The 144,179-nt window shown below is 31.4% G+C and overlaps 5 protein-coding genes, 7 long non-coding RNA genes and 1 other non-coding gene across 17 annotated transcripts in view; 2 read left to right on the top strand and 11 right to left on the bottom strand.

Moving 5' to 3' along the window:
• Positions 1 to 6,007: 6,007 nt before the first annotated feature.
• On the top strand, positions 6,008 to 16,936 carry LOC123905890. Of its 2 annotated transcripts, XR_006808572.1 has the most exons (6): positions 6,008 to 6,251; positions 6,867 to 6,997; positions 7,126 to 7,232; positions 7,813 to 7,892; positions 16,335 to 16,456; positions 16,799 to 16,936. It is a non-coding gene; the product is annotated as an uncharacterized LOC123905890 (long non-coding RNA). The 2 variants fall into 2 exon arrangements; XR_006808571.1 differs by lacking the exons at positions 16,335 to 16,456; positions 16,799 to 16,936 and adding an exon at positions 9,451 to 9,983 and having other exon boundaries at positions 6,031 to 6,251.
• On the bottom strand, positions 12,941 to 16,924 carry LOC123905891. 2 transcript variants are annotated; one of them, XR_006808574.1, is made up of 5 exons: positions 16,784 to 16,924; positions 15,836 to 16,486; positions 14,510 to 14,613; positions 14,235 to 14,307; positions 12,941 to 13,354 (listed from the first exon to the last, which is right to left on the bottom strand). It is a non-coding gene; the product is annotated as an uncharacterized LOC123905891 (long non-coding RNA). The 2 variants fall into 2 exon arrangements; XR_006808573.1 differs by having other exon boundaries at positions 16,319 to 16,486.
• A 21,156-nt stretch (positions 16,937 to 38,092) lies between the features above and the next one.
• On the bottom strand, positions 38,093 to 40,189 carry LOC123905889. Its single transcript, XR_006808570.1, has 3 exons — positions 40,080 to 40,189; positions 39,888 to 39,981; positions 38,093 to 38,180 (listed from the first exon to the last, which is right to left on the bottom strand). It is a non-coding gene; the product is annotated as an uncharacterized LOC123905889 (long non-coding RNA).
• Positions 40,190 to 44,775: 4,586 nt separating this feature from the next.
• Positions 44,776 to 48,762, bottom strand: LOC123905888. The gene is made up of 3 exons (XR_006808569.1): positions 48,382 to 48,762; positions 48,187 to 48,283; positions 44,776 to 44,927 (listed from the first exon to the last, which is right to left on the bottom strand). It is a non-coding gene; the product is annotated as an uncharacterized LOC123905888 (long non-coding RNA).
• Positions 48,763 to 56,156: 7,394 nt separating this feature from the next.
• LOC123905887 lies at positions 56,157 to 60,095 on the bottom strand. Its single transcript, XR_006808568.1, has 3 exons — positions 59,981 to 60,095; positions 59,785 to 59,878; positions 56,157 to 56,378 (listed from the first exon to the last, which is right to left on the bottom strand). It is a non-coding gene; the product is annotated as an uncharacterized LOC123905887 (long non-coding RNA).
• Positions 60,096 to 79,817: 19,722 nt separating this feature from the next.
• LOC123905885 lies at positions 79,818 to 81,245 on the top strand. Its single transcript, XR_006808566.1, has 2 exons — positions 79,818 to 81,006; positions 81,099 to 81,245. It is a non-coding gene; the product is annotated as an uncharacterized LOC123905885 (long non-coding RNA).
• A 3,367-nt stretch (positions 81,246 to 84,612) lies between these two features.
• Positions 84,613 to 89,568, bottom strand: LOC123905886. Its single transcript, XR_006808567.1, has 4 exons — positions 88,932 to 89,568; positions 88,247 to 88,327; positions 87,064 to 87,144; positions 84,613 to 85,509 (listed from the first exon to the last, which is right to left on the bottom strand). It is a non-coding gene; the product is annotated as an uncharacterized LOC123905886 (long non-coding RNA).
• Positions 89,421 to 89,500, bottom strand: LOC123912054. Its single transcript, XR_006810915.1, has one exon. It is a non-coding gene; the product is annotated as a small nucleolar RNA snoR116 (small nucleolar RNA).
• Positions 89,569 to 92,793: 3,225 nt separating the features above from the next.
• On the bottom strand, positions 92,794 to 100,689 carry LOC123905884 (SPX domain-containing membrane protein At4g22990-like). Of its 2 annotated transcripts, XM_045955664.1 has the most exons (11): positions 100,495 to 100,660; positions 99,200 to 99,258; positions 98,967 to 99,087; positions 98,445 to 98,756; positions 98,226 to 98,330; positions 97,363 to 97,817; positions 96,692 to 96,993; positions 95,799 to 95,974; positions 94,734 to 94,924; positions 94,112 to 94,245; positions 92,794 to 93,520 (listed from the first exon to the last, which is right to left on the bottom strand). In XM_045955664.1, the coding sequence occupies exons 2-11, from the start codon at positions 99,250 to 99,252 to the stop codon at positions 93,282 to 93,284; spliced, it is 2,088 nt and encodes a 695-aa protein (XP_045811620.1). In that variant the 5' UTR covers positions 99,253 to 99,258; positions 100,495 to 100,660; the 3' UTR covers positions 92,794 to 93,281. The 2 variants fall into 2 exon arrangements, with proteins under 2 accessions (XP_045811620.1, XP_045811619.1); XM_045955663.1 differs by having other exon boundaries at positions 92,794 to 94,245; positions 95,799 to 95,977; positions 100,495 to 100,689.
• A 15,222-nt stretch (positions 100,690 to 115,911) lies between these two features.
• LOC123905883 (DNA-directed RNA polymerase I subunit RPA12-like) lies at positions 115,912 to 119,700 on the bottom strand. The gene is made up of 6 exons (XM_045955662.1): positions 119,547 to 119,700; positions 118,982 to 119,135; positions 117,549 to 117,589; positions 116,521 to 116,580; positions 116,380 to 116,436; positions 115,912 to 116,287 (listed from the first exon to the last, which is right to left on the bottom strand). Exons 2-6 carry the CDS (start codon positions 119,100 to 119,102, stop codon positions 116,213 to 116,215), a joined length of 354 nt encoding a protein of 117 aa, XP_045811618.1. The 5' UTR covers positions 119,103 to 119,135; positions 119,547 to 119,700; the 3' UTR covers positions 115,912 to 116,212.
• A 1,793-nt stretch (positions 119,701 to 121,493) lies between these two features.
• On the bottom strand, positions 121,494 to 124,304 carry LOC123904807 (cation/H(+) antiporter 4-like). Its single transcript, XM_045954420.1, has 3 exons — positions 124,242 to 124,304; positions 122,728 to 123,756; positions 121,494 to 122,630 (listed from the first exon to the last, which is right to left on the bottom strand). The coding sequence occupies exons 1-3, from the start codon at positions 124,302 to 124,304 to the stop codon at positions 121,494 to 121,496; spliced, it is 2,229 nt and encodes a 742-aa protein (XP_045810376.1).
• A 2,018-nt stretch (positions 124,305 to 126,322) lies between these two features.
• LOC123905882 (protein SGT1 homolog A-like) lies at positions 126,323 to 131,407 on the bottom strand. Its single transcript, XM_045955660.1, has 10 exons — positions 131,028 to 131,407; positions 129,696 to 129,765; positions 128,687 to 128,811; positions 128,349 to 128,469; positions 128,093 to 128,189; positions 127,911 to 127,976; positions 127,527 to 127,665; positions 127,147 to 127,232; positions 126,960 to 127,064; positions 126,323 to 126,603 (listed from the first exon to the last, which is right to left on the bottom strand). The coding sequence occupies exons 1-10, from the start codon at positions 131,185 to 131,187 to the stop codon at positions 126,496 to 126,498; spliced, it is 1,077 nt and encodes a 358-aa protein (XP_045811616.1). The 5' UTR covers positions 131,188 to 131,407; the 3' UTR covers positions 126,323 to 126,495.
• An 8,645-nt stretch (positions 131,408 to 140,052) lies between these two features.
• LOC123905881 (probable WRKY transcription factor 27) overlaps positions 140,053 to 144,179 on the bottom strand; it is a 17,785-nt gene continuing 13,658 nt past the window's right edge. Inside the window, exons 7-9 of one of the 2 annotated variants that reach the window (XM_045955658.1) lie at positions 141,701 to 143,744; positions 141,453 to 141,569; positions 140,053 to 140,823 (exon numbers count right to left, since the gene is read on the bottom strand). In XM_045955658.1, the coding sequence (XP_045811614.1) occupies positions 140,307 to 140,823; positions 141,453 to 141,569; positions 141,701 to 143,250 (2,184 nt within the window). In that variant the 5' untranslated portion in view covers positions 143,251 to 143,744 and the 3' untranslated portion in view covers positions 140,053 to 140,306. The remainder of the gene's footprint in view (positions 140,824 to 141,452; positions 141,570 to 141,700; positions 143,745 to 144,179) is intronic. The other variant, XM_045955659.1, reaches the window with a different exon arrangement.

Below are 144,179 nucleotides of genomic sequence, written 5' to 3'. Positions count from 1 at the left end.
GTCTTCTGTCAGAGGTGTATTACGGGAAAAAAAATTGAGAGGGGGGTATTACGGGAAATAAGAGAGGGAGAGGGGTATATTTTGGGAAAAAAGAAGTGAGGTTTTTGCCCAAACTGCTATGACTTTAATTGGTGAATGAATGAATAAGTGCCTGGAAAACTTGTATCCATTATCCATCCGTATATTATTAAGGACATGCTAGTGCCTGGAAAACTTGTTAAACATTAAAAAAAAAAAAAAATACACCGATAGTGTAAAATAATTTTACACCGTCAACTAATACCTATCATGTTTTTCGTCGTATCACCCGACTTTCTTGATATGACATGGCAAAATAATTGTTGTTTATTGGAAGATCGTATAAAAATATTTTATATTATCGGTGCATATCAATTAAACTCTTAAAAAAAACAAATAAACATTTTATAGTATTATAAATATGTCTTAAACAATTATTCAAAATTTTTATAATTTATGGATAATAACACAATTTATGGATAGTATTATAATTTTTTTTTGTCAAAAATTTAAAAATAATTTTTTTGAACAATAGTAGGATTAAAACTCCAAACATAAAATTTTTATAAGAAACAAAACATGTCAGTGATGTCAATTTAGTTTTTTCTATAAGACCAAAAGTAAAATTTGATAATTTTATAGGATTAAAAATGAAATTTGATAATTTTATAAGGACTAAAAATACATTTACCTAAAAAATATATTGATTTTTTCAATCAATCTAAAACACCATATTGGTTTTATTAAAAATAAAAAATATTATATTGGGTTGTTCTCATCCATAATTTTTATATTTTTTCTCCGTTTGATTTCTCATCCATAATATTATGTAGTGCTTATCCTTTCTGTCACTTTTTGCTGGTATTGATAATGACTTTTAGATATACTTTGAGTGATGATGTTAAATTTTATTTTTTTTCAAATAATTTAGTGGATAGAATTTCACATGTCGTTATGTCATTACATGAGAGAGACAAAGACTTTGTGAGTTTGTGTGGTTTTTTATGGCTAATTAGTAAAATGGTCCCTTAAAGATATTTTTGGTTTTAGATTGGTCCTTAAAGAAAAAAAGGTCCAAATAGGTCCCTTAAAGAAAAAAAAGTCCGAATAGGTCCCTTAAAGAAAAAAAAGTCCGAATAGGTCCCTTAAAGACATCTCCGTTAATCAGTTTGGTCATTTTTTTTCTTTAAGGGACCAAACTGATTAACGGAGATGTCTTTAAGGGACCTATTCGGATTTTTTTTTCTTTAACGGACCTATTTGGACCTTTTTTTCTTTAAGGGACCAATCTGAAACCAAAAATGTCTTTAAGGGACCATTTTACTAATTAAGCCGTTTTTTATTTAGGGTTTGCAGAGAGAGAATGATGCACATGAGGTTTTCTTCTTGCTTGAGAAGAATGAAAAGAGTAGAATGGTAGAAACAAAAAAATATGGGTAGCAAGTTTTGTGTAGATCAGAAGATATGCAGTATTTTTGAAAGATGAAAATATTGGGAGACACTGCATGTTTGCTATTTTTTAGGGAATCAAGTTAAGAAGGTGTGACTGACTTTGGAAAACAACAAATTGAGCTATTTTTTAGGCATAAAATGAATAAGTGGGAAGAATATTAGAATTCGAATTTCAATTTCTGCATATTATATGCAATGCTCTTATCGAAGACTATTCCAATTTGAATTCTCATGAAAAATATCGATCTATATTGTAGACATATATGTGACGACAAAATCTATTAATAAAAATATATTAAGAAACAAATGTAGGTGCTTGACCAAAACTTTCAACAAAACTAGGGATAATTGGTTCAACCATGTACAAAGCAAGAACGAAAACATTGCTATGGATGAAAACTACTCGTTAGACATTTGACCAAATAGACAAGCATCATTAAATGAAAATCAATGTTCTCCAATAACTACGAAATAAATGGGTTAAAAATAAATCAAGACGGACAAGAACAAAGCAATAACTTCAAAGAACACGTAAATATGTTTTTTTATATATAAATTATATGAATATTCAACGTCCAATGAAGTTCATGTAAAATTTATTGTCATTCAGTCACCCTCTTTCTCTCTGCCAGAAACAAAAGTCAAACTTGTGTCCTCCAAATAAGAAAAAAACCTTAACCAATACACAACATACTACAAGAAAAACTCATTGGCTCAGACCAGTGATTCCTCTATCAAATAAAATGGCAATCGTAAGGTGGGGTGTGAAACCCAAAACAATGATGTGTCTATTGTCGGTATGGGTGTAGTTTAGGGGCTTTTGCAACTCAAAAGAGGTTGATAAAAGACTCGATAGTAATAAGATCAGTGAGATTAATGAACCAAAGAAGATTAAATATCGGTGACAAAACTCATTAATCCAAAAAATTAAGGAAGAAAGGTATATGCTTGATCATAACTTACAGTGAGTTAAATAAAATGAGTTATCTGGTGTGATAATTAGTATCTTAGCAAATAACAACTAGGGATAATTGGTTCAACCAAATAATAAGAGGATAATTAGTATCAAGTGATTATCTGGTGCTATAATCTTACGGTGAGTTAAATAAAGTGTGTAATGTCAAGGGGGAGAGAATGATTATAGAGAGAAGAATACTTAAAGAAATGAGATGGAATGAAGGATATATATAGAGTAGGTGGATAAATTGTAGTTTACATTTTTTTTTGAAAATAAACCAGTGCCTAAACATTATTGGCGATTTTGGACCGGCGCAAATTCCTACGTTTGAAATATTTTTCCCGCCAATTACTTGGGGTGGCTATTTTAAAAAAATGGTGCCTAAACTTTGTGGCGGCCTTGAAGACGCCGCAAGTTCCTCCCTATGAAATTTTTTTCCTCCTATATTTTGCGATGGCTTAAAACTTCTGCTAATTCCTCAGTTTAATTTTTTTTTTCCGCATCTTTTTGGTTTAAAACCGCCACTAAAGCTGCCGGAAATGACCGAAGCCACCGGAAATTTTTCTGTGGGCTCAATGCCAGTGGTAAATTTGGCCTGTAATACAGAAAATTTTGTAGTGTTTAAGCGCATTCAAAAGCAGGGCGGGGTAGGTTAACTTAGGGGTCCGAGTTCAAACATGCTCTAGCAATATCAAGTTAGAAAATCCAACAATGGCTTAAGGTTTTATATATAGTGATGTAGCTTTCTACCTCTCTTGACTCTTGCAGTCTTAGAGGAGCATTGACTCGTTGTTAGTCTCTAGCTCGTCAGACTCCCCCAACAAAAAAGTGACTTTCTTGAGCATATTCTTAATTTTTAATATATAAAATAGACTTAATTAGTAAAATGGTCCCTTAAAGACATTTTTGGTTTCAGATTGGTCCCTTAAAGAAAAAAAGGTCCAAATAGGTCCCTTAAAGAAAAAAAAGTCCGAATAGGTCCCTTAAAGACATCTCCGTTAATCAGTTTGGTCCCTAAAAAGAGGTATAAATAGGACCAAACTGATTAACGGAGATGTCTTTAAGGGACCTATTCGGACTTTTTTTTCTTTAAGGGACCTATTTGGACATTTTTTTCTTTAAGGGACCAATCTGAAACCAAAAATGTCTTTAAGAGACCATTTTACTAATTAAGCCTATAAAATATTAAAATATTTCACTTGTATGACAGAATAGAGAAATGAAATAAATCAGAACTTCCCTTAAGCTCAATCACATGCATGCATCCTTCAATTTTGAATGAACTTTTCTTTGCAATCTTTGTTTGGAATTAAGCTAAAGCCGCGACAGGGCAACTCTCCTTTGGCAAGTTATTTCCAATGATGAGCTCTATAGGTAGTTCAAAATATGTCTGCTTGCCAGGAGAGAGATGCCCTATTGCAGATTTGCTTATTGATGGATTTTTCGACTTCAATGAGTGCTTGTGCCATGAATTGCCACTGGTTTGTGTGTGACACTTCAGAAGAATTTTATAGCAAAGAAGATGGAATAAACCTATGAGAAACATTGGCATATTCTTGAGGGTTATGCCATGGATATCCAAAACCAGTTGTTTTTCTACAGCAATCACTTTTATTATATGCTCATGAATTGCTGATTCCTAATAGCCAAGGGTCAAAACGCTTTTTTGCTGATTTCTAATATCACAAATTCTTGTATACTTTATAAAAGTAGAAAAAATAGTTGTGAATAAAATCAAGGTATATTTTTTCATATCTAAAGTTGCTAAGTGGCTTGGCCCTCTGCCCAAAGCTTTTTTCACTAGTAGAAAGTAAAATTATAAGAGAACAAAAATTAGGGGACATAAAATCTAACTGCAGTTAATACTAACGCATATTAATCAAGGGTCTACAGTCTGGTGAATGGACCGATCGTCAATATAGAACGAGTCAAAGAACTAATTAAATCTGAATCAATCACAAGGACTAATACCAACAAAAAATTGACACTGATACGGAACCCAAACCCTTGAAACGGGAAGATTTCAACAAATGACCTAAAAACAATCAGAGATCTAAAAATCGAGAGCATGAACTGGTCTATTAAATCCGCGAAAGAACAGCGCTTCACGGAGCGAAAACACAAAAGCCCAACATATCGAACCAACAAACAAGTGCATGAACGAGATGAATCTAAAACCACATGCACCCCGGTGAAAGAGCACCTTCAGAACTCTAGCAACCCAAATCAAAAAGAATTCCAGCGACACTACAAGGTAATGACAATCTCCACAACGAGCAGGGCAGCGACGTCACCCAAAAGGCAAGGGCGGCGGCGGCATCTAAAACAGCCGAGCCCCATGCCAAAGGGGTTTAACACCAGTAGAAGATCCGGCACGGTGTGACCCCAAGTGGTGCGTAGTAGCTCATCACACCACTACCTTTTGAGGTTACATTATATTGTAAGAGAAAGAGTTTGGATTGGGATGGAAGCGGCACAAGTTTAGATTTGCAAACATGTTTAGAATATCATAAAAAATTCCAAAAAATGAAAATTATTTTATATGCCATTCTCAACTTTAAACATATTATCCTTGTGTCTCCTGTACTTTCTAATTCTGGACTTTTATTAACTAAATTATTTTTACATAGGTTTTTTCTAATTTACCTCTTGTATTGTCCATAAATATAGAGAAAATCTAAACAATTATTTGATTTAAAATATATGCTATATATTTAAGGCTAAATTATATGATATTTTGCCTAAAGAAAAATGCCATGTCACCTGATATAAAGTGCATGCCAAACTTATCTTATGGAGTAAGCTATTTTTCATCGGATCAATAGAGTATAATTTAAATCAAAACTGCAACAAAACAAATGACATGCAATATATGGTGTTGACTGTTGACTAACCTAATGACCTTGGATATGGTCACTCAACAGTCAACAACATCATGATAAAGAAAGAATAGAATCTTACATTAATGGGAAAAAAAATGTAAAGATTATAGGATATTTAGGACCTTCAAGCATAATGCCATTTTTCAGAAGACAAAAAGAGGAACTAGTAGCTTTCAGGAAAAGGATATCCAAAGCATAAAACCATCATGTGTTAGCTAAGCTAGACTATATATAACTTGTTGGGAGGGTCGTTCACTACTTGGCAATCTAGCTACACACAATAGTTAGAGTATTATTACATTTTAGTAAGCAAATCAGTCATAGGGCATGTCTCTTTTAGCAGGTGATTGTGATATTGCATTTGACTTGGTGCAATAAAAATGTACATATCTTATTCATTGACTTGCCAAAGGAGAGCTGCCCTATGAATGTTTAGCTTAGACTTATCTCGTTTTCGTACATAGATTACTTGACAATCTAGCTAGACATATATATATATATATATATATATATATATATATGGCAAATGCTAAATAGTGCCCCAGGAGCATTGGTTAAGAATTTAAATTTAGAAGGTTTTTCTTGAGTATTGTGTAGTCAACACATGAAAAGTCTAAATTTTGATTGTTTCAATGCATAACTTTTCCTTTATTTCTTTTTCAGAAATGCTATTGGGACACAAAGACCAAACAAATATACAACACAAAGGGGTATATTTGTCAATTTGCTCATCAACCACACGTGTGAGTTGTGACCTTCTTTTTCAGATTTTATATTTTAATTTTTTTTTCTTCTCCCTCACACCACCAAAACACATGTGAAATTCCTAATCTCAACCCAAAACACAGTTCAATCTCCTCCACCGCCATTCTCTGATTTCACCTTCATTCAACCTTCTCCTCAGATTCGTTCAACCTTCAGCTTCAATCTTCAAAATCCAGGTTCAATTTCTCATTTGTTTATTGTTAAATTTTTTAGGTTTTTGAAATTTCAATATGATTTTGAAATTTAGTAATTAGGTTTTTAAAATTTCAATCTTCTTTCAACTTTCTTTCAAGCTTTCAATGTTTAAAATTTGTATATCAAAATGAATATGAAGTTAATGTTTGAAATCAAGTTTTCACCGATATTTAAGCGTGTAAACATGACTCTGAGTTTTGTGTTTGTTATTGGTGTAATTCCCCTATGTGTTATGGTTCAATAATATACTTTTATGTAACATGTGAAATTGGTTTATGATAAAATGTGAAATCATGACATCTAATGAGACGTATTCATCACAAAACTTGGAAGAACTCTTTTTAGATGATAACACACATATCCTTTTGAAAAGAGTTATAATAGATTATGATCCAAAAAGTTTAACCATGATTTGTGTTTTGGGATCCTGGTTGTCAAAAGATAAAGGGTGTCTTTTTTTAAGTTCCTTTGTTGGAAAATTGAGCATGCAATTCTAAAGTTTTTTATGACTTATTAATGAGTTCTTACGAAGTATGAGAGCTTACATGTTAATTCCCTTTATTTCTTGTATTGTAATAACAATTTCCATTTTGTAGGTTTTGTAGGTTCTTCTACTGCCGGAAGTGAGTCAACCAGTTTGACGTTACACAAGTTCCTTGATAAGCATAGCTTATTGTTTTGCAGAAGTCTTTTCAAAGCTTTATAAATTTAAATCATGAAAGATAAGGTAATAACTATGACTTACAATTAATTTCGAATGTCATCAATCTAAACTTGTTGGGAGCATAGGCTCTAGTAATTGGTATTTTGACTTTGAAAACCTTAATAAAATAACTGATGTCAATTACTACTCAGTTGAAACAGTTGAAAGGTCAAACTTACGGCACAGACCCATTGGTATTGGAGTTCAAGGTCTTGATGATTCCTTCATACTGCTAGGAATGACATTTGATTCACCAGAGGTAAATAATGTTTATGTATATGGGGTTTATGACTTTGCTTAGGGTTTTGATTATCTGATTGGATGCTAAATTGATTCTTAACTTTGATATTTCTAGGTTAATTTTGATATATTTCTGATTGAAATTTTCGATCCAGTTGTGCATGTTTAGGAGTTAATATTTTTGATTTGATTTTAAGTTGATTCTTAACTTTGCTTACTGATTTTAAGTTATTTCACCATATGCTTCATTGATTGAGCATGTATTGAAATCTCCTAGCTTCCTGCACCATATGATTGTATAAAAAGTGATTCATGAGATGAAATGGGAATGAGAATTGCAATGATGTTTAAGTTAGGCACCTGAACCATGAATTTTAATTTCTTAACTAAATATCCTGCTAAAGAATGATACATGTTAATATGATTGTATAATGAATTCTCCTAGCTATCACTTGTCTATATGGTACCTCAATTCTTACTAATCGTGCTCTCTCTCTTATTAATTTGTTTTCTGCTTCTGCAATATTAACTTGTTTACTCAGTTTCTCCCTCCCTCTCTTATCCATTTTATGACATTTTCGCTTGTTTTCTTTGTTTAGAGTTGAAAGAAAGACTATACAAGTTTAAATTGGAAGAAGAAAGATTTTAAGCTCTTTTTCTACCTTTCAAATTATTTGATGTAAGTACTCAAATCCAACCAATATTTTAAATTGTGAAAAACTATGATTGAATGACTATACAAAATTGTTTTTATTTTCTTTTAAATTTTGTGTGCTGCAATGATAATGGTTTGAAGTAATTGACATGATATATAATTGCTATTTTCTTGGATTGTGAGGATCTGTTGTGGAGTTGAAGTTGGTCTGATTCATACCACAATCATAGTTCAATACTAAGTGGATAATCTTTCATTTTCACTTGTTTATAGTAACAGAGTGTGGTTGCTTGATTTGGTAAGAAAACAAATTGAATTCTGTAATTCATTTAAATCTATAAAATTTCATTTGAAAAAGAAAAAAAAAATTGAATCTTGCTATTGTTGTATTTTCCTTCCATCAATAAATAGAGGTAGAGAGAAATGTCAATACATTCTTAGACTTTCTGTTCTTAACACTGTTATTTGGTCAAATCCCACATAGTAGAGTATTGAAAAGAGAATGTCAGATTGTACATATTTCTGGTATTTCTCCATAGAAATATTGTTTGTAAGCCTTAAGCCATTTTCAACTGAACAACATAACAAGGATAATGTAAGGACTAATTAGCTTATGTGAGGTTTCTTAGAAATCTATCTGATGATCACTTTTAGCCTAAATTTGCCTTACAATTTATACAATTAATTTAACATGGTTTCTATTTTTTCCTTCAAATATTACACAATACCACTAAATCTGATAGGAGCAAAGTTTTAAGCTAGAGGAAAACTATATCTCAGTTCCAGCTCTTCTATTTATACCAAATTATATCTTATGTATGAACAACATATAAACCATGAACTACATTACTTCTGTTAGAAATAGCTGTACTGATGCTGTATTACACTTGACTTTTCATTTTCCTCTCTCTGCATTTAAATGTTGGTTTTAAAGTATATTGTTTATGTGAAATTTTTACAAAGTTTGTGCAATGTCTATGGTGAAACATGTAAAATATTTATTCTAATAATTCACTTTGTTGTTACCTAACAAATTGTTATTGCTGATTGGGTTTCCAGAAAATAAATAAACTGTATGAATGTGTTTGAAAGTATTTCAACTGAATAAGTGAATGTGAATATGTAACAGTAACTGGTGATTAATTTTACTCAATTGTGTAAAAAAGGCGATGTCAACTGATATTGTTTATTCTTCAACTTCGTGTTTTAAATTGTGAAAAACTATGATTGAATGACTATACAAAATTGTTTTTATTTTCTTTTAAATTTTGTGTGCTGCAATGATAATGGTTTGAAGTAATTGACATGATATATAATTGCTATTTTCTTGGATTGTGAGGATCTGTTGTGGAGTTGAAGTTGGTCTGATTCATACCACAATCATAGTTCAGTACTAAGTGGATTTTTTTTATTCTTCCCATCTTGTATGTGGACTATATTTGTGAGGGTTGGGTGTGGAGTATATATTGGTGATGATATATAATTGCTATTTTTTTTTTATCCTCAAAATTTTGTGTGTGATGGTCTAATATCATTTGTTTTAATGTCTGGAGTCTCAACTTGTGCGTATTTAAATTTGCAGCATAAGCTGACAGGCGGCTAAGCTTGCACATGCATCAGATGTGCAGTCACCACTAGATGACGATGCTTGAACACAATGATAGCGGGATGAGGATGTTGGCTTATCATCATTTTGTTATCATGAGAATTGTTTATTGCATATGTACTTGGTAGTTCAATCATATTGTGTGTGGGATGTAACTTTGTGTGATGCTCACCTATTTCAATTTAGAGCTAAATTGTAATTTTAAACTTCGGTGACAATGAATGCAGTGCATGCACAAATTAGAGGAAACTCTAAGTTCAGTATAATTGTACTAGTATTAAGAATCTGTTAAGTTTACATTCCAACTTTGAGGCGAAGTTTGTTAAGTGCCAAGTAATTTGGTTGCCCATTTGTTAGCTAAGGCGGCAAATTCTTGGCCTAGGCGCAATGTGTTTCATTTGATTCCTCATTGTATTGAGAACACTAAGTAATTAAATGAGTTAAGTTTGTTTGTGTAAAAAAAAAAAGTCTGACCAAACTATACAGATTAATATATTCTTTTTGATTAACTTATGTATGACCATGTAAAGTACAATATTTGTTAATGTCACTGATACCTTGTTTTATCATGTTTGGAAGGTTTTAAGTTTGTTAACCAAATTTGTTGCCAAACTGCCCAATTATCTACACATAACTCCCCACATTGATATTTTTAATAATTTAAAAGAATCTCACTATTTGTTCACAAGTGAGATTGTACATGAGACACACTTCTGATTATTTTTAGATGAAAAAGTTAAAATAAAGTTAAATGTGAATGATTTTTTCTCGTTTTGAAGAATTTAAGTTAGTTAACCAAATATGTTGTCCAACTCCTCAGTTATCTACAATTGACTCCTCACATCTATATTGTTAATAATTTAAAGTAATTTCATTATTTATTCACAAGTAGCATTGTAAATGGGAGACACACTTCTGATTGTTTTCATATAAAAAAAGTTTAAAAAAAGGTCAAGGTGAATTCTTTTTTCATGTTTAAAAGATTTTAAGTCAGTTAACCAAATTTGTTGTCCAACTCCACAATTATCTGCAAATAATTCCCCATGTCTATATTGTTACTAATTTAAAGGAATATTACTATTGTCGATACACGTGTGGGGAGTCCGGTTCAGATAACTGGGGAGTTGGAGAACATATTTGGTTAATTCTCTTAAAATCTTCCAAACTTGAAAAAATCATTCACCATTAACTTTGTTTTAACCTTATCATTTGCAAATAATCGAAGTGTGTCTCATATACAATTTCACTTTTTAACTAGTAAGATTTCTTGAAATTATTACTAATATAGATGTGGGGAGTCATGTGTCGATAACTAGGGAGTTGAAGAACATATTTGGTTAACGGATTTAAAATCTTCCAAATTTAACCAAATCACCCACCTTTTACTTTATCATCTGCAAACCAACAGAATTGTGTCACATATATAATGCAATTTGTGAACAAATACTAAGATTCCATAAAACTATAACCAATGCAGATGTGGGAAGTCGTGTTCAGATAACTGTAAAATGGGCCAAAAAAAAAGTGAATGATTTTCTCACCTTTGGAAGATTTTAAGATGATTACCCAAATTTGTACACCGACTCCCAGGGGTGGAGCCCCTCATGGGTTGGACAGGGCCATGGCCCGCCCCAAGATTTTCATTTTTTTTCAGGTATACTATTTAGAGGCAGTTTTAAACCCCCGCTAAATAGTATGTTTAGTTTGTTATTTCTAAGTTTGCGGGGGTTTCAAGCACCCTCAATTTGGACGACCAGAATTCTTTAACAGGTTCCCAGTTTGCGGGGGTTTCAAACCTCCTCGATTTGGACGATCCAGAATTCTCACTTACAAATTAATAATTCAAATGTCCTTCTTAATTTATTTTTTTGAAGCATCCCTTCTAATGTTTTATTGTTTAATATTTATAGAAATTTTAGAATGTGTAATTTATTTTGTGAAAGTATTCAAGTATATTTTTTTGGAGAAAAAAGTACTCAAATTTTTATTTAAAATAGAGTTTGTGTATAAAAATTCATATTTGATCAATCTTTTATTAAAAAAATTAAAATTTATTTATTGAAAATGGTAATGGTTCACCTATTGACTCTTTTTGAGATATCTATATTAGACACGCCCTCAATATGATATGTCTTTTTTTAGTAATTTTTTTGTATATTCGATTTATATTCATAGCGGCCCGCCCCAACCTTTTGGGCTAGCTCCGCCACTGCCGACTCCCCAATTATCTGCACATAACTCACGTCATCTAGATTGTGAATAATTTTAAGGAATATCAATATTTGTTCAAGAGTAAAATTGTACACGAGACATATTTCTGATTGTTTGAAGATGATAAAGTTAAAATAAAGTTAAAGGTGAATTTTTTATATTTTTTTTTTTCAAATTTGGAAGATTTTAATCCAGTTAACCAAAGTTGTAGCTCAACTCCCCCGTTATCTACACATAACTCCCCACATCTAGATTGTGAATAATTTCAAGGAATATCACTATTTGTTCAAGAGCGGAATTGTACACGAGACACATTTCTGATTGTTTATAGATGATAAAGTTAAAATAAAGTTAAAGGTGATTTTTTTTTTCAAATTTGGAAGATTTTAATCCGGTTAACCAAAGTTGTAGCCCAACTCCCCCGTTATCTACACACAACTCCCCACATCTAGATTGTGAATAATTTCAAGAAATATCATTATTTGTTCAAGAGTGGAATTGTACACGAGACTGGAATATCACTATTTGTTCAGATAACTGGAAAATGGGCCAAAAAAAGTGAATGATTTTCTCACCTTTGGAAGATTTTAAGATGATTACCCAAATTTGTACACCGACTCCCCAATTATCTGCACATAACTCCCCTCATCTAGATTGTGAATAATTTTAAGGAATATCATTATTTGTTCAAGAGTGGAATTGTACACGAGACACATTTCTGATTGTTTATAGATGATAAAGTTAAAATAAAATTAAAGGTGATTTTTTTTTCAAATTTGGAAGATTTTAATCCGGTTAACCAAAGTTGTAGCCAAACTCCCCCGTTATCTACATACAACTCCCCACATCTAGATTGTGAATAATTTCAAGGAATATCACTATTTGTTCAAGAGTGGAATTGTACACGGGACACACTTCTTATTGTTTATAGATGATAAAGTTAAAACAAAGTTAAAGGTGAATGATTTTTTTCAAATTTCGGGATTTTAAGCTAGTTAACCAAATTTGTACCCCAACTCCCCGGTCATCTACAAATTCTACACATAACCCCCACATCTAGATTATGAACTATTTGATTAAACACATTTCATTCCGTCCCAATATTGCGACAAATGTTTTAAATTCCGTCCCAATTTGGCGACAGATTCTTTATATTCCGTCCCAATTTCTATTTCATTTTAATTTCTATTTTTTAATAATTTTTGCACAAATTTAATTCCTTGAATAATTTAAAAAATTCATCCCAAACTAGATATTTGTTTGCAAACATCAACTTTTTCCATCATAAACATAAGTATCTCACATTACATAATATCAAAGTCATCAATACATCCAAAATGTTAACGGTTCTAATAACTTTAAGGTGGCTACATATCGTACTTTAAATAATTCTTTAAGTTCTACATTCAAAAATCATTTATATATATACTCATCAACATGTGCACCATCATTTGCATTACTTCCATGAGTAGTATTACCAATAGAAGGATTTCGTTCATTCAAATCTGTTGGATCCATATCTATATTTCCATGTTTAGCTTGCGGCAATTGTTTTATTTTGACAAGCAACTGTTGTTTGTAATCGGCTGCCTTAATAGCGGATAGATGCAGGCCAAAAAATACAACTGATGAAAGGCTCCAAGCATAGCAACAGATCAACCAAACATGCCTGAAAACCACCAGCAAAAAACAAATGCTCAAAACAGAATCACAACTGCATAGAGAAAAAATAGGCAGCATTGCATCTCATAAATCCAAAACCAAGGTCAGGCTAAAAAATGGTACGAAAACAAACCCAGAAGATACACTAGTCATCTAGCTAGACAACTCAAAATCCTTAAAAACAAAACACATTTTTCATACCAAGACACCTATAACAGTACTATACAACTTAAATTGAAGCTCCCCTCTGATTTACACACTTTGATCCTCACACTGAGTACACTATAAATTAGCTTATGGTATCTAACACATTACTACGAGTACTCCAATTCTAATCATAACACACTGGAAAACTGGACATCAACATTAACATATAATTGCATACCAACATCCAAACACTACCAGCACTAATTACACCATACTAGAAAGTCCCTATAACACAACTCAATATTTATCTACTAGTCTAATTATCGTACACATCTCACATTTAACACAACTCAATATTTTTCAGTCAACAACAGTAGAGAAGTTCCTATAAAGTCATTTGATATCCCTTATGGAACATCATTGATATTATTATGCCACAAAAGTAGTAAGTATAGTTAATAATAATAATAAAGTGACCCCTTAAATCTAGGAGTAATAATGGGAAGCACAAAAGAGAAATGAAAGTTCAACATTGGACACATTGCTACATTAAAGAGTGCAATATTCAAATAAAAAATCAAAATGGTATAGTCTATGACATAAAGAGTGTCAAGGTTCCACCTATAAACCAGCTGTAGTGTACATTATGAGATGCAAAACCAGCAGTAGTGAAAGTATAAACACTGATGCATGTTAAGAATTGTGAAAATTGGGAGAACAAGAGTTACATGATGTGATACCTTAACCTTAGCTCCACAATATGTGCTCAAACTTGGGATTCATCATTCATGCTAAGTAACCTCAAGAAGCAACCTACAAATGAAAAAAGTGGCTAGAGTTAAATTCTTACAAAATGTGTCAGTCATTACAAATTAAGTTCATTGTACAAAAGTGAGACTACTCCTAAGAATATTGTCTCTAGTGCAAAACCAACCATACAGCACAACCACTAAATTCTCTCAAACAACCTATAGAGACCAGGCTACCTCTAAAACACTAGTAAAAGATATAATACCAAATATCAGGTTGGCTCCATCTTGTGTCCATTTCCATTAAAAGAAGAATTTTGAGCAGATCAAATTGCATCAAAGAAGAGCATTCCTTTGTTCACCTTGTAATCTGCGAAATTGGAAAAGTTTAATCAGATCAAAACATCTGTACACATTGAGCATAGAAACATATCAAGTAAACACCAAAAAAACAATAGCCACACTTCAACACACCAGATAGAACCCCTTAGTCAACAACAACTATATTACACATGGAAATGGGAATATATTCTAATGTGCACATATAGAGATCAATATCACATAACTATATTACATAAGTACTCTTAACTTAGACAAAAATCAAGCGAGAAAACTATCCAAGAAAGTATGGTTGAAGCCTAAGTCAATTCAAAACAAGATATTATCAATTTATAACCAATTCAAAACAAGATATTATCGATTTATCATGACAGGTATGTGGTGCAATCTAAAAGTTGCAGAAAATGATATGTCAGACACTATGGGATTTCCTTTCATTACTCTACATATTGAACTTATGAACAAGCTAATCATTGATCACATCACAAGTAATAAGTACTTCTACTATAGCTTAACCACAAATAATAAGGAACTCTACTATAGTTGAACATGCTCAAATATATTCTCAACTCTTACGACAGGTGGTGCACGCCTAATCTGACCATTTTACTCAAATACATAGAAAGGTTCTTCGACAAATAAAAACGGCGTTCAACTCGCCAAGTGATTACAAGTCTTCTTAATAATATTAATAATAATTATCAGTTATTTTCAATATTACTACAAGCTATCCTAAACTAGAAACTAATTCATACTACACCATGTCTTCAAGTTTAGTTCAATCCTTATTCTTTCTACATTTTTTTTTTATATATTTTCGCCTTATTTATTTTTCCCGAGGTCCCTAACATTTTGAAAACAACTCAATTTCCATTCTCTCTTTTTGTACACCCTTTGCCTTCCACTATCTTTTGAGCAACATGGAAATAGTCGGTTCAATTATCAAATACATCTTTGATCTATCCAAACCATTTTAATGTAGTATAACAAACACTAATCAGTCAAAATCCCAAAATCAAGTTAAAAATTGTTATTTCCATATACAATTTGCAAGATCTAATTTCATGAAAATATATTAAGCTAGTAAGAACAAAACTATCATCTATGAAGCAATTCAGGAACAAATTTTGTGGAAAAAACAAGAGTCACAGAAGCCCCTTAAACTATGATTTATACTTTATACCCTGGATCGTTTAACCCCCAATTTATACCTTAAATTGTTTGACCCTAATTCACTGTTAAAGAATGCTTACGTTAACAATGTGTTTGAGCGTGAGAAAAAGATTGCAACGAGGAGAGCGAGAGAGAGAGAAAGAGAGCAGAACGCGGCAGAAGCGATGATGGTGGCAGGCAGCGGCGGTGACGAGATGGAGCAACAAGGTGAGAGCGTGTGTTTACGTTTTTCAGAAACAAGGAAACAGGGAAGAGAGAGAGATTCACATGTGTGCAGTGTTTTAAAGAAATAAAAAATAAATAGAAATGAATGTATAAAATGGGTGTATAAATGAACAGTTAAAAAAATGTGGTATATTTGTTAAAGAACATGTGTCTGGATAACAGATATTGCAGAAAACGTTTCAGCTTATAATTTCATTACAAGCCACACACATAATCATTTCAAGTATTACACTCAAAAGCCATTATCATTTCAGCTAGCTTATAGCTTAATTTGATCAAACGTAGCCTAAATCAAATCAAGTAAATACTTGTATAGCTTTGAATTCATTTGTAAATACCTAAAATCTCATACAGGCTCCGGACCTCTGTAACGGGCACTGAGACTTCACCTTGGCTTTATAGTGATAACAGGAAATAAGCAGCAGTGCATAGGCAACAACTTTGCATATTCCACCAAATCATGCTTTCATCAACAGGTTCAATTTCTTTTTCAATTGCAACAAAAGCTTCATGTAGACATATGATCAAAACAATACATTGACATTAGGCAACTAAATCAGTAGACTACAATAGCCAAAGTTGGACACATTAAGCCCAATTTCTAGCAAAAAAAAAAAAACCATTTTTCTTCTAAATCCAACAATTCAAGCATTTTATCAAATAGCTTGTGCACAATGATGATGAATGCTCATAGATGGTGAGAATACATTTAACCTGAAATTTAGACCCTAGATCATTTAACCCCCAATTTATAACCTAAATCATTTCACCCTAATCCTAATTCATTTTTAAAGAATGCTTACCTTAAGGATAAACAGAGCTTCAGGTAACAAATTGCAACGAGGAGAGTGAGAAAGAGATCACATTGAAGCGAGGAGAGCGAGAGAGATCGCATACGCAGTGAGTAGAGCGAGAGACAGAACAAGACACAGACAAGAAGGTGGCAGAGTGGAGAGAGACGACTAGCGACGACTGTGGCAGCTTGAAGAGGTTACGCGGCGGAAAAAGCTAAAAGGGAAGAGGTTGTGCTCTCAGCCTCTCACCTGTGTGTGTTGTTGTTTGGTGAAGAAAGAGAAAGGGAAAAAAGTTAAAAGAAAAAATGGAAAAAGAAGAAAAATAAGTCACATGTGTGCCAGTTTGGTATAAAAAATAAAAATAAAATAGAAATAGAGGTACAAAGCAATAGTATAGTATTAATGTTGTATTTTTGTTATGGATTTGTGTATACATAGCATTTCTGTTTCTTTTTTTAGCTCCTTAACTAGTGCCCCGGGGGCACTAGTTAGCAAGACCTTATATATATATATATTAGTAAGCAAATCAGTTATAGGGCATGTCTCTCTTGGCACGTGATAGCGATATTTCATTTGATTTAGAGCTACAAACTTGCCAAAGGAGACCTACGACTGTTTAGCTTAGACATTTGTTCCATTTTTCCTTGATATGAAATGCAATTGTTCGATCAAAAAGTAGTTTTGGTGAGGTCATAGGTTTGGTGTATACTTCTAGTACCCATTGTATTTTGAACTATCTATTGAGTTTTTCGTATATACTCTCTCTGTTTCAAATACTTGTCATTTTAGAAAGAAAAAATTTGTTTCAAATTACTTGTCGTTTTGATAATTTAAGGTTATATTTTGTCTATTATACCCTCATGTAAATTTCAAATATTTAGGATTAGTTGTTGAAAACGTAAAAGATTTAATATATATTTTTAAAACTAAAGTTTTTTTAAAATTTTTTTTTGATACATAATATATTAAATTTATTGTAAAGAGAAAGTGTGTGCAAAAAAAAAAATTATTGGTGAATTAAAATAAAGATATAATAGGAAGATAAGGTGCAAAAACACACTTTCTTAATTTCTTATTTCTTTTTCTAAAACGACAAGTAATTTGAAACGGAGGGAGTATAATATTATATTTACCGTTAATTATAAAAAAATACACTAATGTGTAGTAATTTATCATGTGGTTGATACTATTGTTGACTTAGTGTATATTGGCACAACAAAAAACTCGCGGTTTACCCACGGTCAAAACCGTAGCTAAATAGACATTTGACAGTGGCTAATTATGTTTGCCACGTAAATTTTGAGTGTGGCTAATCCGGGCGTCACGAAATTTAGCCACGGTTAAATATGATTTTTGCCACGCCTATTTAAAGCGGGGTAACATTTTGTTAGCGACAATCATTTCTCCTTTAGCCACATGTGTTTATATCACCAAGTTAATTAGTGAGAGGTGAGAATGACACAAAATCTTGAAATGATGCAATAGTTAGATTGAAACAAACTGTCTTTTGGTTTAATTAGTCTAGGAACTTTTGGTGAACAAGAGTGAATGATATGCATTGTTTCAAATTAACATCGCAGAATATCTTTATAGGTTGGGTTGCTTCCCTTCATATATAGTGACACTTAGGAGGAAGAAAATACATGCAACGAAATTCATGTTTCATGAGTCAAAATTCTATTTAAAATATTTCTAAGTCATTTATTAATTTCTCTGGTGCACAAAAGTCATTGAGGAAATTTTATTCGGTAAACCATCATTGATTGATATACTTGATATTAGTGTGCAATTTATATCATAATTTCCAAAGTATCATACAGGGATTCGTCGGTTAACCCGGCCAATTGCATTGCATAAACTACTAGGGAAGAATCGAACCTAAAGTTTAGTGTAATACACACACTTTAGAATTATTTGCAGCAGGTTTTTCTTCATCTTCACATCAGGTTTTTCTTCATCTTCTCCTGGTTTAACATTTGTAGCAGTCTCCCAACACAAGATCTATGTTTTAAAGTCTACAAGAACATCTTTGTGTGCGTACAAGGCCAACCCGCACCATGTGTCTGGTGTGCGGCGGGATCAGACCTCAAAATTTTAAAACCCTAATAATGGTTATATATTTTTAATGTTCATAAAATATCAAATGTTTATCAATATATTAGTGATAGCCTTTTATTGTATCTGATTGTAATTTCCTTGGGTTCATACCTCTACGTTGTCTTTTTTTCCCCATGATTTTTGTTCTACACAGTTTAATCATTGATTATGATGTCTCTTTTGATGTTATATACGATGATAATTATTTTTTTATGCTCTTAACAATTTAAATAGAAAATGTTTTATTGTAAATTGTTTTTACATATTTTTATTAAGTGTCATTTTTAATATTCAAGGACTGCTATACAAAGATGGAAAACTCAGAGCACAATGCTAAGGGGAGTGAATTTATCGATACAATCCAGAGAATGTGTTTTATGCGACTCCGAGGTGGAAAACTCAGAGCATTTACTTTTGTAGCAAGGATGTACTACAATGTTTTTAAATGGCTAAGGGTAGTTCTCATCATACCGCCCGACTTATTTACCTTGATGAATTATTTAACAGGTTTTGATCACCAGAAAGAGATGAGGAAAAACTTGTTTGTTAGTTTGGAACGCAATGCTGTGGCGTTTATGGCGTCACCATAATCGTGTATTTTTGAAGAGAGGATGCATGATCACAATGCTTTGATTGATGAAATTAAAATTTTGTCTTGGGTTGGTTTTGAATGATGTTAATGCAACCACTGCCTTCAGTATATGAATGGTTGACCGAACCAGTGCTGTGCAGAAGTGAGAGAATAAAGAGATCAATTTGGTCTAACAATGACGAACATCTGAGGGAGAGAATCGAATGAATTACAATTTACAACAGTTTGGCCTATAACAAAATCACACAAGAGATTTTTTATCCCGATTCACTATTACAACAATGTTTACAAAAGATCAAATGAATTACAAGAAATTAGCTCCAAGATTTTACACAGAACAGTCCTAATTTCTACTCATTTTCCAATCTCTTCCCTTAAACAAGAGATTTAGCAAAAGCACAAAAAACAATAAAAATTAAAGCACTCAAGAACAAAGATATGAAACATGAATTTCACTACGAAAGTGTTTGTAATTACTAAAGCCAGGATTTGTGTCAAAGGAACAGTTGTAGATTGAGTAGAAGTAGACAGTAGTAATGGACTCTTAAGATGCCATTGATGATGATCAAAGTTGATGGTAGGGAAAATATAGTAATGTCATAAAAATGCTTAAAAGAACTAATTATCATTTTGCATCACTAACATGCATAAACAATTTACCAGAAAAATATGTAAGTTATATATTGTAAAATTAAAATGAACCTGCAACACATTTTGCATCACTTAACCTCTTTGCAACCATTCTATGATGAGATTAAGCTAAAAAAACCACAGGGCAACTCTCCTTTGGCAAGTTATTAATTCATTATGTGCTTTATAAGTAGCTCCAAAAAATACTAATTTCTTACTTGCCAGGAGAGAGGTGCCCTATTGTTACTTTGCTTATTAATGAACTTTTCAACTTAAACCAATTAATGCTATGGATGGCCTTATGCCATGAATTGCCTATGGTATTTTTGTGACATTTTTATAGCAATGAAGATGGATAATGGAATAAACCTCTGAGAAACATTGGCATATTCTTGAGGGTTATGCTTCTATGGATATCCATTATAACAGTAGTTTTTCTTTCGATCACTTTTGATATGTGATAAAATCAGGGTATTTGTTTTCCTGACATTTAGATTCTTGTATACTTTGAAGAAGTGGAAAAAAGAAGTTGTGAATAAAATCAGGGTATCTTTATTCCATATATCTAAAGTTCCTTAGTGGCATGGACCTGTTTGCACAACTACATACATATTCCATATATTTTTTCTTTTAATGTATACAACCTCGGATGAACTTGTATGAATATATGGATTTCACATGTTAATTCTTGTATTAATACTTTTTTGATTAATTCAATTCTCTATTCGGTTAATCTTTGTGCTTAATGTTTCATGTGTATTGATAAATGTTCATGTATGATTTTAGATTCATATAGATTAAGAGATTAATCGTATGAATTAGACCCAAATTGATTGTTGAACCTTGTAATCTAGAGATAGGGAATTAAAGGTTGTGACTTATGGTTTAACGTTCAATATTTACCTATTTTAACTATTCAATTGGCTTAAGAGATTAGGGGATTATAGTGTAAAATAGTGAGTTATACACCATGAGAATGGGTATAGTGGCTTAGTTAAACCGTCGTGGTAATTGAATTGATCATTAGAAGGGTATTAGACGCTAACATCCATAGTGACATACAAGGGATTCAACGCAAAATCCAATCGCTTTTCTTTATTGTTGATTCAAAAACCTTTTTATTTTCAATTGTTATGCTATGCAATCCCCCCAAAATGTTTTTTATATTTTCTTCCTAAGTAATAGTTTAATTGTTTTGCTTTAAATTAATCTCCATCCCTGATGATCGATAATTTTTACTACTTGACGGCATTTAGTATACTTGCTAAATTTCTATCTCTCTCTCTCACACACACAAACACACACACACATATAATATACAAACATAACTAAAATCGATAATGATAAAAAATTAACATTTAAATTACTCAAATTGAGCAAACAAGTAATAATTACATATCTTTAAGTACTATACAAAAAGGAGAGTGGGATGAGTAACTTAAATGGTTAATTAGTTGAGCTAAGAGTTAAGGAGTTGGAGATCCGCGGTTCAAGTCCTAATAAGGAGAATAACTAACATAACAATATAATATACTAACAATTTGCTTATAAAAAAAATACGTACTACTCAAAGACATAGTTGGTAACATCATACTCTAACATTCAATACTTAAGAGAAAACACGAATTGTATCAGTCTCTTTTCCTACGTTTTCGATACGTGTATCAGAGAAGTATCCGACACGTATCGGTTATATTTTTTTTTTTAAAATAATATTAATTTCTGATACTTTTCCGCTATGTGTATCGGAGAGTATCAGACACGATACTTCGCCATTTTTGAAGTATGGGGGCTTGAGAGCTTGGAAAGACTAAACCTAAAATTCATTTCATCCATTATTCATAAAAAACAGAGCTTTCTCTACCATCAATGTCTGGTACACCATCATGGACGGGTAACTCCAAAATAACGTACTCAAGGAAGAATATATTATAAAATTATTATCCCTCCGTCTCAATTTGATTGACACAGTTGACTATTTCACGTATTTTGATGCATAATTTGACGATTAATATTTTTAATTGTATGATAGTAAAAATTATAAAAATTTGATATTTTGACAATACTCATCGAGATGAATCAAACAATATCTTATATGCTAATATTTATTTTTGTTTATTAGTAGAAAAATAAGGTCAAAACAAAATGTGTGAATAGTGCATAATAGTCAACCGTGTCAATCAAATTGTGACGGAGGGAGTACTTTTTAAAAGCTTTATGATTTGTTTGGAGGACGGGGTTCGATCCCCTGAAACTGTGATCGGAGGGGACTGAAACCATTTGATGCAAGAACTGACCCCCGAACCAGATTAAAAAAAGCAAAAAAAATAATTAATGGTCAACATGAAGAAATATAATTTTCAAAAGATAGATATAAACTATTTAATGGTCAACATGAATAAATTCAATTTTCAAAAGATAAAAAATTTAGGAAAATGCTAAACAGTGCCCAGGAAGCAAATATAGTAATATGACATTGAACTTTGTGCAGTCAACGCCTCGAAAGTCCAAAAAATATTATTTTCAATTTAAAAATTTCCTTTTTTGGTTTCCTTAACCAGTGCCTCGGGGGCACCGGTTAGCATAACCCAAAAATTTAAGGGTCTGCAGTAAAAAAAATAATTAATGGTCAACATGGAAAAATTTAATGGTCAACATGAAGAAATATAAATTAAAAAGATAAATAGTACTCTCTCCGGTCTTTATTATAAGAAAAAATTTGTTTTTTAATTCATAGAATGTTTAATGTATCTAGTTCATAATGTGATCTAAATACATCAAACATTTTGTGAATCTAAAAAATAAACATTTTCTTATAATAAGGATCGGAGGGAGTGAAATTTTTAAAAAGATAGAAAAATAAATGTCTAGTAGCCTATATATAAACATGTGTTTAAAGACCACATAATACATCTATTTTTTAATCAGTGATTTCTTAAGATGGAGAAATCAAGGAATTCTCTCCACAAATTAGCATTGTTGTTGTTTTTTCTCATCATTGCAACAGGTATATATGATTGCAAAGAATAACTATTTATTGAATTTTGTGTAAACCACTTTTTTTGTTTTTCATTTCAAAAGTTTTTCCTTCGTATCTACTACGCATAAACATTTTCTATGTTTTATGTTGCTTTTTCTTTTTTTTCTTTTGCAGATATCTGTATGGGATCAGAATCATGGAGAGTTAAGGATAATGAAAAACGTTGTACTTTCGATATTGATTGTTTTGATGTTTTTTGTCCATACCCCGGACATCAAATGTATTGAGAAATTGTGTGAGTGTCAGCCACCTTCCATTACAATCGAGTAATAGACTACTCTTTTGAAATTAATATATACTATGAATAAAAGATATATTAGTTGTTGATATCAAAAAAAAAAAAAGATATATTAGTTGTATCAGTAGAAATTCACATCTTATGAAAGTTAATTAAAAAAACTTCAACCCTTTTCTATCTATTTTTTTTTTGTCTTAATTGGTACAATTATTTTTCGCCGTTCTTTTGATAGAAAATATATATTTTTTTTTTATCAATGATAGAAAATATTTTGTTAATCGATATGTATATACATTTTAAAATATTGTCAAATTTGTAACAAAAATAGGTGAAAAATAAAGATCGGTCGTACCAACTTCACGAAGGAAGTTAAACGACTAAGAGCTCGATTGGTTCGAGGTAGATAGAGGGGGGAGGTGAGGGGGTAATTTTGACAATTTTTTTTATTAAATCATTTAAAAAAAAAGTTTTTTATTCTTGGAAAAAAGAAACAAAATTTAAAAACAAATTTTTTTAAAATGTTCCCTCACAATTTAAAATGTTATATGAATTTAAAATATTCGTTTTACCAATTTAAAACGTTTTTTTTAAAATGTTCCAAGACTCATTTGTGATATTCTTTTTAAAACGTTTTTTACCAATTCTATTTGCTAAGTTTTTGTCAAAATTAAACTACAAGTTAATAAGACTCTAAAGTTGACTTTAGCATTGGCTAGGCCCGATTCTAGTATATTCATTTGATTTTCCAAAAATTATTTGACGCTATTATATAGAGTTGGATGGACAAAGTCCTTTGCTAGCGCTACTGTTTAGTTCGAGGGTTTAGTCTCACCCGACGCTAAAATTTTCTTTTCTAGTAGTGTAAACACTTGTTAATTTGTTGAGTATAACTTTCACTAGTAAGATTATTTCGACGATAAATCTGAATAAAAAAGAGGATTTGATGAGAGTTTCAACGATTGGTGGTTTTATTAGTTTTGGGGGAAGTTTCACGTTTGTTAGAAATTGAAATAATGAAGGGGAAAGTGACGGGGCTTTTGTATACGCGTATGGTTTGCGTTTTTATATGTCATCTACTAGTCATTCTGACCTCACGATTCATGCATCTCCTACGAAATCATCTTAGGAGTGACAGCGCGGTTGGAGCTTTCTTTGCTTAAAATTGTTTTGATTAACCTTGTAACAAAAAATAACCATAACATCTAGAAGGAGAAGGAAGAGCGCCGACGCCTGCAGCTTTGCAAGATGATGGTTAGGAAATTAAGTCTGAAACACATTATCATGAACAAGTCAAAACTTAAACAAAACACATTCATAAACATATCTTTCACAACTTGTAAAATTGTAAGCTTTATGTCATTGAATAGAGAAATGCAATAAAAGAATACTTCACCTTACACTCCAACAAATAAATGCATCTTAACCATGAATTACTTTTTCTATACTACCATTCTATGATGACATTAAGCTAAAGAAACGACAGAGCAACTCTCCTTTGGCAAGTTATTTGCAGTGAAGTCTATACTAACTGTTTACTTGCCAGGAGAGAGGTGCCCTATTGTTTGCTTTGCTTATTAATGAACTTTTCAACTAAAACCAATTCTTTCTTGGGCATTCAGGAGAGAGGTGCCCTATTGTGACACTTTAGCAAATAAACTTTTATAGCAAAGAAGATGGAATAAACCTATGAGAAACATTGGCATATTCTTGAGGGTTATGCCATGGATATCCAAAACCAGTTGTTTTCAGCAACCACTTGTGATTCCTAATAGCCAAGGGTCACTGTAGAAGAAAATGGTATATATTCTGATGTATTTATTGATATGAAAGTAGTGAATATATACAGAGGTCTCTCCATGATTATAGGAGATAAAAAATCAAAACATAATTACAAGACATAAATGAAAGATATACAATGATTAGAGTCAACTATCATCTTAATTCCAAATAATAGAAAATCCCTAAAACTAATCAATTTCAATCAATTCCAACAGTCACAATCCAAAAAGCTTTGTTGGGTCATTTCTCAGATTCTTTTGTACTTTCAAGAAGTGGAAAAAAGAAGTTGTGAACAAAATCTGAGTGTATTTTTCTTTACAGAGATGCTATATGGAACGACATGTTCCAGACGACGAATGCACGACCACGTGATATACGCCCCACCGAATTTCCTTTTATGATTTTTATTTTGAACAATTAATTGCAACACAGAAAATCACTCACACACTGATGTATATGCTTCTTATTTTTCGGCAAACTGGAAACTTGCCTCTTATTTTACTGCGCCAAGATCACCGTAACCACAACAAATTTTGGTTGATCTCACCAGCAACTTCTATAAGCGCAACAATTGCTGTTTCCATAACTCATCTAAACAAATTATCCTATTGTCGTGGTTGCCGTTTCCATTGTAACCTTCATCACTGTTGTTTTCTCGCCGTGTCGTCTTTACCATTGCCATTTATGTATAATGTATCCACCGCCAAAGTTATCGTCGCACAAATACAACTACATACAATTAAATGTCAAGCAACAACTAACTATTCCATGCCTCTAGTCTCTAGGATCGAATAAAATAAGCAACCTCTATGACAAATGGCGACTTGTGTTCTCCTTGTAGTGCAGGAAAATTATGTTTCTAAGTTGTGTTACCAAATGCCTGTAATTTAATATATTCCGTGACGTTGTGACGGAACCTCCATCGATGGAGTTGCAGGCAAGGCAAGGGAGTATGGTGGTGGTGTGCAAGAGAAAGCTGAAGTTTGAGAAGAGAGAAGATTGAAGAGAGAACGTGAGGAGAGAGAAGGCGAAGAGAGAGAACGGTAATTTAATATATTCCGTGACGTTGTGACGGAACCTCCATCGATGGAGTTGCAGGCAAGGCAAGGCAAGGGAGTATGGTGGTGGTGTGCAAGAGAAAGCTGAAGTTTGAGAAGAGAGAAGATTGAAGAGAGAACGTGAGGAGAGAGAAGGCGAAGAGAGAGAACGGTAATTTAATAAGGTGTAGCCACGTATGTCGTTGGATTTGCACGACTAGTTTTGTCGTGCTTACTAGCATTTTCCTTTTCTTTATCATATCTAAAAAGTTTCTTAGTGGCATGGCCCTGTTTGGACAAGGATATAAAATTATTCTTTTACTTACTATGCAATTTCTGTCCGATTATATTGTGCATCAATATAAAATTCGAGTATTTGAACTTAAGTGATTAATAAACTCACCTTAAGACGAATCGTTCATGAGAATTCAAATTTGATTTCAAGTGGATCAATTTAATTTCATGATATGACTTTACTTATCTATTTCCGAACTCTGGATTACCAAAAGACTTTTTCCTGAGAACTAAAAAGTTAATACAATAAAAAATAGAAAGTGTAAAAACAATTGTGCTATATGATGCCATATATGCGAGATTCTAAAATAGAGCATGAAGTGGTGTTGACTAGCCTTATGACCTTTTGGATTTGATCACTCAAAAACTTCATTTAGTGGAGCATATTGGTGTTCTTATTCAAAAAGCAGAACATAAAAATAAAGGAAAAATCTTAAGTAATTGGAATGAATATGATATATATCTAGCCCCTTCAAGCATATGCTATTGTTCAGAAGACAAGTATATCCAAAGCATAAAACCCTTGAGTATTAGCATTTATATTTAGTTGGGAGTGTCATACATTATTTGATATATGAAATAGTTAGACACATTAGAGAAAAATATCGGTGAGAGGGATGATTGGCAAAATGTTGCGGTAAGTGTGAGGTGAGAAGTTCCAAATTGCTTAGAAAAGTGGAGGTTGAACACTTTATAAGTGATATGACCTATAAATCTACTGTCTTATTGTTTTGAGTTAAAATGTGGTGTCCAACTCACTTGTGATGTTCCCTGACTACCCCCTCATGACCTATAACAATGCAAAACACCCATAAGAGAATTATACATAACAAATATTACCTTACTTTATATGGTAATTTTAAAGCGTGCAGCTCGTTTATAGTAATTTTAAAGTTGTAAAAATCTGAACGGTCCGATCTCTTTTTTTTTTTGGTTACATAATTGTCCGATCTCTAATTAATGGATGAGATATTAAACTGCATGAAAATTATATTAATCTGAACTGTCCAATCCATAATTAGTGGTAGCATACTTTTGTCAAGAGAAACGGGCCTGGGTTCTACTTAGGTGTGTACATTGGCCGGATTGGGTTGAGTTTGGTCAAAACCAAAACCCGAACCACATAAGGTACTTCGGATTGGGCCGAGCAAAAGAACCAAACCATTCTAACATTTTGTTTTCAAAAGAGAGAGAGAGAGAGAGAGAGAGAGAGAGAGCATATTTTCACTATTTTCAAAGTGTTCTTAACCATGTGGTCTTGGATTCGGTCCCCACGACGAACGCCATATGTTTTTGTCTGTGTTGTTTTATGGAATATGTGTATTTGATGAATAGAAAATGTATTTCTTCCTAATGTTTATGATGCGTTATATAGGCATGTCATCAGAATAAACTATTTTTAGCATCGCTATTTTTAAATGATGAAAGAAAATCAAATAGCGAAGACACGAAAAAGATGAATATAGAGAATGCGTTGAGATTGTGAAGTACAAAAAAGTAATGTGTTTGTCGTTTGAAATATACACACATACAACTTGTTTTGAAAATTAGAGTATTGAACCTTGAGCTTTTCTCTTTTAATGATCAAACAGCAAAAGCAAAACCTTTGATATTTATATGAAAAATATTTTTAAAAAAATCATAGCAATACCGTATCAGTGGGTTCTTTGGGTATGGGTCCGGTTTTGCCCGAAACCCGATTTTCTTTTATGGATTTTTCGTTTTGAAATCCATACGCACCCAATGACCCGGACCAACCCAGTTTTTTGGGTTGGATTTAGTGGGTTTGGTCGGGTTGACTCGATTTTCCCAATCCATGTACACCCCTAGTTCTACTACTCCCATGACAACTTTTTTAATTTTATTTTATTGTTATTTCTTTTTAAATAAAGAATTAATTTTTAAAACTAGTTACAATTTTATTATTATTAACTAGGATATGATTATACCAACGATGAATTCTTCCAAGTGTGGTAAGAGTTTTGGTCCCTTTAAGCATGTGGTCAGGGATTTGATTCAAGGCTCATGCGTATGGAGAAAATGCGGTTAGGAGGGGAGAACCCACTTTGTGTGCCCACAGGTTCTCCGACGAAGATTACTCATCGCTAACGGCATTGGAAACTTTGTATCAATATCATGATAGCAAAAAAAAAACTAGGATATGATTATAAATGATGTTATTTACATATTATATAAAAGATTACTCTTTTTTAAAATTCTATTTTTATAAATAAAAACATATTAATTTTACCAATTTTTCTTTTCAATTTTCAAAGGACCTCTTTATGTAATTCGTTCGGTGCCTCGAAATCTATTGGGACGACCCTGATACTTCACTACAAGAATATTAAGCATTACCAGCGACCAAAAACACCGAAAAGTGCCCAAAAACAGCCGAAAAGTGAAGTTTCCAATGGCTTTTGTCCGCCGCATAATCAGCTGTTGGAAATCGTAGCTGTGGCCAACAGAGTTCAAAAGGTTATAAACCACAATGTTGCATCCCTTAGAGCTATGAATGTTGTTTTTAAGAGAATTGATTTTGTCATTCGGAAAGGGTTAGCCGCGTAGCTTGTTGTCCGTTTATCTTTCATTCATATGTAATTATCCTATATTTATTAATCAATGATTACCTTCTTTGGTAAAAAAAAAAGGCCAAACTATTACTGGGGGATTTTTCTGTTTATATTATTTTTCCGCCACTTATTTTGTTTGTTAAAGCCACTAAAACCGCCGCAAATATTTTGAATTTTATTATGGTGGATTTTTCCGTCGCAAAGGAATTCTTGGAGTGTTCATTTGACTTAGAGCGATAGAAATCCACTTGCCAATTGGAGAGCTGCCCTATATGAATGTTTAGCTTGGACATTTATCGTGTTTTCTCCCATATGCAATGCAATTGTTAAAAATGTAATGTACACTCAAAGTCATTTTTCATCGGCTTAAGTATAAACCCACTTAAAAAGACATTTTTATTTAGCAAAAAATGTCATTTTTTTTAAAAGCTATTTAAAATAGCTTTTTTTTTTATAGATCTTTGAAATTTTATGATCCAAAAAAATTATAATAAAATGATGAAATATTTAAAATGATAAGTTTTTTACGGTAAATTTTTTATGATAATTTAAAATGAAATATTTAAAATGTAAAAAAAATTATGATCCAATTTTGGGAGCTTCTACGGTATAATCGAATAATTCAAATATACCGGTACATTAAGTCAGTAAATTTTTAAATTAGCGATTATTTTTATGAATTAAAAAACTATTAGCCAATTATTGAGTTTTAGAAATAATAATATCACAAGAAAAAACAAAATTTTAATGTTTATAAGCATTACACTAATTTTTCTAATATTTTTTAAGAAAAAAATTCAATATTGACTATTATGATGAATAAAAATTCAAAAAATATTGAATTTTATATTTTTGATGTCTAATATTTAGTCACTATAATTATGTTAATGATAAGAAAAATAATTGCCTTTAAAAAATATTGATTTACATATTAATTTAATGAGGAGGGATCCGTTCACTCCAAGAGTAATGTCTCCATTGACTTACTCCGCTTAATAACTCGATATCGGCGTTATATTTCTTCAATCCAAGTCTTCAATGAGATCTTTGAATTCAACGGTTAGATTGAAAAATATAATGCCGATATCGAGTTATTAAGCGGAATAAGTCAATGGAGACTTACTCCTGGAGTCCACAGATCCCTTCTCTAATTTAATTACATAATGCACAAGTACATTAGATGTATCACAGAATTTGCAACATTAATTACAACATTTCCTTTTGTTTCTTTCTATTTTGTTGTTGCAAAATGCTAGACGTGTGCTGCATCTTAATTGAAAATATTCATGTACTGAGTCAAATAAACACCTCATTACCACACCTCCCCCCCTCTGCGGATCTTCCTTCCATCCACTTGAAAACCCATAATCCTTTGTGTCAGTGACTGGGCTTCAGGCTGGCGGTTCTTTATGGCATCAGCCTCGGTGAGAGCATCGCCATCAAGACATGTACCTCACCGTGACGGACTTCATAGTCGATTGAAGAATTATACACTTGGGCACCAACTAACACAACAACAACATTAACATAGCATCACCAATACCATAGCTCATCAAATTGTTATATGCTAGTTTTCTTTTGCTCATAGTATAGGAGTATCACTTTCTATCCTATTGTAAATGACTAATAATTATACACAGCTTAGAGAAGAAAACTTGATAATTTTTTCTATTGAACCAGTTGTTAGCCCTTTTAGAGCTTCGCACATGAAAAAACAGGGCAAGATGAGTTCAATATTTTTTATTAATTTTTTGAGATGATGAAAAAGAGGTTCACACGTGTCAAAAAAAAAAGAGGTCTTAAAACAAAAGAAGCATGCTCACGCTCCAAAAAAAGAGAGATGACCACACCCTCGTGAAAGATTCGTGATAAAATTGTCGTTGTATATAGCAGCGCTGTTTGTTGTTTCTCCTTATTGTTGTGTTATACTTATTAAGCAACCCTCAAGCCTTCAAATTATCCAGCTCCATGTTTTATGTATTGCTATTTTGTAATTCTGAAATCATGAGAACATAGTGCAATTTGATATGCATTTTGTACGGTACTTAATATGACTAATGTCCTATCCTTCATCAAACCGCCGAGTGTCACGGATCAAGCCCTCACTGACGGTATCCAAGGCACTTTTAGCCTGCAAGAACAAAGAATATCTAAATCGATACGACATTATGGATTCGGTCAGTGTTGTCAAGTAGCGGCTATATCAGTGTTGTGTTATATTATAGGGTAGCAAAATTTAACATACTACTATTGTTATATTATTTTTAAACAACAGCTTCTCGTATAAGTTAAAATTAACTCGCACATCTCAATTGTCCGTGTAAAACCTTAAACTTGTTTCAATCCAGAACCAACTATAAGCTTGAAGTTAATCCAAACTAGGAAATTAGTCGGATCGAAGTTAACTTGAAATGAAACATATTAATATATATCACCTCATCAAGTATAAGGCTGGGAGCATTCTTCAAAAGAGCTCGGGCAATGACAACTCTCTGCAATTTATTAACAGAGTTAAGAAGACACATGATGATGATGATGATGATGATGATGATGATCAAAGATGCCATCGATGACGATGAAGATGATGATCATGAACAACTGACATTCTTGAACACATCTTTCATAACATATGAAATAGTATGAAATACATGCATCTTAACTGAATTACTTTTTCTTTGCTACCATTTGACGATGAGACTAAGCTAAAGAAACGACAGGGCAACTCTCCTTTGGCAAGTTATTTGCAGTGAGCACTATGCTAACTGTTTACTTGCCAAGAGAGAGGTGCCCTATTGTTTGCTTTGCTTATTAATGAACTTTTCAACTAAAACCAATTCTTTCTTGCGCCTTTACTGGTTTGTTTGTGACACTTTAGCAAATAAACTTTTATAGCAAATAAGATGGAATAAACCTCTGAGAAACATTGGCATATACTTGAGGGTTATGCCATGGATATCCAAAACCAGTTGTTTTCTTTAGCAATCACTTTTCATATATGTGCTAATGAATTCTGATTCCAATAGCTAAGAGTCATAACTCAAAAATCTTTGGTGGTCCATTCCAGATAGGAGTTGTGAAACAAAATCAGGTTTTTTTTTATCATATCTAAAGTTTCTTAGTGGCATGACCCTGTTTGCACCAGGGTATAATTCCTTATTTTTCAACACAGGAAAAAAACAACACCTGACAATACAACATAAACTTTTACGGTCTTGAACAACTTATTATCTTGTACGATGTTTGATGAACAACATGATATTTTATTATTTTAAATAACTTCTACTCAAGACAAAAAGTTGTTCTGTGACTTTGTGAAGAACAAAAATTTCAGTTTTCGTCGAGTGCCATGCCCTCTAATTTGTTCAGTCCTAAGAACAATTTTATAATCAAACATTCATTATATGGGAAACATTTGCTATACATTAAATTTATCAAATAAGGGTTCAGTATATGATACATAGGACAGATTCTCAAGCTGAGCATGAAGTGGTGTTGACCGGACTTATATTTGACCTTGGATGTGGTCACTCAAAAGCTTCATTTAGTTAGTGGAGCATATTGGGGTTCATGTTCCAAAATCTGAACAAGAAAAATAAAATAAAAAAAATCTGAAATAAATGGAATAAGTATCTGCTCTTCAAGCATATGCTATTGTTCAGAAGAAAAAAGAGGTAGTATATTTTAAGACAAGTATATCCAAAGGATAAAACCCTTGAGTATTAGCCTATATAACTTGTTGGGAGTGTCATACATTACTTGACAAACTAATTAGACACATTAGAGAAAAATATCATTGAGAGGGATTATTGTATTTTAGTAAGCAAATCAGTCGTAGGGCAAGTCTCTATTGGCAGGTGATATGGTGATGTTTCATTTTGACTCAGCTATAGAATTTCACTTGCCAAAGGAGAGCTGCCCTATGAATGTTTAGCTTAGACATTTGTCTTTTGTTCCCCCATATGCAATGCAATACTATGGTTTTAAATTGCGATTGCGGTCATGGATACAGTAGTGGTTACAATCGTTGCGATTGCAGTCATATATATTGGGATTGCTGCAACGCAAATGCGGCTATTGCGGCGCGAAATCATTTTAAATTTTCACAAACTATATAAAATGATAACACTATATATCCAACATTGCAGAGTTTCTGTTTATTCAATAAGTACCGGTTCGATGGTGCTTGAAAGACATGGTTAATTGAAAGGTTGCTAAAGAATAAATTTGATACAAAATAGGATTTGAGGTTCATAAATTTTAATATTTGGTGAGTAAATGTTAAACATGGCTGAAATCCTTTTATGCAGTTCTTGATGCAATTACAATGCATTTGTACACCGGATTGAAAATTGTTATCAAATAAAAGGGTTATCAAATAATATCAAAGGGTTCTTCAATTTTAAAAAGGGTTATCAAATAATATCAAATTACTTTTTGTCAAAAAAAAAAAAATCAAATTACTTGGTTAAAATTTTCTACTCCAAGGATTTACAATTTTTCTGACAATGCAGAAAATTCATCCAACATTTGAGAAAGGTGAGCTTGAAGTTGAAGATGATGAATGATATTATTTGCACGTGTTATCACTATAATTTGAGACAAATTTTATGTAAAAACCAATCATTCAATTTATTTTTTTTACTAAATAAAAGGTATCCATTCATTCAAATTGATAAAAGTATATTGATGCAATACAAATTCAAAATCGCTAAAAACAAAAAGGATGAATTTGCGAACAAACTCACAACATCCGTGTTAATAACATAAAACGACATATTGCATAAGCCTACATATTTGACTATATTGAAGTTTTCGAAATATTCATGCCTCCGGATCTGTAGCGTTGATGACACAAAAGTCATTGATTGGATCTGCACTGAATCAACCTTAATCCTTCAACCTGAAACAAATGAACAACGTACCAAAAACGGGATAACAATACTCCGCACTAAGACCGGATAACAATACCCCGCACTATAAGACGGACAAATCAAAACAAAGGATGATGAAATCACAAAAACAAACAACAGAAATTAAATACTATATATATATATGTGTGTGTGTGTGTGTGTGGCAATCACACTTATTTAATCACTCCTCTCTAGTAAATTAAGAAGAAGAGAAAAAGTGGTGACGAGCAAACTATATCACGTGTTATTTTAATTTTGTATGTTTTGGATATCCAAACTCGGAATATTATATATTGCAAAGAATCTTATCTATTTTATTTAGGTTTTTAAAATTGAGTTTTTTATTTTAGATAAATGCTTATTATGCTATTTATTGTTTTATCAAAAAATAAAATAAAAAATAAATTGTTATTATAAAAGATTAATTTTAAAAAGAAAGTGTTGCCATAACTGAAAAGCAACAATAAATAACCGTTGTAAGCAACAAAAACTGTTCTTGATAATAATAAGTCAAAATACACCTAAGTAACACAAAATAATGTTTCCAAAATTAAATTTTAAACCTTGTAAAAAACTAGAGGAGTGCTAGCAACACACTCTTTAACAAACACACTCTAACACACTCTCTTCTATTGGCTAAAATTTATATGGGTCCCATAAAAGTTATATGGGTCCACATTTTTTTATGGGACCCATGTGAATTTTAACCAATAAAAAAGAGTGTGTTGGAGTGTGTTTGTTAAAGAGTGTATTGCTAGCATTATTTAAACCATTTCTACAAAGATTAAGCAACAATCTAATAATCGTTCCTTAATGTATAAAATTGTTGCTATTGGACCACAACAAACAGCTGCCATTTACAAGTTTAACCACACAAAACTGTTGCCTATAGAAAAGGCCATGGCAGTAAATAAGCGCACATGCTAAACCGTTGCCTTTGGATACAAGTACGGTTTTTTGGCAACAGTTGTTGATCGCTGCCTAAACATCAAAACGTTGTAATGAAAATAACTTACGTACTATAAAAAAATATTTTTGCGGAGGATTGTAAAAAAAAGTAAAATTACTATAAAAAAATGTAAATTTAAACAAACAATATTTTTTTTCCACCATTAGTTTAATTTGGTTCGAGGGTTAATTCTAACATCAAGTGGTTTCAACCCCTCCCGATCGTCGTTGCGTGGATCGAACTATGGTCCTTCCTACCAAGATTGGATAAACAAACAACATTTTGTATTCAAATGAAAACATTTGTCTATTTCTAGGCACAAAATTTTCTCGTTTAATCCTTAGGGTTAGGGTAGACTTATTACTGAAGTTTTCATTCAACTTAGGCAAAAAGTTTTGGGCTCCTAAAAAAGAAAAAATTTACTAAGAAAAAATGTTTTCATTCAACATAAGCTCATTCGTCCACAATAAGAAAAAGGTCTTGGGAAAAAGCTTCCAAAAAAAAAGGGGGGCTTTATTCTTGATGGTTATGCTATGGATATCCAAAAACAGTAGTTTTTCTTTGGATCACTATATGATAATGAATTATTGATTCTTAATAGCCAAAGGCATCCTAAAATTCTTGTATACTTTGGAAAAGTGGAAAACAGAAGTTGTGAATAAAATCTGGGTTTTTTATTCCATATATCTAAAGTTCCTTAGTTGCATGGCCCTGTTTGCACAAGTTCCTTATTTAGCTATTATGCTTTTTTATGTCTATTATGCCTTTTATATATATTCTTATGAGTTTGCAGTTTTTCATTGGCACTAACACAAGATTCATTGGCAAAGTTTATTTGTGATGCACTTTGTAATTTCATTTAGCAACGGTGCTTGCTTTACTCCCAATATAATCTGTTTCAGCATAAAAAAACAGAGAATCTAACGGAAAGGGATAAATTAATTAATAGATTTTTATATAATTTTTTCATTTTTTGCATGTATAATACTTTTTTATTATGTTTTGCATGTATAATACAAATATATATAGATAAATACCATAAAATTACTATTGACTACTAATAACTCCATAAAATTATTAATAACTATTTACATATTTAACTATATGACTATTTACATATTAATTACTTTACGGTATTTCATGTTTTTTATCAAGTAAGTATAGTTTTTCAAAAAATTACAAAAATGGAGTAAGTTGTCGCTACCATCAACAATTTAGCGGTGACTACTTTTATTTTCCTAATTTTTATTTTATTTTTACTTTCATTTGAGTTTTGGTGATAGGGAAATTTCATCACTATAAGTCACTTCTCCTTACACATGGAGTTCAATTTTTTTTTTTGAATTAGGTAAAGCCCAAAATTACGGGCGACAATATTTACTATTTCTGCCTAAAATTTAATGACAGACACTTTTTATAGGTAGACGGTGAAAAATATAATTTTTCACTTTCTCTCGTTTTTACCTATAGGAATCACATAGATAAAAGTTGAATATATTTTCGGAGTTCTGCTAACCAAAATTTTACTTTTAAAATAAGGGAAAGTCATTGGTGACGGTGATAACTTACACCATTTGTGTAATGTTTGTAAAAATTACACTAGGTTGGTAAAATTTTCACAAACTTTCACTACTAGAAAACACAATTTTAATTGTAGCAAAAAAAAAAAAAAACACAATTTTAGCCTCCAAGTTTAGCGTCGGTCCCAAACACCAACGCTAGTAGTGAAGGTTTAGCGTCCATTTAACTCACGCTACACACCTAATTTGTTTGGTTAATTTACAAAACGACGCTACTTTATAAAATGACCGACATTTTATATTTAAAATAATGTAGAGTTGGTCTCTGCGACACTAGTATTTTAAAAATTATTCTATGCCAAAAAATGGCTATCGAAATGACCATCAGTTCACATTACAAGTTTAATATATATTCCAAATAAAAAATTAAATGTATTTCTCAAAATTAATTAATATGGTTACCGGCTGCTAGTAATTAAATTGAGAAAAGTAACCGATCGTTGGTTAAGTGGTTGAATTTGTTAGAGAGGACCACAATTTGATCCCCGACAACTGCCATCGGGAGAGGGTTGGAATCACTTGATGTCAAAATTGAACTCTCGAAACATATTAAACTGGTGGTGAAAGCCAAAAATAAAAAATTTAGAAAACGTAAAAAGAGTAAAAGACATAATATAAGGTGGTGTTGACCATATATAGGCTTATGTCCTTGGATGTGGTCACCAGACAAAATTCATTCGGTGGAGCATATTGGGATTCTATTTCCAAAAGCTAACCACGAAAATAGATAAAAAAAATTATGTGAATGAAAAATAAATGTCTAGATTTTATATGATATTTAGGATCTTCAAGCATATGCTATTGTTGAAGAAATAAGGGGAAGTTGTAACTTTTAAGACAAGTATATCCAAAGCATAAAACCCTCGAGTATTAGCCTATATAACTTGTTGGGAGTATCATTCAATTATTCACAAACTAGTTTGACACATTAGAGAAGTGAGAGGGAGTGAGTGTTGTATATTAGTAAGCTAAATTCGTCTTAGGGCAAGTCTCTATTGGCAGGTGCTATGATGATATTTCATTTGATTAATTAAGAGATATGGATATTCGTTTGCCAAAGGAGAGCTGCCCTATGATTGTTTAGGTTAGACATTAATTAGTCTTATTTAACACTACATGAATGGCATTAATTAACATATATTTATCACATGAGTGTCTTCAAACTCTTACTTTAGCCTAATCAACTAAATATTGATGTATTGAAAGCATTCATCATTACTTAGTGCAAACAAAATAAGCATTCACATTTAATTTATTTATGTAAGTTCACGAATTTTTTTATTTTTTTTAATATTAAAGTTCACAAACTTTTAATTACTTTATTAGTTAATCCCAATTTTTCTTATTTCGTCTTGGAGCCATTGGAGTGGTGTGTAGTGGTGGTGCAACAAGTTTATTACTAATTTTAACATCATAAAAACGTAATTTTGTTTATTAAAAACAAATAATAACAATAATGGTACAACAAGTTTCTAAACTCAAAAATAAAACAAATAACAATAATAAATTCTTAGTAATACTACAAATTAAAACTAACAATACTAAAAACACTGAAATATATATATATATATATATATATATATATATATATATATATATATATATATATATATATATAACTAGGCATAAGCCCTACACTCCTCTTTCCCAAGCGAAGTTGCCTTGCCACAACCATTTTGAATATAATCTGCATACAAATATAAGCACACCACAAAACCCAAATATGATGTTAGTACATCTAAAATCATGTAAAAAGAATACTGCAGTATATGGCATAAGTAGATGAACAAACACACATTAATCAATAGGTAAAACATCACAACAATCATGACAACATATAGTACATGCATGGATTATATTAGGAATAACAATTTAATGCTCAATATGCAATGAAAAATCATGTGGTGTGAATCTAATAACTCAAAAAAATATGGAATAAGAGATTAATCTCATTTAAATGATACTATTAGGTGACCTATTCGAGGAAGTTTGTACAAAGAAATTCTCAAGATTACACCCTAAGTGACATATTTGATCAATCAATATCCTATCTTGAGAGCTAAATTCAAATCTAATAAGTTTCTTAGATGATATATCAAGCATGCATGGCTTTAAATTGCAACATGCAATTGCAGTTGTAGTATAGTTGATGCGGTAGTCACCAGAATCGCATCGCACTGCATTGCAGTGTGATTTTCGACTATGTGTATGACTGCATCGTAACTGCATCAGATAAGTTAGACCATATTCATTCAAACCTTCTCACCGAAAACTAATTTTTATGAACCCGAAATCTCAATTTACGTTAGAATATATATGCAATGAATAATCTTATCCTTAGTACGTAGTCTCTTAATGTATTTCAAATTCAAGCATCTATCAATAAAGGGGCGTCTTCGTGGTGGAGTGATGTTTCTTTATTTGGGATCCAGGTAAAATCTCAGTCGGATTGGTTCTCTGAAGGGGTGTTTACGCAGATTGGTAATGGGATTTTGACATCTTTTTTGTTTGATCTGAGTCAAAAGTGTACCGATTAGGATTTGATACAAATCTCTCTTTCAAGCTTCCGATCGGTGGCATGTTGTTGTGTGGTCTATCTGGACCTCCCATAATGATATTTTCTATGCCAGTGGGTCTTCAATAATTGATCGATATTCTTGTGTATAGGGTGAAACTTTCCTCCTTGAAATCGTTTCTAGGTAAAAAAAAAAAAACATGGCCCCCGCTCTTTCTATGAGTGGGAGGTGCAACCTCTCTTGTGCTGGTCCAATAAAGCGATGTGAGGATGCGGTGCCTAGATGCTTCTAATCTTGAGGTGCAAAGTCTTTGTTATTAGCTTTTCCCCTTCCCTTTTTTGGTGGCTGCTTTGAGCGGTTTTGGTGGTTTGTTGCTTTCCAGATTTTTTTTTGTGTTTCTTTTGTAAATCTTTGTTAGTTTTTGAGTATTTTTGGTACTCCTGCTCTGTATTTTCACCGTCTTAATTATCCGTTATATATAATTATTTATTTTCCATTAAAAAAAACATCTTTCAAAAAATATGCATGAAACAAATTGAGACTCCACTAGTGGTGACACTACATAGTGTGTAAAAATTTAAAATTATTTTACTGCAACAGTCGCAACATCCGCCGCAGCAGCCACAATGATCGCAATCACAATGATCGCAATTGCAATGACTACCGCAATCACACTTTAAAACGCTGATATCAAGGATCTACATCATCTTTATATTTAAACAACTATATATCATTCACAATAAAATGAAGCTGGTAGCAACACTTTCTTCTAAAGCTAAAAGTAAAGTTTAAGGATGGAAAAGATATGAGAAAAGAAATTATGATGAGCAAAGAAAACTAATTGGTTAAAAACAATAGAGATTAGTTTATATCTTAACTGTTAAGCGCAGTAACAATTTTTTAGAGTGCAGTAAAGAGTTTTATTATGATCAGGGCACGGTATACGTTGAAAATTGTGAGCTTTTTTCCTTCCTGTAATGTAAATAAGAATAAAGAAATATTTCTAAAAACAGGTGAAAGTTTGTGTATATGATAAAAAAAAAAAAAAAAAATTTGAAGTATGATCTTACCATAAACATTGACTACAACAAGAAATAGAAATAGAGAAATAAAAAGGTGGATGTACTTATAAATAAACTTGAGAGTTTCAGCCATATTATTCACTTTTACATGTATTAAATTGAAATTATTTTGATCAATTTATAGTAAAAATCTCATGCTAATATACTTCAATTAAATAGTTTTTAACTCTTATAAAATTATTATTAAATACAATATTAGTGTATCATGTTTGGCCATTCAGCTCTTGTAATTGATCAATTTATCTTTCAGGAGATAGTAAAAGTCACAAAAGATACATAATAATTTTGTAGGAATAACCAACCAATGAGATCATAACATTTATATATTAATTGAAAGTATCATCGAATCAAAGTGAATGCATAAATAAACTATAGAATTCAACATAATTTTTCAACCTTTCGTAAAAAAATAAATAGAATTTTTATTTTTTTTATTTTGTGTTTTTCTTGTGTGCTCTATATGCCTTTTTTTTTAACGGCAAAGAATAATGATATATATTAAAAATTGAAATTAGTACAAGAAATACTTAACCCACAAATAAAAAGGATAAGTATATGTACTAATCCATCCAACTAGTACAGAAAAAATACTGATAATTTGACTACATCAAACGCCACCCTGATAACTTTAACGCATTATACAGTCCAATGAAAGAGCACACACTCGTAGTATAAGCAAGGTGTATTGACATTGTTTTATAAAATCCATTTCCAACAAACTAGTTGTATTTTTTCAAAAATCTCATCCGGATCTCTATTCTTAGACTCAAAAATTCTTTCGTTTCGTAATCGCCAAAGCACCCACATGATTGCATGCCAAACCATCAACACACCCCTTGAAACCTTTCTTACCTTTCCTAAAAATTGAAAGAAAGCCATCCAATAAGGAAGATAGGAATTCGGCGAGACCGTACTCATATCAAACCACCTATGAACCTTTGACCATACAATCCAAGCCAAAGAACACGCCGCCAACATATAATTTGGGACTATATATGTGTCCTTGGATAACTAGCATGTGCTTTTTTGTTATAGATTTTTTTTCACCAAAAGATTATTTTTTCACCACATACTTTCTCTTGATCCATTCCTTAGTTTTTTTTTTTTTTTCATTAGTAGACATAGTGCTATTCCTTTAATTTTTTCCTTCATAACTTTACTCATAATTAATCTCTAAACCTTCTGAAGAGTTTCTAATATGAACATATAAATAAAGGTTCAAACGTGACATTTACATTTTAATTTTTGAATATTTTTATTTTAAGACATGTTTTTATTTTAAGACATATTTTAAGACATGTTTTAAATACTATAAAAAGGTCTTGTACATGATTTTAGAATTTTTTAATATGAGAATAATAAAATAAGAATATTTGAAATTTCATAAGATAAAGATAAAAACAACGAAAATTTGGACTTAAAAAATCAAAATTTGAGTTCCTTTTTATTCGTAGAACTTTTTAACATATATACGCAAAATAGTCTTACAAAAGTACACATTGATTTAACAGGAGAGACTAAAATTGCACGCATAATAATTTTGTAGATCAAAAGATGTCACTTTTTATGAGACAAAAATAATGATAATATTTTAACGTTTAAGGATCAAAACCTTATTTAATCTTTTTTATTTGATAATTATGAAAATTATAATATTAAAATGTTATCATTTATAGTAACATTTTTATCCGTGTATGGCATAGATCCGGATACTAGTATAATATAATTAGGAGACATGGAAAACGTTGCTTACTAAAATTAAATGCTTATTGTATTCAGTAGAAGGGATTCAAAGCACTCAATGTGATTATTTCTTAGTAAGTGTGTATTTGGAACGTATCATCAACCGACCAAAGAGTGATGTATATATGGTGCATTGGTATTGGTTTGGGACCTGGGAGTGTGCTCCTCTTGATGTCTGAGGTTCGATTCTCTCTGGCGTCAATTTGGGTGGACTAATTTAGCTTCTTCAAAAAAAAAATTCCACATTTCCCTTGTGTTTTGAATATGATGTTGGGCGAGTCGGGTCTTTCAGTCTGGCGAGATGGGCTGGATCCATTCTCTTGGATCATAAGCCCAATAAGGATATTTAGTGGGCTTATAGGCAAATTGTGCAACTTTAAATATTTTGTAGGGAGTAGAAACGTTAAAAAAGTGGTTTAAGATGGTTGATAATTTGACATGCTACTCTGTAGTTGATCTAAACCACTCAAAACGATTTAATCTTTTTGGAATTATTTCATATGTTGAGTATTTGGTAGATATGGTAAAACTTTAAACTTAGAAATGGTATATGGATAAAAAAAATTCTAACACCCTTTGTTCTCTTTATGAGTGGGGGATGCAATGAATTTTGTGTTGGAATCGATAGCGGTTGTGCGGGTGTGAATCGATAGCCTTTCTTTCCTTTAGTGTGCAAAAAAAAAATATTGGTGAATTAAAATAAGGGTACAATAGGAAGATAAAGTGCAAAAATACATTTTCTTAATTTATTTTTTTTCTTTCTAAAACGACAAGTAATTTGAAATGGAGGGAGTATATTTTTAAATATAATATATTAATTTTTTTGGTAACTATATTAAGTCTCTATTTCTATTTTCAATTTTTTTATTTTTTTTTAAATCTGACATGTTGTTTTCCGTTTTTCTATTTTTAAATGAAAATGACATGTTAATTTCACGTCATCAAAAATCCTAGTCAGCATCTGCCAAATCATCAATTACTTGACATGTCAGCCAAAAATTCACCTCAAGGACCTTTTTAAAAGTTTTGGTATTTTGCAAGGACTAAAATCAAACTTTTTTTTGTAGGGGCTAAAATCAAAACAAGTTGTAATTACAGGGACCGTTTTCATATTTAAGCCAAATAAAAGCTTTAGTTTTCAAATATATAGCATTCATTAGTTAAATACATAATAACAACAATAATTTTGTTGAAACATACATAATAATAACAATAATGTTACAATAAGTTTTTAATTAAACTCAAAAAGAAAACAAATAACTGAAGTAACAATGTTTGTCACAAGGAAGGGGGGTTTGAATTGTGACCCTTTAAAATTTCAACTGCAAAATAGATTAAACACAATAACACACTATAAAAGTAAATGGTTAGACTAGCTGGAGAACGTTCTCCTTGAATGTGAGTGCAATATAGTGATTTGAGTGTGTTAGTGTTTGCACAAATAAAAGAGTAAGGGAAGAGAAGATAACACAAAGGTTTTATCCTGGTTCACCCCTTAATAGTATGGGCTACTCCAGTCCCCACTTGCGTGAGATTATCCACTATAATCTAGACCAAGATTACAGAAAAACTTCCTTTGATCTAAGCCCAGATCAAAGACCCTTTATGATCTAAACCAAGATCACAAAGTAACCAGCTATAACCAGCTGCTCTACCTCAATCAATTATACCCAATTGACTTGAGAGAATCCTAAGTTTTTCAATGATTTCTTTGGATCTAAGCTTATACACCTAACCGGATGTGAAGCTTACAAATTGATACACTCAAAGTACTCTACAAATATATGATCCTAGATTTCTAAAGAGCTTTAGAGTAAGAGTGAAAAGGAGAGCTTGATTGAATGTATTAGATTGCTTTGTGTGCTTGAAGTTCTTGCTCTTCCAATTAAACCAACGTGCTATTTATAGATGGAGATGCTCCTTTGTTGCTTGGACATCACACATATACGTTGTGAGTGAGGAACTAGCCGTTGTGAGAGAAACAAAACAGCCCATGTGATTTTGTCTTTGAGATGCTCCAGGAGATCATTCTTCTAATGGTCTCTGACTGTCACATTGTACTTGTTGGTCAGAAATATTCTTCCACCAACTGTCAATGAGTTGTCTCTGAGTGTATATCCCTTGCAAATGTATTTCCCATGTGGGAAAATAAGATTTGAATTCATTTGGATAAGATTGCCACCTAAGTGCAGAAACTGGGAGATCATTCTCCAGGACGTTGGAGACCATTCTCTGAGATGGTGTGGATAAGGTCCAACGAAAATATAGCTGTTGCAAGTTGTTGCAAGTTGTCAACCAGCTGTAAACTCTTCATCAAAGGCATAGAGTAGCCACTGTTTACTTGTCCTTCAAAGGACACATGAATAGTGAGATAAGTACTATTTTATGGGAGAGTGTAGCCACCCATGTCATAAGCTTGTACTTTGGATCAGATATGAAACTTCATTGCAAGCTGTATGTACTTGTTGCTGAGTTCTCATTGGTCTAGATTAACTTCTTTAATGATGTTCTTGGAGAACATAAAGCCTTGTTGCAAGATGTGAAGTTATTATTCCTTAAAGAAGCTTATTCGAGTAAGCTCAAGAACCAAAATCAATTCCTTGCCTTAAATGACTTATTTGCACTGTTATGATCCTTTAATAAGTCCAACTTAAAAGTTCTTTCTTGTCTTGTACCAGTTGACTTGAATAAGTGCTTATGCTTTAGAACACATAAGTCTGGAGACCAATCTGAGATCATTCTCTTGAGGCAGATTTGTCTAAAACGTGCTTGATTCTTTTCTTATGAGTGAAACAAGGTTAATTTAATCCATTGCATCTGTTCTTAAATTAAATCACTCAAGAGCACTTGTTAGATCACAAAATGATCAGAATCAAATTAAAATTTAATTAAGGGTTGTTATCTTTAAAACATCAAAATAGGATTTTGTCTCAACAATAACAACAATAATTTCTTAGGAATACAACAAAACTAAACTAAACTAAACTAACAATACTAAAAACACTGGAAAATGAAATATAGCTAGGCATAATTAAGCCCTAAACTACTCTTTCCCAAGCGAAGTTGCCTTGCCACAACCATTTTGAACATAATCTGCATACAAATATGAGCACACATGCCCAACCCAAATAAGACGTTAGTACATCTTATAAATCATGTAAAAAAAAAAAAACTTAATCGTATATTTGATCATTTATGTTTATTTTAAATTCTAAGATTGGTCCCTTGTATTTTAAAAATTTCAAATTGATTGTTTATGTTTTAAACGTTTCAAGTTGATCTCTCGAGTTTCTAAAATTTAAATCAGTTAATCCCTAATTAATCATCTTTTTTGGTTTAACTAATTCAAATTTTAAAAACATGAAAGACCAACTTAAAACTTTTAAAATATAAGGGACCAACTTAAAATAAATATAAAAGACCAACTTAAAACCAAAAATAAATATTTAAAATCATCTTTTTTGGAATAAAATAAATATAAGAGACCAACTTAAAACCTAAAATAAACATAAGAGACGAAATGTACAATTAAGCCAAAAAAAAATTAGGCATAAGTAGATGATCACAAATTAACGTGCATGAATGAACGTATAAAACCAACTATATATAGGACCTAGATCAACTTTATTCTTAATAAAAAGGACAAACTTATGTTGGCATCAATAACAGAAGAGATTAACTTTTTATTTTGAAAGGCTAAACATTATATTAATAAAATATTGGCCCAACTTGATATTTTTTAAGGTGAATTCTTCGGTACACATATTATGTGGATGTGTACCGGTACATCGCTGACGTGGTTAACAAGTAATATAGTAATTAATACAGATTTGTCACAAAAAAAATATTAATGCAGATTTTATTTCTTTATTAAGTTATTTATAATAAACACTACTTTTTAATATTGGCAAATGTATCATTCCACAATAAATCAAACCATGCATAATATCTTTCAACTTATATATGATTTTCAAGTTTTTTCAACAAATTCAAATATTTTAATATTATTCTAATATCTTATAAATAATATTATTTTAGTATTTTGTATTTTCTTGAAATTTAAAATATGATTTTAGTAACTTTTTTAATTATTCAAACAAAAAAACTTTTAAAATTATTAATATAATTGATCCAACTACGATTTTAATATTTCAATATTATTACCTTTCAATTTTTTTTAATATTATTAGTTTATAAAGATTAATATTCCTTTACCAGTTAATCATTAATGCATATAATTATTAAAAAAATATTTATTTTTTAGTAAAAAAAACTTTAAATTTTTAATATGTTTATATATTTTATTGTAATATTGTTAATTTTCAGTGAGTCGTTATATTTTACAGGGTTAAATAAGTTTGTTATCGATACAAAATTACTAAATTTAATTTTTCATCTTCATAAGAAAATGTCATGTTTTGATCCCCACAAAATGTTTATGCATGCAATTTTGGTCATGTTGTAAAATTGATGTATATTTCTGATGATTTTGCAAATATGTATAGCGCATTATAAAAAGTTTGTCCAAAAGTAAGGAGCACAAAATTTGATTTCTAGGTCAAAATATTCATTACTTTTATCTTGATATTTTGATTTAGAAAATTCATATTTAATTCATCTCATATTAAAAAATACTAAAGTTTTGTAAATGAATTTTGATATTGTTCTAGACATGCTTATTGTCGAAATTTAAATTCATAAGTTATTGTTAGTCCAATTAAGTGATATTGAACGACTTGATTGAGAAAAATTGAATTCCTTAATAAAGTAAGTATAATTAGTTAAGTTTGCATATGAACTACGTTTCAAGTTGAAAGGTTTGATCTAATTTTTTTTATTTCTTTTGACACAATTGGCATTATTAGTTGAGACTTAATAGTCATTTCATTTGAACTAAGTTTTTTTTTAAGTCATAGTTAATCTAATTAGTTGAGGTTGAATTGTTTGATTTTAGAATATGAATTCTTAAGTGTTTCTCATTCCCACTTGGTCAAGTTGAATAGTGAGATTGAGAATGTTTGATCTCCTTAGTTTCTTTCAGTCTAATTGGTTGTGACTTAACAATTCTTTCATAATAACTAGGTTTCTAGTGTAATAATTCGTCCAACAATATGAAATTGAACTGTTAGCTAGAATGTTGAAATTCAACTTTTTAAGTGTTTATCATTTCAATTAATAAAAGCCCTCAAACTTATTAGGGAACTTCTATGGTACATATGAAAAAATTCAATCTACCGGTATATTAGATCAATTAATTAATAAATTAATAATTATTTATTAAATCAAAAAATTATTTGCCGATTATTGTATTTCAGAGATAATAATTTCAAAAGAAAAGACACAATTTCAATGTTTTCAAGAAAATTATCCTTTATTACAAATATTTTCTAACCTCCCATTCCCTCCATCTACTTCGAACCAGACAGACCCTAAAGGAAAATGCTACTCCATCCGATCCTATATAAGAAAAAGTTTATTTTTTAGATTCATTGTAAAATTGATGTATCTAGATAACATTATAGTCTAGATACATCAACTTTACATTGAATTTAAAAATAAATTTTTTCTTATATATAGATCGGAGGGGGTATTTAGTAAGAATTTTTTGATGCAAGAAAGAGAAGAATGATACCCACAACATAAAACAAACAAAAATCCAACCGCCAAAAATTGAGAAACCTCGCAATTGCATATATAAAATAAAAATATGAATTTTACGAAAAAATTGAAAGAAATGCTTCAAAATGAATGGTGCTATAAGTATAAAAAATAATAGAAATTGATGAAAAACAAAAAAAACACACATATTAAAATCCTTTTGTCAATTTCACAAAAAAAATAAAAAACCTTTTGTAAAAAAAAAACCATTTTGAATTTTTTGTAAATTAAAAATCTCATCTCATCTCTTTTTATTTTACTTTTTTTTTTACAAAACATCTCTTTTTATTTTGACAAAAAGACAATTTAGGAAATTTCTTTAATTTCCATTTTAAAATATTTTTGTAAATTAAAAGAGTAATTTAGGAAATTTCTATTTAAAGAAGTCTTGAAATGACATGTTAAATTATTATTACTTGTGGACCAATTAAAATTATACACCTTAACAGTGTACCGGTACACATCCACATAAGATGTGTACCGGAGTGCTCACCATTTTTTAAATGCAATAGACCAAATTAACACTTAAAATAAATATAAGAAACCCAATTTGCAATTAATTAAGCCTTTTCTAAGGCTACAAACGAGGTTGAAAGGGTCGGACAAATAAATGTGTGAGAGAAAACATGAGTAAAACCATTATGATGAGAAAAAGAAATTAAATGGTTAACAATTATAGAGAATGTATTTTTACCTTAACTGTTAAATGCAGTAACATTTTTTTAGAGTGCAGTAAAGAGTTTTCTGATCAGGGCATGGTATACGTTGAAAATTAGGAGGATTACGCTTTCCTGCAATGTAAAATAAGAATAATGAAATAGTTTTATAAACGGGTGAAAATTTGTGTATATGATAAAAAAAAAATTAAAAAATATGAGAATGATCTTACCATAAACATTGACGACAACAAGCAATAGGGAAACAAAAAGGATACTAGTATAAACAAACTTGAAAATTTCAGCCATTTTCACATGTAATAAATTGAAACTATTTGGATCAATTTATATAGTAAAAAACTTCTTGCTATGTCCCTTCAATTAAATAGTTTTTAATTCTTGTGTAAAATTATTATGAAAAATATTGGTTTACCATGTTTGTCCATTTGGCTTTCGTAATTGTTAAATTGATCTTACGAGAGATAGTTAAAGTCATGATAAATAATAGTTTTTTTTGTGACAAAAATTGTTGTAGAAAGAATAACACACAAATTAAAATGATAATATTTTTTAAAGTTTAATTGAATTTGATTGCTTTATAATTCTATCTATGCTATTTGTTGTTTATTCTTTGCTTTCATTTTTTTTTCCAGGTTTGCTTGTTGAGGTTGAGGTGGTACTGTTTGTTGAGATAAATCAAAGTTGTATCAAATATATGCCGAATAATTTTTTTGGGTTGGTTTAATCCTCTAGCTTACAAAGAATATTCATGGAGATCGAATCATGAAGGAAAACAATAAGTATAGTTGATTGAAATTCATGAAGAGATAAGAATTACAAGTTTTATTTATTTAATTTTTTGAGTGATGTTCATTACACTAGCAACTAATATTCCTATTGAAACATATTACCTTTATCCCTAATTATAAGATCATGTTTGACCACTGCGCGTACGACAATGCACAATTTTGATCACTAATATCTTTAATTGTCTATTAGTAAAATTTATAAAAATTTAATATTTTGAAAATACTCATCAAAATAAATTGAACAAGATCTTATATGCTAATATTTACATTTATATATTATTAGAAAAATACGGTCAAAACAAGGTAAATGAATAATACATTTTTGTCAAACTTGTAATTGTGATTTTTTTTTCCTTTTGGTTTCAATTGTGAATTTTGTTGGTTACACATCAGTTTCATAAATATTACCACTAGACCAAAGTGTCATTTGGCCCAACTTTTTTTAGGGGTAGAAGTTATTTTAATCATAAAGCTAGAAATAATAGCTTTCAAACTAAAATTAAATTTGTTTAGTAAATCTTACTTTTTTTTTTTAAAAAAAAAAAGGTTAAAAGTTGGTTTTTTTTATTATAACCAGTGTCGACGCGTTCCACGTATGTCTTTGTCTATTATGTAAATTTTATGTAAAAAAAATTTAAAAAAAATATGCTTTAAGTTATGGTGGGTTTGTGCTGCTAAAAAAATATCAAGGGTAATGTTGGTATTATGAAAAGTGCACACCAAAATTTTTTGTATCATCTTTATATATAGGTATAGACAAGGTTAAAAGATATGTTTGGTAATATATTATAATTTTTCTTAAAATATAGAAGCTATTTTTTTCTTCTTACTAGAGCTTTTAAAAATTGTTGTTTGACCTAGCTTCTTAGTTCTAAGAAAAAAGAAAAGGAAAACAGTAACTAAGCCTTTAAAGTTATATATATTGTAAATTTAAAATACAAAAAAACACATCATCATCTCTACCAAAAAAAAAAAATCACATCATCATCAATAAATACATATTCAAAACAAAACTACCATTTTTGAACATCTTACATAGGGTTTTTTTTTTTTTAAGATCAAAAGATGGCAGCAAAGAGCTAACCATCACAAAATATATTAAAGTAGAGAAAGCAAAAGTACAAATGGAGGGGCCTAGACCAAAACTCCATTAAGAGGAACAAAGTCTAAAACTAGGCAAACCTACTTTGTTTTTAAGCATAGAGTCACTGGTAAAAGAAGGAGGATCCAACCAAGAGGTAGAAAAGGCTAAAGACAGGCCATGGTTAGCAATAATTAAGGTCAGCTACTTGGTTGCCTTCCGATAAATGTGAGTAACTATGCAATTCATTTGAGTGATCATAAACAAAACATTGTTCCACCTATTTCTTAAAGACCAAGCAACCGGCTTGGTTGGATTTTTGAAAGCTGATACCACCAAAGAAGAATCAGTCTCCAACCAAATGTTCAACCAATTCTTGCTGTAAGCTATTTCAATGGCAGACATGGCTCCACAAATCTCAGAAAAATAAACCGAAGCAACCCCTAAAGGTTCGGCAAAGGCAAAGGCAAAGGCAAAGTCAGCATTATGATTGCGAAAAATACCCTCACAAGGTTGCCACATGAGGCTCTATCGATGTTACACTTGTAAAAGTTCAAAAGAGGAGGCTGCCAAATGATTTCTTTAAGGAAAGGAACTTCAAGAAAGTGAAATCTCTTATGGAATTTGAAGATGGCTTACGAGTGTTATTACCAGTTAGAGATCAGTGCTAGCAATGATTAAGGATATGGCAGATTTCCAAGAAATAAACTTATTATTGAATCTAGCTTGATTTCCGACAAGCCATATAGTATTGAGCAAGTTGATGATGGAAGCAGTAATGGTAATCTTGCACTTAGGGGACCAATTCAGCTCACAAAGCTTCAACATATCTTCCATTGACGTAAACTGTAAAACTAAATTTAAACAACCAGCAAGCCAAGACCATAGCTTGATAGCATAGTCATACTCAAAGAAAATATGAAAAGAAGATTCTACATGTTTACAGCAAAAGTTACACATAGAAGGTATTGCACATCCTCTAATCATTAAATTTTCGTTAGTAGGAACCTTTTCATGCATAAGTCTCTAGACAAAGAAAGATTTTGAAGGTGGAATGTCACAGTTCCAAATCAGTTTTGCCCAATGCAAGTCTTGAAATTGCTGCATTTTGAAGTGATATGCCTCTTTGAGCTGCAACACCGGTGTTTGTGTGTTTCCACAACAACCTGTCTTGAGTGGGATCCAAAGGTATTGTAACTTTGGAGATAATAGAGCTTAGATTAGGGAAGGCCCGAAAATGAGTTTTCTCCTTCTAATGCTAAAGTTCTTTTTGAGGTGGCCTATTAAAATTCCTTCAAACTTTAGTCCTATAAATTTTCAGTTTTCAATTTTAGTCTCACATTTTCTCAAAAGTGTTCTAAATGAGTTTTTTTTTTTAAAAAAAAAACATATCGTTATTAAGAACTTAAAATACAATTAGTTTAATAATTTAACTATTTAGTATTTAATTTTTGTTAATTTAACTATAACTTCAAATTAAAGATTAAATAGTTAAACTAAAAATTAAATAGTTAAATAATCAAACTAATCATATTTTAAGGTCTTAATAATAATATATTTTCAAAAAAAATCATTTAAAACATGTTACATGAACTTATTAAACAAAAGTGTATAAGGAGTAAAATTGAAAACCAAAAATTTAGAGAGACCAATCTTTTTATAAAAAAGATTAGAAGGAATAAAAATAAGATCTTATATAATTAAAGAGATTAAAAACATATTTAACCTTCTTTCATGTATATATATAATTGTAGACTTTAATGTCACAATAGTGAAATGTAATAATAAAACAGAAATTCCTTTAACCATCTTTGCTGTCATTCTATATAGGAAATTAAGCTAAAGCAGCCACAGGGCAACTCTCCTTTGGCAAGCAACTCAAAATATAATTTTTTTTACTTGCAAAGAGAGAGGAGCCCTATTGCAGAATTGCTTATTGAAGAATTTTTTCAATGAAACATAGTGTCTTGTGTTAACATTGGTTTGTGTTTGACACATAAGTAAGCTTTTATAGGAAAGAAAATGGAATAAACCAGTGAAACATTAGCATATACCGGAAGAGTGGAAGGGTTATGCTATGAATATCCAAAATCAGTTGTTTTTGCTTTGAGAGCTTTTGATATAATTGCTGATTCCAAATAGCCAAGGGTTATAACTTAGAAACCTTTAAAGAGATGGAATAAAATAAGGGTATTTCTTTTTGTCATATATAAAGTTTCTGAGTGGCATGGTCCTGTTTAAGGGTATGGTATGCCTGATTCTATATCCTTTATCTTTCTTTGTTATGCTTTTTTATACATATTCTCTTAGCATTTATGTTGATCGGTAAAATATGGTAAATGAGTAAATGAGATGCTCTATATTTTTAAGCAGTTTTTTAGACAGTATTAAATCAACAGTACTATTTCCCACATTTTGCATCAAAATAAGTCTTTTTTAAAAAAAAAATGATATCCGGCCTTAGGACCGACTAATTCAAGGGACCAATACCACCGCCCACTTGCGGGGGCCCCATTTAAAGCCAAAGTTTTTTTTGCATCAAAATAAGTTATCATAAGAAAATGGTTAATGCCTCGTTTTAGATGAATCGCAATTGTTCGGGAGAACCCGAATTTGATTATTGGTGGGAAGAATTTTTTGTTTACGTTTCCTAAAAATCAGAGGGTAAATACAAAAAAAAAAAAAAAAACTATAATATGGTTGAAAAATCGAAGGAGCTTAGGGAGAAACAAGTGACATCTCTGATTGCCTCCAAATCTGTTGAGATTTGCAGGATTCATGGTCTCTGCTTGACCACTACCATGTCGGTGTCGACTGCTTTGTTTTGCTCAGGTCTTGTTTTGGTTCTTAGTGCTCGGTTGTGTTGGGTTCGGCGCTGCTGCCTAATGGTGGTAGTTGCTAGTGTGTGGAGTGTCAGTTGCTGGCGCGTGCGTTTGGTTTTCTAGATATTTGATTCTCTAATTGTATTTCCAAATCTGTTGTGATTTGCAGGATTCATGATCTTTGGTTGACCTCTACCACGTCGTTTTGGACTGTTTTATCCTCGGGTTGTGTTCTGTTTGAGGTTTGAACCTTGTTAAGATATTTGAGGTTTGTTCTGGTGTTTGTTTATGGTTCAAATATCTTAACATGGACCTCGATCAGGTGATGTTTGTTTTGGTGTTTAGTTTCGGTGTTCCGTATATATACGACTCCTCTTATGTAGTTCCGTTTTTACTAGTCTTTGTTCGTCTTGTGCAGAGACTTGGTTAATAATATATTTGCCGTTCAAAAAAAAATCTCCCATGTTTTAATATCAAATTATGGCTCGTTCACGAGAAAAGATTCACTCAATTGCAGAATTCATTGAATTTTTCTCCGATTAAATTCTCATCATTACAACAACAAAACACACGAACACTTAACCAATCCCTTTAAGCACTCACCCTTACCTGATTTCCACCAAACACGTAATTGTTATATATAATAATATATGTGTGAGAGATAAGTAGTAACCTTAATATGATTTTTGTCTATTATGTATGTGCGTGAAAAATAAGGTTTCTACCAATTCTTGTGTTTCTTGCCCCTTTTTACTCGTGCCAAATAGCATTTCTCTTTTATTAATTCTTTGATTATATTTTTGGAAGGTCAACATTTCACCTAAGGAACCTAAGGAAATTATCATCGGAGAGAACCCACTCTCCTCAGCTCGTTCAGTTATATAATTTTTTTAGCTTATTTATACTTAATGTGAGAGTTAATAGGATCAAATGACACCAACTAGTTTGACATCAAATGTTATACCTCTCAATAACGTTTTAACCGATATAAATTTTATAAAATCCACCGTTGGATTGAGAGTTTATATCATATAGATCATATGTGTAAAATTTTAGACAAATCCAAAATCATTTGATATGTTATTGCGACTCATAAAGATTAACGGCGTATAAAAAAAGACGCAAACCGTTAATTTTGATGTATTTCAATAACATATCAAATAATTTTGAATTTGTCTGAAGTTTTACATAAATGATCTATATGATATAAACTTTCAATCCAACGGTGGATTTTATAAAATTTATATCGGTTAAAACGTTATTGAGGTGTAACATTTGGTGTCAAACTAGTTGGTGTCATTTGATCCTGACCTATATAAATATAGCTAAAAGATTTTAGATGAGAAGATTATTACAGAATACTCCTAGTTTATACCAAATGCTATATATAATTAATGTGAGAAAAGTAAATTACATGAAGTGGTGTTGACAATAACCTTATGACATTGTCCCCTCGGGAACATTCGCTAAAATTGGAATAACTTATGCAGGGGCGGCCCAAGCCCATATGCGACATGGGCCGTGGCACAAGGTCTCTTAAAAATGAGGGCCACAAAAAAAAATTATAGGGTAGTAGAGTATTAGTAAGGCCCAACATGTTTTTTTAAGAAAAAAAAAACAGTAGAGAAGAGAAGCGTGTAATGTACGATCAAAATCAAAATATTAAAATAAGAAACTAACTCCTCCTTCTATTCTCAAAAACCCCATTAATTCACCACCACCACCAGCGTTGACCTGCCACAATCATCGGCGGCATTAACCTACTCCTCCTTGGCTCCTTCTATTCTCAAAAACTCCATTAAAGTTGAAACAAAGTTAAAACTAAATTTTACAAGTTAGGGTTTCTAAATTTTGAAATTAAAAATCACAATTTTACTATTTTAATTGTGTTTCCCAATTCAACTCACATAGTTTCTCAATTCTCATCATTCTTTTTCTCCCAAAGTCAATTACGTTTTTTTTTTTTTATTAAAGGGTCACTTCCATATTTCGCACAGAGCCTCCAAAAACTCGGAGACGCCACTTTCATATTTCTCTACGAGTGTTTAGCTTATACATTTGTCTTATTTTTCTCTATACGCCATCCAATTGTAATAAAGGTAATGTACATGTAATCATTTATGTGGTTATTTATTTACATCAAGGTTATTGTTCACGTATATATGAATACAAGAGGTGAGCCGCGCGCCCTAGAGAGTTCTAGAACACTCAAGAGAATAACTATTACAATATACTGTCTTTGACCTAGAATGAGTCCCTCTCATTTTTCTCCTAAGTGTCTCCTTTTATAGTGCATATATCATCCATGTGTTTGCATAAGCTCTAAAAAAAGCTGGGTCATACGGGCCCTTTAATAAGCTAATTTCTTCTGCAGTGAAATTGTTGAAGTACAAAAGTAAGTATTTTTATTATCGTCTTCACAGGGACTGATGCGATATCGATGCCGTTCAACAATTAATATAATCTTAAGTTAAGGGTTTCAAAGATGTTTGTTTGCTAAAATTAAGAGAATAAACAGTGGTAAAAGTTGAGTAAGTTGACAGGGAAATTAAATTGTTGAGATTACACTTAATTGACTCATTCATACATATTTCTTTGATCAGTTATATAGGTTCTAACCATTTATGAATAATTTCGTGTGTCGCTCATCATATGTTTTCATCCCCAGATAACGACGAGAAATCTATGGTACCTATCAACCTCGATCCCTCGAGTGATTAATCAATACAATAACGTTAAAATCTGACACTTCGAGTGAATATTAAACCTAAATCTATTCCTAAAATTTAGAATTTAATAGATATTATCCTAGTTCAAGATTCAAAAAGTATATTCCTATAACATTTCAAATCCATAGATTCAAAACAATAAACACAAAGATAATACTCCCTCCGGTCCTTAATATAAAGAGTTCACTTTTTATATACATTGAAATATTGATGTATCTAGACTACATCAATATTTCAATGTATCCTAAGGCTTATTGAAAATTTACCCTAAGGCCCGAAGCCAACTCAAAGCTTCGTAGAATCACTTCCAAAGTCCCAAGAATTTCCATTGAGGCTTCTCCCATGAAAAATGTATCATATGCACAGCGTTACATATGCAAGAATCGTTTATGTTCGGTTCAGGTTCGGGCTCAAACCCAAGAACCGGTCGAACCGATGGGTTACATATGCAGATCCAAATATTATTTTTTTTTGCACCCCTGAATAAAATTATGATAGTAAATTCATAATGAAAAGTTATATTTTTAATTTTAAGTTATACATTTTTTTCTTATTTTACAAGTCCATAAGAAAAATCTTATGGTAAATTCACCACAAATGATATATAGAAATCAAAGGAAAATTATCCAATTGTTGGTCAAGATTATAGAAAAAATAACAAGAAATTACACATCAAAAAAACTCTAAATCGTAGGTTTTAACTTTTAACACTACATCAAAATTTCTTCTATCATTTCTTGCATGCTCTTGATTCTTTGCTCCATTATTCACCCTATCCAATAAAATTCACTGCTTTAAATGTACAAGTGAAAAGAAAAGAAAAGAAAAAAGATTAGAAACATATACATAACAATGTTAAAAGCACTGTACTGTCACTAATGCCAAATTGAACAGAGTAACAAATTGAAGTTAATTTTGAAGGTTTGATTAGGAAACAGAAACCACACCTTCAATTGGGAAAAAGTTTTGATTTTTTTTTAATAATAGTCAAATACATAAAAAAGTAAAAAGACAACAATTTGTGACTGTATAGGATTCAATTTGAAGCAATTATCGTCAATTTTAGATTATTTATCGTAAATGAAAAAACTAAAAACTTAAAAAAAAATCAATTATAGGATAATTAGCGTAAAAAAATGAAGAAATGCGCAAAAAGTCTAATCCAATGGATTTGGACATGCATATGGGCATTTAATTAAAAAACTGGATTTACAGAATGGATGCCCAAACATTTGTTTCCAAATAACTGGTTATTTTGGAGTTGGTTTTGGATTTGGATATAGTCATATCTATGTGATCGGATATTTTGCACACCCCTACATAACATGGATACATATCTACTAAAAAAAAATACTAAAAATTAGATCTAAAATGAAAAAGAATCGAAAATAAAAACCATAGTATCTCCTGCGTCAGTTGGTATCAGAGCAGGTTTCTCCTGTTCTTTTCCTAACGTGATCAGCCATGGGAGAATCAATTCCGGTTATTAGGGTTCGCAATAACAACCATATTGTTACGTACATAAAATCAGAACATACTCGTGGTGAATCTGATTTGGAATACTATGAGCGTAGATATTACAAAAGGTTGAAGGATGATTACTACGAGTTTAAAATCTCTGATTCGACATATCGTTGTCCGTTTTGTTACAATCGTTGTCCGGCCTTTTGAGGCATACTTCCAGAATGGCAGGTAACTCGCGTAAAACGATTAAAGATATTGCTAAACATTCTGTTTTGATAACGTATGTTAATTGGTATGTTAATGTTAAATTCGAGGAAGCATTTAGCATCTTCAATAATGCCAATAACAACAATCATGCCAATAATTTTCATCTACGTCACATAGCTACTGAAACCCTAGATGATAACCAACCATCTCTTCCCGAGAAACTTGACGATCCTGCTTATAAATTCAAACCGAAAGAAACTGAAGTAGTTGTTGAACAAGATGCTTCGGTTGAAGTTGACGAATCGAAAGACGAGAAGGAAGAGATCGATGAACATGATGATTCAAAGAAAGAGGATCAAACGGATGTGGAGTCTAAAATGGTATAAACTACAATCGATGAGGAAGGAGTGCTCAATCTAGAATTGGAGGGTAGTTTCAACGAGAACAATAATGGCATGGATTGTGACATTCAAACAGAGGCGACGCCAGAAATTGATGAAGAAACAGAGAAAGAATGTCGTGTAACAAATTTATCGTCGTCGGCAGCGCAATATGATGCGACCTTAAGGACAACACAAACAAAGAAACTTATGAACATTTATCGGTATTCTCATGTTATGCATATAAGCTCTACCGCCATTGTGGAGTTATTAGACGGATTAAAAAGCTATTATCTCAAGTTAGAGGAGAAAAATCAAGCTTTTAAAGAAGAAAAGAGTCGGTATGAGCCAAGACTAACGGAAGAGCAAAAAGTAGCAATCAAGCAAACGAGAAAGAATTTGTTAATTAAAGCAGAACCAGTACTAAGTTTCTACTATGATAAACGCATGAGTCAGTATCAAGATGAGAACTCGGGGTCGAGTTCTTTTGAGGTAGAGGAGACTGATGTAGGAGGGTTTCTTTAGTAATTTATTATTTTAGATAGATTTAGTTTTATTATATTTTAGGTAGATTTCTTATTTTTACATTTCACCTAGATTAGTTATTTTTATATTTTAGGTAGATTTGTTATTTTTATTTAGTTAGGTTTGTTATTTTCTTTTACAATCTTTTAGGAGATTTGTTATTTTTATTTTCCACTCCTATTTAAGCTAAACTATTGTAGTCTTGAAGGCAACCTTTTGATTCAATAAAAATTCAGAAATTTTTCTCAAATTTGGTGGATTCCAAATTACTCCTTCTGGTGGATTCCGGAAGTCTAGTGGATTCTAGATTAGTTACTCTTTCTAGTGGATTCCGAAAATCTGGTGGATTCCAGAGCTTTATCTGACAGGTTTGTCGCTTACGAACCTGTGTTTTATTATAGGATTAGCGCTTGTTTTTCTTTCACGCTTCCGTACTGCGTCAGTATCCAACAAATAAACAACGGTAGCAATATGACAAATTAAATGGAACACTAGGGAGGGAGAGAGAGAGAGAGATTTGTGATAGGGGTTGAGAAGGATCAAATGATATCATTGTGTCAAACTTTTTAATATGACACCTCCGATAATTCTTTATCGGATAATCGTATCACAAAATCGATCGTTGGATTGAAATATATTATAACTTAGATCATGCCTATAAAAATTAACTCAGTTTGTAAAGTTCGTATGATGGTAATTTTGATGTATTTCATTGACGTATCAAACGATTTCTGATTGATGTCATATTTTATTGACACGATCTATGATATATTATCTTTCAATCCAACGGTCGATTTTATAATATGATTATCCGATAAAGATCTATCATAGATGTCGTATAAAAAATTTAACACATTGATGTCATTTGATCATGACTCTTTTTTCATTAATATAAAATGTTTTATTTTAAATTAATATATCATTATATATGAAACACCTTTTATGTTTTTTTTCCCCAAAATTATGGCTACAAAGTTTGATTCCAATGATTATATAACCTTGCATTAAGATTTAAGAATAAATATAAAACGTGACCACTCAAGATTATGATCATTACCATATGGAGAATATTAATTTAAAAGACTGAGATCATATTGATGATTTAATCGATATGATTTTTATGGATTAAAAAGTACGCAAAATACCAATCATTGGTAAAAGAAATATGTTATGAGATAACAAATATCTCAATTGTTAATAACGATTATAAATTTAAGGCTTAAAAGTCAATGGGGGGCTAGCAAATGCAAAAGGGGGTAAACTTGGGGGCCAAAATCGAGCAATTGAAACTTGGAGGGCTAAAATCAAGTAATTGTGAAACTTAGAGGGTTAAAATCAAGCAATTGAAATGTGGGGAGCCAAAATCAAGCAATTGTGAAACTTGAGGGGCCAAAACTGCATTTAAGCCTAAATTTAAACCAACTTCTAATAAATGTGTATAAATCACAATGAAATGAAGGTAGCAAAACTCTCATAATATATTTGACATGCATCTAAAACTATCAAATAAATTTAAAAGCTCATACAAATATATGGTAGTGTGAGAGAGATGAGATCACAAGTAACAACGTTATGACATGCATCTAAAGAGATTGAGGTAAATGAAAATTAATTTTAACCTGTTGATACAATAACATTTGCCTAGAATGCAAACCTTGTGTTGTTCGGGGTTACACAAAATATGGGCACAATGCATATCAAAAATACACTTTCCTGAAACATAAAATAAGAACATTTATTATTCAAAAAAAAAAAGAACATATTTCTCATAAAAAAAAAATAAGAACAAATATTATTAAAATCCGGTAAGCTTACCCCCAACTTTTACTACGGCAAGAAATAGGGAAACAAAAAGTATTATAGTATAAACAAACTTAAGAATTTTATTCATTTTTTTTTAACCTTGTAAAATATAGAAAATTGATCATAGCTTTATATAATAAAAATCTCGGTAAACATTAATTAAATATTTTTTCATAAACTTTATATAATCTGCGCACAACTGTATAGATTAATCATTCGAGCCTTATGGAACTCAAAGGTTCTATCAATACTACATACCTAAGTCATACATCGAACTCGGGACTTTGATTAAGTTAGAGGAAACTTGCGTCATCTCATCTAAATGCTTTTGGATAATTAAATTTTTTTTTTTTGCGACAAATTTATCGTGCACTAAAATTAAAATTTAAATAATAATTATATATTGATGTATCTTGTTTAATTTGTCCCTTTAGATCATGTAATTCATCACTTGACATTAAAATAGATTAATTAGAGTTAATACTTCTTCCTAACCATTCATATTTTAATTTAATATTATTTTATGTTGGTTTGAGTGGAACTGTAAATTAAATATTTTATGAAGAGACATTATTTTAAAAAGGAGAATATTTTACGAAGGAAAATGATATCTAATGAGAAAAACTTGTGGAAGAAAGAGAAAAATTATATGTGGCAACATTAAACAGCTACAAATTATAATCACTCTCTCCTTTATATATGGTTAGTCAATTTTATTTTATTTTTCTTTTGACGAATAGTTAGCGAATTTTTAGTTGGTCAAATTCTTTATTTGAGTAGATTTTTTTCTTTCTTGTGTAAATTTTTCTTATTAAATAGCAATATTCTTTTACGAAACATATATTGTTCAAACATTAAGATGGAATAAAAGTTGGTTGCAAGGAGATTCTATTTAAGGTGATCAATTAGATTCTTCGACCAAAATTAGTCCTTGATAGCCTATGGATGATTTGCACATTAACATATTCAACAAAATAGATAAAGAAAACATTACAAAAGATATCTAGTCGTACCTTTATGATGGTGAGAAATTTAAATTAACACGTGAATTAAAAATATCATTGGAGTAAAGTAAATTCATAAATAAACACGAGTTTGAGATTTGATGGAACAAAAACAAAATGTTTGAGATGAGAAAATGCAGCGGGGAAGATGGAGCCTAAAGTCTGACCTATTTATGTAAACAGACTTTTTTCAAAGTTTAAACTTGACATTTTTAATAAACAGGTCAAGCCAAGCTTACACAGGCCAAGCCGAAGGCGCCTGTAGGTTGTCTGCCCTATTCTCAACCTTAGTTGGGATAGACTAATTTTGTCAAACTTAGTAATGTGTAGCGTTTTGAGCATTTTGTTGGAGAATCGGATACAGGAGTTATCCGGAGTTATTTTAGTCGCGTAATTTTTGAGGGCGGAAATCTTTTAAGTGGGGGAGAGTTGTAACGACCCAATTTTTTATTATTCGCTTTTTATGTGTTTAATTAATTGTTGCGATAACTTTTAATTAATTTAGTAGCGAATAATTATTTATCGAGAACTTTAGTTAACGAGCGAGTTTATGAGAATTAACGCGTGTTGGACTGTGCTATTGGGCTTTTGACCGCCTTAGACACATATGGGGGGGGGGGGGACTACTTAAGCCCAAGGTAAAGAGAGAAGTTCATTTTTTTCTTTCTTTTGTGATCAAGAAGTAAGAGAGAAGTGGAGAGGAAAGCTAGGGTAAGAAGAGGAAAAGCTTGAGATCAGTAGAAGGACTCGAGATTTCATCGATCTAAGGTAAGGGATTAGATTTCATAATCGTGGGTGATACGAGAAAGGGAAGAATGTCAATTTCTCCGTACCCGAACTTTCTCCACTCATTTTCGTTTTTGGTTTGGGGAAATTTTCTAAACAAAAGTGAAATCTAATGATTAAAACATGTTTAATATATTCTTAGCATGTTGTTTAAATGAATTTGTGGGTTAAAAAGTGGGAATTTGTCTATGTTTGAGCAAGAACAATGAGTTTTGTGGTTTTTGAGTAAAAATGATAAATCATTACTTTTTCGATGTATATGTTGTAGATCGGTGAAATGAACCGTTCTTTTGTGTTTATGTGTATTGATTACACTTGAAAACAACATCTTTTGGGATCTGGAACAAAAAAAAAAAGGGTTTTGGGTCGATTTGATCTCAAAATCGCGATGCAGAGTTTTCCTGTCTGCAGGCACTCGCTTAGCGAGAGTTGGCGACCGTCTGCTCGCCAGTTCTCGCCAGAAACTGTTTTTGCACTAATCAGACTCGCCAGTCCTCGCCAAACTTCGCTTAGCGAGCAGTACTGAGCCTGACTTATTTTGTTGATGTTTTAAAGTGCAATTAGACACTTGTAACATGGGTTTAACGTATCTTAACATGCAATTAAGCGTTTGTAACCATGATTAATTGTATTGTTGTTGAGTAATGATGTTTGTTGTTGATTTCCGTTGATGAATCGTTAGTGAGTGTGTTGATGATGTTTGTTTAAATAATAAAGAAGAATATTAAGATGTGAATCAACTTAATAAAGAAAAATATTAGGAATTGTATACTCATAATAAAGAAGGATATTGAGGTATAGTGTTATCTTAATAAATACGAAATGTTGGATAGTGTTCCACATTATAAATGAAGAGCTTAATGCTATTGATTGTGAGTGAATTCATGAAATACATCATGCATTCATGAATTATATATGATATTGAATATTCCAATAAAGAAGAATATCATATTATATTTATCCGATAAAGAAGGATATTAGAGGTGAGATACTCTAATAAAAAAGATGGTATCATACACATTAGATATGTCTAGGGGACATGGCATGAAGATTCTAGCATTAGAATGCATTAGGCTATATGTACATTTTGGAGATAATTGATATGTGACACATAATTGAAAATGTTTGATGTTTGTGGATTATGATTGATATTTGATTATAACTTCTTGTAGCTTATAATTAAATGAAATTAATGATGTATACTTATAAATGAAGTGTGGGTACAATTGTGTTGTAACTCCTAATTGAATGAGATTAATGAAGTATATGGATGAGTTAGAAAATGCATGATAGTGTGGTTAAGTGTTAAGTATATTACTTGCAATTGTATATTATGTTTATAATTTCTAACTCTCTTTTATGTGTTATGTGCTGGACCTTTGGGGGTTCAGATTCACAGGTTATGTGTTTATCGATGTTGGGTCGTCGGTAAAGCTCCGCTCTGATTGTGACACGGAAAAATGGTTGTTTTTAGTATATAGTGTCCTTCATGACTATTTGTATTTACTTTGGAAAATGTATCTTTATAAAGAGGATTTATTTTGTATAAACGAGCAGTTTTACTAATTAATTGTATTAGTATCGTTTTTGCGAAGAATGTAATACTTGAACTATGATTTTATAATAACATTTTTGTGACTTTCCGTTGCGTATTTTGAAAAAGATTTTAATAAAGGAAGAACTATTTAAATAATGGGTTTGAGTGTTACACGAAACATAAAGAACCAAAAACACGCAGATGAAGTATAACATGGTGCATGTCCATGTAATACTTCAGATGGGCTTTTTCCTTTTAAATTGGAGCTTGGAGTTCGATTAATTAAGTATCCCGTTGTCAAGATACATTCACCCCAAAAATCAATAGGCAAATTTCCTTGGAACCGCAAAGCTCGTGCCACATATGGCGATGCTTTCTTTTGACTCTACCATTTTGTTGGGGTGTTCCGGTGCAAGAAGATTGGAAAATCATCCCATGTTCAAGAAAGTACTTTTTCATGCAAATAAATTCAGTTCCATTATCGCTTCTTACAATTTTGACTTTTTTATTATATTGCCTTTCAACCATAGGAAAAAAAATTGTTGGTGTCTGTGACACTTCCTTCTTATCAACTAGTAACAAAATCCAAACTGCACGCGATCAATCATCGAGAACAGTAATAAAATGTGAAACACCATAAGAAGAAGGAATTTTATATGCTCCCCACAAGTCACAATGTATCAAATCAAATACATCAGAAGCATGTTTATTACTCAATGGAAATGTTTCTCTAGTTGGTTTAGCTCTTTGGCATGTATCACAAACTTTATTTTTCAATTCACTAACTCTACTTCCACTACAATTAGAGACTAACCGAGTAGTTTTCCAAGATGGATGTCCTAAGCGTTGGTGTCATACTTCCAAGATGGATGTCCTAAGCGTTGGTGTCATACTTCTAGTTTTCCAAGATGAATTCAACCTTTTACGCTTTTACTTTCAGAACCTCCCGGAAGAAGTAGAGTACATCCCTTCGTTCACCCGCTCCAATCACCATCTTCGAAGTGTGGTCCTATATAGAACACAGGTTAGCGGTAAATTGAACATTACAATTGGATTCATTTGACAATTGTGATATTGAAATTAAATTGCAATTCAACTGAGGAACATAAAGAACATTTTTAAGTATTAAATCATCAGCAAGCCTCATTGTTCCTTCCTTAGTTGACATGGCAGTTTGTCCGTTAGGAAGTCCAATGGGACATCCGACTACTTCCCTCACATCGGATAAGTTTTGTAAACATCCTGTCATATGATTAGATGCTCCACTATCGAGGATCCAAACATTAAGTTTAGTCTTACCAGTCATGCTTTCATTTGAAGTAACTTTTGAAGTGTTAAGCATTTCTACTAGAGTTTGCCACTAGCTCTTTGCTTAATCATGTCATCACGGAGTTCTCTATATCTCCACCGTTGGATCCCAAGTTCTGGACAGCATGTGCACGCGCTGGGCCCATTTGTGCACGTCCGTTGTTGGATCAGTGCCTCTGGTGCGATTCTTCCCTCTTCCTCGTCCTCCGGCTTTTCCATCATTTCTAGGATGTTCACCCCACCATTCTGGGTATCCAATCAGCTGGAAGCAACCTGCTTCATCATGACCTGGTTTGTTGCAGTGTGTACAAGCAGAATCATTCTTGATCTCACGCCCCTTCATCTTTGCACTTGCTTGAACTGCCAAGGCCATCACTTCTGTTCTTTCTTCTTTTCCTCGTGTGATAGGTTGAATTCGTTCTTCTTGCACCAGAATAGAGTACATCTTATTTAAAGATGGCATGGGGTCGGTGGCTAGCAAATTGGAACGCCCAGTTCCATACATCATATCATCTAAGCCCATAAAAAACACGTGACAGTGTTCCTCTTCTCTGCGTTTTTCAAGTTTTGTTTGAATACCGCATGTGCACCTCTTGCAAGTGCAGGTCAATGCTTTTTCATAGTTTGCTAAATCATCCCACAGAGACTTCAATTTTCCATAGTAGGCCACCATGGACAAACGTCCTTGTTTGCATTGAGCCAATTCTGATTTGAGTTGCTGAATGTGTGGGCCATTCACAACATCAAATCTCTCCTTTATGTCGTCCCAAAGTTCCATAGCGGTTTCAAAATAGGACATGGTAGTCTGAAGACTACTTTCAACTGTATTCAAGATCCATGACACCAACATGGCTTGAACAGTCCACCAATCCTCTATCATAGAGGATTCTTCTTCAAGTTTCTTGATGGTTCCATCAATGAACCCTCATTTTCTCCTTGCTCTCAAGGATGTCTTCACAGCTCTAGACCATCTATCATAGTTTTCACCCCGCAATTGCACTTGCGTGATCACACATCCAGGGTTATCATTGGAGTTGAGATCATAACTAGGGTGATGGCTTTTTCTTCTGAGATTGATCATCTCCTGTCACAAGCGCATAAGATTTTGGATCTTTTTCTCCTTCCATAACAACCGCCAGGTATTTTTAGCCTTAGGGTTGTTAGGCTCTAGATACCATGTAAAAATGATTAATTCACGTTTTCTATTCCTCAAATATGTCATAGTTTATATACAAGAGGAGGCTTTTGTTAGCTCCTAAACTTATGCCTCAGATATTGCTAATTCTATTATACACATGAGCCTAATCATATACAACTATAAATAAAACTATCAAAGGAAATAAAATTTGATCTCATATTACTTGCAATCAGTTTACCAAATATAGCTTAATAAAATTGCATCCCCATGGTTACTGTTTCAAATCATTTTGCATAGGAAAAATTAATAAGAGGTTTCGTCATATCATTTGGTTGGCAATGACGTGGAGTATATGGCGCATTCGTAATAACATATTATTTAGAGGAGCTTGTGTCAATGTTGCATCTATAGTGGACCAAATTATTTACATTGCGTGGTTTTGATTTATAGGACGGTTTAGGAGCAATGTTACTTTTGATTTCTTTGATTGGTGTAACAACCTTGTAACTTGCTTTCAAAGCATATAAGGTGTTTGCCTTTGAATTGTAAGGGTTGAGTACTCTTTATACTTCTTATAATTCAAATTTTACTTATAAAAATTAAAATAAAATAAAAAAAAACCTGACCCCTTCATATCCCGACCTAAACACCCTGACATCATCAACTGATTACAAGCCAATCCTTAATGTTAACGATGCAAACGTTAAAAAGAATGATAAAAGAATTGGAAATAAAGAATTTCAACTATGCAAAAAATGAAAAGGAAAGAGAAAACAAAATTGCTAACCGCCCGATGTGCAACAATCAAAAGAGGGTTCCCAAGATTTAATCTTGATTGTCTTCTTCTAGTCTTTACTAGATAAGTTTTCACAATCTTAAAAAATAAGCCAATCCTAAGAGGGTCAAAAATTTTATAACATTTTCATTAGCTATTTATTCGATATTTTAATAACCACTTATAATATGCCCTATTATTGGGCTTAACATGGAGGTTGTGAAAAAGTACTCACTTTGATTCCTGCGCTCCATTCTAAACAATATTAACATATATATATTAAAATTTATCTTTTAAGTCAATCTTAAACTTATCTTAAAGGTTTTTTTTTCTTCTTCATACTTATCTTTTTAAAAATATCCCACTTATTTTTTAATTTTTTTTAATTTATCTTTTTGAATCAATCTAAAATTTATAATTGCTTATATAATGACACATCTATCCAAACACTTCAATTTATGTAAAGACTTTTTAATATACACATCCAAACATAAATAACTTATTAAATATGCTTATGATATAAGCTCTCGTATTATAAGTTATAATACTATAAATATTTCTATAAGCTGTTTATTCAAACGGGGCCTAAAACATTTTTGAGATATTTTTAAGGACAAAAAAACTTATTTCTCACATTAAAATAAATAATGAATTCTAATGATTAGGAAGTTTCTTATGTTACTCCATCACTAATAAGTGTGTTTGAGGGACAAACTCAACACATTGATCTACCGAAGAGACACATTTACATAGTATTCTTAGGGGCAAATAGAAGACATTAATCAACTTAAGTGGTAAAAATATTTAATTGTTTTTAACATTTGATCAGCTTGATACACTATAAATTTATCAAATCTTATTCTATTCGTTATATACGAAGAGAAAAAAACATATGGTTAAAACTCTCAAGTTTATTCCTGCTATAACTTTAATTCTTTTCCTATTTCTTTTAGTTCCTATAAACTCGTTTTTGATAAATTTTTGAAGGATACACACGTGTTGACTTTAAACTATTTACTAAACTATTTTTGGGACCATGTTGAAATATTTTATACAGACCAAAACCAAAATTTGAAATATTTATAGATCGAGACCAAAAACTTATTTAACCCTAAAAAATAATGAATTCTAATGATTAGAAAGTTTTTTACGTAACCCCCTTCACTAAGTGTGTTTAAGGGACAAACTTAAAACTTTGATCTATACCGAAAAGATACTAATTAAGTGTTCTAAATGGGCAAATACAACTCATTGATCACCTTAAATGCTAAAATTTTTTTTTTTTTTTTGAAATTGTTGCATGAGCTTTATACACTATAAATTGATCAAGCCGTATGATACTTGTTATATCATACGAAGAGGAAAAAAATGGTTAAAACTCTCATCTTAATTTCCACAATAATTTTATTTAATTTTCTGTTTCTTACTACAATGGAGGCTACCGGTAATCTGAAAATTTTTGTAACATCCGTCAAATGTACATCTTTTAGAGAGTGTAAACATCATGACATAGACGACAACGTTATTTATATATGCATGAAGGGCTACTGTACGAGATATGAAATTGTCATATGATTTTGCAGACAAACATCATATGATATGTAGTGAGTTCTCCCAGTAGCAACCGATAATCATATTTTTAATTTTTTTATTTCTTAATTTCACGCACTTTGTAACTTTGATTTTGTACTCTAAAATGTTAGTAACGAAATGTGATAGAGAGTTGAAGTTCTATCAAGCTACACTAAGCTAAACCTAAGAAAGCAATAAAGAAATGTAAATAAACAAAGATAAATAAAAGACTTCATTTTCATTCATTACTTTGATTTATGTTCAACACTACATTTATATTACTTCTAAATGGATAAAACCTTAGATGGGCTTAAAGGCCCAATTAACTAACAATTCAAGTAAAGTCCAACTAATAATATAAATACTATTAATACCTAAATTATTAATAAACTACTACCTAATAATTATTTAATTAACTACTATTAATCTTCTATCAAAATGAAATTAGATTGTCTTTTTCTCTCTTGATTTTGAATGTTTCACAAATATTTCAACTGCCTAATATTTGTAGGTCGAATGTTTCACAAAACTAACGGAAAAGACTAACTTGAAACCTAAAATAAACGTAAGGGACCAAATTGATACTTTTTAAACGTAAGGGACCAAATTGAAACCTAAAATAAACGTAACGGACCAAATATGTAGTTAAGCCTTTTTTTAATAATATATAGATATAAATATTAGCATATAAGATCTTGTTTGATTTGTTTTGATGAGTATTTTCAAAATATCAAGGTTTTATAGTTTTTACTAATAGACAATTAAAGTTATTAATGATCAAAATTGTGCGTTGGCATACGTCCAATAGTCAAACTAGTTCTTATATTTTTGAACGGAGGGAGTATATTGTAAATTTAAAATACAATAAAACACATCATCATCAATAAATACTCCCTCCGTCCCATTTTATAAGACCTCGTTTGACTAAATGCACTATTCATTTATCTTGCTTTGACCCTATTTTCTTAATAATATATAAATGTAAATATTAGCATATAAGATATTGTTTGATTTGTTTTGATGGGTATTTTCAAAACATCAAGTTTTATTAATATTTACTAATAGACAATTAAAGATATTAGTGATCAAAATTGTGCATTGACATACGTACAATGGTCAACTAGGTCTTATATTTTGGCACGAGGGAGTACATATTCAAAACAAACTACCATTTTTGAACATCTTACATAGGGTTAAATGATTTTTCTCCCTCTAAATATGCTAAATTTCTCATTTTGAATGCCTATAAAAATTTTCTTCAAACTTTAGTCCTATAAATTTTCAGTTTTCAATTTTAGTCTCACTTTTTCTCAAAATTAATTTTTTAGTTCGCGTATCACATTCTAAATGAGTTTTTTTAAAAAACATATCATTATTAAGAACTTAAAATACAATTAGTTAGGGTGTATGCCCTCTTCTATATAAAAAAAATACAATTAGTTTAATAATTTAACTATTTAGTATTTAATTTTTGTTAATTTAATGATAATTTCAAATTAAAGATTAAATTATTAAACTACAAATTAAATAGTTAAATAATCAAACTAATAATATTTTAGGGTCTTAATAATAGTATGTTTTCAAAAAAGTCATTTAAAACATGTTACATGAACTTATCAAACTAAAAATTTAGAAAGACCAAAAAATTTAAAAAAAAAAAATTAGAAGGACTAAAAATGAAACTTGTATAGTTAAAAGATTAAAAACATATTTAACTCTCTTTCTTAACATGTATATAATTGTCGACTTTTATGTCACACTAGTGAAATGTAATAATAAAACAGAAATTCCCTTAAGCTCAAATACATGAATGTTTTGTAACCTTTATTTATTCCTTATCTTTGCTGCTATTCTATATATGAAATTAAGCTAAAGCAGCCACAGGGCAACTCTCCTTTGGCAAGCAACTCAAAATATAATTTGTTTACTTGCAAAGAGAGAGGAGCCCTATTGCAGAATTGCTTATTGATGGATTTTCAATGAAACATAGTGTCTTGTGTTAACATTGGTTTGTGTTTGACACTTAATTAAGCAAGCTTTTATAGGAAATAAAATGGAATAAACCAATGAAACATTAGCATATACTGGAAGGATTATGCTATGAATATCCAAAATCAATTGTTTTTTATTTGATCTCTTTTGATATAATTGTTGATTCCAAATAGCCAAGGGTTATAACTTAGAAACCTTTAAAGAAGTGGAATAAAATAAGGGTATTTTTTTTTCATATATAAAGTTTCTGAGTGGAATGGTCCTGTTTAAGAGTATGTTTGATTCTATATCCTTTACCTTTCTTTCTTATGCTTTTTTATACATATTCTTATTTTTACAAGCTTGATAGCTTAATGAAGATATTTGTTCTTAGCATTTATGTTGATAGGTAAAATATGGTAAATGAGTAAATGAGATGCTCTATATTTTTAGGCAGTTTTTTCAACATTACCGTCCCATGAGTTTAACTTAATGGTAAGGACATCGTATTATTATATATGAAGAAGTCTGGGTTCGAACTCCGGACATTTTACTTATTCACTTTTAAGGATGAAATTTTTAATCAATAGACTACTTAACAAGAAAAAAAATCAACAGTACTATTTCTCACATATTGCATCAAAATAAGTTATGGCAAATGTCAATGAGTGCCTCCGGGGCATTCTGCCTCCGGGGCACTCTTTAAGACTTTAAACAGTGAATTTTTATAGAATTTTTATAGAAATTAGTAAAGTCAAAGTATTGAAAATTATAGTCTTTAACTTTTTAAATAAAAAGTTTTTTTAAATGAAATGTTTAAAGAGTGTCACAGTGACAATCGTTAGCAAGACCCATAAGTTATTATAAAAAAAAAAAATGGTTAATTAACTCATTTTAGGATGAATCGTAATCATTCGGGAAAATCTGAATTCAATTATTGGTGAAAAGAATTTTTTTATCAGATTTTACTTTTCTTAAATCATAGGGTAAATAGAAAAAAAAAATTGGAGCATAAATAAATTATGGTTGAAAACCCAAAGGAGCTTAGGGAGGAACAAGCGACTAATAATTCAGCACCACCGAGAAATTAGAACGTCACATCTCCCGAAACCTTTTGGGAATATGCTTCAAATTATGGCTCGTTCACGAGAAAAGATTCACTCAATTGCATTATTCATTGAAATTTTCTCCGATTAACATCTCACCATTGCAACATTTCGGATTCCATATTTTATTAACTCTCTCTTTTGATTTTTGGAAGGTCAACATTCACCTAAGGAAATTATCACCGGAGAGAATTCACTCTCCTAAGCTCGCTCATGTGAGACTTAACTAAGTATATATATATATATATATATCATTTAGATTATCCATAAAATTTTTAAAATTTTTTGAAAATCATTTGATATATTATTGAGACACGTCAAGATTAACGATATTCAATAAAATTTCATAAACCGTTAATTTTGATAAGTCTCAATAACATATAAAATGATTTTCAATTTTTCTTAAAAAATTTATGGATGACCTATACGATATAAATTTTCAATCTAACGATGGATTTTATAAAATTCCTATTCGTTATAATAATATTTATAACTTGTGCGACTTTCACCATAGACTTGGCCCAAATGCTATGTATATAATTAATGTGAGAAAAGTAAAATTACATGATGTGGTGTTGACAATAACCATGGATGTGGTCACTCAACAACTTCATGCAGTGGAGCATATCGAGATTCTATATGGAAAAGCTGAAAATGAAAATAAAATATCTTAATGAGAAAATATTTGAAGACTATATGATATCTAGCTTAGCTCCTCCAAGCATATGCCACTCTTAGGAACAAAATAGGAAGCAGTTGATTTTGAGACTATAGGATATCCAAAGCATAAAACCCTTTGAGTAGATGCCATAAATTGTATATGTGGTTAGCCGTGTTTGTTGTGCCTATATAACTTGTTGGGAGGTGGCATTTACTACTTGACAAACTAGACAAAACAGAGAACAACAGTGAGGGTGAAATTTTAATTAGTAAGTAAGCAAATCACTCGTAGGGTACGTCTCTTTTGGCAGGTATTTGACTAAGAGCTAGCCATTAATTTGCCAAAGGAGAGCTGCCCTGCGAGTGTTTAGCTTAGAAATTGTCTTATTTTTCTCGTAGCAATTCAATTGTAATAAAGGTAATGTACATTACATGTAAATATGTAATCATTTAAGTGGTTATTTATTTACATCAAGGTTATTTTCTCCGTAATGCAACCAATTAGACTCTTATTTTGGAGTGTTCAACAAATTATTGATTTTTTTTATTATTGTTTATAAACTTTGAACTTCAGTGCAATGATACTGTTTGTAAATATGATATTCATGAAAGTATTGAGAGAAATGATTTGTATTGAATAAAGATAAATATTTTTTTGATATATATAGTCCATATAAGTCATAGCTTAACAAAAAATGATAATCGAATATTATTTTACTTAATAACCTAATTTCTTCTGCATATCCGTTCTGCGAGTTCTCCGTTGTGGCATCAACCCGTTTAGTAAGAAAAGAAACTCTTGAAGTTACAACTACATGTGCTCGCGGTGCGGTTTGGTTTGGTTTTGAGCATAAAAATCATCCTAACCGCGAGTCAAAAATGCATGTGGTTCGGTTGGTTTTTAAAAAGTCATCCAAACCAAACCGATGCGATTAGGGTTGGTTCGGTTTGTGCGGTTTATCACGATATAAAAAACATGACAACATTTCCAACTTGTTACAAAATAAACGTAGGAAATTTTAATTTATTTTATTGTTTATAAGCTACAATATGCATATAAAGAAATTACATATATATAATATAATAACTTATTTTTAATACTATAATAGTATAGTTTTTGATCACGTGAAATGATATGTTTCGACAGCCTATTCTTTAATGGACTCAATTTGGGTTGATTGCTAAAAGTTGATAGAGCAAAGTTAAGTATTGCGGTTTGGTTTGGTTTGGTTTGGTTCGGTTCGGTTTTATGAAATGAAAATCGCAAACCAAGCCAAACCGTGCGGTTTAAAAGAAAACTGATCCGTGCGGTTAAAACAAAATGCGGTTTTTTGCGGTTACGGTTTGGATTGGTTTTGTTTGCGGTTTTACTTTTGGATTGGTTCGGATAATATCACCTTTTACAACTACTCATCATAATGGTTAGTGCTCGCTAACATGGACTTTTATGTAGAAATGAATCGAGTAATAAATTTATAATAAGTTCATCTCCACATGGATAGTGTCAAAGTAATTAGTTTTGTTTAGGAATTAAACCGTAAACTAAAGTTGCATTCGCTTATAATTGGATAGATTGATATATATTGATAGAGATTGAGAAAGAAATAAGTTGAGAAATATTGGTTAGGCACTTTCGAATCTCTCCCCTATTCCTACTTGGTAATTTGGCGTTATATATATCTCTTGCAATTATTTCTATTATCTTGGCAGATTAACCCTAAAATGGTGAAATGTGTTTTCGCATAATAAAATCACTCTATACAATTAAAGACACCGGCCACTAACACCCGTTGGAAATCATGCAAGCATTAATATTTTTGTGAGCGTTAATCCTATTACCTATAGCCTCGGGTGCTTGAGTTACTTTTCCCAATGTCGGCTAGACTAAGTATTCTAGTTCCAGATTTAGGGCTCTGTTACGACGACACCGAATTCTCTTGAAGAATTTATAAATATGTCTACTTACGAATATAAAAGCAAAGCAGGATATAAAATTAGAAATAATAAAATTAATTGCAAGTAATATAATCTTGTTTAAACCAAATTATATGTTTCGAGTATTCCTAGGCGAGTTCATCTACTCGAGCTAACCTTAGAAGTTTAGCTACTCATAGACATAATTAATAACATCAGAAAAGAATTAGAAAATTACACATAAAAAGTAACCTCAATGAAACGCTAGAAAGTCGACTCTCTATGGTGGGAGATTACCTTCCCTTGAGAGCTCTTTGCCCTCGTTTGCTGCTCCCCACTTGTAGAATGATGTTTTTTCTTAATGAATAATTGTGATGGTGAATGACTCTATTTATAGCAAAATTTTGAACTTAATAACATTTTAAATATTTTTTAAACACCGGTGTGTGGTCTAGGGGCGTAGCCAGGTAGAGCTGAGGGGGTTCAACTAAACCTTCTGAACTTGAAAAATTTGTACATCCTTATATATTTTGCTTTCTAAACCCCCTAAAATATTACTTTTGCACCCACCTAAGAGAAGAAGAGAACACAGAGGAATAGAAATAGAGAAATGCAGGCAAAAAGATAAATAAAAGGATCAACCATTCACCGGAAGATAGAGAAACAAAGAATGGAAAAAGAAACTGAAAGTGAGAGAGCGGTGGCTGTAATCGTTCTCTAGAAGATGATAATATGATACTATTTAGGGTTTTTTCACTAATAACTCATTTTGGCTTTTTTTTCTACGTGGCCCATTGTTATATTTGTATTTTTTTTGTTACGTTGGGTTTAATTCCATTTAAAACAAACATATAAAAGAAAAATTGCATCCCATAAAAACTATACTGTTTTTTTTTTCGACAAAAAACTATACTGTTTTTTATTTTTGGCTCTAATGTTATAAATTATTATTCTTTTTATTTTACATTTTATAACAGGTTAGATTTCCATCAAATTATATATGCAAGAGTTAGAATCTAAACCTCGGACATTCTACTTATTTATTTTAAGCGTGAAATTTTAGCCTCTAAATTACTTACCAAAAAAATAAATAAACATATGAAATCAAACAAATGTGTATGATGACTTATCTCATGTGTGCAATATAGATTTGTAAAAATATATTTTTTAAAATTGTGTTGATTGTAAGTGATTTTTAAGAAAACTTGCTCATTCAACAAAAAGAAATGCTAACACAAATAAAGACACTTTTGAAACAAAAAAAAAATTATTAAGGTAAAATTGTCTGCACCCCTGCCTCGAGTTCCTGGCTACACCACTGCTACTTACATTTAGTGATGCAAAAGAGAACGACATTGATGAACTACCTTGTGTTGAATTTTACATTGTTGATGAAGGAGAAACCTTGGAAAGCATAGGGAAGAAGTGCAATGATCCATATATCTTGTTATGGAATCCGCTTATTCGAGACGCTGAAGATATTGTTCCCGGTATTATACTCAGAGTTATACCCGATATGGATTTATAATTCGATTTTTAGTTTTTTTTTAAAAAAAATCATCTAGGTGTATTTCAATTTGTTTAAGAAGTGTCAACTCAATGGTTACATGAAAGAACGATTTAAATTCCTTTAGAGACAACTATAAAATTGAGTTTGGTAAAATTTTAGTAAATAATAAATTTCTTATTATATTTTTTATTTGTTATCATTGACGCTGAAGATATTTTATCCGATTAAAGACTCGGAATTATAACTCAATCCGCTTGAAGACTTGTTTATAATAGATGACGAAGATTTCTCTATGTAATGATTTGAATTTTCCTAAACTTCACCTAGTTTGTTTTTTAATTTGTTCATGAAATTTATATTTCTTTCGAGGATGGTTGTAAAATAGTCAGAATTAGTGTTATTTTAATAATTAATAAATTTTCATTTCTTATTTTCTTATTTTTCCTCAAAATTATCAGTCTTGTGTGTTAATTATATATACGGACATGCGAAAAGGTGCCCTTGGGCAAAGGTTAAAAAAAAGCAAAAAATTTAAATGGAAAAAATTAATTTTGAAAATTTGAAGACATTGAATATACTACTTTCAAGATTATATTACTATATTCATTAAAAAAATATCTACTCATTAAAAAAAAATTAAGTTATCTAGAATAAACTAATTAAGAATCGAAAAATAAAAAAAATTTGCTCGAGGTTAAGATAATCAACAACTTCAAATTAGTTCTTCAAAAGAACAACTTCAAATTATTATCTAACAATTGTAAAAAAATAAAAAAATAAAAAATGTATATTATCCACCATAACAGATATATATATATCTCCCATAAAGATAGTGTTTTACCTATAGTTGATGTTTCATAAAGATAGTGTTTTAGTTGAGTGTCAACAATACTATATAATTATTATTTTCTTTACTCTTCTTTTCTCCTCCTATCCATCTCGATAGCAAAGTTATATGGCAAGAACAATGAAACGATGACTCTTAAAATACTCTTTAAGCGTATCCAAAAAAAAAATACTCTTTAAGCATTTTATTAAACCTTCAAGATTATTTAAGCTTTTCCTACCATAACAACACAAAATTACAACAACAAATCAAATGAAAAGTTTTTTTTTTAATACAGGAAACTAAACAGAAAATGCTCATGATTACATTACTCATCTTCATTGATCGCAAACCCTAGACCTCCAAGTCCTTTGATCCTTAGTTCAATCAGTTCAATCAATTGAGCTACACATCCCTTTATAATTGTAACTCCAGCTTTTATTTATTTTTGATAAATTAAGAGCATCTAGATATTAAGGTAGAGACAGACATCCCAACTTAGTTGGCATACCTATCATTCATCGTCCTCTACCTATAGCTCATATTATTAATAAAAACGAATGTATTTGGTCCAAATTTTTAACCAAATAATTCTTTGACTCACTTTTGCTTATATTTTTGGACGGATGGAGATATATACAATAACTGGGGGACATATACATAACCCAGGCGTCCACACAAAAGCGCGTAGAACAAGAAAATAAACCAACTTCTAGTTAATCCTAAGTCTAGTGAAAACACAAACTAAGATAAGATTTGTTAAGTTTATGAATTTTTCAAATAAATTAAAATCTTGTCAAAATTACCATCAATCAATAAAATTTCAAAAGACGTTTCATTGGAAGAATATAATGCTATAATTCGTAATGATCGGAAATCATTTTTTCAAAAAGAACCCAGGCCTAATCTTATTCTTAAGAATTATGTGTTGGGTCACCACGAGGGGCAGTTGGAGGATCATTTACATTGGGTTTAAGAACAACTTATACAAGTGAGTTGGACACCACACTTTAACCCAAAACCTTAAGGTGTTAGGTTTATGGGTCCTCTCACTTATAAAGTGTTCAACCTCCACTTTTCTAAGCAATGTAGAACTTAACTACTCACACTTGCCACAACATTATGATAGGAGTATGCAATTCTTAATGAATATAGGATAGAGAAGCACATGAGTAGGAAGGAAGATGAGATATATAAGAAATGGAGCAAAGATTATGAGAACTTTTTTTAAAACCAAAAAGACGCTAGCTAAGTGCTAGACACCGGAAAATATATTTAAAAAGGCAGCAACTATAAATGGAGGGGATAAGAACCAAAACTTCATTAAGAGGTGCATATACGAAAACTAGACAACCCTAGTTGATTCTTAACGAAACCATTATAATAAACAGATGAGTCTCATTACAATAAACAATATCAGTTAAAGCTAAACCAAAGTTTGCAAGAGAATTTGTTACCTAGTTTCCCTCTCTAAAAAATATGTGTAATAAAACAATTCATTTGTTTCAGAAGTATCATAGCATTATGAGAAAATAAATTAAGTTTAAACTACCTAATCCATTGCACTATTCTTCATTTAACATTTTTTCTTATGAGTCAAACCTTGTTGATTTTATTATTGAAGAATGTTATTTAGATTTATCTTATCAAAGTTTATCCTTGCTGCCTAATGTTGAAAGAAATGAACGTACTAATAAAAGAGTTTGTAAGTATGAAAAAGCGTTAGATGTAAACTTTTGTTTGCTACAAGAATTCAATGATACCACAAACAGAGATAGGTTTAAAGAGATGAAGGTTATAGTGTTCAAATAAAATCCTCCAACACATCAAGAATGAGAATTGATCGTGTCTTGATCAGAATGTGCGATCGCGCCGGCGTCGTATTCTCGATGTCCCCTGTTGAAGCGGAGGGGGTTGTGTACCTGCAGGCACTCCGACGCTCAAGTCAGTTCAAGTGTGGAGTTTGGTTTTCTGTGCTAGATAGTACGTACCTTGGGAATGATAAGGGATCACGTATATATAGCCCCCAGCGCTGGGCCAGGGCCCTTGACGACATTAATGGCCATCAAGTGGCTGCTGGAAAGCCTTGATGAACAGTTAATGCTCATCATTCCGGTGAAATCTGACGTTACAAGTGACCCAGGGATATAACCGTTGGAGCGTCGAGCATCCGTTATATGTCCGCACATTAGGAGCCAGCCCGGCTATATAAGCTCGAAATTATTGGGTTTCCGGACTTATAAGTTCGGTCCAAAACAAGAATGCGATTCCAAAGAAAAGGGAGACAAAGTGGATGCATGTTAGTCGCACATTATCCATTTGACATAAATAACTAATCTACATTGGAAAATTTATTAATCACCTTTAATGGGGCAATCCCTTTCCGACCATATTTTTTTCTTCAATAAGATTCAACCATGACCTTTCTTAAGACATATCTAGGTCCAATTCCCCTTAAATATAATCATCATAAAATAATGTTCATTTTCCTTTTACTATTATGAAAGGTTAGATAAAAAAAATAATAATAATAATAAATGGTCGGTAAACAAGAATGAAATCCTGAGCAATTCTTGGATAGGCACAAGCCTAAATAAAATGTATTTAGACACACACATATAAAATCAAAAAATTAAAAGAAAAATTATATAGTCACATCAATCAATATCATTTTAATTCTTTTTTATTTAATTTATTTTACTTATGTGAGTGTGTCCAACATCTATCATTTATATTTGTGTCTATACTAGAATTTCCCTGAAATCCTTACGTGCAAGCAATGTAATTATAAGTAAAATATATTCTAAGGTCAAGTGATGAATTACATGAGTTGAAGGGACAAACTTGATACATCAATGTACTTTAGAGACATTTACTAATTATTCTTATTTTAATGAAGTGGTTCAATTTAAGAATAGATATGTTGTCACCACATTCCTAAATTTTTCCTTCAACTAATTTTTCATCCTTCATCATTGTTATTTTTCTCTTATATCTATCATTATAGCCCGTAAAAGAATGCACTATGTCGACAATCAAAATTTTATAAGAGATATTTACCTAGGTCAAGTTACCTAATGAGACAAACAAAACAGATCTATATACTTAAAAGACATTGAGATCCCGTTTGGATTAGCTTATTTTTAAGCTTATGCAAGCAGCTTATGCAATTTTTATGTATTATTATAAGTTTGTTGAGGTAACTTATGATAAAATAGCTTATAAAAATATAATTTTCACTAGTGTGAACTTATAAAATAGCATAAAACATAATTTATATTGCATAAACTGTTTGCATAAGCTTAAAAATAAGCTAATCCAAACGGAGCCTTGAAATTTTAGTTTAGGTGGATATTTTTTTGTTCTATGAATGCTTTTTTTTTTCAAAGATTGTTCTATGAATGCTAATATCTATTTTATTGAATGAAAGAACATGAGATGTTTTACAATATAAACTAATAAAATAAAATAAAAAACAATTATTGTTGGGTCGACCCTTATGCATGTGTGACTTTGGAAAATTTCTCATCCCACTACCCACTTTCTTATCACACCTCTGGAAATTCCATTTTTGCCCTTGGTCAAAAAATTCGGAACGCGTTTTCCGAATTTTTTTTCCTTTAAAAACAACTTCGGAATGTGTTTTCTGAATTTTTTCCAAATTTGAACTAAAAAAATTCGGAAAACGCGTTCCGAATTTTTTGACCAAGGGCAAAAATGGAATTTTCAGGGGTGTGGTGAGAAAGTGGGTGGTGGGATGAGAAATTTTCGTGACTTTGGCTACCCACTGCATAGGGCCTCAAAATATAGGGTCTCAAAACAAAATTTAAGAGAGCTACTTTTGCCACCCTACGGGTTACTCGCGCACTCTATTTTTATACATTCGCGACTTAAGTAGCGGATATGTAAAAATAGGGCGTTTTGGGAAGAAAAAAAGCCGTCTACTACCTAAGTCGCGGACAGTGTTTGAGTAACCAGTAGGACGGCAAAAGTAACTCCCAAAATTTAAATAGCTAGTGTTGATGATATTAGAAATTGGGGGTACAAAATATAATATTTTTTATTTATTTATTTTAATTCTAATTGTTAATTATCTTTTAATTCTATTTAACGGTTCAATTTAAATATGTTTATTTCGTTCGATTTCAAATCTGTAAAATTGATAATAAAAAAAATACTGAGAAATTTCAAATTCTATTTATTTCCTTTCTTCTTTATACTAGAAGTGTTAGAAAAGTGATTGTTTTTCATCACAGTATCCGGTCCACTGGACTGTCTAATCTGGTTTGAAGGTCGGTTCTAGCATCAAGTGATTCCAGCCACCTCCCGATCGCAGTTGCGGGAATCAAAATATGGTTCTCTCTACCAAGTCCAACGTCAATCACCACTAAACCAACTAACGATTGGTAAAATTGACCTTTTTTATTTATTTTCACCACCAGTATTCGGCCCACTTGACCGTCTAATCTGGTTCGGGGGTAAGTTCTGGCATTAAGTAGTTCAAGCCCCTTCCTATTTGCAGTTGCAATAAATCCAACTGTAGTCATCCCTAAAAAGTCCAACACCAAAATTGACTTCTTTTTTTTTTACAACATTTTTCCCTACATTAAATAATGTTGATTTTCCTTTGTCCATTATGAAATGCCAAATAAAAAAAAAATTAAAAAAATTATGTGCAATATACTCTAAGGTCAAGTGGTGACTTACATGAGTTAAAGGGACAAATATTATACATCAATTTAATTTTGAGACATTTAAAGGGACAAATATTCTAACATAGCACAAGAGTTTTTACTATATAAAGTAGCAATTAATCCATTTAACAAATATTCTACATGCAACGATGAAAAAAATGACTAAAATTCTCAAGTTTGTTTATACTATAACCTTCTTTGTTTCCCTATTTCTCGTTGTAGTAAACGTTGGTGGTGGTAAGCTTATTTTCATGTTTCATTTTTCTTTATCTACATAATCTTTCACCTCATTTTTAGTAATATAATTTTAAATTCTTTTTATATTTCAGGAAAGTGTATTTCAGACGTGCATTGTATGTATCTTTCATGTCGGTCTAGTCAAATTAAGCATTGTCTTCAAAGTGAATGCTACTGTATTAATCGTGTTAATGAAAAAGTTGTTTTCTATTATGCCTAATTTTAATTTTCTTTGCTCATCATAATGTTAATCTTATGATTTTTCTCACACCATATATTTCTATGACCTTTGAATTTCTTTGATACTCAAAAGATGCATTGAGTGGCTTCATTGAAGTCTTCATGTTATAAACTCCATACCAAGTTTGAACTGAAATGTTGATTTTAAGTATGTGTCAGAACTTTGCACATAAACCTTATTATCAATATATGTTTATAAAACTTGGTATATTTCATAAAACCACACTCTTTTCACCTCATAAGCCACAATGCCTTACTTATATATCAGTAACCCAAAAAAATAACTCATAATTACTCGAAATTATTCTATTTTCAAGCCACATATTTCATAACTAACTGACAAGCCCAAAAATCAGCTAAATCCTAACTAAGTAGTTTAACCTAATAGTATAGTGAAATTGAACTACAGCAGATAAGGACAAAGGAAACAGTATAAGATTACAAAGGTGCCTAGTAATAGATATCAAAATAAGGTGATGTCCTGCACAATGTTGAGCAACAAGAATAAATTCTCAAGACGGACCATTTTAAAAATTAACTTGAAATATTATCTCTCAAGAACTTCATCAACTATAATTTCAAATATTGATAATCACCTTAAACTTCATTGTTAATTTACCATTCATATATTGATTTAAAGATTTGAAACCCCAAGAGTGTTAGTTAATTTTATTATGCTTAAATGCAATAGTTAAAATGCATCTCCTGCATAGTTATGCAAGCTGCATAAGTCTAAATAGCCTTTCAATTAGGAACTCATCCCCCAAGAATAAGCTACTCACAACTATTGTAATTTATAGCGACTTAACAATGACACAATCGAAGATGATTGAACATTGGTAGAATTGGACTTAAGTAAAAAAATTATCCTTCTCTCTAAATTAATCACTGCAATTGAAATATTAAAGCTCTGCATTGTATATAATCTGGCCCCGGAGGAAGAGATGGAAAAAATGAATAGCAGCATAAGTCTTATTTGAAATCTTTTGCAAATGGCCAGCGGTATGCTTATATTATATGCCTACTACATAAATAAATAAATAAATAAATAAATAAATAAATAAATAAAAAAGATCATGTTTCAATGTCACATTAAACAAAAAAACAAAGCATTAATCATTGAAATTGAATTATTTTTGTTGCAATGAATTCATTTGTCTTTTTTCTATAGCCAAAAGAAAGAAGATAAAGAGTAGCAACAGTACTCTAACAAAACAAAAAGCAAAGCAATGTCACCTTAATCTTACATGAAATTTGAGTCCATATGCATACTTGTTCAACATCCTTGTTGATGTAAACTGAGTACTTGCCATGCTCACATGAGAAGAAACCTGAAGTCATCAATCAATGTAGCAGGATTCGCAGACACTGAAGATTAAGAAATTGCAGGTGATGTTGATTGAACATAGATGGATATATGGCAATTTGTTTTTGTTTTTCATTGTCGTTTTGAAAATTATAAAAAATAATAGTTTTGAGTATTCCATAAAATAGTAGTAAATGATATTAGTTTGGTGACACTACTAATATTTAGTCCTCTTAAGTATATACGTTTGAGCAAAAGGAGAAGGGTCATGAATTACAAAATATCCAGAAATGAAGTAATTAGGTGAAGGGTCATGATTAATTAGTCCTTATTTATATGTGTGTCCATAAGCTTCATAACAAGCACAAGGCCAGCTGATGATATACTACTGATTAAAAGTAATTTTATTAGGTAAAAAATCCATAACACCCACTTACCATCTTTATTTAATTTCATAGTGTGTTTGAGTAAAAAAAATTCAGTGGTGTACTTTCTAAAGGGACCTAGTGATTGTTGGAAATCCAAAATTATAATGATTATAAGATGGCAATTCTTACTTTATGAGCTATTTTTTAGAATATAGTTAAGCTCAAATTCTCAAATTCTAAGATGCTTTCCGAATCTATCTATAATTTATTGAATCACTTGTTATCAGATCACCTACATATTTTCTGTAATGAGCAAATTTGACTATCCATATAGCTTCTAGGATTAAAGTAGGCATAAACCTAATTCTAAGAGTAATCAATTATAATTTATTGAACTCACTATTTTTTACTGTGACACATTGGTCATGCTTCATACAACGAGCATCAAGGCCATCACAAGGTTTTTAACCAAGGCATCCGCTATACAAAAGTCCACAATACTCAATTATCAACAACAGAGGCACTGTTAAATCCAATGAACTCAATTATCAAAAAAACAAACAAAGTAAAAATATATATAAAAAAATTACTAATAATTATTATTAAGACATGTACCTGAGCAGAAACTTGACTCACATTGTCTCCTACAATCGTTGCTCAACAGAAAAATTAAGTAATAAATAGAAATAATTAAAAAATTAGTTATTACACTTACACATGTTAAAACAAAATTAATATGTTTAAGCATTAATTAAGATGCATACAACAGAAACAGCTATTCCGGTGGTTTCAGCTCCTATGTTGAGGGCATAAACAGAAGTGGTTAACAGGTTGAAACCAAAGGTGAAACATAACAGAAAAGAATACTTAAGTGACTGTGTTAGAACCATGTTTATGTTTATGTGTGTATTTGGTTGGAAAGACAAGAAAAGCTAAAAAGTGAGATTAATTAGTTGAAGTTTGTGAAGGTTGGTTTCTGATTTACAGGAAGAGAATGCAAATTATGAATGAAAGGGATTTGACTTGATTTGAGAACAAAAGTGTTGAACACAAACAGAGGAACAAAGCTTTGGTCCAATCACTAACAAAACCTCCTATTAGCGAAAAATCTACAATATGAGACTACTTATTATCCAATTACTTCTAAAATTACAAATTTGATGACTAAAACCTCAATATACAATAAAACCCTAATCATGAAAGATTTGAAAAAACGGAAAATTGTTCTTACTTTTTCTAGGGAAACAAATGAAAGATAAGGGCAAAAAGGGTAAGTGAGAACCTGAACAAAAGTGAATCTCCGTCGTCTCTTTTAAGAAGAAAGCAAAACGAATTGGATACGAGACAAACAAACCACAAAAGCAAACTAGCAAGGAAAGGACACGAGAAATAGTTCTGCATCTGACACAAATGGAAAGCCTTTCTGGCATATCCCTTTCAGCCAAAAACCTTTACAAATGGGGAAAAGCTTACAAACATTGAAGAGAAAAGGGAATGGAAGGAGACGGGAGAAAGGCAACCGTGTGGTGGCCACGGATGAATATGAGGCCTTCTACAGTGCTCATCGGTCGCATTCTATGGTAAGGTTTATTGATTGAACTATGTGGGGACAGTACATTATTTGATGTGGGATCAAGATATCAAAATGTGACATAATTGGTGTAGTTTCTAAAAGAGGGGTGGGGTCAGCTGACCCCAATTCACACTCCTCGTATGTAAGATATGTGCCTATGCATAAGCCTGTGGAAAAAACAAGGGCCAATGCCAGAATTTCAGATCCAAATTATTGTTGGCAACGTTCATAACTGAATCACCATGGAATAGGTGAAAAAGAAATTGTTGCATTTCTCAACAAATTTAATTATATACAGGTAGAACTAAACATATGATTTAACTATTTAATCAACAAATCACAATTAATTACTCTAATAATCATAATACTGGAATCACCAAAGAACTGATACCTTGAAATATCATAGATCGTGTTCATCAAAGGAAATGAAAAGACTGATTTCAGGACATATCCCAGGAGTTAATAAATGTATTTATGTTTCCCACTATAAAACTTAGAGTTACACTTTAAGATTACAAACTCAGAATCTTTTTCTCCTCAAATTTGGAAGTAATTTGATGAGTTTTAATAGATAACTACATCAGATGGCTAATAACCATTGTCCTTCCCAATATGAAATTACCCAGTTCTTTGTGTTTGTTCGATGCTACAAACAAGGGTATAGAAGTATAATTGGCACAAACAAGGGTATACATATCATAGAAGTGAGACCATACAATCATATATTCATAAAGGCAAACCAGAAGAGAAGTTTCAACACGGATCCTCAGCAGCATAATTATACAAAATAAACCACTAAAAAAGCAATTAACTATAAGAATTTCTTAGGTATTCATCATAAGCTAACAAAAATAATATAGGAAAAATAAACTAATTAACTAATCTAAAGTAATGATATAAATAGATGCTTAAATTAAATATTTAGCAATTCTAACCTGGATTTCAAGCTTGACATTGTCGCCTTCACCTAAAATCTCCTTGTCAGTGAGGGAAAGGAACCTAATCTTGTCTAAAGCCTACAATATAGAACTCATTTCTGATAAATACAAAGTTCCATTTTGTGTATAAAAATCAAAATATAGTAGTTTGTTTGTCATGTAATTAATTGAACTATGTGGGGACTGTATATTATTTGAAATGGAGTCGTGATATCAAAATGTGACATAATTGGTGTAGTTTCTCGAAGAGGAGTGGGATCAGCTGACCCCAATTCAGACTCCTTCTATGTAAGATCTGTGCCTATGCATAAGCCTGTGGAAAAAACAAGGGCCTATGCCATAATTCAGACCCAAATTATTGTTGGCAACATTCATAACTGAAGCACCATGGAATAGGTGAAACAGAAATTGTTGCCTTTCTCAACAAATTTAATTATAAATATAAAGGTAGAACTAAACATATGATTTAACTATTTACTCCCTCCGTCCCAAAACTTTAGTCCTTTTAGAGTTTTGCACAGAGATTAAGAAATGATAAATATTGATAAATTAAGTCAATTTTACCCTTACTTTATTAAGAAAGAGAAAATATATTTAATTAGTGTTTTAACTTGTAAGGGTACAAATGGTAAAGTATCACTAATTGTGCATTGGTTTCTTAAAAAGACAAAAGATTTGGGGCAAAACTAAAAAGGTAAAAGGACTAAAGATTTGGGACGGAGGGAGTAATCAACAAATCACAATTAATTACTCTAATAATCATAATACCGGAATCACCAAAGAACCATAGGCTTATGATTCAGCCTTCCAGATCAATAAAAGTTAACGCACAGATACCTTGAAACATCATAGATGAAAAGACAGATTTCAGGACCTATCTCAGGAGTTAGTAAATGTATTTAAGTTTCCCACTATAAACTTAGAGTTACACTTTAAGATTACAAACTCACAATCTGTTTCTCCTCAAATTCTTTTAGATCTCATTTGTCTCTTTGTTTTAGTTAAGTTAAAGAATGACTAACTGAGCTAAATCAACAATCTATACAAGTTATATACCCTAACTTTCTCAACTAATTAAAGTATACGAAGCAATTACAATGAAAGCCCACAAATTTGGAAGTAATTTGATGACTTCTAATAGACAACTACATCAGATGGCTAATAACCATTGTCCTTCCCAATATGAAATTACCCTTTTCTTTGTGTTTGTTCGCTGCTACAAACAAGGGTATAGAACCAAGTATAATTGGCACAAAAAGGATATACATATCATTGAAGTAAGATCATACAAATTGGCCTTCCCAATATGAAATACCCTTTTCTTTGTGTTTGTTCGCTGCTACAAACAAGGGTATAGAACCTAGTATAATTGGCACAAACAAGGGTATACATATCAATGAAGTAAGACCATACAATCATATATTCATAAAGGCAAACCAGAAGAGAAGTTTCAACACAGATCCTCAGCAGCACAATTATACAAATTAAACCACTAAAAAAGCAATTAACTATAAGAATTTCTTAGGTATTCATCATAAGTTAACAAAAATAATATAGGAAAAATAAACTAATTAACTAATCTAATGTAATGATATAAATAGATGCTTAAATTAAATATTTAGCAATGCTAACCTGGATTTCAAGCTTGACAGTGTAGCCTTCACCTAAAATCTCCTTGTCGGTGAGGGAAAAGAACCTAATCTTGTCAAATGCCTACAATACAGAACTCATTTCTGATAAATACAAAGTTCCATTTTGTGTATAAAAATCATAGAAGTAGTTTGTTTGTCATGTAATTAATTGAACTATGTGAGGACAATATATTATTTGAAGTAGAGTCAAGATATCAAAATGTGACATAATTGGTGTAGTTTCTCAAAGAGGAGTGGGGTCAGCTGACCCCAATTCACACTCCTTCTATGTAAGATCTGTGCCTATGCATAAGCCTGTGGAAAAAACAAGGGCCTATGCCAGAATTTCAGATCCAAATTATTGTTGGCAACGTTCATAACTGAAGCACCATGGAATAGGTGAAACAGAAATTGTTGCCTTTCTCAACAAATTTAATTATAAATATAAAGGTAGAACTCAATATATGATTTAACTATTTACTCCCTCCGTCCCAAAACTTTGATCCTTTTAGAGTTTTGCACGGAGATTAAGAAATGATAAATATTGATAAATTAAGTCAATTTTACCCTTACTTTATTAAGAAAGAGAAAATATATTTAATTAATGTTTTAACTTTAGTAAGGGTACAAATGGTAAAGTATCACTAATTGTGCATTGGTTTCTTAAAAAGACAAAAGATTTGGGACAAAACTAAAAAGGTAAAAGGACTAAAGATTTGGGACGGAGGGAGTAATCAACAAATCATAATTAATTACTCTAATAATCGTAATACTGGAATCACCAAAGAACCATAGGTTTATGATTGAGCCTTCAAGATCAATAAAAGTTAAGATCATACAAATTGTCCTTCCCAATATGAAATTACCCTTTTCTTTGTGTTTGTTTGCTGCTACAAACAAGGGTATAGAACCAAGAATAATTGGCACAACCAAGGGTATACATATCAATGAAGTAAGACCATACAATCATATATACATAAAGGCAAACCAGGAAGAGAAGTTTCAACACAGATCCTCAGCAGCACAATTATACAAAATAAACCACTAAAAAAGCTATTAACTATAAGAATTTCTTAGGTATTCATCATAAGTTAACAAAAATAATATAGGAAAAATAAACTAATTAACTAATCTAATGTAATGATATAAATATATGCTTAAATTAAATATTTAGCAATGATAACCTGGATTTCAAGCTTGACAGTGTAGCCTTCACCTAAAATCTCCTTGTCGGTGAGGGAAAGGAACCTAATCTTGTCTAATGCCTACAATATAGAACTCATTTCTGATAAATACAAAGTTCCATTTTGTGTATAAAAATCAAAATATAGTAGTTTGTTTGTCATGTAATTAATTGAACTATGTGGGGACTGTATATTATTTGAAATGGAGTCGTGACATCAAAATGTGACATAATTGGTGTAGTTTCTCGAAGAGGAGTGGGGTCAGCTGACCCCAATTCACACTCCATCTATGTAAGATCTGTGCCTATGCATCAGACTGTGGAAAAAACAAGGGCCAATGCCAGAATTTCAGATCCAAATTATTGTTGGCAACGTTCATAACTGAAGCACCATGGAATAGGTGAAACAGAAATTGTTGCCTTTCTCAACAAATTTAATTATAAATATAAAGGTAGAACTAAACATATGATTTAACTATTTAATCAACAAATCACAATTAATTAATCTAATCATCATAATACGGGAATCACCAAAGAACCATATGCTATGTTTCAGCCTTCCAGATCAATAATAGTTTTTTTTTTTTTTTGATGTTAGATCAATAATAGTTAACACACCGATACCTTGAAACATCATAGATCTTGTTCATCAAAGGATATGAAAGATAAAATTTGAAGATATCTACCTGAATAGGTGTTTCCACTGTCAGGGATAATCGCCTGTGGAAACTAGAGAGTCTTTAGTTCCATACTACTGGAAAGTAATAAATGTATTAGCAAACATTGAACTAGAACAGAAACATTACAAAAAAATCGAGGAGAACAGATTCATATATAACATTTCAATAAATCTTAAATAAACCGATCAAATACACAACAATTTCAACTAAACAACAATGAATACTGGTTTTTCAACAACAAAAAAAAAAAAAAGATGATTTAGCAAAAATTAAAATCAAAATAATTGTCACTATAATATAAACCTAGAAAACATTTAAAAAAACAGAATTTACAAAAAATTGAAAATTTAGGAAGATCGATGGCTAATACCAGAATCTCAGTTAATGAAATCACTATCAAATAAGCGAATCAGAGACTCTAAATTGTTGCCTTTTCATTCAATAAATCCAAAACACTAAAATCAAATTAAAATTAAAACAAGTTTAAGCAAAACAAGGCTCAGATTGTATAGTTGGCATCACCGAGCTAATTTAGCTTTCAAAGTTTGATGGTATACATAAATTCATCACCGCCTTAAAATCAAATCAAATAAAATTTGAAACTAAAGAATTAAGATTTTTTGTGATTAACATAAAAGACAGGGGTTTGCGAGAAAACGATGAAGGAAAACAAGAAGCGGTGAGAACGAACAAGGGTTTAAATAGGTAGAGACTATAGTGAACCCTAGTTTCTGTGAACGAATTTACGGTATTGTCCTTAATTATTATTGTTGGGGTTTTTTTTTTTTTTTTTTGACTAAATTTTGTTGGGTCTTTTGAGCCTTTGATTTCGTGAATTACTAGGCTACCTTTGTCCTAACTTTTTTCCTTTTTTTAGCTTCTACTTTTTTAGAAAAATTATAATTTTTTTTCACTAAACATGGAGTATCTTTTAAATCTATAATATTTAAAAAAACAACATTTATAAAAAAAAATAAGATTTACTAAACAATTTTAAGGGCTTGTTTGCCTTAGCTTTTTTTATAGTTTATGTAAACAGCTTATGCAATTTTTATATATTATTATAAGTTTGTGAAGGTAATTTATCATAAAATAGCTTATAAAATTATAATTTTCACTAGTGTGAACTTATAAAATAGCATAAAACCTAATTTATATTGCATAAGTTGTTTGTATAAGCACTAAAAGGAGCTAGGTCAAACGAGCCCTAAATTTAGTTTTAAAGCTATTATTTATAGCTTTACGGTTTAAATAGCTTATACACTTAAAAAAAGTTGGTCCAAACAGTACCTATGTTTAGTTTTGTTGGTCTTGCTATTAGAGTTGTCAAAACGGGCGGCCCGTTTTTCAGGCTTCGGGCTTTGTCGGGCCGAGCTAAAAAGTACGGATAAAAAACGTGCTATAAAAATTAGTGTTGAACCCGGCCCGGTACGAGTTGTCGGGCTTTCGGGCCGGCCCGATTTTTATGTTTTTATTTTTTTAACTTTTTAGTGCTCAAACTCAACATTATAAATAACTAAAAACTATTACGTTGTGAGTAAACCAAAAAAAATAAAAATATTACGTTGTGTTGTGCATGCCAAAATTGAAGATTCAAATTAACTACTACCCTATGTTAACCATTACTCTTATATTATACAAATATTACATAGGATTAAAAAATTTCGCGCGCCCTATTTTTACTCATCCGCTACGTACAAGTTTCCAGCACATTCTATTTTAACTCATCCGTTACTTGCGAGTTTCTCCCCGCCCTATTTTTAGATCCAAATTATTGTTGGCAACGTTCAGCATTGAATGCAGCATGGAATAGGTGAAACAGATCGATCTATTGAATTTAGGGTGCGTTTAAACTACTAAAACATAAGGGACTGGACATGACAATTTCTGGTGTACTGTGTTTGATTTTAAATCTGTTCCTGGTACTAGACAAATTGGGGGCCAAGGGACAGGACAAAAACTGAAATTCTTGTCTCCCACAGAACCACGGGACAACTTTTTGTCATCAGCACAACTTGTTCAATAACTTAAACGTTTGCCCTGTGCTGTATTGTCTTGTACTATTCTGTCCAGTATTTATATTTTGCAGATCAAACGGATCCTAAATCAATAATAATCTTCCTTTAAAAAAAAAAAACTTAACACAAGGATACAACGAACTCTTAGGACATCAAACTTTAGATGAATGAAAGTTTGAACGAAATCTACTACTAATATATTACAATCGATTTACAATCAAAGTTACTAATTTATCATTATTACTTTTAACTACGTTGCAAGTTTTGTATCTTTCATTGTAATTTCACTAAATAATCTACTACTAATATATTAAAATCGATTACAATCAAAGTTACTAATTTATTATTTATCCTTATTACTTTTAACCACGTTGCAAATTTTATATCCTTCATTGTAATTTCACTAAAAAAATAATAAAAAATATATATATAGAAAGAAGTATAAGATAAATACAAAAAAAAAATTGCTTAAAAATAGAAACAAAACAGATTATACATTGGAACAAAACAGAACGATCTATACTCGTAAAAATAACAACAAAACAGATTAATACATCAACTCAATAAGCTATTAAAAGAAAAAAGAGAATTTGTTGATTTAATTATATAAAAAAAAATTATTGATTTAATAAGTTTTAAAAGAAAGGAAAAATAGTTTCACTTATATTTTAACAATATATTTTAAATATTTTATCTATATCTATACTATATATAAAGAGAATACATGAGTTTTTGTGTAAACTTTTCATAATACCAACAATACCCTTGAATTTTTTTAAGCAACAAAAAAAAATTATTAACAAACTCACCACAACGTAAGACACCTTTTTTTTTAGGAGAAAAATGTTGAATTAACAAACTGATTTTTTTTTTTTACATAATTTATAAACTTCAATATCAATAAAAGGCAATGACCCGTGAGAATGCACGGGTGTCTAAACTAGTTAAATAAAAAAAGTAGTGAACTTAAGTAAAAAGGCAAAGACTAAAAGGTGATCCACCGTAATACACTCACCTAACAATTTCACAGACAAAATTGAGATTTCATATACAATTTAGGAAGATAAAAAATATGTTGAAAAAGGTATTGAAAATGTCACATCGAAAAGGCATGGACACTAATAATTAGAAAATAATGTGCAAGATTTAGAAGAACATGGCAGTGACAGGCATATCTCAGTGTCTATTTTTGTGTATATACGTATTTTGTTTTCTTCTGAAGTCAAGTCATGTGCATGGCATTTAAAAATTTGAAACTGGGGACAAACCAAAACCGAATGAAAAACAAAAGGAAAAAAAAAACCTATTAAAGAGAATTAACAAAAAACATTTTTGGAACTGGTGCTATAACCATGTCAGTTCTCTAGTTGTTTGATAAATCTTATCAATATCCTCCTCAATACTTTTATCTTTAATGTCTCAATGATTTTAGGTTTATGTCAAATTTCATATGATATTATCTGTCAATTTAATTGTAAATATGGTAGATTTTTCTTTGTTACGTTATTAAGTGGAGTAACTCAGATAGTATACCGATGTAATTTGATTTCTTCTTATGTATGTGTGAAGCGTGTGTGTGTTCGAGCTTCAACAAGTAAAACCCAATGCCTAGGTACATGTGCAATCGCACACCCTAAACATGCTCAGGAGTCAGGACCACCACTGAGAGTCGTATGATTCGGAAACCAAAATGACTTTACCCAGAAAAACTCACATGGGTTAATAAAACAATAGGCGTTTGAAATTGTATTGGATTAATCTTCGATTGAAGACTTGGTCCCAGATGAGTCTCTTTTATCTCTACCAAAAACTAGTACTTTGTGGAGATCAAACCTTGCACTTACAATTCATTTATCAAGCACTAAACAAAACAAATTTATTTATTCATGAATAGCTAATAGCATCAATTCATTTACATCTCTAATTAATCTTAATCATAACTATAGCTAAAAGGATGAAAAATAAGTCTTTGTCTACTATGCACAAGTGTATTTTTCACCATTGTATCAATTAATCACATCATATATATCTCTTTTTTTTTTTTTCTTTCAATTGTGTGATTTATTGATCCAGTAGTAGAAGCCAACTTGTGCATGATACAAGATACGTCCCACTTGTACACCATAAAATTGGCCCAAAAAGAAATACAGGCAGACAACAAAGTAATGATAAATCATCGAAGAAAAATTAAAGTGACAATTGAGAAATCCATTTTACCAAGAATTTCACATTGGAACAACCTATATAACTAACAACCAAGATGCTCTGCCAAATGTTGTTGAGCTTGATTGACAAAAGAAAGAGGTCTAGTTGAAAAAGAGCATTCGTTGGATAGAAATCAGTATAAAGAATTGTAGGTATAGCAGGTTGCCATGATAGAGAATACTGAAATGATGAGTGAAGGAAGCAAGGTGACATTAAGGAGGCTACTCTGACCCAAAAATCCAGCTAAGGTAATGGTAGCATCAGCAATTACTCTAGCGATTGTTCCGGCCTCAGTGGATAGAAGGCCGCCATTGTATGTTCCGCGAGAAAGCCTTGATGACATGACGCGTGAAAGTAGTGACAAGTTGACACCTGGAATCAATGATATATACTGTCAAAAAGGTCATACAGATCAATTAACTAACTACAACATCTTTTAACTCTTTCGAATATCTGTGCTTGCTTAGCAAGAAAATGATTACATTGTCCATTTCCCATTTACATCACAACGATAAAGTTGAGAGATTTTTGAAATAGACAGTGAGGTTTTTCGTTTTCTTCATATTTGTGCCAAAACAATAAACACAACTGTTTTAAGTTTTAACTATTTACTGTAAAAATCTTTGAAATATAAACATGTTGAAATTAATGTGTCAGTTTCGTATATTCAGAAGTAATCTCCTTAAATCAAAACGTTTTCTCAAAACCTAACAATACGGTATTATCAGCATAGGTATCTGCATTTTCCATGCAGCTTAATATATACAGCGGCAGCACATTAGTCATACAATGAAGTGTCTCATCCCTTAATTTTAAAAGCAGAAAGGTCGAAGTCGTCAACAATTGTAGTTCAACCTTTACTATCACAACAGTAAAAAACAGATGCCCGGTTCCGTATTAAATATTTAACAGCATGCTGTATATTGGCTATAATACCATATGTAAAGAAAAATAAGAGATTACCTTCTAGTACTTCTGCAGAAACAAATAAAAGGAGACCCGAACAAACGTATTGTAGCACAGTATATGGAATGATTACATGGAAGCTGAGTAAAACTCCGATGCAGACCATAATTTCTGATGTCAACAGAATTTGCCTAAAACAAAGAGAAAATATGACCCCTCAAACAATTTATGAAAAATAATACATGTTCAACAATATTAAGGCTCTAAATGGTTTTCTTAATCATTTTGAGAGAATAAGCATTTTAATCTCTATAGGGTTATAATTCCTTAACTTTTTTAACAAGAATTGACATGCATTATGCATCACTATACATCTTTAAGAAAATTCACTTAGAGCATAAACATAATTATAGATGACAAGTTTAGCAAAAAAAAATAAAAATATTATAGTTGACAATCAAATAAAGCATGGACTTCATTAGAAACTAGCATGCAGACGTGCTTGTCTGCTCTTCAAAAAAAAAAATAATTGGAAGTTATAAATTTGTATAAGGTCATTTAGAAAAGTTCAGTTATTTAATTAGATAAAAAGGAAAAGAATTGCACATTAAATAGTTTAAATGAAGGGTAAAATCAAAATAAACTTAGCATCTCTTTTTTATATATTGGTATAGATTACCTGTCCTCAAACATGTTGCTTATGTAGCTTCCAACAACAATGTTTACAGGAAGAACTGTCAAGCCAAGGCAAGCAAGAAAAACAGCAACTGTGCTGGTTGTCCAGTTGAAGTAGTATGTTGTGACGACACTAGATTCAGATAGTAAAATCTCCATTACATATTTAAGCATGAAATATATCAATAACTGAACCTGCAGATATTACAAAATTTGGTCAGGTAAAGCATTTAACTTTCCATTTGATCCAATCATCATCTTCCATTGGAACATGGTGAAATTTATATAATAAACAGGGGAATGGATTCTCTCAAGTGTAATTTACACTTGAGAGAATAAAGTGTGGTTTGTTACCATTGATTAAGAGAGATAAACATATAAAAATTTAGAGAAAATGAATTTAGATGGTGTTAGATTACACTTTATTCTCTCAAGTGTAAATCACACTTGAGAGAATCCATTCCCAATAAACAGCACTACAAGAAATATTATATAACATACGCTAATCGTGTAAAATAAGTAATAAACACTATTTCATGTAATGCAGTTATTTAAGAGTTAATAAGACCTTTAATATCATCTTGGCATTTTGTTTGTACAAACTAGATTGAGTTATCAAGTGATAATTTGGTTACTTTCTAGAGGACTTTATAATAAATTAATAATACATCATATATGTGTGTCTCGATCCTCTCCTTCATAAATGTCTACAGTTGTGTTTCGACCACAAATATATGCCCTTTGATATATCCAACGGATGAGAGAACCCAAAAATTTCTCAAGAGCACGAGAATCTTTCTTAGTAACTGACATATACGAGCCTTGTTCACCGGCTAGTATTGTATCAAATGCAAATAGCAGTTCAATTCCTATATTTTCTCAATTATAATTTTCTAAAACCAAAGTGTCTTCCACACTCATAGAAGACCATACGTGTGTCACTTACACACCAGTAAACTAAGATTCCATCTGAACATCAAAAATGATTAGAAAATTGTGTATCTAATGAAATCATTAATGCATGATAGAATTGCAATATCATAACAGCGACAGTGAGTTTTTCACAAACCTTTACAGAAGGTGTAAGGAGTCTGTATGCCTCTCCAATTGAATTGGCTGGTAGGCGAGATTCCTCTGGAGCTTCCTCACTATCATCATAATCTTGGTCATTGTCTTCATCTACCTTATCATCCGAAGTAATTAATAATGGTTGTTTTAGGCCTTTTTCTAGTGCACCATTTTCTGCTGCTGCATAGGGAGAAAAATAATGTTATTTTTTAGTTGCTGTTCAACAGAATCATAGAACTCATAAAACGGAAACCTAATGATGCTCCCGTCACAGTATGGTTCTGAAAAGGGCGTGCAAAAATGAGTAATAATGTACGGTGTATTAAAGAACAACATCTTAACAATTTGGCATTATGGGTATTAGAACTGGTGTGGAGCATATCAAAATTGAACAACAAACACCAATCAAAACTTAAAAAATAAGGGCAAACTTTACAAAGAGACGGTACAGACGAATAAAACATCTTATCAGTCATCGCAATGGATAGTCTAGAGTAGCAAGTAAATTGAATAATGCATCAATCAACATGAATAGTGCAGCAACCGAACAATATGCATCTATATCTATGGATCATTTATTAAGATAACAAGGACCAATTCGCATAAAAATAAAAAAATATATATAATTCTTTAGATATGGATAGAAAAGGTCTTCGTTGATTCAAGTGACAACAATGCTTTGTTTCCTCCCATTTTCAATAAAAGAAACCGTACTTGAACTTCTATGTCCTAACGAAATTAATCATTCAATTGATTCAGGAGTAAATGTAATGACAGGTAGTAAGAGTAGTACCGAATGAAACGGAATGTCGTCTAAGATTATGTAGTCATACAAGAAGTTTAATAAAAAAGTTAAGCAATCATCAACATGTAGATGCAATAAAAGTACAATACCATCATTTGACTGATTTGGTGTCTGATTCTCCTCAACATCATGAGAAGGTTCCTTAAAAGAGATCCATAACCATACTAGATATACCATCCAAGCAATAGCCATAACCCACCCGGGTAAAGTATTTTGATTAAATGTAAGGTTGTAAATCTTAAAATTGGTCTGAAGTATGCCAGCTAATGCAGGACCACATGCCATTCCAAGAGCACTGGCACTGACAAAACCAGCTGATGCTTGCATGCGGATTTTAAGTGGAACACAATCACTTATGTAACGCCGGTTAACAGCTCTGGCAGAACCCAATCTGGAAAAGCAATCAAATGTTTTCAGCAACATAAACAGAAGTCTTAAATGTTGATATACAACACAAATCAAGCAAAGAACATAACTTTCATTAAAATAATGATATACAAAATCTATGTATCATGGACACTTTAGATTGAAGGTGTGTCCTAACACCAACAAGACACCGACACATGTAACATTACATTACTCTCATTTCTCAAATTATTATCGATATCTTTCAGTGTTGTGCAGGCATCCATTTTTGTGTTTCATAGATTAAGATTCCTGTTTTAATGCCTCCTTTTCAAAAGGAAAAAGGCACATCGTGACAAATTATGCTCATCAACTAATGACAGGAAGAGAAGTTAGAGGATAGAATATTGCTTACCCACAAAAAAGACGACCAATTAAGAGAATCCATATTGAATGAATATCATATGCACATGCATAAAAGATGTTTCCGATGAAAAGTGCTATGCTGCTGAATACAAGAGGTCTAAAGTATGACTTGTTTGACCATGCACTGAAATACACAGAAGAAAACACCTGTGCCACAGCCATTGCCCCAATAACAATACCACAAACCGTTGGTGCAGCACCAAGGCTTGTAGAGTAATCATCTGCTGTAGGAACAATGATATATGTGTTGATCATATACAAAAATGTGTTTGCCAAGTTCAGCAGAAGAGACATAAAATGGTATCTTTCATCGTCAACATGTTCCTCCGAAGGGGTAGGAAGTTCATCGTGCATAATGAGTGCATGTTGTGCCATAAAGTTAAGAAAGTTTGTTGAGTTGGATAACCTATCAACAGCTGCATTTATCAAATCAACGACAGGATCCTGCATAAAAAATGAAGTAAAACAAGATGGATAATCATACACCAATCTTGTGCTGTTCCCTAACCAGCTAATAAAGCATGCATTAAAACATGTTTGGACGTTCTCAAGTAGAATTGATTTTGTCTCTAGAATTAATTCTAATTTGAATGTAAAATTTGGAGCTTCTGCCTCTCCAATTGATTTTATGCATCAAATTTCATGTTCAATTCACTTTTACATGAATGAATGTATCCAAACATAAATCGCTTTACATTCAACACACTATTAGCCATAATCAAATTTACAAAATCAATTCATTCAAAATCAATTTTTGTCGCCACAAAACTAAACACACACACACACCAAGAGGAAAAAAATATATAAAACAACATTAGTGTTTTAAGGAGAATAGAAAATGAAAAAAGAAACCTGGAGAGGAAGAGAGGGCTGATCATAAATCGATAAGTAGCTCCCCTGACGATCCTGAAGCTCATGAAGATTGCGAGATAAGGCTCCCACAACAGCACCTAATCCCTACAAACCCATATCCTTCAGTCAATGTTCATTCATTGAAACAAATTTTTATATTTATAATAAATATGTGTTTGAGAATTTCTCAGTTTTTCAATTTTGAACTGAACATATTACCACATGCTTGAACACTTGTTGCAGCTGGGAGTAAGGATGATTTGCACGAGTTTTGACATAGTAATCAGTGAATCTATAACCAAAGCGTTTATCAAACTTCTTCAATATCTTACGCAAGCCAATAGCGTTGATCTCTACAAAATAGAGCAGGTTTAATAGATCTTGTCCCACTGCTCTATAAGCTTCTCGCAGTTCAGTTATTTTGTTTATTTCAGGCTCCTCCTGCAAATTATTATGCACCTCTCCAAGCTTTGCTATCCTACTTGCCAAAAGCCCTTGTTGCTCCAATAGGAAAAGCACAATCGTCTCAATCTGGATTTTAACAAAAGTAAAATGATCGAAACAAATATTAATTAAATAATTCGCAGCAACATTTAGTAAAATCAATGTAAGACGACATTTATGATTGATTCATTTTACTCAGATAATCACATTTACTCGTATAAGCAGAACCCAATTTGAGCTCTACAATCTCATTTAGTATTCCATAATAAAGAATTCAACAAAGGAAACAACAAAAACCTGATTATCCAACATTCGTGAGAAATCCTTGAGAACATGCCGCCGATCTTGAGTTCCCTGTTCAATTTGTTGTGCATATTGCCTTACTCGCTTCTTCATGAGTTTGTAGTTTATGTAATATCTATAGATACAAAATATCAAACTTATGAATCCAAAGTACCATTAATTTGGAACTAATATTCAACTCGAAATTATTTTTTAACCCTCAATAACACAAGAGCATTCATACATACCCTTGCCATTCTTGAATTTGTCTGTCTTTCAACTTTTTCCCAAAGGCAACCATCTCTTCCTGCAATCATAAAGGACTTTGCTCAATGAAAGTAAACAAAATCAATAACCGATTAAAAAGGGTCTCAAACCAAGTGGTTGAACTCAAGTGGTTAATGAGTTTCAGTCAAGGTCGAATCGATCGGGTTGATCAGGCTTTACTTACCCTTCACTCCTAAACAAACTCTGAATTACTAGGACCCCTTTCGCCTACTAACTGGAGTGTTAAAACAGTGAAAATTCAAAAGGGTATCTCGTCTTATTCATCAAAATGAAAACCATACACGTCATAACAATTTAAAAAAAAAAAAATTGAAAAAGCCAAAATAATTTTTTTTGACGCAAAATAATAAAAATATATTAACACAACATAATCACAAAAAGTTTTTTTTTTTAAGAAGTTAAATTAGCCCATCGAAATTGGCACAAGAGAAAATCAAACCTGAGACCTTAAGGAGAAGCATACTCCCAGGTCCCAAGTTAATACCACCAGACCAACTCAAGTGGGTTTAATCATAAAAAGTGTTAATATTGAAGAGCAACAGCAGTCAAAGAATACAAAAAGGAACCAAACAAACAATAACGCCCACCTAACCAAAAAGAGAGAAAAATCAGCAAGCAGGTATATAGCCACCCTAATCATGAAAGTGGTTGAATACTTGAATGCTCCATTGAGTTTGGGTGAACTTATAAAAACAACTTATGACATTTTTATAAGCTTTTTTTTTTTAGCTTATTTTTATAAGTTCTGGAAGATAGCTTATGAAAACAACTTATAGCATGTACAAAACACAATTAAACTTTATTTCATCTTTTTCCATAGAAATAGCTTATACATAAGAGCTTATCATGATAAGCGTTTGCTAATTCATGGCCATACGAATAGTTTAACCATATCATAACAATTTCATTTCACAATCAACTAGTATTTTTTTGCTTTCATCAGCAGTTTAATCTAGTTCGGAGGTCAGTTCAGATATCAAGTGATTCAGCCCATCCAGATTGCAGTTGCGACAATCAACTATTTCAATCAAGCAAAACACAACATATCATGATATTAATTAATTCAAGACTAAAAACACTTACAAAGCTAATTAATTAATTGATTATTTCTAGTGAGTCAAAAATTAAGCTTTGAAATTACAATACCAAGTGTTTGCTTGAAGCAACAACTTGTAACTCCAAAAAATATATCTGCAGATACTAAAAGTAATTTTGAAGAATGAAAATTGAGATCGAATGGAACAATTATGCATACCGGTGATCAGTTGCAACTTTCCAGCTTATGAGTAGAAAACGCGGTTTTCAGCTTCGATTTTATATTCTCTCCTAATTTTTCTGAAGAAGCTTATATATAAACTAAACAGAAAAACAGAGACTCAGCAGTCAGCACGAGATAAACACCGAGCACAGCACAGCATGTGTCGCCAACAATAATAAGATTAATTTATATACTGTATATGAATGGTCCGTAATCATTAGATATTTGACATTTTTTATTTAAAAATTCAAAGTATTACAAAATAATTTAAAAAAATAACAATTGATTTATAAGGGTAATTTTGTCATTTAAATATTTTATATATCTTATCATATTATTATGAGCAAGTATGTATTAAAAACATGATATAATAGTTATTATGTTTGTTATCCTGTTTGCACCAAACACAAAATAGGATAACTGTATATGAATGGTCCGTAATCATTAGATATTTGACTTCAAGGTTAAATATCTTTTTTTGACCGAAATCAAGGTTAAATATCTTATTTTCACAACTTCATCCTTCATCCATCCCAAATCGTTAGTCTTTTTAGGGCCCGTTTGATGCACAGGATAAGAGACAGCATAGGATAACTGTATTATATCTTGTTTCAGTCCAGTGTTTGGTGACACAGCAGGATATGATAAGTTAATCCTGTAGCTTATCTTATCCCGTCTCTCTAGTTAAAATTCTTATCCTGAATTTGAGCTGGGTTACCAGCAGAATAGGATAAAAAAAAATTTATTGATTTATTCTATAAAATATATTTTAAAATAAAAAAATGAAAATTAATAAAATATAAATAATAAAATAATTTGAAAGTAAATTAATAATAAAATAACTAATTTTTAAATATACATGTGATTTTCTCACAAGGTAATTTTGTAATTTACATAATCTAAAAAAGTCAAAATTATACTAAAATTACAATATTTTAAAGTAAACTAATTATTAAAAAACCATAAAATATGAATATTAATTTAAATTTTATAAGAAATTAAATATAATTATTTTGCAATGTTATTTTTATTATTTACGTATGAGATATATCATATATTTATTTAGCTTATCTAACATGTATATATCATTGGGTTATTTATTTGATCATGATTCATATAAAAAATTAAACTTTTATTATTTTCACATGTTTTTTTATTTAAAACTATATAAAATTATTTGATTACTTATTTATATTTTTTATTTAAAAATTCAAAGTATTACAAAATAATTTAAAAAAATAACAATTGATTTACAAGGGTAATTTTGTCATTTAAATATTTTATATATCTTATCATATTATTATGAGCAAGTATGTATTAAAAACATGATATAATAGTTATCATGTTTGTTATCCTGTTTGCACCAAACACAAGATAGGATAACTGAGGATAACTGTTATCCTGCTGATATCATATCTTATCCTTATCCTGTTTTATATCCTATCCTATCACTATTCTATCCTGCGCTCCAAACGGGCTCTTATCTTTTTAATTTTGTCCCAAAACTTTAGTTAAAAAATCAATGCACATTTAGTGATACTTTACCATTTTTTTACAAAATTTAAAGCATTAATTAAATATATTTTCTCTTTCTTAATAAAGTAAGGGTAAAAATGATTTTACTTATCATTTTTTAATCTCCGTGCAAAACTCTAAAAAGACTAAAGTTTTGGGACAGAGGGAGAATTTAACATGTGAGCTTGGCTTAATTGACACGACATTACATTATATATATAAAGGGTTGGAGTTCGAACCTCGGTTATTCCAATTATCCACCTTAAGTTTGAATTTCTAGTCACTAAACAAATTGACATAAAAAAATAAAGGCTTAAATATGTTACTAGTCCCTGCAGTTGTAGCATATTTTGGTTTTGGTCCCTGCAATTTTTTTTGTTTGGTATTAGTCCCTGCACTTTGAGAAACTTTGTTTTTGGTCCTTGACATTAGTGAGTCTGTTAAAAAAAAGTGAAAGTTAACTGGAATACCACGTGGCCCAATCATTTTATGCCACTTGGCATGGTAAAATTGTTATTTTAAAATTTAATTAAATAAAATAACAAAATTGATTTATAATTTGTTTTATTATTATTAATTAATATTAATAGAAGAAAGAATAAACAAACACAGATTCCCTTACCAAAAACAAACACAGATCCTCATCCTACCATCGCCCCCCATCACCACCTTATCACCAATCTTCACCATCACCACCTCCATTGTTAATATTATTACAAGTGTTAAGAAGGAGTGTGGGTCTGCTCAACATGAACACCAATAGAAGGTTTTGTGAAAGGGGGAAGAGTGAAACCTTGAGTTTTAAATTGAACGTGAATCGAACTTATAACTTCGAAATTAACTCTAACCGGTTCTTCTATAGCCTCTGCTCGCAAATGGATGAATAAATTTCGAAATTTTGCAGTCCAATTTTGAATGAATTGAAATAGGGTAGAGTGGGTTGGTTCATGATTCCATATGAGTGCCGATGGTTTCTAAATTTGTTGTATTTGAAGGGTTTTGATGAACTATGAGTGGTGGTGATTCGATGAGTTAAGGTAGCCATGATTTTGGTGATGGTGTCTCTATGGTGATGGGGGATTGGTGGGTGGGGCGATGAAGAAGAAGAGACAACCATGATTTTGGTCTTTTTTTTTTCTTTCATTTTAGTCACTAATTATTATTGTTAAAATAATTATAAATAACAAATTATAATTGTGCCACGTGGCATGAAATGATTGGGCCATGTGGCACTCCGTTAACTTTCACTTTTTTTTAACAGACTCACTAATGTCAAGGACCAAAAACAAAGTTTCTCAAAGTGCAGGGACTAATACCAAACAAAAAAAATTGCAGGGACCAAAACTAAAATATGCTACAACTGCAGGGACTAGTAACATATTTAAGCCAAAAATAAATAGTTTATGCAAAGTCCTCATGAGCATAGTTCAGTTTCATGTAAAATGAAGGGACTGTAACCAATAGTTAGTTGGTTCAGTGGTGATTAACGCTAAACTTGATAAAGAGAACCACAGTTTGATCCCCCGCAACTGCGATCGAGAGGAGACTGGAACCACTTGATGCCAGAACTGACTCCCGAACCAGATTAAACTGATGGTGAAAACCAAAAAATTAAAATAAAATGAAGGGACCGTGGTTCAAACTGCGGTACTCCCACTATTTAACCTTAAAAAATGAAATTCTAAGTTTTTGTAAATAAATAAACTTTTATTTTAATTTATAAGTTTTTACAAACAAAAATTGCATCTTTATAAGATGTTTTTTCAGAAATTATCTTGAAAAAGTTATAATAATAAACAACTAGGTTTGGTCTGGTGGTAACGGGTTTGTAGTAGTATGTATAAAGTCTTAGATTCGATCGTCATTGGAAACATTTATAAACCAAATAAAAGAAAAAGTTATAAAAATACATAAAAATTTATTTATTTGCATAACTTATTTCGCATAAGCTAAAAAAATCAAAGAAGAGGATTAATTTTATTAGTGAGTAAAAATATAGGACTAAAATTATGATTAAATATTTTTTTATGGGCTAAACATTTTCTTTTCTTAGTTTAAACACTAATTTTATTTTATTAATTTACATTTCATTCAAACTATTCTTTCGTGATTTTTTTTGGGATTATTCATAAACTTTTTGCTATACAATTTAAAAATCATTATTTTTAAGGGTTGAAAATGTCTTTGGTCACTATAAATATATCTTAAATATCATTTTTATCCCTCTAATATTTTATGTCGCAATTTTTGGTTTATGCCGTATCATTTTAAATTTTGAACTTTTTTCGCAATCATATTTAGTATACTATCAAAATCTCTCTTGTAAATGTTTAATTTTTTAAGAAATTGGATGAATTAAATATGAATTTTTAAGTTTTTTGCGTTAAAAAAAATATATTACGTTTAAAAATTCTAAATTTTTAGGGTGATGTTCTTATAATATTATAAATATGAATACAAAAAAATCATAAAGAAACTTGAAATTACAGAAGATTTTGATTAAAAATTTGAACAAAAAATTGTAACAGAAAATATTTGGAAGAAAAAGTTGTTGAACTTTTTTATAGAACTAAAAACGAAATTCAAAATATTTATATATAAAAAAGTGCGATATGTATTATTATAAGTTTGTCAAGGTAGTTTATGAAAAAATAGTTTATAAAAATACAATTTTTGTTAGTGGAAACTTATAAATTAATATAAAAATTTATTTATTTGCATAAGTTATTTTGCATAAGCTCAAAAATAAGTTATTCCAAACAGACTCTTATACATATAACTTTAAAAAGTTTTGCACTGTCATTATATACAAATTAAATTCAAAATTTTTATTTAGTTGAATTTAAAAAATATATAGGACTAATAATTATTTTATTAAACAAAAATATTATTCTCATAAGCGATGTGAGACTTTTTAACACCACCAACAACAACCATCTATATCACCAACTAAAGTCTTATCACGACGACTTTCACCGCCTTATCATCCAGATCCCAGGTATGGAGAGGATTACCAATACTAGAAAGATTTTTGACAAAATCATTTGAAACGTTCTTGAACCATAGACTCAAATACAACCGTTGAGTTATGACTTATGAGGGGAGGCCAACATATCACCCAAATTGAATCAAGAGCAAACACGCAAAAGAGAAAAACACTATATCTTAACCCAAAATTATAAAGCCATTTTGAGTTTATAAATCATCTCCCTTGTATATTTTATTTAACTTTCAATTTTTCAAATAATGTAAGATTTTAACTCAAGTTTTCTGCACAATTAAATAGTATGATAGACACTAAATTATATTGCTTGTGTATTCTAGACTTCTTTTTATAACTAAAAAAAAAAAGGGAGAGTAGTCTTTCAAGATTTTATTTGATCACAAGACATTGACAAGTCACAATTATTTTTTTTCTTATATGTTTCCTCCCCATATTTGTTTGTTTTGTTCCTTGGATACGTCACAATTTCATTGCTTTTCTTCTTCCCATATTAATTTGTTTTTGTGCCATATTTGGCACAACCGCACCTAGTTTTATTTATTTATCATAAATGTTAAAAAAAGTACAATATTTGTTATAAAATGAGAAAAAAGAAATGTGTATAGATAAAATAATTTTACGAGTCAACTAATTACAATCATATTTTTTACTACATTATCCCATTTAATTAATTTCACTTTCTTAATATGATATGGAATATGGTAAAATTAATTTACACTTACGGTAAGTGTCTTTTAAACTCTTACAAAATAAGTATCGCAACTATTTCATTTTTACACAAATTAATAAAGTTGATTTTGACCAAAAGAAAGTTGATAAATAAAAGATAGTCGGGTTAGTGAGCATGTTTTAAGAGTATATGTTAAAGAAAAAAAATTATAATTAAAATCAAACTTTATTAACCTATGTTTTTAACAAGTGTTTTTAATAAAGTTTGATTTTAATAAAAGATAAAAGATAGTCAGGTTAGTGAGCATGTTTTTGCACTCTTTCAACTAAATTTATTGTTATACAAAAAAAAATGAACAATTATTATTGGTAACAAATTTTGTTTAAATCTGAATATAACAAGGAACAAAATTTCCTATTGTAAAAAAAATGAACAAACTTTCTTTTTTTAAAAAAAAAACTTTGTTAAGTTTTTCAAATATATATATAAAAAATTATTGAAAAATATAAGAATAATTGACAAAGAGTATAATTGACAAATCGTATCCTTAAAACACAAACTGGACTGTTAATTTTTCTTGACAAACTAGACTGTTAATTTTTCTTGACAAACTAGACAGTTAATTAAAAATGCTAAATCTGATAAAACTTGACACTTATAAAAAAACGAAGAGAGTATTATTCATAAAGAAAGAAAAAGATACATACTTCTAACTTATAAGGATATTAGAGTTAAAAATAAATGATTAAAGTTACGTTGAAACTTATGATGACAATTTTTTTTCTCCAAATGTAATACTTGTTATGGAATAGAGGATGTGTCTTGGATTCGGTTTGGTGCTCATGGTCGTCATGGAGAGCAAGAAATCAAGTGTGTATAGAAAATGAGATTATTCCTTAATTTACTCTCACGAATTGCATCGATAACTATATGTTCATTTGCTTAAAAAGTGTTTTCTCAAATATCACGTGAGTTTGGACATTAGAATGGTTCTTTGGAATGCTCATGGTGGAACATGTATGGTCTTGAATGTTGATGGAAGTAGTATCAGTAATTCTGGAGTATTCGGTTTTCGGAGACTTGATTTGGAACTTAGATGGTACGTGAGTACAAGGTTTTTTTTTTGTAATATAGGATTCTTGAACATCCTTCGCGTAGAACTATTGACAATTTATCACGGTATAGTCTTGGCTAGGGAATTGGCCATCAAAGAGTTTTGGTGCTATTCTGATTCTAAGACCGTTATCAAGTTGTTATTTGATCCTTCAATGCTTGACACCACTGCATGCAGCTATTATTTATAATATATTCTAAGAACCGGAGGGTTAAAGTTGTTCATACCCTTCGAGAGGCAACCATTGTGCAAACTATTTAGCCAAGTTTGAAGCACACAACCCTAAAACTTATTCTACTATAATTATTCCATCTAAACTTTCATTTTCTTTCCTTTCCCACTTTGTAACAAAAAAAAAAGATGTATCTACTTTACATGTGGAATGTGTAGACAGTGTAGCTTCTTGTATTGATCACTTGTATTGATAGATAGCTCCCCGTTTGTTTTCTAGTATTTTGGCAAGCTTCTTAGGATGAGTATCTCATGGACTAGTAACTTAGTTAGTTATGTGTTTTTTACTTTTAAAATATAAATACTGTTTTATGGGTTATGATCGATTGACACCAAAATATCAAATTTTAATCTAAAGACTCTAAAAGTTATATATATACCGACAAAAAAAATAGTCAGAGATTTAAGGAACACGGAATGAAAAAAAAAAGTTGCACATTAATAATAAATTGATTTAAGTGACAAAGTCTTTCGATCCCATAAATAAATAGTCAGAGATTTCATTTTTTATTTTTACATGTGGAGAAAATTTATGAGAATTTATCTCGTGTGTTATATTCCAATAGAGATTGCAGGACGGATCTATAAATCAATCAGGCAGGGGCCGAATTTTTTTAATAACAATAAATAGTATATATAAAATAAGATCACTAAATGTTTTTTGACAAGCACCTTAAACAAAATAAAAATTTATGATAAAATAAAGGAAAATGCTAACATGTTAAAAAATTGAATATGATAATTTTGACTCAAAAATTGTGTAATTAATTTTTAAAAATTATAAAAAAAAAATTGCTCTTATCAATACAAAATTTCTATCTTTGAATTTATTAACGTTTCTTATTAGAATACAAGTTAGCAAGACTCTAAAATAGAATAGACAAATATAAATCAGATTAAACATTAAATAAAAAGTTTGTCAAAAAAAAAACATGAAATAAAAAATAAGTAACGAATAATAGGACATGTCGTTACCCATTAGCAATCTCCATAGACATTAATGATCCGTTTGATTTTATGGAAAGAAAGAGAGAAAAAAATTATGAAAACCAATACATGAATTTAGATTAACTTTAGTCTAAATTCATGCATTGATTTGCGTAATTTTCTTTCTTCTCACTTTCTTTCCATATATAGAACCAAACGGACCCTAAAAGCTCATATATTTGAACCCTCACTCCCATAATAAAAAACTAAAACACTCACTCCATCCAGTCACTTATACATAAACATGGCGGGGGTCAGAGTTTGAGGAAGCGCCCTTACTTGCCCCCCTCCAATCTGCCCATGGTCTTTGGTGATCGAACAACCATAATTGTTTTATATTTATAATATGATAAAATGAAAGTTACAAATAGCCAAAATTACACTCGAGGTTGTTTATTTTATATATTTGTAACATTTTATAAAAGACCGGAGGATAATTAAATGGGTAACAGTGCAACAAGTTAAAAAAGACCTAAAAAACTTAAAAAGACCTAACTCTTAGAAATGAGAAACTTAAAGAACCGTTGGACGCATTTGTTATTTATAATATCAATAATATATACTACATATTTATATGATTCATGCTAAACAATGTCACTGTGACATTTAGACAATCTTCAATGGCGGGTACTTATTTTTTAAGTACTATATAGTATCTAATAGTACAATCGTACCAGTGGTGACTCCAATAATAATATTAAGCCTGGGCACAATTTTAATCGCAAATGCACAAATGTTTATTAGTTTAAGGTTTTTGGATTGGAGTTCAATCGGATCAGACCGTTTTTAACTAATATAAATGACACCAACTAGTTTGACACCAATGTTACACCTCTCAATAACGTTTTAACCAATATAAATTTTATAATATATATATATATATATATTTGGAATTTTTAATAATGTATATAAACAAATAAAAGAAAATGAAGTGAAAAAACAAAAAGGTAAAAAAATAAAGGGCACAACTAGGAGTTGAACCCAAGCTCTCTACATGCTCAACTAAAAGTTTGACCACTGGGCCAACACGCGCTAGGTTACATAGAAACAGCTTAATTGATATATATATATATATATATATATATATATATATATATATATATATATATATATATATATATATATTAAAACTAACTTTCGAATTTTCATATTAAAATAAGAACCCTAAAATAAGTGCCCCGGCTCGCCAGGCGACAAAATCGCCCCTGAACCGTACCATCATTGGAACAAAACACAAAATGATACATAATAGGTACCGCTTCTTAAATAAGCATTGATACTCATATATTTCAGTGGGATCAATTTATAATGATATAGAATTATTAGTGTGACCTATTTTAAACTTTTCAAAAAATATTGGGTTGAAGGAATTAAATATTTAATAATAACTATTATTAAAAAATAATAAATAAGTGATATGTTACCTGCACATATTAGACTTAATTAAGTACAAAAAAATAATAGCTTCATTGTGCACCCTCATATTAAACATACCAAAAAAAATTATATTGGTAAAATAACTTTTGTGTTTATATTTATAATTTATCTATATGACTCATGCATACAAACAAATGCTTTTGGTTTGTCCTCACTTGTCTTTGGCAAATAAAGTAGTGGCTGAGACATCACATGGCATGTCATTTTGTGTGATCGATATGCCAGCCTGCATATTTAAGTTAAACTTTCCACCCACTTTTTATGGTTAGTTTTGAGCTTTCTCTATCATGTAGTACCTACAAAATACCGTGCATTTGCGAGATTCTGCAAATTTCTAGTGGATAGACGAGATTAATATTATAAAATTAATATTATAAAAATGATAAAGTTGTTTTTTTTTTTCCTTTAAAGACCGAGGTCATTTAGACTTGGAAATAAACTATGAGAGGGGTTGTTCCCTTAAGACTGGGAAAGACCGTTGTTTGATGTGAAATTGTTTGGTAAGGATGGTAGTCGAGATTGAGGTTTTATATGAGGGGTGATCATGAAAAGAATTGTCAGGGAGGTTGAGTTAATGCACCTGCTTCCTCGACTAAGAGATCCTTAAAGTGAGTTTCTTCTACTACGATCATACATGGGTATTGTAAAAAAAAAATTTGGCCTCATGACGTGTCAACCAATTCACATGAAATTGTAAGACAGCTATTTTATTTGATAAAGAATTTAAATTGTATATGTATGACTTTTAAATTGTTTTGCATAAATTATTGGCAACAGACCAAAATTTTCAAAATCACACCAAATAACTCTAAAATCCTTCATATATTCATAGTAAGGACTTGGGGGCAACAATTATGGACTTGCTAAAGTTCAATATACTAAAAGGTCCACATTAACGGATAGGTTTTCCACGTGGCTCTTAATGACCACAGAATGAAGCTCTATTACTCCAATACATGTTACCAAATACTGAATAAATGATACTTCAAGAGATATTTGTGACTGATTTCATGCACATGGAGGACCCCACCATACGGTTAATCCTAAAAATTCGACTAATTTATAAGCATTCATGCATTCACTCTCAAGGTACACATTCTATCTCAATTTAGCACTTTCTCTTACCTCATTCACATATTGACTTGAGCTCTAGAGTACTAACATTGTTGCAGATACCTTTTTTCCCCATTGATACGAAGATTCCTCCATTTACCATAAAGTTTAGATCTGACATATCCACCTTCACCCTCAGAACATTCTCCTTTGAGCACTTAGTTAAAAATGTAGTGTGGGAGAATTTGATCATGAAACAATCTAAGATGATAAAGGACTTCAAAGCTTTGAGTTTGAGATTTGAACCGCAGATAGGAACGTCACACTTAGAATGGTTAAGATAACAAGCAATTTGTTATAGAGCAAATTAGGAAGGATCAAGAATATGAATAATTCCTTAAGAAAAGAAAGTTCATTATTGCTCGAGGAACATGAAAAGATTTCAGAGAAGAAAATGGAATTTGAGGAAGTTGATAATGGAAAAAGGGCATAATAGTAAGTTATGTATTCATGTATTCATCTCAGAACTAACTAGATGTACCAAGATTTAAAGAAGATAATTTGATGTTTTTTTAAGAAGCTAAATAAGTCCATCCAAATTAGTACCAGAGAGAATCGAGCCTGAGACCTTAAGGAGGAGCACACTTTCAGGTCTCAAGTCAATACCACCAGACCAAATCGAGTGGGTTAGATGATTTGATGTTTGAGAATAAAGAATAATGTTGAATTTGTGTATGTCTCTCTAACTTGCCAAAAGTCAAAGTCAGAACATCGTGAACTATCATAAATATTGCTACAACCTTTGAAGATACCCCTTTGAAAGTGGGGGAGCATCTCTATCTCTATATATGTGATGACTCTCATGATAAAACCTAGTTGTGACATTTGAAGTTAGGGTTTAGTGAAGAGCTTTGGTTGAGTTAGCTAAACAAAGTTTGATACGATCTTAAAAATTGAACAAACTATAATTTTGTGATAATTGAATACTTGACCAACAATATAGAATAAAGTTTGGGAAGAGTAGACATAATTCTAGTAGTCCGCTTGGATATGTTCACTAGGATCTTTAGAGTCCGACAAGGATAGCTACTCATGGGGTGGTTTCTATCTTTCACTAAGATTGATGACTTCTCCAGAACATAATGAGTTCAAATTTTGAAACATAATAGTAAACTTTGTGCTTATTAGGATTTAAATTTTGTATCCAATATATGTTAGAGTATCAAACTGTTTCATATAAATTGTTATCATCAAAACTTAAAATTAAAGATCAATATTTTCAAACCATTTTGATTCACATTATGAGTCGTGTTATTCGAGAGTTTTGCAAGTGAAGCCATTTTGTGGGGCGTCTGAGACAACAAGTTTATAAAAATATGCGTATTCTGATAGTTTGTGCAACTTTTGAGGAAGATTCTTGGATAATACTTAGACAAAAAGAACGAATTATTCGGGCATCAAAACCTAAGAATTCAGAGTTTTTCAGTGTATATCTAAGGTTGAGAAAACACATAAAAAACACTCTAGTTAGTGACTTGAATTTTTGTGGTTAATGAAAGTCAAAGTAGTTAAGGGTTATGCAGAGGCATAACTAAATGGACATTTATTTGCGATTACAAGTTTCCAAATGATGAACCCAAATTGCAATTATACATAGGGTATTATTTTAGAGAAAAAAGAATATGCATCGACAGTGTAAAATAATTTTATACTGTAAACTAATACCAACCATGTTTTCCGCCACATCACCCCATTTCACCCTACTTTCTTGATATGACATGTCAAAATGATAGTTGTTTATTGGACGATCGTGTAAAAAAAATTTATATCGTCAATGCATATCCATTAAACTCATTATTTTATATAGGTAGTTTATTTCAAAATAAATCATCTAAAACTAGATTATATAGTAATTTTTTTAACAAACCAAAATGATATATATATATATATATATATATATATATATATATATCAAATTACACCGCTCAATAACGCTTTAATAAATTCAAATTTTACAAAATCCACCGTTGGATTGAAAGCTTATATCGTATAGATCATCCATGTTGAATTTTACAAAAATCTAAAATCGTTTGATATGTTATTGAGACCGATGAAGATTAATGGTTTATGTGTTTTTATTGAATACCGTTAATCTTGATCTATCTCAAAAACATATCAAACGATTTTAGATTTTTATACAATTCAACATATATGATCTATACGATATAAGCTTTCAATCCAACAGTGGATTTTGTAAAATTTGTATTCGTTAAAGCGTTATTGAGCGGTGTAACATTACTCAAATGTTACACCGGTGTAATTTGATCCCTCCCCATATATATATATATGAGATACTTCAAGTGAGAGGAGTGTCTTATTGTGAGAGATGAGAGGAATTAATATTAGCCTTTGGATTAAATTTAACGGATCAGATTAAAAAGGTTCACCTTAAAGTAAATAATATTGCCATTTGCTTCATCTCTACCCCTTCATCGTTTCAGTTATCTCAAATAGAGACGCTCGGTTTCTTCAACAACGACTATTAAAATACGGTTGACGACAACAGGACGCCGTTACGGCGGCGATGGACTTTTTAAAGGGGTCGTCCATCTTCTCTCTCTTTAGAATAACCTTACAATTGCATAAAGCTTCTTTTTTGTATTCAATAATTGCATAAAGCTTTTTTTTTTTGTATTCAATTGCAGAAAGGTTTTGCCCATTAGTATGTGGAAATCTGCTTAGATTGCCATGGATCCACTATTGAGGTTTGACCATTAAAAATGAAATCAAACCATTCATTAACTCAAAGTTGGAACAACGATTTTTGAATAGCCCAGCTAAATCAACCACATGCCTCTTATATATCTAATTGAAAAATTTGTGGAACAATTGAAAGGTTACTTACTGCGTTCCATGAATTGGGTGCAAGTAATCCAAAAGAGAGGTCGGAGAGAGAAGACAAGACAGAGATAGCCTGCAGTAGTGCATAAAAGTGGAATTTAATCTGAACCATTGATTTACATACTATGGTTTATATTTGCTCCTCCCATCTTTCACAATAAGACACTCCGTCCCAAAATATAAGAACCAATTGATCACTGCACGTACACCAATACATAACTTTGATTACGAATATTTTTCATTGTGCATTAATAAAATATAGAAATGTGATACCATGATATGACATGATGACATAATAATGTGGTAATTTGTACCAAAATAAAAAAATAATGTGGTCAAAGTGGGTACGTACATTATTATGTACTAAAAGTGGGTATACACTAATTAAGGGGCACGGATGCATGTTTGTGTTTTTAGATTTAGAAAATGAGACTAGATTTGTCGTCCTATATATATTTGTGGTGTACAAATTTTTTTATTCAAAATTATGCCGATGAACACATCCAAAAACAATTATTACACCGACATTGTTTGAAAGTATGCTTTTGAAGTATAAAAAAGTATGCTTCTAAAATTGAGTTTAATTGTTGTGCATTATCCATATAAATTTTTACATATACATTCATCAAATAATATATTAATATATTATGTAATATTTTAATCACGTGTAATATTTTAATAGCTTGTATTAATATAAACTTTTTTTTTTGAAGGAACACCACCAATTGTTGAATTAAGAATTAAAAATATTTGAAGGCTTTTATCATATACTTGAAACTTTTTATATAGATATACATTTTTTGGGTACAATTTTATAGATATACATTAACATATCAACTTCGATCAACTACTAATTGAACTTGTGACTAGGTGGTCAATGACGCAGATCCTTAAGCATAGATATTTCGTTTTATTTTTGTAGTTATTTTTGTTGGCATGGATATGTCATTTTATGTTATTAATTTGAATGTTGTGACCTGTGAAACCTCGATACTCCAAAAATGACGAAGTATCGTGTCCGATACGTACTCAATATCGATACTCGTCTGATACTCTCTGATACATGTATCGGAAAAGTATGTAAAATTAATACTATTTTTTTTAAAAAAATATAACCGATACGTGTTGGATACTTCTCCGATACACGTATCGGAAAAGTATCGGACAATTAATGTTCTTTGATGATGAAAACGTAGAAAATGAGACTAATACAATTCGTGTTTTCTCTTAAGTATTGAATATTAGAGTATTTTTGGGTAGTATGTATTTTTTTTATAAGCAATTGTTAGTATATTATATTGTTATGTTAGTTATTCTCCTTGTCAGGACTTGAACCCCGGATCTCCAACTCCTTAACTTTTAGTTCAACTAATTAATCAGTTAAGTTACCCATCACACTCCCCTTTTTGGATAGTACTTAACTTAGGGGGTGTTTGTTTCATGATTATAAATTTATTCCCAGGAATGTGACTTTGGGAATCTTTAATTCCTATGTTTGTTTCAAGTTTTAAAAAATTATGCCTAGGAATTTTTTATTCCTTGGAATATAAATTACACATGACTTTCCCACTTTTCATTCCCATGTTAAATGGTGGGAATTTTATATTCCCATGGGAATAAGAGGTAACCACCCATAACTCCCCACTCTCCCATTGTTTTTAACTCATTTATTTTTTTTTATTTTAATATTTTAAAATGTTAATTGAATTTATTTTAAAAATGTTCCAAGGAACTTTATTTATTTACCAAACACATTGATAGGAATAATACTCCCAGCAATAATGTTCCAAGGAATAATAATCCTAGGATTATAATTTTAATCCCCGAAACAAACACACCCTTAAGATATGATATTATTACTTGTTTGCTCAATTTGAGTAGTTTGAATGTAAATTTTTTATCATTATTGATTTTAGTTATGTCTGTGTATTGTGCATTTTTATATATTTAATTTTATATTTAATTTTTAAATAACGTATCGCGGCCGTATCGTATCGAGAATTTTGAAAAAATTTCCGTATCGATGTCGTATCATATCGGTATCATGTCACATATCAGGGCTTCATAGGTTGTGACCTTGTTCACTAATTTATCATTTTCATTTTAAGCAATATTAAACTTGTATATCTACTTTTTTTTAACAGTTGTATTTTTATTTGATGTATTATATCAATTTGAATGAACGAATATATTTTAATTTTATACGGGAAAAAAAAGTACAAAATTGGATTTAAGTATAAAAATGGTAAATTCGTAGATTACACAAATAGGTAGAATGACAAAAAAAAAATTCTCTTCCTTCTTAGCTTGTCAATGTAACCATGATTTGATAGATCGATATAATAGTCAAGAGCAAGTCTGAAGCTTAAAATTGTATCGTTTTATTCTATGTATATCTTTATCCTGATAGTGGAGTGATTTTTAGATGGTATTATTTGGCTGTTTAACTACATGTTTGAATGGAATATTTTTGATAAAAAAAGAAAAGAAAAGAAAATAGAATGATATCGAAAAGAAAATAAATTCATACAAACACTAGCTGATCCAAGTAGTCAGTGTTTACCAAAAAAAGGAGCTAAGTACTAACATCAACACACAAAGTTGTAGATAAATAAGCACACTATAGGAAACACCATACCACAATACCTTAGTAATGTAGGAATATCCATAAAAAATTGAAGGGATAAAAATAGAAAAAGGTGGTTTCTGCATTATGCAAACAAGAGCCAGCAGAATTCACTCAAGAGGACAAAAAAGAAAGTAAATAGTGTAGACAATCTATCTGTTCATATACAGTTCCAACTTAATTCTCCTGAAACTGATGGTCACACTGCTTGCATTTGTAGTAAGTAGTTTGCCCTTCATCCGCGGATCTCATCTGAAATTAGCAAGATTTAGATACATGAAATTGGAGTACTAAATAAGCTTCAAATTAAATTGGTAAAACTTCATTATCAAGTCTAGTAATACCTGTTTGGTAAAATAGGAAGCTACACCAAAACCACATTTCTCACATGTCTTGTTGCACTGTAAAGAAACATTACATTAAAACATGTAAATATCTGCTTAAAGATCATGCCATTAAATATATATTGCAGGATGCATAATTACCGTAGACTCTTTCATCTCCATATCTTCAATTTGACTGATTCCAAGTTCTCTTCTAATTTCCTGTTCAGTTAACCACAAAGTACACAAGGATCATTTGCCAATAATCGATAATATGTGAATATGTAGGACCTGGATTGCCTGCTGTTGCTTCACACAGCAAGCAATCTTGGCCGTCCAAAAGCAATCAGACGGTTCTGATCAACCAGTGTAGTTTAAACACAGTTTTAATCTCAGCAATCAGACGATCGATAATGACTACTGTGTCAACGCAGTTACAACAGCTATTCCTTCTCCGAGTATGTATGTGCTTAAAATCACATCACAATTATTTCTATATTGACATCAAATCCTAAACCTAGGTTGATATTTCAAAAAGCCTAATTATTTATTCATACTTCTAAAACGGTGGTATTTATTTACTCCATATACCACCAAGACAAAATAAATCATGGTGTCTTTTACTTGCATGTACCAAAAAATACAGTTTATCACAGATTCATGAATTATATGTGCCTAAGTCATAGAGGAATTGGACATAATCATGTTCATCTAAATACACTGGCACTGAACATAGTTAATATATGATAAGAGAGGTATTGTGACTCTGTTCAAAAAGGGTTAGTCACCAGAAAATAGAGAAGGAAACTAGAATTAGAAGAAAAAGTTTAGAGCAATGTTTCTCTACTATTTTCATTCATCTCTCATCAATATATTTTGCCTACATTTTTTGGATCCATTGCCATGTGTGCCGAGGATATAATAAACAAGAAGAGAATTACTCTATAAGAACAACAGAAATAACATCGTGGAACAAAAATAATTAGAACTAGTAGTCAAGATTAATGTACCCTCTACCCAAACACCAAGTCACTCAATGCACATATGAATATACCCTCTGCCCAAACACAGTCACTCAATCGTAGGAACTATAAGCCAAAGTGATAGAACATAGTGATATAATCATATGCTAGGAGATGGCAATAACATGTTTAAACTGATCAATAAAAATAAGATCTGCAAAACCATACCTCAGCATAAACTGTGTAACTTATTTCCCTATCTTTAATACCTGAAGAAGACAGGACATTTACTTAGGATAATGCATAATCGGATTTCTAAACACAAAAATTAGTTCAATTGAACACAATATGCACTCATTCACAACAAAGTATTTACTATACATGCAAGGACATTACATTCTTTCATTCAGAAGCACCATAAAAGTCTACTCTGCCTGATGAATCATAAAATAGCTTTCGAAAAGTCTTACACAGGACACAAATCACAAAAAGGAATAAAGAACGGAAGGGAGAAACAAAATACTGGTGTACCACTATGCCAATGGAATACTAAAAGTAGATAGATTTATAAATTACAGCCGATCATATCATTAACATAAAACCATCACAAAGATATCTTGCAAAAACATAAGCATTAATTAGATAAGACATTTTATTACAAGTTAACCAGGGCACACAATTTGTTAAAAAAAATATGTATTATTATAGAATCATTCAACTCAAAACAAATCAAATAAACCTTTGGAAACTAATTTGTCTGAAAGCATATTGCAGAATAAAGGGAAATCTGTCCCTAGATCCTGACCAGAGCTGAGCTCCGATAGGTAGCTTAAAGCTCCCTATTCATACTAACTGAATAACAATTTCTAAGATAAGTTCTCTACCCTCCTTCACACTCCTTATATCATGGAAACAGTTAGTAGCTCTCAATACTCTGTCCTAGTCACCACATTCTCCTCAACCACTAATTACTATCTTAACCCTTCTAGAATATACCTTCCCTTCCTTGGGACCACTTGACCTGTAATTCACTAGCTCCGTGTTTGACTGTGGTAAATTCACCTCAGTCCTATCAATACCGTTTCCCTTCAACACTCTTCTACCCATTCTTAGGCCCATTAGTAACTTGTTGGATCAACTGTTCTTCTATACCTAGTAAACAAGGTTTGGGATCTAACAGAATCCTGGCTCGTGCATAATATATGCGATGTCCTTGCCAACTTATCTATGCTCACGGGGACAATTTAGGTTCATTTTAACGTCAATGTTGTGACCTTTTATGTTCAAGATGTGTCTATATTATGTCTATATACCATGTTAGACCCATATAAGTCGATATTATATTAAAAAACTGTCCGGATTAAAACAAAACAGAAATTTTTTGGGATGAAATATGTGATTTTTTTACCGATCAAAACAAAAATTCCCTAAAATTCACTAATTTTACAGGACAAAAAGCATATTTAACCCTTGTAAATAAGAGAAAGCAAGCAAGGTGTAGCATACACATGTTCTGAACCATGCCCTTTCAATATAAGAACACTATTTTGTTTCATTATTCATCATCAAACCATACAAGGGACAAGCCTAACAAGTGTAATAATGAAAGAAAAACAAGCATACATATAATTTGAAGAAGCAAAAAAAAAAAAAAAGTGTACCTTCTAAGCCTTTCTTGGTTTTGCACAAGGGGCATTGTGCATAATGAATTGAAGGATAATGAAGCTTTGTCCCACACAAATGACAGAATAAGAAATCACGACCACGTGAATAAAACGACATTAATTGTGTTGAGAGTGTAGAGAGTTAAACCAACTGAAAAAAAACGCAAACTAACAAGTGAGCAAGGTTGTTAAAGAAGAACAATCTTTGGTAATGCTACCCATATACCTACATATATATATTATTGCTTGTATCATAGCATAACTGAGAAGAAATTAAATTGTAAAATATAATTCAATAAATGAAAAGGGTTTGAGTTAAGAGAGTAGAAATACAGAAAGTGTGATTGATGTCAATTGGCAAACGAATGAATTAGGGTAAATAAATTGAATTGAATAATATGAAATTGGTAGTTGGTTAGAATGAGAACCAATGATTCTTCATTGTTTTCTGGTGAAAAATCAAGAGGATTGGAATGGAAAGAAGACGTTGACAGCCAACAACATGATAGTGAAGATGAAGATAGTGAAATGAACGGCCGGAGATTGATAGTTTTAGGGTTACCTGCAAATAGTGAGATGTGTTGCCAGAGAGAACGGCCGAAGACGTGGTGGCGCTCAGAGAAGGAGAGAGGATAGAGGCAGCGGTCGTTTTAGGAGAAGGTTAGTGCGCAATTTATATAGCCGAAGGAGAATTTTATTTTAATAGAAACCGTGCGCAATTTATAGGTTAGAGATGAAGTAGGATTTGAGCCTAAAAAACAATTAGTTCACCCGGAACATTATAATAGAATGATGAATGTATTTGGTCTATATTATTGATTATATATATTTAACATTCAATGAATGTAAAAAGTAAATTTCTTCTTGTAATAAGAACAGGAGGGAGTACATTAGTGATCAAAGTTATGCATTGACATATGTGCAGAAATCTAAAACGACACTTAAAAATGAACGGACGAAGTATATTCTTTTTTGATTTTACAATTACTAAATTGTTCTTCGTGAAATGATATATTTGTAGTTGATTTTTTGGATTCCAACTAATATATGATTATTGTAATTTGAGACCGTCCTATAATTTTGTGTTTCTTCCCTTCTTTTTTTTTCATAACATGTAGAAAATAAATACCTACATGCTCTTAATTTGGATAAAACTCAATATACATTAAACTATTGAGCTGTAATCATTATAAAGACAAATTTTCGGATCATTTTTAAAAGATGCTACAGGTTAGGGGTATAATTGGACCGATTTAGATTGGTTTTTTTGGTGAATATAATGTCTGAACCAATGAACTTTCGAATGGTTTGGTTCGGTTTTTGGTGTTTTTCAAAAATGAAACTGAACTAAACTAGTTGGTTTGATTCGATTTGGTTCAGATACTTTAATCGGTTTGCAGCACTTTTTTTTCGATGTATTCTCTGCTATTATTTTTTATCCGCTATATTTCCTGCTATAATTTTTTCAGTTACACATAACACTTGGTGTAATCAATTATCATCATATCATACAACATGTATAAAAGAAAAGACAATGGTTCTAGGCTACTTGAAAAAACAATGGTTTTCAAACGCATGTTTAATTCAAACAAAGTTGACAAAATAGAAACCATATGTTTTCAAATACAAAATACAATCTATATGTCGCCAATAACATGGTGTGGGCTGAACTAAATAAATAAATATATGATTAATAATATACTTATTGGTTCGATTAATAATTTACTAAAACCTGAAATTGCACCGCCTGAATGTGGGAGAAAGATTGTGCGCGCACATTGGTGAATTTTTGCGTGGTATTCACTCGCAGTTTCGCACTATTTAGCATCTCTCTAATTTTAATTTGTGCTATGTTTACAATTCATTACACACGCGTATATGAATTTATCTGTGCTCTAAAATTTTACATCTATTCCAATACTAACCTTGGTGTATTAATTTATCATTGTCTATTGTAATATAGAGAATATATCACTCTAATTAATGCATAACTTTGTAATGGATTAATTTGATACAATTTAATAAGGGTAGAAATGAAATTGTAAGAATAAATTTAATGATTGTTTCTTATAAAAAGAGCCAATTTTTTTTTCTTTCAAATTGTTCTTTATAATTTGTCAAAAAAAAAAATTATTCCTTGTAAAAAGGACCGGAGAGGGTATAAAACCAACTCCAAATGACATGTTAAATGAAATTAACGTTTTGAAATGAAATATATCAGAAATGAATAATATGATTAATGAAAATAAAGTTACCTGAATAAAATAAACAACTACTAAGTTTGGTCTAGTGGTAAGAAGTTTGAGTAGTACGTTATAGGTTATAGGTTCGATTTCCAGCTCATTATAAACAAAAAAAAAACCAGAAAATAAATTAATTGAGCAAATATATAATTTGACAAAAGAGAAGTGCAAAATTGGATGAACTTGAGTACCTATTTAACTTAACCTAAGTATTTCCCTCAAATTAAATGTCTAAAAAGCTAAGAAAATAAAAAAATAAAAAATATTTAAACATCCATAGTTGTTCTTTGTTGTTGTATAACAAAAACAGAAGCTTTACCACCAGCATCAGTAGAAACCAACAAATCTCCCAAAACACCAAGTTCAGAATACTCACTCCATTGCAACAATCCAGAAGTTTGAGGAGTTTCAACACCAGCTTGTCTCCCAACAACAATCAAGTCAAATTCAGTGGCCAAAGACCTTATAATCAATGCTGTTTCTGGTCCATCTTTCACTGTTCTCTCAACATATTTAACACTAACATTACCAATCTTATTCTTTGTCTTAATTTCATCCAACAGTTCATTATCAAGTTTATTCTCCCAACCACTTCCCTTCGAATCATCGTCAACATCATCATCGCAGGACAAGAATCGAACCACTGTAAGTTTCACATGTGGATTCTTAGTCATTCTCTTTGTGAAAAAAAGTGCTTCTCTATCATCTTTCCCACCTATAAATATCAAACACACTTTATATGGTGTTTCGGGTGAAAAAATATGTGTCATTTGTGCTCGTTCGATTAAAACACCAACAGAACATGGTGCTCTTTCCAGAACTCTATAGTTTATGTCCCTTAATGACTCGTCTTCAAGCTCGACTGAGTTACCATCACAAGACCATTGTCGATGAAAAGGAAGAATAATAAGTGATGTAAAGTTATCGAGTGCTAATGTGCAAATGTCGTCGTACATCATTTCTGGTGGTGAGATAGCTGTGAATGCATTGACAACTAAACAATCTTGGAACTCTCTTTCGAAACTTCTAAATGATTCAAGTAACTTATCTGCCATTGATGTGTCTGAATTTGATTTATTCTTTTTTTGAAGATTATGAGAGATGAAAATTGGTGAAGCTCTTCCTATTAATTCCACGAGTTGAAGTGCATAAGTACATATTGGTTCTTCTTTTGTTGGATATGTTGCTTCTAGAAGATTTATTGTTGCAGGAATGTTGTTTGGTCTATGAATACATGCTAAAACTCGAAATTCTGAGTTACTTTTTAGATCTGCTATGTTTCTCTTTATGTAACCTGCGTATTTCTTTGTTGGATCGTACATATAACCCAACATCATTGGAATCAATGTTGAGTTTACTATGATGCATATCATCAATAATGCAAAGATGTTACCTGGTAGACCCTGCATTCAAATAATAATTAAGTAAATACAAGTTAGTAGTTTTTCGCTTATATAAAAAAAAAAATCAGAGTTAGTTATGAGATGATAAAATGCTTACTTTGGAATCTCTGACCAAAGAGAAAGCAACCATTTCAACAAAGCCTTTGGAACTCATAATCAAAGATAAGCAAATAGCATCGTTCCATGGCATCCCATTGCGTAAAGGAATTATCATACAAGCAACAAATTTGGTAACAACAATGACTTGAACAATAACCAAAGTTTGTACCATAAAATAATCAACACTTCCATCACTTTGATTTCTCCAAATCAACAAGTCTTTCAAATCTACCCTCATACAACATGTGGTCACAAAAATGGGGAAGAAAATCTCATTAACAAAAGTATCGATTTTTTTGACAATAGCTGTGCCTAATGGAGGTCCTTCTGGAATAGCCAAACCCAATATAAATGGTCCAAAAAGTGCAAAGAATCCAAATCTATATGAAGCATAGCCTGTAAACAAAGTTAGTGTGAGTATACTATAGACATAGTTATCACTCACATGCGAACCTTCTGGTGTTTGTTTTATAATCCAAAACATCGCTGGTCGAATAATGAATATAACCAAGAGTATATACAAGATAGCAGCCAAAGCACAAAGCATAGCATTCACTTCACCACGCTCTTCACGTAATTTAGAAATTGTTATCATTGATGCTAAGAACACATTGAAAAGCTCACTAACTAATGATGCTGATAGACCAATTCGGCCCAATTCTGAATTGAGAATCTTGAGATCACTTAAAGTTGAGGAAATGACAGGAAAAGGGGCCATACTAAACAATCCAATGATAGCTCCAAGGAGTCTTACTTGCAAATCTGTTAGGTATTTTGATGAGTAGGAATTTAGAACAGCCATGCCACATAAATATGGAGCTATTATACCAATAACTCCTATGTTAGTGACACCACTTCTAGTTTTGTGGACTACACTCATTTCTGTTTTAACACCAATGTAGAATAGGAAGAGCATGTACCCAAACATTGAAATTAGTCCTAGATTTTCTTGTGAATCAAAGTAGAACAACATCTTCATTTTTCCAGTCCATGTTTTATTGAATGTAGCTGCAAAGATTAGACCAACCTACATATATATAACAACAATTAGAGCATGTATTAGCCATCGATGCAATGGAATGCAAACACAGACATATAAACTGATTGAATGTAACTATATGTGTTTGTGTCTAGACAAACATATTTCAAACATCAGACACGTCTTCCATAGACATGTATTGGACATCTTCGTTATAAATTATATATGAAAAAACATGTTATCACATATATTAGTATATGAAAAAACAACAACAAAAACAATGATCATGTTTGTAATATAACATGTTATAACATATACTATATATGAACGAACAATGACAATATATACATGAACATAATTGGACTTACAATGCTCATAGATGTGAACCTGGGGATTCCAAAACGACATAATATAAATTTGAAGAAAAGAGTTCCAAAAAAGATCAAACACATCTGCATTTGCAACAGAGGCAAAGAATTTTCTAAAAACAAACGATTATCGGTCATGTCCTTCCATGGTCTCTGCGAATTTACCCGCGGAGGCAGGTATACGCATGTTCTTAATTGAGCAATTGTATCATTATGTTCAGAAGACATGTTTTATCAACTACAAATGTTAATTATGTTCTTTAATTAATTGTCTTCTATTAATTAAATTAACAAGAGAAAGGAAAATTCATCATTATAAAGAAAGTTCAAATGCAAAAAAGTTATGTTTTGTTTTTCGTTGTACATATTGACAATCTCCAGCAAATAGTAGTCAAAGACAACTAATAAGGTAACTCTGTTTTGTTCACCAAGTTGAGTTTCATTACTAATAATATATAAAATTGTATTGTGGATTTTTCTGTATATATTTTACAATTGTTGCTGATTAATGCGTTTGCTTTGACAAAATGCTAAATATAGATAATTAGAAATAAACTAAACTTTGTTACCGTCAAAAAATAAACTAAACTTGTTTACCAAAAAAAAAGATATAAACTAAACAAAACAAATTATTTCTATGATCAAACACAACACCACACAACACAAATCAAATATATCTATCTATTAATTATAAAAATTAGAAAACTAATCTCTACTCTTTCTTCTTTTAGTTTTTTATTCTTTCAAAAATATTCTTCATCCCTAATCTTTTCTCCTTTAAGATTTTTATTTTTGTCCTAAAATTTTAATTCTTTAAAAAAAATTAAGATATAATTAATAATGTTTTACCATTTGTACATCACAAAAACTAAAACATTTATTTTATATATATATATTCTTAATAAAATAAGGATAAAAAGACTTAAGACCGGAGAAGGAAGGAATATTTTATTTTTTGGGTAAATAACCTAATGACTAGAATTTCACATTTAAAAATGAATAAGTGATAAATGAAATAGAGTTCAAACTTCAGTCCCTACATATTAGATGAAATGTCTCTACCAATTGAGTCAGGCTCACAATGAACTTCTATTGAATTCTACTTACCGTAGATAAAACCAAATTAGATCTTCACTCTCTTGGTTTGTTTATTGTTTTTTATTGATGAGAGAGATTAAAATTAAGAAAGAAATAGAGAGGAAGGAGAGAGCCGTAGAAAATTGGAAAGAAGAGAATTGAAATCCAGATAAAACAATGTTTAAAAGTGGAGATATGTTAAATGATTTCCTGCAATATTTTTTATACAACAGGTTTAATTAATTTTAACCGTTGATAAGAGTCATGTTAAGATAATAAGATTTTCACATTCATTGCCGAAGCAAATTTTAGGGGGATTAACATAGTTTATGATTGACCAATTGTTAGTTGGTTCAATGGTGATTGACGTTCAACTAACTAGTTTTTCAGCTATAAGTTAGCTTTTAATTTATAACTTATTTTTACCAAATATAGCCTTGTGTTTTTTTCATTTTATTTTATAATAACTTTCAACTTATATTGTAGTATTTTGCGTTTATTCAATGCACTACCACTTCTGAATTATAGGACAGTAGGACACTATGAATTATATATTATAATAATTGTGATTCTGTGAAATAGATTTGATTATTTATTCTTAAATTTAGATTTTTTTTTTTTGTCAAGTAGTCTAATGACAAAAATTCTACCATTAAGAAAGATGAGTAGAGTGTCCAAAATTCAAATCACAATATTTGCATATATAATACGTCAATACAATGTCCTTACTAACTAAATTAAGCTCACCCAGATATATAGGATAATGATTTTTAAAAGATTGTACCCTGCAATAAAAACTTTAAACCAATTATTCACCTCTGAATTTCTAAGCACTAAACTAATTTATAAAAAAAAAAAAAAAAAGTTTCTGAAGACATCAAACGCGATTATATTTTTAAATAATTTTTCTCTCCTCAATGTATTTTTTGTGTCAAATTTCACCATTCATAAAAATAGTTTAAACTTGTGTCAAAAAAAAATAGTTTAAACTAATTATGTCATAGTATGTGAGAAATTGAATGTCAACAGACTGAAAAAATTAAATTCTTGGGAAAAAAATTATAAATAATCTTAGTTGTTGACACTTGACAAAAACTTAATTCATTTTTTTTAATACAAAACAAACACTTAATTCAATTAAAAAATAGAAAACTCTTCAAATAGAAGTATGACAAGTAAACCAGAATATGCATTGTATTCACCAAATAGAGAAAAAAAAACTGAACCACAAATGTAGATATACATCATCATATTGTAACCAAAATTAAGCATTCAAATTCCAAAGTATAATGCTTCAAAACAATGTAATGTAGAGACATAAGATTGATTCATAAAAAAGCTATTAATATTCCCATTTCTTCAATTCCATGCCATCTGGAGGACTTCCTTCAACCTTCTTTGTTCCCACTTCTTTCCAGTTTGTTGACAGCACTGTTCCATTAGACTCCACCTGCAAATAATTATAACAAATATATAATGACGAGATTTTTGGTAACGTATTATTGGTGCAAAGTATCCACCGACTTTGTCAGGTGAAGTTCCCCTCGCAACCACGTTTTTTTCTGTCTATAAGGCTCGAATTCAAAGCTTGACATAAGGTATTGTAGTTCAATTTCACTCGAATCAATGTAATAATGTTTGATAAAACATGAAATAATGTTCAATAAGGAGGAATTAAAAAAAAAAAAAAAACTTTAATATTGTTTCAGCCGCTAATAACATACTCAATTTTTATGTTTTAGTCCTTGAAAATTTATGTTATATTATGTAGTCAGGAAAAAATATGAAAAATAAAAATACACTTACAAATGATTTTTTCATTGCTCTTCTAGTATCCTCATCAGCATCTTGATATATTTCTCGGAAAAATTTGTTCAATGCGGCATCGCCATCAAGGTTTTCATCTTTTTCCTGAAATAAAAAAATGTTTAGGAGAAAGAAGTGGACTAAAATATAAAGTACTGAAACTTTTTTTCCCAGGAAGAAAAAATACCTCTTTCTTAACTTGAGCTTCAAGCTTATCCCAATCTACTCTTTTCGGTTTTGAGGAAGGGTAAGTAGGTCTTTGAGTTCCAGTAACTGCAAATTTCATGCTAAGGGTTAAATAAAGCATAATAGAGCATAAATAATGATAAACGTTAAAGGGCTGACAATTTTAATAAATGTATGTGCTAATATTTTGGTACGATTATCCGAAAAACAATTACTCGTGACAACTAGTATTGTGGTTTCGTTATTATAGACTGATTATATGCTTTATAAATCGATCATAGATCAACTTACAACACTAGTATTTGTATAGAAGGAAATAATTTCTCAATTATCACCAAAGAGCAAGGAAGGAGTGAAAACTGTAGATAAGTCTGAAGTTACCTGAAGAGACAATAGCCCTCGGTGCAACAGTGGTTTCTGTGGTGAATTCAAGGGACTTCCAGTGAATAGATTCAGCTTTAGCAAGGCGAATTTCAATTTTGGTGGACAAAACTTCATACCGGCAACTGGAAGGTACAATCTGATCGTAGATATAATCACAGATTAAAATATTATACAGAATAACAAAACAATACTGTGATCAAACATATGTTGGAGTTTAATTTTTAATTTTTGAATAAAAGGGCTTAAACCAAAATTATAACCATCTGTGGCATCAGCATTATAACTATACACAAAAAAAAATAATATAAGCCTATAAAGTAGTAAGCTACATCTTTTCCGGTGATCCAAACTTATTACACATATGAAAGCTCCGATTCATACCTTTCCAAACAAGCGATTTTGTAAAACATATGAATCTTCTCCAGGGACATCAATTTTGACACTTAGCTACAAAAGAAAATAAAAAGCTTGGGAAGTAAGTTTAGAATGTTATATCCAACTTGTTCAACAAAGTTGAAGTTAAATAAAAAAAAGCCTAAATATTATTTGTAATGTAACCGTACTATTTGTTCACCAAATTCGACAGTAATGCTTTCTTTTGAGACCCCCTTTGCAAATATGGTCACAACCACTTCTTCAGGTTTCTGATAAAATTCATGCCTGCATAATTTTTCCGCAGATTAGATCAAACTTTAATAGGAACTTAAAGATAGTAAATACCTAAAGAAACCCTATTAATTACATCGGCATTAGCACACTCCACAGTCCACACAAACGATAATCCTAGCAAAGGACAAACAATAAAAAAGCGGTACTAACCTATATTTAGGCTTAGCAACCGCCACTATCGGCTTCTCTGCAAGATCTTGTAGCTGAACATCTTGAGGAATTGCATCCTGTGCTGTGGACTTTTCCTGTGTAGGTATGGTATAAGATTCTTCTGTTTAACACAATATGTCCACGAAGCTCATGTCAGTTTTCTAGCCAAAAACGAAAAATCCAAAATTTTCCCTTTCAATGGTCAAGATACAATCATCAGTCACATATTAACTCAAACAAAAATCTAAAACACCAAAAGTAAACCAAAAAGGTGAATAAATTAACAATACAATTTTCACCAAATAGAAAGAGTTTTCAACAAAAAGAATGAAGTTCACCTGCAATGAGTTTTTCACATTCTTTGATCAAATTAACAAATCTTGATTTGTCCTCTGCCAATGAGGCACCTGTCTCCAAAGCGGTCTTAGCAGTCTGATATTCCTCAAGCTTCATGCATGCAATACTGCAAACAAAGTCATAAATAGAAAAACAAATCAAGAAATTTAGTAACTACATCACAGTTTAACAGGAAGAAAGAATATCTACGGTGCCTATCATACAAATTTGTAAGATATGCCATCCCAGAAATATCCTTGTAACATCTAATTCTCAGAGTATATAACGGTATGCCCGTATAAATTTAAATTGGTTTGCAATAAGCAAAAGTTATATGCTATCTCAGAAGCCGTTCCTCAGGAAAAGAATAAATTTTATAATTGTATTTTAAAATTCTATTGCACGAGGTAGGACTGGAAAAGACAACATTGAACATTTGTGGTCTAACGTCAGAGGCAGTAGTATTTTGTGTTCGCAATTTGCATGGTGGAGATAGCAGGCAAGGAGGGTGATTTAGCAAGGTCATATGTCCACATCACTGAAGTCATAGGTTGACAAATGATCACCAAGTTGACCAAAATAAGATTTGAACATAAAAATCAATTCTTGACCATAAAACCAAATGCAGCAAAGATATGAAGACACAACTAAGTGGAAAATATTGGTGTGTAAAACACATCGCTAATATTTTTTTGGGTGCTCAATTCAATAAAGAGAGAGGAGGCCATGTAATGTGACTAACCGAGGAAATGATTAAAGGGAAACAAAGAAAAATGGCTGCTTTGACAATGAATATAGGGAACCTATGGATAAAGACCATGTCGGTCCCACAGACCCACATTCTAGAATAGACAAGTTTTTGATAACTTGTGGCGAAAACAACATTTAACGATATTCTACTCATGGCAAAAACAACATTTAAGGATATTCTGCTCAAAAACTTCAATGCGTGTAACGACAACTACCGAATACGTAAGAATAAAGGGAAAGACAAGGTGGTGTTGTATTTACCCTTTGCGCATATATGCCTTTGATAGAGAAGGATCCAACTCAATTGCTTTGTTTGCATCAGCAACAGCCTCTGAACAAAAGACAAGAAATTTGGTTGCCGAAATCAGTAAATCATTACAACTACATGTCTACACAGTACACATAATCATAAATGACTATAAACCCCAAATTATTATCATGTAAAAATCAGAAGTACACAGGAAAGTTACATTCCAAAACATTTGCAATGACATAGACAACTCGAATGGACAAAGACTCGCATTTCAAACCCACACAAATGAATAAAAGTACAAATATATCAAAATCCCTCAATAATTTTTTTTTAAGAAAAAGGTGAAAACTTAAGTTTGTCTTTTAAGTTTAAAATAACCATCATCATTTCAAATTTTTTTTAAGCCCGTCTAAAACTTCCACGTGGCAACCCCCTAAGTTATCCACAGATGCAACTTTGTTAGTCACGTCATGTGCACGATTTAAACAAAAATTTGACTAAAAGGACTAACTTATTGTAATGTTAGTAATGCAAGGGACCAACTTAAAAGACCAAACATCCAATTTAGCCATTAAATTATCATATACCAATGAAAGACAATAGATGACCCAATTGAACAAAGTTTCAATTTTTTAAAAAATATTTGGTTATACATACAAAACAAACCAAAGGGCTACCAAGCATAGACACCAGACACGACACATACACTAGCTTGTGTAATCATGCGTTTCGGTGTCTTTGGACACACCTAATCCGAGGAGTGTTTGTGCTTCATAGCAAAAGGGTATTAGAATAACACAATCATCATCATCATCCTCATCCTCATCATCATCATCATCATCATCATCATCATCATCATCATCATCATCATATATAGTAATGAAAGACAATAGATGACCCAATTGAACAAAGTTTCAATTTTAAAGTTTAACAAAGACTTTGTCATACATACAAAACAAACAAAAGAGTACGTGTCAGTGTCCACGACACCGGGACACAACTAATCCGAATAGTGTACCGTGTTTCATAGCAAAAGGGTATTAGAAAAACCTAATTACTGTTATCATCATCATCACCACCATGTATAGTAATCAAAGACAATAGATAGATGACCCAATTGAACAAAGTTCCAATCTTTCTAAGTTCTAACAAAGACTTTGTTATAAATACAAAACAAACAAACTGGTATTAGAAAAACACAATTATTATCATTATCATATACAGTAATGAAAGACAATAGATAACCCAATTGAAGAAAGTTTAAATTTTTAACAAAAACTTTGTTATTCATACAAAACAAACAAAAGGGTATTAGAAAAACAGAAAGAAAGTTACAATACCAGTGAAGTTATTGAGTTTGATATTGGCCTGAGCACGATCAGCAAAAAGTGTTGAAATTTTAGGGTCAAGATCAATGGCTTGTGTGAGAAGTTCCACGGCTAATTCAAAGTGGTCTTCAACAAAGGCCTCTTTGGCTTTGAGTTCAAGATCGGAAGCCATGACAGAGAGAGAGAATTTAGAGAGAGAAAGAGTAGAAAACGAAAGGGTGTAGAGAGAGAGAGAGGGAAACGAAAGGGTTTTTGGAAGAGAAAGAGAAATCTGACGAATAGTTTGATTGATTGAGCGGAGAGAGAGAGAGAGAGAGAGAGAGAGAGAGAGAGAGATTATAAGGGCTGGCAGGAGGAAGGAAGGGAAGCAGCAAGGGGGAAAGGAGTAGACTTTCACAAGTCTTCTAAAATATGTATATAAAAATATAATAATTAGGAAATTGTTAAGCAAGTACTATTTTTTAATTAGTGAGAAAAATATCTTTTTTTTTATCTTTTTCTTTTAGAGGAAATCTTGTGTATATTTAACAAAAATATTTGTTTTAAGTTTTTTTTTTAAGAAAAAAATATTATTATTGTAAGGGAGTATAAGGGGTACTCAAACCTTTACAATTGACATAAAAAAGTCAAAAACTTTGAATACAAGACACCGAGACTAAACACCAACTAAAAAATGGAATACAAGCATTACAGCTATAACGACGAGAAAACCATAACCAAGAAAAGAGCTTAATATCCTCTAATAACGATGACGCGTCCGGATCCTTGTTTTAAGTTTGTTATTTTTGTTAGTCAAATGAATAAAAAAGTTGCTTAAAAAAATGAATAAAAAAGTTTGTTATTTTTGTTATAAATAGTAAATAATTAGGATATTGTGAACAAATAATTAATTGGTCTAAGTAGTAACGGTGTTCCTCTCCTTAAACATGTGGTCAACGGTTCAATTCATGACTCGTGGATATGGAAATAATTTGATTTGGAGGGAAGAACCCACTTTTTTTTTTTTTGGTACATGAAGGGGGCAAAGCCCAAAAGAAAAGAAAACTAAGAAATTACACGCACAGTCCTAGGCATGGAAACCCCGGAAATATCAGCAAAGAGAGAATTCTGAAGATCTATAGGAGGAGTCTCCAGAGTTATAAAATCAAAAGAATCTTGCATAAGACTATGGTTAGCTAGCCAATCTGCGCTTCTATTGCCTTCTCGCCATGTGTGTTGAAACTGAGTTTGCCAATTCATGTTGATAAGCTCCTGAATGCGCCGAATCATAATGGGGGTGGCCCCATTAAGATTGCATCTCCCTGTAACCATATCAATTAGTAGTTTGGAATCACTTTCCACAATGAGGTGAGTAATCCCTTTTCGTCTAGCCAACTCCATTCCCGCATACATGCCCCACATTTCGGCATGTAAAGAGTCACAAGTACCAATCTTTTGAGTGTATCCCTGTATCCACCGACCATCAGAATCCCGTAGTAAGCCACCACAACCAGCAAGATCCATAGATTTCTTATGAGCTCCATCGCAATTAAGTTTGATCCAGCCTTCATTGGGACATTTCCAACGAATGAATATGGTTTCCAATCGGTTTCGACCTCTAGTAAAATGATGATGCTCGTACCCATCAATATCCTTCGCCATCTTGAGGATCACCTGAATAGGGTCTGCAGGTTGTCGAAAATCTTCATCAAAGATGGCTTTGTTGCGCCAAGTCCACATGTGCCAACACGCCACCATGAAAATAGTCTTCCACCCTTCTTTTTGCACTCCATAATCCTCGTTGTTGAGATTCTTGAAGCACCAATCCCTGCAATTGAAAGAAAAAAAGTTAGTAATATGATTGGAAGCTACTAACTTGATCCAGATTCGAGTAGCGTATGCGCAATCCCTTAATGTGTGGATGGTAGTTTCTTCCCCGTTTCCACAACTATGGCAAATTGGTGATATTCCCACATTCCATTTGCTCCTCCGGTAATTGGTTAGAAGGCGATCATGTGCTGCTAACCACATGAAGGTTTGGATTCTATGAGGGCCCTTCCAATTCCATATCATTTTCCAGTCGCCTTCCATTTGGGGTATATTTCCTCGTTGCAACTCATAGGCACTCTGAATCGTAAAATGATGAGTATTGGTGCCTCTCCATCCTACTACATCTGGACCATCTGTATCTCTTGGTTCTGGGAGTGCGACTACTTGATTCACAATGTTAAGAGGCAAATTATTTTTCAAAAAATCAAGATTCCACTTCCCTTCAATCGTTAAGACATCTTTCACATTAAGGGTCGAATCAATAGCCTGATTGGTAGCCGCCTCCATGAAACAAGAGCCATTTGGAGTCCATCTATCCATCCAAAAGTTTATACTTTTACCATCTCTTAATTGCCACACAATATTTTTTTGGAATTGATCCCATATACCCGCTAGTGCTCTCCATAGAGGCGAGTCGTAATGTTGAGAACTGATAGCCACTCGAAGATCCTTATTCCTGCCATACTTACTATAGAGGACCTTGCACCACAAGTCATCTGGTCTATTGATCATATTCCAGAGTATCTTCATAAGGAAAGCTATGTTCATCTGATGGGGATTCCTTATCCCTAAACCCCCGTCTTTCTTGGGCAAACAACAAACATTCCAATTTATAAGATGAGGTTTTCGCTTCTGCTCAGTATCACCCCACAAAAAACCACGCTGAATTTTTTCCATTTCTTCACATAGTGTTTTAGGAATCTTGGCATACTGCATATGATAATAAGGTATAGAGCTAAGCACCGACTTTGTAAGCGTAAGTCTGCCAGCAAAACTTAAACACTGATGTTTCCAACCACTAAGCTTGTTCTGCATTTTCGCTATAATATGATGAAACTTTCCTCTCGTTGTTCTTCCTGGAGTGATATTCGCCCCCAGATACTTTCCCAAACTATTCACCTGAGTCATTGGTCTCCATCTTTCAACGCCAATACCGCTAAGATTGATAGAACAATGGTGTGGATAAGAATCCCAAATTTGAATCTGTTGTATTATGACGAAAGCGTATTATGGGCGTTGGCTTCAATGGTAGGCACACCAGTCAAAGTTGATTTACACACACTGAGAGTGGATCGGGGCAGATTCGCCAGGATGTGTGTAGAACTTGATTTAACGAAGCCGGTGGTAGGTCGTGTTGGGGTAAACGGAGAATGGTATCATGTCCAATATGAAGGTCTGCATATCATTTGCACGCAGTGTGGATGTTACGGACATATTCTTAAGGATTGTACACAACAAAAAACTACTCCTTCCAAAGAGCCGATACAGAACGACGGTGGTGCAGCCCTGAACGGTGATACAATCGTCCAAAATCAGAAAGCGGATTTTGTGGAGGAGATAGCTAATAATAAGGGGCAACCGGATTCGGCAGGAGATCCAGAGTTATTACATGGAGATTGGATTAAAGTTGAGAGGAGAAAAAGGGGAAATAAAGTTAATAGTCGCGGAATTACGGGAAATGAAAAGGAAACACCTCAACAAACTAAAAATGGAAGTCCTTTTGTGGAGCATTTAAAAAACATTAATGGAAAAAATAACGGAGAAGGGAGTACGGCCGGAATGGGACAGAAACATAAAACAAGATTTATGAAGAAGAGGCCAAGACATGACATGGTTAGCAATAATAATGGGCCAAATATGAGTCAAAAAAATAAAAGCCCAATTATTGGAGGTAATATTGGTATTAAACAAGGGGTTCAACAACACCAGCAACATCCTTGTCGTGAAGAAAGTCATGATATGGGGGTGCAACCAAATGGAGGGGTATGGGTCCCACATCAAGTGAATGGCATAACCAACCCATCTAGTGCTACTATTAATATGCAACACAAGCAGCAGGAGCATGACGTGCAACATATTAATCTAGTCAAACACTCTAAACCACCGGACTTATCCAATAATGGGAGTGGAAACACGAATAGAGGGGATACTCAAACAGAAACAAGTGGGTTTGCGTCGTCACCGGCTATTAAAGAAACGTCGGATTTGGCCCAAGACACAAACATGACTATGGATTAATGGGTTCTTCATTTTTAATTTTTATGTATATTTTTATCTTAATTATTTTTATGATTGTGATTTCTTGGAATTGTAGAGGTGCTCAGGGAAAAAAATTTCATCGAGCGCTTACTAATTTTTGCAGGAACAACAAAGTTGATATGGTGGCCTTACAAGAAACTCGGTGTAGTGGCAATATAGCCATTACCACCATTAAAAAATTAGGATTTAAATTCTACTTACGAGCTGAAGCTAGAGGCTTCTCCGGAGGAATTTGGCTTATGTGGAATAGGTTAGATATCAAAGTTCATTTAATTATAAATGACTTCTACTTTCTTCATGTGCAGGTTATGGAGCAAAATGTTGACCCTTGGTTGCTCACTGTGGTTTATGCCAGTCCGCGAGAGCAGGAGAGAATTGGAACTTGGAGTAAGCTTCACCACCTTGCAACCAATATCAATGAGCCTTGGCTCTTGATGGGCGACTTTAATGAGATAGCAAGCCCGGATGAAAAAAAAGGGGGTGTACAGGTTGATATCAGGAAATGTCAACAGTTCAACAGTTGGATTAATGATTGCAATCTTTTGGAGGTCACAACCGCGGGTACCAAATATACTTGGAGGGGTCCAAAATGGAATGGGAGGGACAGGGTCTTCAAGAGGCTGGATAGGGTACTTTGCAATGTCATCTGGAGATTGAGATATCATGAGGGGTTTGCTAAGGTTCTACCTCGAGTTCAATCAGATCACCATCCCATTATTATTCTTACTGAGGGGGAGCCAAATATTAATAATAATAATCGTCCCTTCCGTTTCGAGGCAGCTTGGATATCTCATGAGGAGTTCCATCCTTTTCTTAAAGATAGGTGGGGAGGCGAAAGTGATTTTATTAATCAACTCAACAATCTTACGCCGAAACTTAAAGAGTGGAATAAAGATAAGTTTGGCAATATCTTCAAAAGAAAAAAAGAGTTGTTGACAAGATTGAATGGTATTCAAAAGAGTTCTAGTTATGGCTATAGTACTTTTCTTGACAATCTAGAGAAGGAACTTCAGGAGCAACTAGCTATTACTCTTTACCAGGAGGAGTGCCTTTGGTTTCAAAAATCTAGAGGTCGTTGGATTGCAGATGGGGATCGTAATACCAGGTACTATCATTCTAAAACTATTGTTAGGAGAAGAAAAAACAAAATTATCTCTCTCCGAAATGATGACGGAGAATGGGTAGATGAACAAGAAAGACTTAGAAACATGGTGAGATTATTCTATATTAAGCTTTACAAAGAAGACCAACCTATTCGAGACCCGATTATAGCGTGGGCTACTTATCCGATGAATTTGGAGACTAATCATCAGAGACTTAGTAGCCCTGTCAGCTTTATTGAATGTAAAAATGCTCTTTTTGCTATGGGACCGCACAAAGCTCCAGGAGAGGATGGATATCCGCCAATTTTTTTCCAACAATGTTGGGATACTGTTGGAAATTCTCTTTTTCAATATGTGAATCAGGTTTGGTCTAACCCTTCTCTTATTTCTTTCATAAATAATACTTTACTTGTGATGATTCCTAAAATAGACAAGCCGGAGTATGTTTATCAATTTCGTCCAATTGCCCTTTGTAATGTGACTTATAAAATCATCACTAAGGTGATTGTCAATAGAATTAAGCCTCTTTTGGATGGTATCATTTCTCCTTACCAGTCCAGCTTTATCCCGGGTCGCACAATTCATCACAATATCGTTGTGGCTCAAGAAATGGTTCATTCGATGGCTAAAATGAAAGGCCAAAAAATGTTCATGTCAATTAAGATTGATCTTGAGAAAGCTTATGATAGACTTAATTGGAATTTCATTGAGCATTGTTTGGCAGAGTGTAAGTTTCCTCCTAAACTCATTAGTATTATTAAAAATTGTATTACGTCTCCTTCTTTTAAAATTTTGTGGAATGGGGATAAAACTGACATGTTCTCCCCTACAAGAGGAATTCGACAGGGTGACCCTTTGTCCCCTTATTTATTTGTCATTTGTATGGAACGTCTTTCTCATATTATTGCAGATCAGGTGGAAGCTAAATATTGGAAACCTATGCGTGCAGGTAGATCCGGCCCTCAAATTTCTCATCTTCTTTTTGCTGATGACCTTCTTCTTTTTGCAGAGGCTTCCGTTGAGCAAGCTCATTGTGTTATGCATTGTCTCGAGCAATTTTGTCAAGCTTCTGGCCAGAAGATTAATAATCAGAAGACTCAAATTTACTTCTCAAAAAATGTGGACCAGCGTACTAAGGACGAGAACCCACTTTACTTTGTATCAATATTGACAAAACAAAATATTAGGAGATTTTGTTTTTCTATAAGATATGATTTTTTTTTTGCAAATGCTAACATGTGCCCCAAGGGCACATTTTAAGATGTATTTAATTAACGAATAATGCTAGCAACACACTCTTTAACAAACACACTCCAACACACTCTCTTTTATTGGTTGAAATTCACATGGGTCCCATAAAAAAATGTGGACCCATATAACTTTTATGGGACCCATATAAATTTTAACCAATAGAAGAAAGTGTGTTAGAGTGTGTTTGTTATTGGAGTGTGTTGCTAGCACTCCTCTTAATTAACTAATATCTCATTTAATTTACTTTAAAAATAGTAATAATCAACTTTATTAATTAAAAGATATAGTTCACTATATTTATTACCATTAAAGAATTGAAAAGACAAAATATGATAAGCTGCCAAATTTGATTTATGATCACACAGATGGTAATACGACCATAATTATATGCATCCAATTTTTTTTGGTTTGTTAACAATCAGACTTATAGTACTCTTGGTAATACTTGATTTATGCTAACTTGTATTTTTTGTTTTTTTTTCGGTGAACAAGATCAAGTATTATAGTATTATGTTGTAATGATAACGATTTGTTAGTGCTGTTTTAGCTTTTGAATTACTAATATGTTTTAGAATTTTATAATACTTACTATAATTTAATTTAATGTTTTTTTCAACTTTAAAAAAAAGGTTTGACAAAAAAAAAAAATTTGTAGCAAAAAAAAAATTTGACCAAGCGCCTAATCATACATCAACTATTTGGCAAGTATCATATTTTGCCTATGCAATTTTTTTAAATGGGTAATAAATATAGTGAACCATATCTTTTAATTAATAAAGTTGATTATTGCTATTTTTGAAATAAATATAGTGAACCATATCTTTTAATTAATAAAGTTGATTAAAGTGTAATTTACACCATTGATCAAGAGAGAGAAACATATACAAATTTAGAGAAAATGAATTTAGATGGTGTTAGATTACACTTTATTAATAAATATAGTGAACCATATCTTTTAATTAATAAAGTTGATTATTGCTATTTTTGAAATAAATTAAATGAGATATTATTTAATTAAATCCACCTTAAAATGTGCCCTTAGGACACATGTTAGCATAACCCTTTTTTTTATAAGTATAAGATATGAAATCTTGTTTGAATTGCATTAGGTTTCGGTTAATTTTTATATATATATATATTTCTTTTACTAAATCTATATCTATATTAATATTTACTACCTGTCGCTAATGACGGAAAATTAAAAAAAAAAATGGTAGTATTAATAAATTTATTAAGGCTAAATTCATCCAAAAGTCGTTTAAGTCTCATATTTTTAAAGTTAGGTCTTATGTTTTTTTATGTAATAAGTAGGTCTTTAAGTTTCTAACTCGTTGCAGTGTTGCGTTAAACAAAAACTTGTTGCAGTGTTACCCTTCCTTTTAATTTCCTCCAACATATGTGCCTTTTTTTCTTCAAAATATTCACTGTGGTGGTAGTGAACGTTAACGGCCACATTGCAACAATGAACAAGGTAATTGGAAAGGTAACGATACAACAAATTTTTGTAATGAATGTAACTGAAAGGGGAATGGTGCAACAAGTTAGAAACATGAAAGAACTATTTGTTACCGAAAAAAATTAAAGGATTTAACTATTACAAATTCGAAACTTATAGGGTTCTTCGATGCATTTGGTCATTTATTAATAATAAATGATGTCTTTACAAATCTATCCTTTTAAGAGAGAGTTAATTTATGTTTATATAACCAATCGTTAGTTGATTCAGCGGTGATTGGCGCTGAACTTGGTAGGGAGGATCACAGTTCGATCCCCCGCAACTGCGATCGGGAGGGGGCTGGAACTACTTGATGTCAGAATTGACCCTCGAACCAGATTAAACTGGTGGTGAAAACAAAAAAAAAATTGTTTATATAATAGTATTTGATGTAAGTTGTAGAAAAGCAGTCTAGTTAGCACGATTAGCAAAGAGCGATAACCGAAGCACAAGGTAGTTTATCATCAAACGAAGAATCACAGTTCGAAGAAGACTTTATGGAAGATAAAAACCCACCCAAGTGTACAATGGGTGACTATTGTCGAAGAACTGATGCAGGGAAAAAAATTTAGGTTTCCAACCGACGAATCTCGTTGCCTTTGACATTAAAAATATGGTTCTAACTAGTTTAAGGGAGGATCAATTTGATGGGAGTGCAACTAGAGATCCATGGAAGCATCTCTCTCGATTGTATGACTTACTTTTTGCCTCTTGTATCTCCCAACATTATGTTTTTCAAAAATAATTACTTGATACAATGATACTTATCTTGATCAATTTTAAATTCATTCATAATTCCTTTTTTGGAATATATTTACGAGTGTGTGGTATAAAATAAGTATTCGTTGGGAGTAAAGATCGTCTTCATTTTCCAAAAGAAATAGTGTTGTCCACTCTACCAAAAAAAAATGATGTTGTCAATTATTATAATTTTGCAATAAATCAATGATATAAATGCACGTCTTTCGAGAATCATTAATATTATTTGAATAGTTTTAGTTCATCTAAAAAAATTCATAATTAACTTTTCAATCAAATGTCTACACCATTCATGTGACACAAAATATAACCAACAAAAAATCACACTTAAATATATAAGAACAAAAATAAAAACCCATGTTTGTGTAATAAATATGATTTTTAAATGGTTTTGCATGGGTACAATTTTGTTCCCAATAAAGATTATTAATTGCTCACTTTGTCAATAATAAGATCAATATTAAAAATTAATCGGTAAAACGAAAAGTGACCAATTTAATAATATTTATTTAGTGAAATATTGTGCACCGATTGAAAAAACCATTGAATCATATATTATTTGGAGGGCGATTCAAAACTTAATCGGCTCAAATTGAGAAAGATCTTTGGTTTATATCAATCTAAGGGAATAAGCGCCATAATGTGCTTGAAATCTACTAAGAAATTCTCCAATATAGTTTTCATTTTTTCTAGCAAAATGGCATCATCATCATCATCATCATCATCATCATCATCATCATCATCTAAGCTTCCAGTCATTTTTTTATCTGATTCATCTGCAAAAATTTGACCATTATTGCTCTCCAACTGATCAAACTGCAACATCATCACATTAGGTGATCTGAAGTTGCTAACATTGCTGCTCTCTGGTTGATCAAACTGCAGCACCGCCACGTTAGGCAAATGGAAGTTTCCAACATTTGAAGATGATCCAGGTTCTCTTGTAGCGGGTAATCTAGTCTCTGATGACTTGTTCAGGGAGGTCCCAATCATCGAGTTTAGATTACCTGCTGGTTTTATATGGTCGTGATCACTCTTATACGTCACAACATAAGTGTTGTTTTTGGTTTTGCTTTTTTGTACCATTTTTCTTGCCGGACAATCGCTGAAACTATTACATTTGTAGTAGCTCCTACAAAAACATTGATTGACTTCCTTGTAAATAAATCATCTCTAAATTATTACATTTTAATAGCTAAAATCACCCAATGAGTGATTCATATATATATAAAATTTGAAAGAAACAGGCTTAGGAGTGATGCACTTAATACTAATTAAATGTTACATTGAAAAAAGTAAGGTTTAAATAATATATTTTTGATCCATACAAACATATAATTGTTTTCTTCTTTCAAGTCGTTGTAAATATATTTTTTTTTTGTTTTCTTTACAAATATACCTTTCTTTTTCTTTCTTTTGGTCTTATTTTATTTGAGTCCCAACAAAATTTGTTCATGTTAGAATTGGTCCATGCATTATGTAAAATATTCAATTTTAGTTTCAAAAAATGAGGACTAAAATTAGTTGCGGTATTAAGTAACAGTTTTTAATTTTTTTTTAATAAAATCAAATGCAACCGTGGTTCGGCCACATATGTCGAATTTAACCACAATTCTACGGAATATCAAGGAATTCAATGCCTATGCACTATCTAAAACCCTAGGTGTGAGTGTGTGATTTCATATACCTAACCAAATTATTTTTTAAAATATGAAAGGAAAGAAAAAATTGTGAAAGTTAAAGTTTTGAATGTGTAAAAACCTTGGATGTGGAGACCCGTTAATGGGTTTTTGTCCGTATTTTATCCATGTCCATGAATCTTCTTTGACCTTCTCTTCAATCACATGGCCCTCCAACCCCATTTGATTATTATTTTTTCTGTAAAAAATAAAAGGTAAAATGATTTTAGGTTACAAGGAGTTGTTATGTAAAATTATTACCATTATTTTCAATATAATAAGACAAAATAATGATTAAAGTATATTGCCTAATAGGAATCCAAACTTTACCTTTTTCTTGAGTTGTGTTGTGGTTCTTGTGGATGTGTACTTGATAAAACCTGAGAATTAATTTGGGGTACTAGAGGTAGTTGATTGCTCTCTCTTGGGAGTTGTTGTGGAACTGATGGCTGATTGTATGTACGATCAAAATGAAGATTTGTCATTTCAATGTGGGTAAGATGTTTGGGAAAAAACACTTGATTGTTGTTGTTTGGTTGAATTTGTTGTTTAATGGGTATTGTAAAATTAGAAATGGTAGGATATTGGTTGGTTCCTTGAACACTAATATTAGTGTTATTCATAGTGGGGTGAGTAGTTTTGGTTGTATGGGTGCAAATAGTTGATGTGAGGGTGGGGGTAGTGAAGGTATTTGTAGTGTAGATGGGGGCAATCATGGTGTTTGTGGTATTTGGATTAGTGATGTTGAAGGTGCTGAAAGTGTTTGTGGGGATTGAAATAGTGGTGTTGGGATTGAAGTTGTGTTTCAACTTTTCTAGCTCAGTCAACTCATTTTGTTGCTTGATGAGTGTAGGGAAATAAGAAAAAGTAGAACTTTCTTTCGAGTTATGAACACTATTATTAGTGTTACCGATGGTAGTGATGTACGTTGGGATTGAGGTCATGGAAAGGGTGGAGACAATAGTGGTTGGGGAAGATGTTGTGTTGTTAAAAATTGTTGGGATAATGGTGGTAGTGGGGATAGATCTGGTGGTTGTCAATTTTTCGAGCTCAGTCAACTCATTTGGTTGCATCAGTTGTTGTTCGATGAATGTTGGGATATTGAAAAAGGTAGAACTTCGATTCAAGTTATGAAAGCTAGTATTAGTGTTAGTGATGGTATTGGTGGTGGAGGTAATTTTTTTGGGGATGGTGGCGGTGGAGAATGCGGGGATAATTGCAGTGGGGGAAGATGTAGCATTTGTAATGATTGTTGGGATAATGGTTGTAGCAGGGGTGGTTGTGAGGTTAGAGGTAGTGAAGGTTGTGGTAGTGTAGAAGGGGGTAATTGCGGTGCTATTGTTGGTTGGAGATGTGATGTTGAAGGTGTTGATACTGGTTGTTAGGATTGGAATAAAGGTGTCGGGATTGGTATTGGTAATTATTGTTGGAATAGTGGTTGTAGCAGGGGTAGCAATGGTGTTTGTCAGGGTACAAATAGTGGAAGTGAGGGCGGTGGTAGTGAAAGTTGTGGGGGTGGTGGTGGTGATTGTTGTTGGGATGATGGTGGTGTTGAGGTTGGGGATAGTTGTGGTGGGGGAAGTTGTGGTATTGGTAATAATTGTTGGGATAGTGGAGGTAGGGATCGGGATGGTGGGGGAGGCAAAAGAGATCGAGCTATTTCGATGGGCAGAAGTACGATTATCAAAATAAGATGGTGTGGCCCTTTGATGGGATGTCGTGTTATTTGTGGTGGTGTTGGTGTTGGTAGTGGTTGGGGTTGGAGGTGGAGATGGATTTTCAGAAATGGTGTCATGAGGAGTAGAGGTGCTTGCTTTGCAGCTACGCACAATGGCAAATAGATCCCAATCATTATTATCCATGGGAGAAACAAAAAACATTAATTTTTTGGGGTGACGAGAACTGAAATCTAAGCAGAATCACAATCACACTGTGTGTGTATTTTTTCAACTGAAGAAAAATGTGTTTAGTGATTTTGTTTTTACCTAATTAAATTGAATGGGTACTCGAGAAACAAAACCAAATTAAAGGAACAAAACACCTAACTTTTCGAGTAAAACAAAAAAATTTAGTTGATATAGAGAGACAGATAGATGGAACGAAAGAGAGAAAAGAATAGATAGACAACAAGGAGCGACCAAAGCAAGCTATTTAATGGTGGAGCGCAACGAATTTATTAATGAATCTATCCATAATATGAATTAAATACATTAATAATCAAATAAACATAAAAAGTAAAATTGATGCGACAACAAGACTTAAATGTTACACGGGTTTAATATGATATCTCCATGTATTTATATATAAGAGATAGAGGATTAGTGCAAACTCACAATGTTGTCTATTACTCCCTCCGTCCTAAATATAGGAACTCCTACAAAAAAACACGAGTATTAAGAAAAATTGTTGGAGTAATAATTGTGTTTGACTTATGTGAAACTTTTACTAATTTGCCCTTTATATTTAATGTATTCAATGTTATTTTTTCATATTCAAATGCAAGTTAGTGGTATTAACGAGAGATATATTTGAAAAAAGAGTAATAATTGCATGTATAAAATTGTAAAGGGTCATATATTTAGAGACAATGCAAACTTTTTTTGTAAAAGGTTCCTATAATTACGAACGGAGGGAGTAGTCACTTTGGTTCAGAACCTCAAAATGTAAAAAAAAAAAAAAAACTATTCTTTTATTTAATTGAAAAAATAATTAAATTTACTAATTTATAGTAATTAGTGAATTTTTAAAAATATATAAATACATATAATAAATTGAAATAAGAAATATTTTATGTGAAAAACGAATTTGT

Source organism: Trifolium pratense, linkage group LG2 (genome assembly GCF_020283565.1).
Source record: "Trifolium pratense cultivar HEN17-A07 linkage group LG2, ARS_RC_1.1, whole genome shotgun sequence".
NCBI classification, from domain to species: domain Eukaryota; kingdom Viridiplantae; phylum Streptophyta; class Magnoliopsida; order Fabales; family Fabaceae; genus Trifolium; species Trifolium pratense.
Note: the sequence above shows the minus strand (reverse complement) of the source record. Positions and strands in the feature narration are given on the sequence as shown.

What these genes read in the sequence shown, in the direction of transcription:
- LOC123905882 (XM_045955660.1), bottom strand. Translation starts at nt 131,187, where the DNA reads ATGGCTTCCGATCTTGAACTCAAAGCCAAAGAGGCCTTTGTTGAAGAC. An exon ending in CAAACTCAATAACTTCACTG is followed by an intron (nt 129,766 to 131,027) that starts GTATTGTAACTT and finishes TCTTTTGTTCAG; the next exon opens with AGGCTGTTGCTGATGCAAAC. An exon ending in GTTGCTAAGCCTAAATATAG is followed by an intron (nt 128,190 to 128,348) that starts GTTAGTACCGCT and finishes AAAATTATGCAG; the next exon opens with GCATGAATTTTATCAGAAAC.
- LOC123905884 (XM_045955664.1), bottom strand. Translation starts at nt 99,252, where the DNA reads ATGGTTGCCTTTGGGAAAAAGTTGAAAGACAGACAAATTCAAGAATGG. An exon ending in ACCAAATCAGTCAAATGATG is followed by an intron (nt 95,975 to 96,691) that starts GTATTGTACTTT and finishes CCTATGCAGCAG; the next exon opens with CAGAAAATGGTGCACTAGAA. An exon ending in TTCTGCAGAAGTACTAGAAG is followed by an intron (nt 93,521 to 94,111) that starts GTAATCTCTTAT and finishes CATTGATTCCAG; the next exon opens with GTGTCAACTTGTCACTACTT.
- LOC123904807 (XM_045954420.1), bottom strand. Translation starts at nt 124,304, where the DNA reads ATGTCTTCTGAACATAATGATACAATTGCTCAATTAAGAACATGCGTA. An exon ending in GCGTATACCTGCCTCCGCGG is followed by an intron (nt 123,757 to 124,241) that starts GTAAATTCGCAG and finishes ATATATATGTAG; the next exon opens with GTTGGTCTAATCTTTGCAGC. An exon ending in CTTTGGTCAGAGATTCCAAA is followed by an intron (nt 122,631 to 122,727) that starts GTAAGCATTTTA and finishes ATTTGAATGCAG; the next exon opens with GGTCTACCAGGTAACATCTT.
- LOC123905883 (XM_045955662.1), bottom strand. Translation starts at nt 119,102, where the DNA reads ATGTCGTTTTATTCACGTGGTCGTGATTTCTTATTCTGTCATTTGTGT. An exon ending in GTTACACAGTTTATGCTGAG is followed by an intron (nt 116,581 to 117,548) that starts GTATGGTTTTGC and finishes TTAACTGAACAG; the next exon opens with GAAATTAGAAGAGAACTTGG. An exon ending in CTTCCTATTTTACCAAACAG is followed by an intron (nt 116,288 to 116,379) that starts GTATTACTAGAC and finishes TGCTAATTTCAG; the next exon opens with ATGAGATCCGCGGATGAAGG.